The sequence below is a fragment of the Phaethon aethereus genome (assembly GCF_964289735.1).
Source record: "Phaethon aethereus genome assembly, chromosome: 4".
NCBI lineage: Eukaryota > Metazoa > Chordata > Aves > Phaethontiformes > Phaethontidae > Phaethon > Phaethon aethereus.
This window is the reverse complement of record NC_138578.1, coordinates 51,492,624-51,612,789: the sequence shown is the minus strand read 5'-3', so window position 1 is coordinate 51,612,789 and position 120,166 is coordinate 51,492,624. Positions and strand designations below refer to the sequence as shown.

The 120,166-nt window shown below is 40.5% G+C and overlaps 1 protein-coding gene across 4 annotated transcripts; it reads right to left on the bottom strand.

The window, feature by feature from the left end:
* Window positions 1-1,629: 1,629 nt before the first annotated feature.
* Window positions 1,630-94,088, bottom strand: MTUS1 (microtubule associated scaffold protein 1; the record flags this gene model as incomplete). 4 transcript variants are annotated; one of them, XM_081999538.1, is made up of 15 exons in its annotated part: window positions 91,299-94,088; window positions 88,327-88,522; window positions 76,410-76,586; window positions 71,813-71,947; window positions 69,641-69,730; window positions 68,284-68,331; window positions 30,906-31,123; window positions 17,766-17,832; window positions 8,679-8,893; window positions 8,029-8,134; window positions 6,944-7,017; window positions 6,744-6,839; window positions 4,130-4,246; window positions 2,674-2,771; window positions 1,630-1,846 (listed from the first exon to the last, which is right to left on the bottom strand). In XM_081999538.1, the coding sequence occupies exons 1-15, from the start codon at window positions 93,348-93,350 to the stop codon at window positions 1,630-1,632; spliced, it is 3,906 nt and encodes a 1,301-aa protein (XP_081855664.1). In that variant the 5' UTR covers window positions 93,351-94,088. The 4 variants fall into 4 exon arrangements, with proteins under 4 accessions (XP_081855664.1, XP_081855663.1, XP_081855665.1 ...); XM_081999537.1 differs by having other exon boundaries at window positions 69,626-69,730; window positions 76,404-76,580; XM_081999539.1 differs by lacking the exons at window positions 68,284-68,331; window positions 69,641-69,730; window positions 71,813-71,947; ... (1 more) ...; window positions 88,327-88,522; window positions 91,299-94,088 and adding an exon at window positions 55,187-56,733.
* Window positions 94,089-120,166: the final 26,078 nt, after the last annotated feature.

The window sequence follows — 120,166 nt, the reverse complement described above, 5'->3', positions numbered from 1 at the left end:
CACTTTCCAGGCCCTTGATTCCTGTCCCCAAGCTATGGAAAGAGAGGGAAGCTCAGCAGATAGATACAATTTACTGTAACAGTTACCTCTACAGCCAGGCAACAGCATTAGCTGAGCAGTACTGTAACAATGGTGCTGGAAGCGGTACTGCAAAACCCAAGCTACTGTAAGCACAGGTAGTGTTTTGTTATACTAACTTCAGGTTGAACCTGTGTTTAGTAGGTGCAATGCAGACACCTTAAACAGGTCTGACCAAGGGTGGAGCAAGGCCACACGATTACCTGGTTGAAGCTGAAGGTCAGCGTATGCTGCTTCCAGATGCTGACACCCTCAGCCTCCAGGATTATTTTCCCCCCCCTACCCTACAAAATCTCTTGTACAGGATCTTTTGCCAAATGAAGTAACAAAACACTGTTTTCCTGCAATATAAGAGGGGAGGGATGGCAAAATTAGCGAGATAAATACACCGCTACCACCTTCCCCCTCTTTCTCAGGTGAATTTAGCCATCCCTGAAGAATGTTAATATAAATGCTAATGCTTAAAAAGGCAAAGTGTGTCACCAGATAAATATATTGGAATTCACAAATTACTTCCTTAAGTTTCTTCTCAAGAAATGCGCTAAGAATGCACCTAATGACAGTTATGGCATTTTTCTCTTTGGCTTTCAAATCTATGTCTAGTTTATCCTCAGCAAACAGCCTCCACAATGGATGTGCTGTTTTAGGGAAATAAGTAAGTGGTTCCTTTTCAACAGGTTAAAATGACACCTGCAATTTGACCAATAACTTCTGACCTTGAGGGCTACCATGGTTCTGACTATTGACCCCACTGACTTGAAAGCCAAAATGCACTGTATCCTGCAAAAAATATCTCCTCTGAAACAGCGGAGTTGTGCACAGACATTAAACCAAGAATCCATGCAAAACACAGCTGCAATTCAGTTTGGTTTTAAAAGTTGCATACTCGGGTCAGCCAAGATGCTGATGAGTCAGTTGACAAAGCTTTTCATGTCATTTTTTTTACTGAACTGAAGCCAGAAAGATGAAGGAAACTAACCCATAGTAGTAGTGGCAGTTTCTCCTCATTCCCAGGTGAGGGTACTCTTTGCTAAAAGCATGCATACTGACAACACCATTAAGGAAGTACATGTCACTGTAGAGTCTTCAGCTTTTATCCTTTATTACATACACAGCAAAGAAGGCAGCATTAGACACACGCACAGTGTGTTACATCCATTCCATCCACAGCACTCGCACGCACACACACATACACACAGCCTTAAAAAAAAGTGTCTGTGATATGGAACATCTTTGAAAGGTTGTGATCTCTAAGCCCCTGAGCTTTTTCTTCTAGTTAGGTGAAAAGGCAATGAACAAGGCTTTCCTTGCTCTGTAAGTGCTTTGTGCAACAATGTCCATAGAGGTCATAAACAAGTCTTTTGGGGAGGAGCAACATGAATGTCTTACTCCTATATTCTCAGTCTCTTACCACCGTTTTTGCACCCAATAGTTTCCAGTTACATTTAGTCATTGTAGACGGCTAATATAGCTCTTGCTCCTGTAGTTAAAGTTAGGATCGGTTCTGCAGATCACAAATGAAGTGCAATCCCCTCTTTCTCTTGAGAGATGTCATCTTGGTGATCCTGTGGGACTAGAGAAGTTACCAGAATTTCGTGGGGACTGAAGAGGCACAGATGGAGAACTGGGAGACAGTTTTCTTGGGCTGCATAGGTCACCATTGTGCAACTTCCACAGAAGTTCTTCATTTTCCATTGACAGGCGTTTGTTTACCTTTGATTCTTTCTCTAGAGACTCCTGTAAAACAGCTTGCTCCGTAGAAAGTTGCCTGCAAACGTAAGATTTACATCAGAACACATAACCCAAGTTGGAGGCTACAGTATTGAACTTAATTGTTAAAGAAAGGTTTGAAATTACATAAATGCCCTGCTTGGCTTACAGCTAAATTACTTCCTTAAAATGAGGATTTAGCATGTTCTCATCCTTGCTGGATTTCAGCTGACTGGTGGCTTGCAGAAAGCAGGAGAAAGTACTAGTAAGAAACATTCACAAAGACCAGAAAAAAGCATCCAAAAAGTGAGACTTGTCCTACTTATGATGACCAGTGTTTTTAAATGGCCATGCTGGAGCCTCTGGGTCTTGTTGCAGGCTCAGCTCTACATAGTAGTTGCCTTTCTTTAGTTTCCTTCAAACTAGAAGAGTTTGCCCACCGCTTTAAGCAATAGCTGAAGTTAGGGGAAGCTCAGACCCATGTTATTCATGGTCAGGAAACATACTGGTCTTTTCACTGATTTACGCTGGGGACAAATCACTCAAGTGGTTGTAAGTAAAACCAGGTTTAGCTCACAAGCCAGTAATACTTAAAGAGCCAATCTATCATATGATGGTATTTCTTGAGTTTCTTTTTCTTCCCTGAAACACTATTCTGGAGCACTGAAGAACACACTGAGCCTTTTCCCCCTTACAGTCTGTCCTTACTTGTTGTTCTGCTTAGGGATGCACATTTGTAGAGATACAAGTGGGGAAGAAAGGAGTGTTTTTTCACAAAGTACTACAACAACCCAGTCACTAGTATTTACACAGAATTTTCTTTCTTGTCACAGGAACATCCCTGGTTCATAAGAACAACTAAAAGCGCACACAGATATTTTTCACCTTGAAAGCTCCATGTGTTTGTCCATCCGAGCTTTTAATTCTTCATTTTCTTGCTGAACCTTCTTTAATTTATCCATTAGAATCGTATTGTTCTCCAGCTTAGGAAAAAAGGTCACAGTTTAAAACAAAACCCATACATGTGCTCATCAAGCTGCTGACTGAGCTATCACAGACAGTTCATAACCTGGAGTTCGCAGACCTTGTTGCGGTTAAGTGCAAAAACCTGGAGCAACGTGAGACTGACCTGCTGCCATGGCTTAATATTCCCTAATAGTCAAACAGATCCTACTTACCTTATCCTTGTGTAACACCGGCACTTTGCCACTTGTGCTGATTAGATGCCAACAAAGGAAGACTGGATAAGGGATCTACTAGTTAACCAGCACGTTCTAGTAACTTCTGCCAGTGGCAGGCAGCAGTTTAGAAGCTGTTGCAGACAGAAGCCTGTCCAGAAATAACATGCTAATGCGACGGATTCAAGAGCTCCCCCTGGGCAAACAGCTCTCCCTGTTGCTCTCCTGCTTGCACTGCCTTGCTGCAGGACGTTATCGAAAGATGGGGAGAAAGAGCGATTAAACAGTTGGATGGTCCAACGGCTTCTGTGCTGTGGCCAACGCCTCTCAGAAATGTTGAAAGTTTACTAGTAATATACTAGTAATTGTAGACCAGGACAACATATGATGCTGTACAATACTGAGCAACTGATATGAATGTATTCCTTTGTATCCAAACCTCTTTCTATACTTCCTCATTAAAATCTTACTTAAGCCAGTATTACAACAGTGTTCAAAGGCCGCACCCAGGATAAGGACCCTGTCCTGCCACAAATAAGCGCATGCGAAGCGATTACAAGTTCTGCCTCCAAAATTGCCCTTTCACATGGAGTTACGCACAGATCAGGAGCGAATCCACACAGCTGAACAAGCAGCTTAAAGAGAATAGCTGAAATGATTGACCTAAGCTAATCGACTCTAGATGAAAACATTTATTCCGTTTCATACTTGATCCCTTCTTGTTTAATTAGGATCATTGCCACGTCAATGTTTTCCTGACAGTGCAATCTATCTTCCGTAACACTCCAGCAAACGTAACAGGTAAGGACTTTTTCTTTGGGGAATGAAGGAGAAGAGAGTGATGAGGAAAGCAAATGCAGAAGAGGCTCCCAGATAACCCCGTACTAACTCAGCAATAGCTTCTGCAAACCAGTAGTTGTCTTAAGAGGTTTTTTAAAATGTCATTGACAGCACTTGGTGATTCCTTCCCCCTCTTTCCATTATAAGCCCAATGCAGATATAACAGTACCTGCAATGTGACCATGTCCCACCATTATTTCATGTTTCCTTTTAAACAAAAAAAATTAATCTTTGCACATGAGTCTGACCAGCCCGAGTTCATTATCAGAACATAAAACTCAAGAGACATGGTCCAAGCCTGCCAGACCCCAAGGAAAACTCACCAGTTTTTCCATCTTCATTAGCTTGATATCCTGCTGATGGAGTTTCTCATTCTTGATCTCCAGCACCGCTTTCAAACTTTCCAGCTCCTGTTCCAGATACATAATCTGCGGGTTTTTCTGAAAGATTTCCAGAGAGTTTGCTTAGTACTGTGAATTTCCGGAACAATTTCAGTGTTTCTCTGCTATTTAGAAAGAGCAAGAAAATAAATATGGTAACAACAGTTACTTGTTCTAACTGAAATCAAGTCACACAAACAAACAAACAAATCTGCTACCACTTTCTCCTCTGGGTTTGTTTGTCCTTTGATGTAGGTGGACAGTTGCAGTTGCCCTCAGAAGCTGTTCAGAAATCACTTTATGCAGAAATGTGAAAAACCCTTGTGAGCCCAAGGAAGACACTAAAGCTGTCACAGCAAAACTTGTTTTGCAAGAGTGCCCAAAGGTTCCCTTTAAGGCTAGGAGTTCCAAAATTTATTTCATATTACTCATGACCCATCCCAAGAAGTAATTGGAGTAAACATTTGAAGAGTTCTCAGATGCTGGAATAGTTCAACAAGCCCCAGATATTTAAAGCTATGAACTTGACTGTAGCTAATTTTCCCCGTTTTGAGTCTGAAGGTAGCTGGTTCACAAGAAGAAATTGAAAATTTTTGCTTTTACATTCTTCTTAAAGCCTAGCAATGCAACTGCGCATAAAAATCCTGCACTGGTGTACATCCATGACACATCTACAACACAGCAAGTTAGGAATTTCTTTTTTATTTTTCCATTTTTTGTTGTTTTCCAGGAGGTGGGAGAGCAGGAGGTAGACAGGGCAGGGTCAGATCTGGTTTCCTCAAGGACCTCTTTTCCAGAGTAAGGGACCATTCAAACACTGCAGAGCAAGACACATTCTCTGCATTTCAAAGGCAAAGTCACAGGCAAAAATAAGGGGAAATAAAGCAAGTTTCAGTCCATTTCCAGGTAGTCCAAGTAGAACACAAAGAGAAATCAATCAGTGATTAAGTCTGTTGTGTAACTAAGTTTATCTTTGAAAACAAACAAAACTTGTTTTAGTGCATTTGGGCCAGCGTACGGTGTTGAGCAACAGCTTCACTGCCACGTCGCAAGCTTGAGTCGGCGGACAATGCCTCCAGTTTTGCGGGGCGCAGTCCCCCAAGGCGAGAGCCAGTACATTTCACAGGTAACAAGGGCCTCATCACCTACACATTTCATTCTCCTGCCTGATTTTAAGGACTCTGGCATCAGCGATTCTTGTTTAATTTCTGCTTTTGAACAGAAGTCCCTGTGAGAGCGGGGTGTGCTGTGCTACCTCAGAGGGGGAGGCAGACAATTTGAACTTTATTCCTCCCCTTTGTGGCTTTACATGCAATCTAGGAACTAGTGAGAAAAGTGGTCCTGAAAAGTTTAAATGCAGCTTATAGTATATTCAAAGTTTAGTATTTTTTTTCTTTCCCTCCTCTGCCACAATGGTCTTAAAATGTCTTTTTAAAGTTAAATCTGAGCTACCACATTAGCTACTCATAGCAGAACACACAGACGGGTAAAAAATGCCTACATAAGATTTTAGCAGAAAAGCTGGGAATATCAAGTGACACTGTCTAATAGCGGAAAGTTGGAAATACACCTCTGTCTTCAAAGGGTAAATGGGAATTCTGATGGTACAGCATTTGTGTTCAGTGCAGAACAGCATACTGGGTCAAGTCAGTATTTTTCCCTAGAGAAGCCTCAAGCTTATGTGTCTCATGTTGTCAGGATGTATCTGCAGCTATGTAAAGGCACTTGACTATGATTCCTTTAAATTAAACAACATGCGAGCATGCCTGTGTAATACAATTAAAACTCTCAAGCGCTGTGTACAACACTTTGTCTGGTATTGGCTCTCCCAACCACAGCAACATGTTGCAGATTCTTTTTGCGGCAGCTCTGTCCTACCACTAGAATAAGCAGGAAGAGTAAAAATAAATTAAATTCCAGTGAAAACTAGGGCAACTTCTACTAGAAGCATTCCTTTTAAGCATGGAATTTATCTTTGTGGGATAAGCAACACTACTGGTATTTCAGTTATTTCCAGGTAACCAGAAAGAGAAGCCTGTTTGTGTTCAACCCTCTCAGTACACAAAAAACCTCTCTCAGCACACATTTCTAACCCAGGACCATCACAGATAACAGCAGCCTTGGAGGAAAAGCAGGACATAAAAGAAGTTTATCTGAAGGATAAATCAGCAACAAGTATGAATCAAGGTTTGAATAAATGCATTAAAGACTCAAGTATAAGAAGCGAGTTTTGTCATAGTGATGGAAGCCCGCACTATTAGAACATCGACTAGCTAGAAAAAAAGCTATGGTACAACTAAGTCTTCAATTTAACTTAGGCTATAATTTATACCACTGACTTAGATATTCAACAGCATTAATAGATTTATAATGGTAAGGTTAATACACAACATTGTAGTGATTGAGAAAAACTTTTGGCAGGTGAGCGATTTACATGCGTATTAATACGTATGGGAGCGCTGTCAGGCTTGATTGCAAACTTTCATATTATGCATTAAAATAAACCAAGGCTTACAAGATCTGCTCATCTGCGTTACTTTTGAAGATTGAGACTTACAAGATTGGCTTTTTCTTTGGCTATTTGTTTTTGCTCTTCTAATTTCAACTTCTCACTCAGGGAGTCATTTTCACATTTTAATTCATCGATTTTTTTCTGGAATTAAAAGATACAGTATAGTTAGGCCAAGAATTCAGCGTGTATCTCCCAACTGCCTTTTAAGGTTTAGGCTGCTGAAATGACCCCAGCCCTTAACAAACCTCTAGCAATTCCTGCTTCTCTTTAAAAGAATCTTCAAGTGACTTCCGTTCAGATTCATGGGCGTTCTTGAGCTCTGCAACAAATTATTTTTGCAGATTTTTAATACCGCGTGAGACATGAGAAGCTTTTTGAGAAGCAGCAGCACGAAAAGCCAGCCAATAGACATACACACAGATGCAGAATGATAACTCGGAAAGAACGTTTATCATCAACTGACCCAAAGCATGTACAAAGTATCAGATTTATTGCTGCTTCAGATTTGTTGATTGCCCCCTCACATAGCCATTTCAGTAGTTGACAGCGTGTCAGTTTTGAAAGCATTCATCTACGTGCAACAAATGGATGAACTGGGCACAAGAGCCACATCTGACAAAAGCTGAGTTACTGATAGGAAACACAGCAAAAATTCAAATTGTGTCTTCCAGAAACTTCTACGAGAACATTTCCTTTCCTACTTTGGAGATGCCACGCAGAGGAGTTTGCTCTTTCATTGCAGTGGAAGCGTCACCAGTTTTAATGACGCAACAGTATCACTGGAAACCTGGCTATCGAGTGGAGCTGAGGAAGGATGGAAATCATCATCGCTTAAATCAATTAGATGCAATACCATTTAAAACTGAGCACACTCACCACCACCTCCCTGAAAAACCACCTTTGCCCCAGTATGCTGTAAGGTATGCATAACGTTTCTCAACATTCCCGTGTCAGCTGGGAAAGCGCACAACCCTACTTATCCTCAGTTGCAATTTAGAGGTGCTCCTTATAGAACTAGGGGGGTGGGAGCAATTACTCACTAACTGGAGATTTTGAGGGCAGACTGCAATTCAGACATATTTTACTGAAAGAAAAAAGTCATCTACACTCTCAAACTGTTTAAAAAGTTTCATTCAACTACAATGGGACCACAGTTATTTCTGCATGTAAAATGAGACTTGTTCAGTTCCAAAAGAAGGAATTCAGCCAACGTTTTTAAGATAGCTGACTGCCAAGAACAATGAAGTGGTCATATTGATGAAAAAGCTTCAATATTTTTGTTTGCTACTAGCAGTACTATAACATATGTACTTGAATACAAAATACTTGCCTGAAAAAGAGGATTCATACTCCTTTTTCAGCTCCTCTACTTTCTCTGAGTGGCTGTTCTCAAGTTCCAGCTTCAAGTTTTCATGTGTGATATTTAAGTTGTCCACCTGCAACATGACAACATGATTTTTTCCCCCCTTACATGTGTCAACTTAATCCTTGTTTAAAGCATTGTTCCAATGGCTTTATGCAGTATATTGAGTACTTTTTGAACAGTCTAGGTAGCACTTAACAAATGGTCACATGAGAAGCTAAGCCACATGCGACACTTAACAGATGAGAACGATGCCTTACAAGTTTACCACTACCAACAGGATGATGTGTGTATCTGTCGCACACAGGGAGTTGTTGCAAAGCAAGGTCACAGGCCAGGTGTTTCTCTATAAATCTTAAAACTCAAGCTGCTTCAAATATCCAGTGGAGCTCTAGAAGTCATTGAAATTTGCAGAACACAAGGAATCTCCATCACATTTAAACACAAGCTTAAGATCTGGACAGCTTAGTGTGGTAATATTTTTACAGTTGCAACAAAGTGGAGTTTCACATTAGATAAAAATAACTCCATTATTAGCAAACCCCAGGATTCTCTGAAGGCTCATTTGTAGCAGAAAGCAATTGCTGGGGAACGTTTCTACTTTGAATGTCACAAACCTGCTCCTGGAGTTGTGCTTTGTACTTTTCAGCTTCTTCAATGCAGATACTTTGGAGTTTCTCACATTCTGCAGTGTAAAACTGTTTAAGCCTCTCCTCCAGCTCAGCTAAATCATTGTGATGTTGCTGGTTTAACTTCTGCAAAAATCCTTCATAAGCAACTTGGAGTTCATTCCTGTCTCTCTCCAATTTCTCACAAGCTGCAGAAGTGGTTACTGAAGATGCCAGAAGTAAAAAAAAAAGAAAAAAAATAATTGGATCAAGTTCAATGCTAAATTTCACCATTTTCATTGCAAGCATTAGAGAGTGAACACTCTGCACAGCAACATGGTTATACAAAGACAAATACGATTTATCCATTAAATGAGCACCAAGCCCAAGGACACATGAAAAGATCTTTGCAAAAATACCAGATTCAATGTTTCTTATGCTCAGAATTAATTGAATTTAGTTAAGCCAGGAACCCATATAGAACGCACAAGTGTGACAGTTTGTCATGACACAGAAGAATGAATGTCTCACAAGAGACACTGGAGTGCTCCAATAAAAAAATTAATTGGATTTGCTACTTCACATAATTTGATCCCATTTCAGTAGCGTATTTGTTAAGAGTACTTCACTTTTTAATATATAAACCACTTAGCTAAATTTGAAAGTCTTCATATCCTGAAGACCATCCATTCAACATGCTACTCACACTCAGCTATGCAGCAGAAAAGCCTGACGCGGATGGCCCGATACAGAGCGATGCAGAACCGCCAATCTGAAACGCACTGCTAATAGGCACATGGCCAAGATATTTTACATATGCAAGATACAGAATAATTTCAGGCAGGAAGTGCAGAGTATTAAGAAAACAGAAAGAAATGCTGTTGAATTCTCTTTAATATTAACACAGGTCAGCTAAGACGACTGCCTAGGTTTGTCTCCCCATATTTACAGCTGATTAAAAGGCAAACCAGAAGTTAGTACTTCTTGGACTTTTGAGTTTGAATTTAGCATTCCCAACTCCAGCCAGACCGGCTCGAACAGGAGGAGCCATTTTCCTGCTGTTAATATGACTGCAGCAAGCGCCTTCTGCAGTTCCAGCTGCATCCAAAGCCTGGAAGCCAGCTTCCAGGACCTCTAACACAAGCCTGTGGTCACTGACTTGAAGCGAAACTGCTTCTATACAGACTCTCGTGCTTTGGTTTAAAATAAATTAGTCAGATGAGTATCTACTTAAGAAAAAAATCAACTAAAATGTTACCTTGATCTTGAATCAAATGTGGGAGAAGTCATGCATACATACACTTTATAGCAGCCTGGCACACCTCCCACAGTATAAATACAAACTCTATGTAAAATCATGGGAAGAGTCAAGGATTTTTGTAAAGGTAGTGCAGGAAATTCTCCCCACAGCTGTGTTTCAGCCTTAAGATACATAAATTACAGTATCTTCAAGGACTGATTCCCCAAAGCAGTACTGGGCTGGGGTCTAGGGAGAGCAGCCTGCCCCAGCAGAGCACCTCCAGTTACACACATGTCAGATTCCCTCTTCGCTCATCAAGAGTGAGTTACTTGATGAATGATACTTGCACCCTCTTAAGGAAACTGTAAGGCAGTCTTGGCCCTGCTGCCATCACTTAGAACTTGCAGTTGAACTGGAAAGTGTGAGAGAGTGAGCTGTATTGCGTGGAAATCAATCTGCATGTGTATCTACCTGAATTAGTTTTAACAGCAGGCTTAGCTCTGCACTAGGTTTGTGTGAAAGATCTGCTGATCAGGACAGATTTAAGCCAAGCTGTTCATCCCGTGACTGGCAACGATGCAACTAAAGGCTCAACTGAACATACCACAACATTCTCTGCAACCCAAGCAGATTTCGTAGTTTTCTGTATTTTCTATACCACCACCAAGAAAGATTTTTATTTCTCTAGCTTTATTCCTTCCACAAACTTCTATTATAACTGTTCCCTTTGGAAAAAAAAGGAAAAACTAGCATTCACACTTCTATTGCATCACCTTTGTGTACCATTAATTGAACACATATATGCTTGTATTGTCACGTTTTTGGGGAAGAGGAAATATCATAGTTAGGGGATATTATTTCACGCCAAGAACCAGGCAGCGAGCCAAATGGAGACATTACACAGCCAGCCACATGCAGAATGGATCTAACCATCTCTAGCAGAATTAAGAGGGGTATAGCTGAGAAGCAGGCAACTCACCTGCCTCGTTTGAGATAACTATAGCAAAATGCTTCAAATGATCCACTGCCTTTAAAACCAACAGTGGAAGAAGCAAGCATCCAATTATTTGTAAGGCCAGACCCATTCATTTGCCTCCATTTAACTAAAAGAATGTGGTGCCTATCATTGTCTTATCTTTATATGTCAGCACGCAGAACTTCAGATGATGCAAAACACTTCAGAAAAAAAGCAAATAGCAAACCACGCCTTTCTCAAAGAAAATAGACACATCGGTTCTCGTTCGGCCAGTTTGCAATTCAAATCTATGAGAAGACTAATGTTACAAGGGCAAACAAAAACATTTAAAACTTGCAGTGGCAGTTGAATGCTGTGTTATCTTGACAGTAACATCTAGCTTCTGCAAAGCTGGAGGCCTCCTTGCAGATCGCAAACCTGACTTGAATCCTTGCCATCCAAACAAGGAGCAGGACCACCCCACCACCAGTGAGCTCCCAGTATCATGGTGGTGCAAGAAACTGCATGTCTAAAGCTTCCGCAAAAGCACCGATTGAAAAATTGTCAATTTGAAGTTACGAGAATTCCTGTAAACCAAAAGTTGTCCCCATACTCAAGATGCAGGTGTCTGCAGCAAGTATTTTGCACAGGCCTATCCATCTCCAGACTGAATCATATATTTTATGACTGTACACTGCCTTGTTTTAGGAAAGCGACAAGCCATGAAAAAGGCAACTAATTTCTTAGTTTGGCCACTCCTCCACTGCAAGATGTTACTGCAAAACTCCTGACTAAGCAAAGTTGATGGTTACTCAGTTTTCTCATTGAACCAGTGCTTAATTTTGAAGAAAAATTTTTAACTGAAACATATGCTCTTCCAGTAGCACACACAAAAATCTCTATTTTGACTTCTCATCCGCTTCAGAGACACTTGAAAAGACATGCTTCAGAGTTATTGTACATGACTACTGTGCTTCCTTTCCCTTCTTTAAAGAACTTCCCTCCACAATTCCATGTCTTCATTATGCCACACATTATAACAGACCACAGACCTTCAGCAAGTAAACAACAGGAGACAAATGGTCCAACAACATTTGAGAGAAAATCAAGCCATATGGGTGAAAAAATGTTCTATCCATTTGTCCGTTCATTTGTTCAATCTCATCATCAAGCAACAGTTTTAGGCTTTAAGGACAAAGCATATGGAATCGTGTGCTTGGCAGCCAGAAGCAAGATTTTATTCAAATAGCAGTCATTAACTGGGAACTGGGGTTGTTCAGTCTGGAGAAGAGGAGGCTGAGGGGAGACCTTATCGCTGTCTACAACTACCTGAAAGGGGGTTGTGGTGAGGTGGGTGTTGGTCTCTTCTCCCAATTAACCAGCGATAGGATGAGAGGAAATGGCCTCAAGTTACACCAGGGGAGGTTTAGATTAGATATTAGGAAAAATTTCTTTACTGAGAGAGTGGTCAAACATTGGAACAGGCTGCCCACGGAAGTGGTGGAGTCACCATCACCGGAGGTGTTCAAAAAACGTGTAGATGCAGCACTTTGGGACATGGTTTAGTGGGCATGGTGGTGTTGGGTTGATGGTTGGACTTGATGATCTTAAAGGTCTTTTCCAACCTTAATGATTCTGTGATAATATTTTTCCCTGATTTGGTTGTCCCAGCCTCTCCTCCCAATCATACAACATAATCTCTCCCAGTATTATTACAACAAGGAGCAAGATTAATCTGTAATTTTAGGCTTCTTAACACCTGTTTATTGTAAACAAAGAACCGGGTTCTTCTGGGCAGACCACGACCTCCAGCAATCACAGGAAGTTTCTGAGATTTGGTAACAGCGTAACTTCAGATCAGAAATGCTGTTTTTCACGTGTAAAATTAACATCCATTTGTACTAGTTAACAATGGCCACTTGCATCTTGGGTATTTCATTGCAAAGCTTTGTATATGCCAGAACCATAAAACAAATGCCTGCAAGAGAGAAGTGTGGAGAACCAGGCACGTTATAACTCCCAGCAATAGTGCAAATGGCAGCAGATCCAAACCACATCAACAGGAGCACCAGCTGAAGGAGATGACTACAAAAGTTGCCTTAGTATCCCCAAGAAATCTATTGCATATTTTCAGTAAAAGTAGCCAAGAGATAAGACATTTTAATTGTGCAGTATCTCCTTCTTACAAAATTTAGTTTTTTCTTATTCTAATTATAAAACAATTCATCATCCAATTCAGTCCTTATGACTAAACTGCTTACATAAAAACAATTTTCAACTTACATTCCCCTAAAAGTCACCATAACCACAGCCCTAAGAAGATAAAACAAAATGGATTTTTTTTTTTTAATCCAGAATTAAATTGTTTTGAAACAAAAGCTATCTTCATAAAATTGCCCAAGTCACTCACTGGTCTAGTTATGATTTATGAAAGCCATTAGACCGTCTGACATTTTGAAAAAGAGGTCACTAGGACAGTAAACTAGCAGCATTTTAGTAGATGTGGGGGAAAAGGGAATAATTACCAGAAAACATGAAGTATTTAGCATGGTGTTATGTCACAGCACATAGTACTTTATTGCTCTAACTTTACATTTCACACTGCAAGATCTATTGTATATGTTCTGTTGATCAGTAAGTCTACTGTAGACACAAAGGCTCTTTTCCTTCATATAATTTTTAAAAAAATTGTTATCTAATAATTAATTCATGGTTTTGGCAGATTCTCAATATTGAAAATTCTTCTACCCAAACATGCTGTCAAGTTCATCACCAAGTTTCTCTTGGTGTTACTTCTATAACGACACTAACAGTACAGGGCGTTAAAGCCACATTTCATGTTTTTGTTCTTGGGCAAGTTGAAACGAGGCAGATAGACCAAAAAAGCATGCTTTAAGCTACATTTAAGTAGATATGGCCGAACACGTATGTGAAACATTCGGATACCTGGCAGGAAGTAACTTCCTATCCAATGCTGCAAAAACTACAGTGTCGGTAGGCCAGCAAGCGTATAACTCGTTGCAAGTTAGGCCCTGCCCCAAATAACCGATAGAAATGTCTACCTACCATTAAGTATTTTTAAGGATCACCAAAACCAAATCACATTCACTCCACCTGTCCGTAAAACACAATAGCCTTTTTTATGCCAACTTCCAAAACATTTTAAAGGTCATTTATTAATAAAAGCATGAAGGTGTTTTGAAGAAAATACTGTTTATCAATTGCAATGCAGCAAATGGAGGGGAGGGAGAGGGCCTAGGCATTTAGCTGGCTGTACAGGATACACGCAAGCCTCTCCAGCCCACCGAAAAAGGCTCACAAATGGCAATTTTCAAAGGGCCAAGGCAGGCATGGGCTGAGTCAGCTCTGCACCTGCTGTTCTGTAGCAGGACGGAGCTGGATCTCACCCTGCACGGCCGCAAAGCAGCTCTGAAATAATTTGGAGCACAATTAATTTAGAGGAGTAGTCTCGTACCTCCCAAGAAATACGCAGCTCTTGCAATTTCTACTTACGTAATTAAGCAGGTAACTGGAAGTAATTTGCACACTAGCTTGCATCTTAAGAAGGGAAACAGGTGGCAAACAGGACGTCCGTACCCGGTCCAGGCTCCCAGAACCAGGGTGTTTACATTTAAACCACAAAGTTTCATCTCTGTGGCTGGAGATTTCAAGGAAACCCAAGCTCAGAACCCACCTGTTACTGAATTTGAACTCCTTTGGAAAAAGCCCATCCCCAAACACATTATCATCGTTAGTCCTCACGCGTGTTTCCAGCTACCGAAAGCTGTGTCCGGTAACCATCCTCCCCACGCTCTGCGCAGCCACGTCATCGCTGCCAAAGGCGGGTTCTGGGATCATAACGCACGTTTAAATCATCAAACAAAAAGGTATTCTGGTAGAAAGGGTCGTACAGAATAACCCGGCAAAACAGACACTTTGACAGCAAGCCAGTTTGGTTCTGCAAGGTAAATCGAGGAGCTTGGGAGCGCGCACGCTTGGATTTCAAAGCAAGAAGCTGAGGAGTCCGAACTGTGCAGGGTGCAAGCTGCAGGAGGCTTCACGTTCCTCCCGAACTTGGCAACGCGCAGGGCACAGACTACACCGGGCTGGGCACGCCTGGTCCCTCCCCCTCGACTGCCTGTTCCCAAACCGCAAACCATCACGCGGTGTTGGGGCTCCACAAAACGTGTCCCCACGGCCAAAATAAGATTCAAACCATACTTAACTTTCTGAGCCAGCCTGTGCCTAGATCATACTGTGAATCAAAATTCGCTGTACTTATGTCAAAATAGTCCGTGGAAATCTTAAGTTCAGCTATATCCATTTAACAGCGGCAACAGAAAGCTGATTAGCAGGTGTGTATTTAAGCAGATTATTTTCAGATAAAGCTACCGCAAGAATGCTTTTCTTTTACCTCCTCGTCAACAAATGAGGTCTGCCTGACTTTATTTATTTATTGATTTAACTTTTTAAAAATAATTTTAAAAAAATCTTTTAAAAGCTAGATAGAATTGAAGACCTGTGTAGTTTTTAACTTCTGTGATTAAATCCACTCCCTTTACATGCTGAGAAGTACAGACAGGCTAGACGGCTGACGCGGTTAAGACAAAGGAGCTGCATGAAGATAAGTGCTTTCACTGAAACCACGGTCTGGAAACCTTGCAAAGGGACGCAGGCCTGAGGCTGCCATTCAGATGCTCCTGCAGAGCTGACCCAGTGAGATCAGCTCCGTGAGGGGAACGACTGACAACCTGGTCCAGCAGCACGCCAGGCAGCATCCCCGGCTGACAGCTCTGGGCACTTGGGCGCTGCAGATCCATCAAGCTCAGTTGCATTTGAAGTTTTTTCTAGCTAACAACCTACTGAATGGCATATTCTTGCAATAGGAGTCCCACATAGGAGATCAGCAGGCTGTTAATCAAATCAGGAACATTTGGAAGTTTATGGGAAGCTCATTTAAGAGTGAGGCACCCTTAGAAAGAACTAAGCTTTCAAAAAAACACCAAAAAGACCCAATCCAAACCAACTCCAAAAAGCGGTAATGGGCAAAAGTGTTGGCTAGCTTTTGGTCTGCTAATTTAAGCCAAATCTTCCTTTTCCTGATAAGTGACAAGTGTAGTAACTAGGTTGATAAAGCAAAAATAATATTGAAGATGCAAGAACATGGAAGAATAGAGAGTTCCCTGCTCTGACAGCAATCCTTCTGAAGCCATTTTCATGATAAGGTAAACAAATGGGTTTGCCCAGAAAGTCACACGTATGTACATTATAAATATTATAAACTAGATTTATTCTTTTTTTTAACACAACTTTGTAGGAATGCAAGAAGCCCATTTCCACACTAAAACTCTAGTTTTGTTACTTTAGGGTGACAGAAGTGCCGGCTGCAGCTGATGGGGGACACAACCCTCCACCCTGCCGCTCCTTCCCCTTTCTCTGCTCCGGCACTGGTGCTCCTCCACCCACGTGCTGAGCCAGGCAGCCTTGGCAAAACAGTACTTCAAGCCACTCATTTTCAGCTGACTTGGGTCCCTGGGCAGCTCACGGCATGGCTCAGCGCATGGCTGCCCGGGCGGCAGTGCTGGCACAAGGCAGGACAGAGGGACACCGAGGCAGAGGGAAGGCTGGGCTCTTTCAAAGCCAGCCCCCACCAAGACCTGCCCAAACCAACTGCAAAACTGCAATCCAGGTGCAGTAGGAAGGCTAAAGGATGCAGCTTGACAGATGTCAGACTGCACCAAGCTCTATAAAAGCCTCAGCTTTTTAGTTCTAAGCTTCCAAGACAAAACGCTATGCATTTCTGCAGTGTCTTTGGTACTCTCATCTACCTATTTAGGCTTTCTCTGCTTGTGATACTCCCTATTCACACATTTGCAATTTTATACAGTATCAAATAAAGCTCCCAGAATGCTGCATAAGCCTCTAAATGGGACGACAGCAATTGTGATGAGTGGAGAAGCTGTGCTCTGTTGCTTCAGCTGGGGACACAGTTACCAGGGGAAGCCCACCTTATTAATCAGCGCTAGAAGATAAATCCTAACATTAAATGTCTCACCTGCATGTAACAAGACCTACATTCACACTCAAGTTTGGCTAAAACAATACTCAACTCCCAAAGCACGTGAAAACCAACATTTTCAACTTTTCAATAGTAAGTGATGTATCTGAAACGGCTCCACAAACACTGCTTCTGATTTCTAAGCTTTTTTCTTTTTTAAAGGGGCTTCATCATAACAGAAGCATGCTTTTATAAAATACTAGCTTCACTTTCAAGTGCTATCAGTTTCAACCCAGTGACTTTCTGCACTCCACAAGACTGTTCTGCTTTGAGTTCAAATAAATTATATGAAGTTACCATTAAATGCAGTTAAATCGGGCTTCAGAGTTGGCAAAACCAGTCCCTGCACATTATAGCTCAATTTCATATTACAGTTATCCACTAGGATGAGTTCAAAGGTTTAACCTCATTAGCCTGATAGCATTTCCTTCTGTTATTTTTACGTTCATTCACCTACAAACCACTAAGGCAAAATGGAGATTTTGCGCAATACATTTCACAGGTTTATGAATTATTGCCTGCAAATCTCTAGGAAGACAGTGTACAAATAAGTTAGGGATCAAACACAAGAATACACACTGTCAGCCATCCTCCCATTTTTAAGAAAGCGAGTGCTTTGGTCATCAGACACATGTTTTGCGAGGAGGCCCTGCTAGGCACAGTCAGATCAGTGCCAGGAATTTGGTGAACCTGGGGTCACGCTGTCAGGGCTCCAGAGAAATGCAGCGATTAAAGCATCTAAGCAGAATTCAGTCAGGGAATTAAATGACTGCCATTACAATACCAGGGCATCTGTTTTGCTGCGTTTCTGTTCTCATGAAGAATACAAAAATAAATTCTTACCTAGTTCTCCTCGAAGGTTAACTAGTTCTTGAGATAACTCTTTATGCTGTTTCAGTGCTTCCTCCCTCTGCAGAGAAAAAAAGGCAAATAAATCCAAACATTTGGTTACTAGTGATCTGAGCAGGGCACCTTCCAATAATTAACTTACATGTGTTCTGCAGGAAAACAAGAGGCAGGAGCAAGAAGCCAAGATATGAATCATTTAGGATAACAGTTCTGCTGTTAGAAAATACACAGATGTTCTTCCGTTGTTAAGGAAGTTACACTTTAAAACAAAGAATAGCTTTCTCCAGGATAATACTGCAATTAAAATCCTACTTTGCAGCAATTAGTTATGTGTTTTACGATGGGTGTAGCAACATAACCTTCCAGAACAAATCGACTGATAGCTGTCAAGGGCACAAAAGTATGATATATATGTGAAAGAGGCATGCATTAAATGTTTACCTTAAGCTTACTCAAACACAAAACCAAAAACTTTGCTTAATGCTCAGTCTTCCAAGAGGGAAAGGCACAGCCCTGTTCAAAGTTGAATGCAACCCACCCCACTGCTTGCAGTTATTAATTTTAAGATAGAAGATGTTCCTTACACTGAGAGAATCATAACAAATCTGTGCTCAAAACAAGCAGAACCACCCACCTCCCTGCTTTGCGTAGGAGCTGCACCTTGGCCGGGGGAAGGCGGCCGGCCAGGCCCCTCTGCCCCAAACCCGCACCCCAGGGAGACACGCAGGCAGGGCCGCAGCAGAGCCATTCCACGGCTCGGCGACCGGCACCTGACGCCCACGGCGTGGAGGTGACACGGTCCAGGCTTCCCACTGCCAGGGCGCTTTCACCTCGCTCCCGGCCAAGCTCCCGTCCAGCTCCCTGCCATCGGAAAAAGCGCTGCGAAACAAATACGAATTACCCTTGCTGCAGCACACTGAGAATAGAGGCACAGTTTGCTGCTAGAGCAGCCCATCTTCCAGCTCCGGCAGCCCCCCGCTCGGCCCCCTGCTCCTCATAGGCGACGCGCAGGCGGCGGCACCGCCAGCCGGGCTGGTCCGGCCGCGGCCAAGCCAGCGCTGGACCTTGCCTCCGCAGGTTATCCTACTTCCGCGCCGATTGCTCCCGACAGCGGCAGATACTGCAGCTTCTGCAATTGGCACGAGCAGCCGGCGATTACTTAAAGCCACAGCCCTTCTTTTATGAAAGGCGAGCCCTAGACATTAGACCGATCGATCTCAGCTTGCTCAAACGGCAGCCGGGACCGCGAAAGGGAACGCTGCCCTTCCCTGCAGATAATGGAGCTTATTTTTAGCCCTTTCGAGCTTGCTATACACTGCTTTCACGCTTAATTTGTTGATGCAGAAATAAGCCATGGGAGGCCTGAGCTGAATGGGAGAGCCACGGATACAGCAGCTTTGCTGCTGTCAATGCCCAGGCTTGCGTTCATGGCCCCTGCGCATGCAGAGAGCTTGAAATTCACTTTGCGTGCATTCCAAGCTTTGCGTGCTACCAGGGTAGACGAGTTCGCACACTGGCAGGGCCACACCTGCACCCGGTTTTCCACAGGGAAAACCTCACCTTTACAGCAGGTTCCCCGTTTGCCCCCATCACTCTCGCCGCAGCCTGACCCCAGGCTAACGTCGGCACCAGGTCCCCTGGTTAAAAGGTGGGGATACATGCTCCATGCCTGCAGAACAAAGCAAGCAGTAAAATACACCGTTCTTAAGGGGGGGGGGGGGGGGGGAAAGAGGGAATGAGCACCCAGAAACCAGCCATGTATTAAGGTCTGACACAGCACTAATCAAAATGAGTGATTTTTATGCTATGCACTCTCATCTGATGCAAGTTATAGGAAATTATTCTGCAGCTGAAAAGGCTGGTTAGAAGAAAGGGCCAGCCCTTTACTAGAAATATTTGTATTTGTGATCTTGTATGGGAAAGATCCCCTTTTAATCACTACAGTTTAAGCAGTCTTAACAGTTATTTGGACACTGACACACGGGTAGGGGTATTAAGTAGCTGTGTTACAGTTTTACGTTAAGCACTTGGAAGCTTTTTACGATGACAGTGGGCTAACACTGAAAACCACACCTCACCCTCCACGGCGAATTCTCAGGAGAGCAGAGCGCTCCGTTATTGAAAGGACTTGCCCTGCTCTTCCCTGCTCAGGGAGGAGAGGCGGGCCATCTCGTTCCTGTTCAACACCAGCTCCCGCCATGGACACAGCATCTGAGGATGAGAACGCGAATGCTGCAGTGAGTTCCCCCAGCTGCATCCTATCACGCTGGGACACAGCCACGTAGTGGATCTGCAAGCAAGGTAACCACCCAAGCACTCTTATTTTCATGCTGCGGGGCTCCTGATGATGGGATTTTTCCAAAGCTTTTACGGTAACCTTGCCCATGTCTAAAGTAGCGTACAAACACACTTAGGAGATGTATTTTGGTTTTTTAATGCCGCCTTGGTTTGCATATTCATTCTTTATTCTAATTCTCAATAAACCATCTTGAACCTGATTTCTTCCAACCCACTGCATCAGTAAAACATCTCAGATCTCGGGTCCTAGTGGCTGGACCACACAGCAGACCCTTTGGAAACACTAATGTTTTTGCTTGCTTAAGTGTTTCTAAAAGGCCCACTTCATGGTCCACGCATTCTGTATTTGTTTTCAGCTAAAGCAATTTGGTGAGAAAAGGGCATATGAGATCAGAACATACCAAGGACTGACAGAAGCTGAGATTAAAAACCTAAAATAAAAGAGAATAACACTGCCTTACTTTTTTTTTTTTTTAATGTTTCTTGTTTTCTGCTGCTCTTAAGCCCTCTTGCTTTTTACTGGTGGTGTTTAACCTTATGCCTCAACCTCCAGCTTGTCCATTCATAGCTTTGCGAATCAAGAAATCCAGACAGCCCTGTATCATCACTGCCCATTAAAGAATATATTCAGAAAAAGCTAGCCAGCCTAAAATAAGAGGAGTAAGTCCATCAGATAGTTAAGCAGCCACATGAAGTAGTCAGACTGACTAGCAGTTATTTTAGCCCACTTTTACCTAGGTTCTGAGAGAACTGAAGCTCCAGGTACAGGAGTCTCCCCGAGAAAACATGAAAGTTTCCAAGACCAGACATCTAAGTGCAGTGAAACACCAAAGACCACCTGGATAATCCAGTAAGGGCCATCTTCAGTGTTTAAAGACAGCTATGCACGTGCTTCGGGCTAGAATATCGAGCAACCTTTGACTTTATGCTTTACAAGATTCTAGTTGAGAAATCGATACCAGAAATTGAAAGAGCAGAACCAAGTGGAAGCATACAGGATTGAGCAATTTTGACATTGTTCATTTATCCAGATAAATCTGGCAATAGGGATCATCCTCCCTTAGTTGTCGGAGATTCAAGGAGGGTCTTCATACCAGTTTAAAGCTGTTCCTGGCACAATTTATAGTTTATGCCAAGATCATGTAGGATGATTTGGTACCTATTTTTCTTATTTCCAAAGAATCTAGAAGAATGCACATGAAATCCAGTTGAGCTTTAGTCAAAACATTCCCCCTACCATAAACATGGAAGCTGTAGGAAGGGATGAGAACAGAGTTTAGGGATAAAAGCTTTGCCACAGGCAATATTAGGGAGGTGCACCTCTGCTATCAGACACTACAAAAAAATGCTCAGCATAAAGGAGACTTGGACATTTCTTGTTCTGTGAAAGATTAGGCAATTGAAAATCCTTCACAGGGTTTGAAAATTTGACAAGTGAGTTCAGGGGGATGTGTGCCTCATAGCAAGGACTTGGGAAGGTGAGGTATGCCCCACCACAACTGGATGGAAAAAGAAGAGGTCCAAGGAAGGGGGTGGAAAACATGACAGTTTTAAGATGACAAAAATGATCAAGTCAGGAATGGAATAAGTTATGAAATTTCTCATTCGTGTTTGCATTACTGGCATTTATGCAGCACAGTTACAGGCTTAGGAATATTTTTCCTGGCAAACAGCTATTTTTGCTACAGCTTGAGATTCAAACAGGCCAGCTTAGGGTTACAAATGAGCGTCATGTTGCATCAACATCTGAACAGTTTCCATTGCTCTTTAAAAGCGGGAGGCTCTATGGAAGTCCACATCTCAGAATGAACAAAAAAGATTATTTATACCAAGCATGCAAGCAGCCAGCCTTCCTGGCTATGTACCTATACCAAATCTTCACGTGAGAGAGGCACGAGATACCCCCAAGAGCTCAGGTTACGAGCAGTTCTCAAGCTGGAATAAGTGGGTATTCCTCAAGCGTCCCACAGCAGCTTTGCAGACCCCAAATCTGGGAGCATGCAGTTTCATGGCAAACTGGCAACTCTTGTTTCCCTGAGAGGACACGCGACAAGCCGTACTAACCATTTCGGATGTTCCAGCACAGTCTTGCTGCTGGCCAGGTGAGCTGGCCCTGGCGTGGGAGCCCCATGCTCTGTCTGCAAGTCAAGGCTTTGAGAGCTGCAGATAGGCTGTGCCTGGCTGGAAAGCCCTATTCACCTTTTGCAAATTTTTCCTTCATATTAAGAGCTACAAGTCCTTCAACAGCTGCTTGACGTAAGAGAGAAAACCATGGCAGAGTTTGTTTCGAGTATGTGTATCCAAATAAGCTACCACCACCCATCTGGTAGTAGTTACCCACACATCACAGTTCACATTTTAAACCACCACACTCCTGGAAACAAAACATGTACTCTTTCGGAGTTGTAGTAAAGAACCAACACTGAAAAGTTTGCATTTATATACCAAAATATGGGCTGTTTTGTGTGTGGTTTTTTTGGGGGGGTTTTTTTGTTTGTGTTTTTTTTTTTTAATTTCAAGCAGCTATGTCAGCCCAATATCTACGTGCTAAGCTACCTATCATAGTTGCCCTGTCTACCCCATGCAACACATCATCTCACTCAATTTTTCATCCTCAGATAAATGTGGATGAATCCCAGACCTACCCCAAAACTGTACTTGTGTGAAGCCTTCTATCTTCTATCCACAAACAGGTTCAAAAGAAGAATTATGCACTGCCAGAACCAAAAACTGCAACACACTAGTACATTGCAAAGGAACAGACACAATCTACTTCTAGGTCCTCGTGGGACTCTTCCCGTGACACAAAAATACAGCGACCATACTGGAATGTTCCCCTCTCAAGGCTGGGATGAGAAGTGGTCCCTGCCCAGAGAAGGTGGAGGAAGGCCCAGGCGATGCTAGTGCCAAGGACTCCACGGCACACAGGCAGCCACTCTACCTGCCACTGGCAGAACTGGCAGGTGGAAACGGCTCTGAACTGGAAGGCTGTACATCAGCTTTCTAGTTTTATCAGCAAGTCAGAGAAAGCAAGTCATTTCAAGAGTCAAGACTGAAGGGAGGAGAACATAAAGCGTCAAATATAAAAACATTATAAAATGTTTTAAAACTTTTTAAAAAAGCATTTTATTAGACCAGACTAAATAAAATTTGTTCAGAGTGCATAAAACGGAAAGGAAGCACTTAAATGTGTTTTACTGTCATCCATGGGGTCAAGTTAAATTTATTCTGGGAAAGGAAAGTCTGATTTTTGAAAGCCATTAGTTCAAACCACAAGCACTTCTAAAAATCAAGCTTCAGAGAGAAATACTGAGCATCTTAAAAAAAAAAAAATTATGGTTCTGTAATAGAAATGCTTAGACCTCACAGGAGATGGACTTAGTTTGTATGGAAGAACAGATTATCATTTAACTTTTTAATACTGGTGCAGTCTCAGTTGCCAACAGTTCTTAATACAGGATGTGTCTTTTTCATCCGAGCAAATATTCCTCTTGTGGACAAAGCATTGGAAACTGGAGTCCACTCCATCTTTGTGCCACACCAGTCATGAAAAAATGAGCATCATCATTAGCCATAATGTATAAATTGAGTCACATCTTTGCATAAACTCCAGTCACTCGTGTGTCATCAGCTATAGCCTGGAGGTAATTATGAAGAGGTAACAAAAGGGCCATTCATATCCGCTTTGCAGTATGACATTTGCTTCAATTATTTTGGTCCTTATACTACAGTATTTCTACCAGTTCCTGCTCCTTCTTTGCTGGCAAAACCCAATCTTCTAAATAAATCTTCTAATTAGAAGTCAACAATTTTAGAAGTGATTTTTTTTAAAATCACCCCCCCACACTTTAAAAAAAACCCTTAAAATATCATTTCTTTTGCATCACTCATAAGTAAAAGTGAGCTAAAGAAATGAGCCAAGGGAGTGGCATGGCAAACAGGCTTTAATCCCCTGCTCCATGTACATTTTTGAATGGAGGAGTAGGCTATTACTGCAGTAAAGCAAAAATGCCATTAACCATCTCAGATTAAAAAAAAAAAAAAGCTACAGTGAAACTACTATTTCCAAATTACTATTGGCATTTGTTAGTGTATGTGTTGCCTTCTTACCAAATGAAATACGCAATCAATTTTAACCTTGACTTACTACTTCAAATGGAATTCAATTAAGCCTCAGACTACAACACTTAGGAGATTAGCTGATAGAGATTCACATAATTTCTAATGTTTTACTTCTTTCATTTGCTAGGTACGTTCATGGAGAATCAGATGTTTATTCCCTGATGTTTAGTTCGGGAAACACTAAAGCAGAGAGCCAGTCAAACAGGATTCCTATGAGTCAATATTTAACAAGGATCTTACACTTGCTGGCTCTTTATGCCTTTACAAGCTTTACGTGTGATCTCACACTCATATAGGATCTTTGTTTTCCCATTTTGAAGAAGTGATGCCCACTTTCATGCATAAATTTACAAAGTTAGGTCCAGGTGGGCTATTTAACTTTACTTCTCTGTTACAGCCTGTTTTCTATTTTACAGGGTTTCTCATGTCTGTTACTAGTTTTCACTTGTCACATAGAATGACTCCTTTCTTCCCTGCAAAAATTCTGATCTCATAAAAAAAAAAAGTAAGTTTACCTTATCTGAGCAATTACTTATTTCTCAGTATTAAACATTTTTTGTCTCTGTTCATCTCATCTGAGTGTGAGACAAAGTCTCCATCAGATACCATTTGGCTTTAACAAGTTATACTGTCACAACTTAGGTCCTCGCATTTATAAAATTATAATTATCTTTATAAGGTTCTTTGAACTGTTAGGATACGAGATCCTATGCTTGCACAATATTACAGTATTTGTCTTACATCGTTTCCTTGTTAAGGCTGTTTAGAATTTCATCTGAAAAGGCAGTACGAGAGGAAAACAAGCAGCAAAGATGTTATTTTCTGTCTTCCATTAACCCTATCTATATATCTAGGTAATAGATATATCTAGCTTGCTACTGTCATTAATTCTGCATCTTCTTGAAAAAAGTACATTAGGAGAAATAACAAGGTAATCATGAGACTAAGCTTCATCGTTGAAAGCAACACGGGTTGCCTGAAACACCAAACTTGTTTCAGAGTCAAACGTGTCTTTTCTCAACACACCTTCTGCGAGTAGCTGCAGGACAGGACTCCCAGTTGCCTCCAGCTGTAACTCAATCTGAACACCCAGATGTACCCAATAAATTGCTTAACTGAGGTGTCTTCTAAAAAACTATTTCCACCAGAGCCTAGTTTCACAGTAATTAATGGATTAAAATGTTTTTCTGTACATTAAAGCTCACAAACCTTCAACTTGTTGCCAAGCTTAGAAGCCATGTCTCACAGGGACCTTGAGAATAATTTAAAACTTCCTTGCTTTCCAGCTACCCGTCAGATGCAAGCTGCCAGAGCCTAGGTTTGCTTTCCAGGGGAAGCTACTGTGTTATTTCTCAAATATTTTCCTTTACTGAACAGAAGAAACTTGAATTCCTCAAATTCAACATACTGTCTTTTGGTTTATGTTCCAAGTGACTTTTTTTTTTTTTTTTTAATCTGAAGAAACACAAAAATTATCTAAATTAAATATCCTTACTCTCTCTTGCAAAAAGTCACGTACATACTTCGGAAAGCCAGATTTACACTATCTGTGTACAGAAGTACACTTTGGATGAAGATCCTAATGAGACCCAGTCAAATTTGATGTTAGGTTCTAGAAAACCAAAACTACAAATTTAACTCAAAGACAGCTGCTCTAAACAATAGGCCTGCCAATACAGTTTGGATTTATAGGCCAAAAATATGACTGTTCCAAAATCCTTCCTTTCACTATAAATGGGTTTTTGGGTTTAGTGATGCAATGTGTCCTTCTGCTCCTTCAGATGGATATGCATGTCTCATCTGATAAATATAAACATTTTCTGCTGAACTCCCCCAAAAGCCAGGACAATTTTTTCCTGATACATGTCTCTGCATATTCCAAGATGCAAAAAAACCCTCTTTACAGTGCTAAGAAGTTCCTCAGAAAACTAGTATCTTGACTCTTACAGTCATCCATGTGTCAGGAAATGCCACATAGTAGCTCATATACTAATGGTTAATTCCTATTTCCACCTAGAAATACTGGAGCCTGTTTCAGCCACACAATTTCTAGCACGTTACTTACGTTGCTTCCCATGTCACATCCACAATTAGTGGTATCCATGTATTATTGTCAAGGCTCTATAACCTCTCAAATGGCATTTCCCTCTATGAAGGAAACTTCTTCAAGATGTCGCCACAGTCATTCCAAGTAAAGTTTGAACTGTAAATACCAGTCTTCCCATAACCATACCAGGAGAAACACAACAGCGAAATTTAATTTCTGTTCATCTCTGTAGCACAGACACAAATTTGTAGCTAGTTTCTTCAGCAGAATCTGTTGATTGAGCTGTTTCAACAGAATCTGTTGAAAGAGCTACTGAAGCACTTAATTACATTCATTTATTAAACTAGAAGAACAGAAATGGTTGTTTATAATAATTAAACATGTTACCATCTAAAGGTTTTTTTTAACAGCCTGAGTAGTTCTGAATGTGGCAATTACGCATTAAAATGAGACGATGAAAAGGTAGCATTTGTCACTTCACACTTTGAACAGTCACAAAGCCATTCAAGTCACTCTAACAATACATTACCTTCCCACTCAAAGTTAAATCTCCCTTAAACTGCTTTAGAAGTTACCCAAAACAGATCTAAAATCAAGCTAGTACTGTGCTGCTAAAGCAAACGCCCCCCCAACCCCAAACGCGTCAGTTTTTATCTGGCAGTGAGTTAGAGGTTCAAAATGCCCAGCTGCAGCCCTCGGGCCTTGCAAGGGCAGCCCCGAGGCAGGGGAAGGGGCTGCGCACCCCTCAGGAGGTGCCTCAGTCTCATCAGCCGGTCATGTCCTTTTGCAGGACATCACAAAAACAATCCCAATTTGGGATTTTCTTTCCCAAGGCAGCATCTGGCTCCTACCCACAGCTGCAGACCTCTGAGGCACATGTTCCCACCCCAGCACTGGTGGTTCTCCAGTCCCACTCCATCCCGCAGTGAACCACTGTGCGGGGGCATACCCCTAACACTTTGGGTATGGACAGACCTACAAAACCAGACTCACAATAATTTCTTTTTTCTTCTGGACTGGGTGCCTGAACTGGCTCCTCGAGGCCAGGCGAGCACCAGCCCGTGCAGAGACAAGGGCAAGGGAAGAGAGCACAGGGCTGCAGGAGTGGCAGCCACGGCCTGACTTGGCGCAGACATGCTAAACCATGTATTTCAAGCATCTGTGAACACCTCTGTTACTGAAGAGATGAGAAATAAATTCAAAATTAATACGCAAAATTAATACCAGGGGAAGTTAAAAGATCAACTCAAATGCAGTGGTGCAAATTTCAGAGCTCGATGCAGTTAAAGGTTAACAGAAGATGGCTTTCCTTGGCACTTCATGCACTTACTGTAAATGGCCGATTTCACCACTTCCTCTGTACTGCCCCTTTTCCTTTCTTGTTTAACTTAAAAAACAGGAAAATAGTTACGAAGTCATAGCAATTACCAGGGGGCCAGGAGGAACGCAGAAGTCTAGAAAGACTAAGCTTGCTTTTGTGATTAGCCCACAGTTTGATGCGTGTTTCTAACACTGCTGGCGCTCATACAGCTGCCAACAATGGAAAAACTCAGTACAGTAAGGTGTTCTCGCCAGCCAGACCTTTCACTGCCATCAAGTATCCTGGATGCCACCAGGGTTTCCATCCGGTATTAACCCAGTGCGACAGTAGCTCCTGTGCGGTAGGAATTGTGGGTTTAGGATTTTTAAATTCAGAAGAGTCTTGGTAAAGGTAGTTAAGCATAGAAACCCCCTGGGCAAACTCCAACAGCTCGAGTGTGCAGGTATTATCAGAGACAGCTGTCAATATTGACAGCTCCAAGATAATGCTTGCCACAAACAGGTTTGAGCTCAGGCAGAGTTTTGCTAGAGATTCCTGCTCAGCTAGAAACAGCCCAGCAGCATTGCTCAATCTCGTTTAACCCTCTGACAGCAGCCTCTCAACTTCACTCCAGATGGGCTGCCTGCATTTTTGACAGAAGTCATTGCCAGCAAGTCCTGATTTTGTTCGCAGCTATCTCATTTCAAATGAGCTCATGAGAAGCAACATTAAACTTCTGTGCAGAAATATATTGGGACCTCTTGGAAAAAAAAAAGGAAAGGAAACCCAAACAAACCCAACAGCCGAGTCACCTCCCAGTTAACTTCAGCTTTGCAGGGAAAGCGGGAGAGGCTGGGGCAGGTTTTGCCAAGAGGCTCAGGCTGGGCTGCACGGCCTCAAAGCGACTTCGCAGCTCATTCCAGCTCTTTTCTCCAGTCGGCCAGGCAGCCTGTCCTTGACCCTGTCTCACCCTGCGCTGGCTCTGACCGCTGGTAAGGACGGTCCATGTCGCTAAGCCGGCAAAGAAATGCTCTCTCTTTGGCTGGGTTAGCTTTCTGGTGGTTGCAAGCTGAACCAGCCTCCTGCAGGGATAGACCAGCACCAGAGGAGTCCAGAGCAGGACCTTCCTCTGGTTACAGCAGGCTGTTCCCTCAGCTCACACTGCACCATGTCACTTCACACATGCTCTAGTGGGAGGAATGGAAGCACAGCTTTCCTATTCATGTAATCAGCTAAGCATGATTAATTTGGGGTTTTTTGAACCAGAAAAGCTACTTTCATTTGGCTCTGCAGCAGTTAAGCTATGAGCCCCTGCCTTAAGAGCTAAAACCTAACTCCAAGTTTCTCCTCGAGTTTACCAAGAGAGTTTGAAAACTACACTCAAGAGATACTTCAGAAAAATAAATATATGGCCAGTTGAGATTAAGCTAGCTATACCAGACTCCACACCACACCAGAAAGGAAAAAAAACCCCAAAACAACCCCAAATAAAAACCAACAAACAAAACCAAAGCAAACCACAAAACCAAAACAGCTTTTCACAGTGTTCCCTAAAACACAGAAATCCTACAGGATATTTCCCCCAGCTAACTACTAGATTATAAAAATTCCTTACACCAACCATGGCAGAAAAGTTCTTCTCACCCCTGTGTTAAGTACACAGGAATAAGACAATGACTGTTCACCAAGCATTGGCTTATCCTGGGAAAGGAGAGAACAACCTCAATACCAATAACTGGTATGAAAGTACATCAATACGCCATATTTAGCCCCGTTTCATATGCTTTTTACTTAGACCTAAGTCTCCAAGATTACTCATTTTATACAATTTGATAGAAATAAAATTTATTTTTTCTTTCCACCTGCAAAAGAACAATGAAGAGGAAGAAAGAGCAAAATTACTAGTTTCCTCTGTGCAGTTCTCTCTTCCTTCTATCTTCAACATTGCTTTTTTTTTTTTTTCTTTTCTTGCCTATCCTGTTAAATAATCACTCCCATTATTCTTAAAAACATAAAAATCACGTTTAGACTAGATGACCTGTAAAATAGCCTGGAAGATGTAAATATGTATGGCAGGCTTCTTCTCATTAAATATTACATTGATAAAGTATTCCTGAATTTTAAAAAGTTGCAATACAAAATATTTGAGAGAAGAGTCTAGGCCAAGACATTTAATTACATAAGTTACCAAAACTCAAGGTGCTTATTATACAGTAATTAGAAGATTGCACAGAAGTTTAGCAGTGAGAATTTCACACATAAATCTCGTAATTTCATATTAGATGACAGCCATCCAAAAATCCTGTATCAAATTGCTTTGAAGATCTTAAAGTAGTTTGTTAGCAGAGAAAGGTGTTCCAATCAAGAGCTTAAAAAACCCAACCAAACCAAACCCACAAAACTGGCTAAGAGCCACTGCTCTTACTGACTTGAACTAAACTTGGACTTAATTGCAGTATTTTTAGATGAAATGAGAGCGAGCAGATATTATCCAACAAGAAGAGAATGTTATGTTTCTGGCAGCATGATAAGAAAAATCAGTCCTTTTTTGTATACCAGACTATAAAATCACTACATATTGGAACAGCTGAAATAAAATTGATACCAATCTTGGAACATTAATTTTAAGTCCATGAGAAACTGCTATTAAAGCCTATATCAACTGCTGCAGTGTAAATCCATAACTGTTATAATTTCCTTAACTTCAGATTTTTCTTCTCAAAAGTTTTTGAAGCAGACCAGAAGTTTCTAGTGTAGTACCAAACTGATTAGGTCATTATGTATTTCAAACAGACTAGAACAAATAAACATTAAACCACATCAGACTAATTCCACTCTAAATTCCAGATATATTTCTTTTTTTTTTTTTAAAGGAAATGTTCATAACTGTAAAACACCACCAATAATGCAGGATTGCAATAAATACAATCATTATAACTCACACTTTATTCTGAATAGCTCAAAAACATATCTACCCCTTATATACTCTTCTATCCAACTTCAGATAACAAAGCAAGGTCATGCAGATTGTGTGTTGAAACTAGTCTCTCCTACAAAGGCAGAACTTGAAGCACATATTTGGAAAGGTACTCAACCCCAAAGGACTCTCTGACTACAAACATTTTAAAACTTCTCTTCCAAAAACGATGTGAAGCGGCAAAGAGGCTATAAAACTCAAGCGTCGGGGTTTTTATTTTTCCTATCCAACTGATGCCAGGAGCAGGTTTACTGCTACCTCCACAGGAAAACAGAAATCATTGTAATGGAAACACAGATGTTACGCATCGGTATATCAGTATTTTCAGAAGCCCTTGTTGAGAAGAGTTCAACAAACTACAGCCACAACTGATGAGCTGCGAGTTTTTACCTCAGACTGCAGGTGCTGGATCACAACCGTTAATGCTTCAAACTTCTGGTTACTGCTTGTCAGGAATTTCTTCAGCTGCAGGATGATTCCACTTTGGGCCTCACATTTTGTTTTGTACTGTGTCAACTCGGCTGTTTTTGTGCCAGGCAAATGCACATCTGTGGCGCCTTGAGTCTGTATGCACGAGCTTTTGGGACTTCGCTGCTTGCCCTTGTCAACTAAAAACAACAACAACAACTAATTAGTATGTGCTTTATCATCGTAAAGTCCCACCAAAATTTAAAAGGCAGTTGCAAAAGAAAGTAGTCGTAAATTTTTATAAACACTTCCTGAAATACTAACTAGGAGAAAGGGTTATTTCAGGAGCACTGCCGAGCAGACACTATCATCTTCCGGGTTAATTTCCAGCACCGTAACCCTGTGCACAGTGTTTTGCACTTCATCCTTACCTCCACGTACTCTGTGGCTTACATTTCAGCATACTCTTCGCACTGTGCTTTGAGTAACTGTTTTCATAAAATGCAAGATCTCTGTCATTCTACCTAACCAGTAACTTATTTCTAACATACCAGCTGACCACTTCCGTTTGCAACATAGACTTCCTATTTCCTACAGTCCAAAGTATCGCTGAATACAAAATCATTTTCCCTATGTTTACTTGGTCTTTCTCTTCCTTTCAAAATTTTCATTGCAAAAACTCCCCTCTCTGCCACTCAGGTTCGAGCTTTATTAACCAGAATTCTTGGAGCATTTCTTAGTGTCAGCAAGTTCAGCCACAAGGATGAGACTTTAAAAAAATGCCCTAAAACATAATATATTTCAAGTTTGCCCCGCCACCATTCACGGTCCAAGAATTACATCGTTAATTTAATATTCCTAGTTATGTTGCAACCTCAATCCCTTCACAGTACACAATCATCTCATGTCAGAGGAAACCACATTACATAATCCAGCGCCTGACTTGTAAACACATCGGAGGTTACAAGTTTCTCTGCTGCTTTCAGACTGGAAAGGTAGTACAGTGCTGCTGTGCAGATAGGGCCAGTCTTCCCCGTTTGATCGCACGGGGAACGAGCAAACACTTTTGCAATAAAAGGCTGATGCAATACATAAATATCCCTTAGCTGTTTAATGAAGACATCTAAGCAGATTACTTTGTACAGTTTCAACTTAACAAGATTTCTTCAAGATAAAGTGAAAAAACCTGAGAGGTGAGATTTACAGAAAAGAAAAATAGGAACATGCAGAAAAAACAGGGGACAAACTAACCAACTAGATGTAGTTGCTCAGTAATTCCTTCTGAAGCCCAAGCACCTGGTTTGAAGGTTGTCACGTAGCTCTGGAATAGTCCTAGCAGCGTAAGGTTCAATCACACGACTGGAGTCAGTATTAATAACAAAAGCTTTGATTCTCAGTTAATGTTAGCTTGACTGACACATCAACTACTGCATTAATACATCAGTTTTGCACAGCCTTAACTTGCTTTCAAAGCATTTGAAAATGAGTTTCCTGTTCAAAATACTGATGTCCTCTTTGCCTCTCTTACTGAGCCAGGTATAAAGTACCTCCTGAGACTATTAAAATTTCCAAATAAATTCTCTCTAGGCAGGATTTTCTGTCAGCCCTCACAGTTAGAGAATTGTCAGCACATTGGTTTATCATGTTCAGATGCTCTTGTATTTTGGAGATTTCACTATACTTCTGCTCAGAGATGCTGACTGTTAAAGTGTTTCTAATAGAAAATAGAAACCTACCATCTTGCAGTTTAATAGAGCTGTTAAAAGGTATATGAACATGATAACACAAATCAAAATACAAGTCTGTAGGGGAAAGAAAGATCAAGCTTGGCTGCCAGCTCTAGACAGCTTCTTTTTACCACCATTTGAACTACTGTGACCACTTCTTTCCTCACAGTGCAGGCACAATGATGTCCTTTGAGCAGACCTCTCTAAATGAATGACAGTTCATATCTGAGAGCAACCGTGTCAGATTTACAGCAATCTTATTGAGAATACTGTGTTTCGGAAATACTGGTTACCTTCTGAAGCTCCTTTAAAAAAAAAATCACAAGAGACAATAATAAACAGGAGAGGAAAAGAAGAGCAGGGACTAGAGAATAAACATGTACAGTCAGTCATTCCCTGCCCTACTGGCTCACATACTCCTACTTCTCTCATATATTCCACCTCCCTTCCTGAATGCTCCACTTACAATAAATAGAGAACTTAGAGCACTTTTCTTGATGTAAGGGTAGTGGGTAAATTCACTGATACAGATGCTAATGTCATTGTTTAATTAACCATGCAAAATTACTTCTACAATGATTTGTAGGACCCTGACAGGGCTGCGTTAAACTTGAACAAATGTTTGCAGACAATTTTTATTCTGGGAAAAAATTACATCCCATAATGTTACCTAATGAAGTTATTTAATTTAAATACACTGATACAACAGCTAACCACAAGTGACACAAGACTCCAGATATCCACTGTTTTCCAGAGTTCAGCCAGCCTTTATCAGGTTGCCCGTTTCACACCATTGCTTTTATCTTGGTGTCCAGACTACCAAGTCTTTTCCTAGAAGCTCATTCAAACATCCAACCGAGCCAACTCTGGATACTATACTAAAAAAAGCTGAACAAAAAACATGCACTAGAGAAATTCAGTGACATTCCTGTTAGCAATTTTATCACAGACATGTTCTATACACAGCCACTTAAAATGCTGAAAAGCATTTCTCTGCTAGCATGAACCCTCTGTAGCATGAACTGCCTCTACAGATTAACACCAGCGACACTCCAATACTTATTTATGGCCTATGTACCTCTGGGCAATGACAGATTGTTTCCAGATTTGTATAGAAGGCATGCTGTGATGTCAAAACAAAAGTCATGCTTTCATTAAAACAAAAGCATCATGAGTCTAATTACTGATACAACACATCAGTGATGGAGTCTAAATTAAAGACAGTATTGCTTACCAGCCTACATCCTCCTCACTTTGGCCTTTTTACTTACACCTTTATACAGCCAGACTTGTGAAGCATAACCATTTCCAGTCCGTTAGGTTGTGGACTCCTTTCCAACAGGCTCAAAAACTCTGTACCTGATCTAGTTGAAATGCTCAATTTCTGAAGACTATAAGTCAGATTCTCAAGTACTGCATGTAGCACAGTAACCAGACATAATCACCATCTAAGGTGATTATCCTATCCTCCTCCATACCAGTAAAAAAAAAAAAAAAAAATAATTAGCAGTGATTTTGCAAAGACTAAGCCTTTTCATCACTGAATCATTCACAGACGATTCAGTATCTTGCTGGCAAAAAGAATACCCCACGACTCTGGAAAAGGTCCAGAAATCCTCCCACTCCCTCTACAATGGCAGCAGCTGACTCTAGTTGTTTGGGGAGAATATTAGACCCATCCCAAGCTTTTCCATAAAGCAAACTGTTTCCCATACATAGCTTCTCTAGTTAATAGGCATTCAAAAGCACAAAATACACAACTGCCTATACATCAGGACGCGTTCCATAAAGTTACGTTTAAGCGCTGGGGTATTCCACAGTACTTGACATTGTACTTGACTGGCTGGCTATCTCAGAGCTTGCCTGGCTGCTGGATTCCTGAGCCTCTCCATCTTGTGCACTGCTGCTGGATTACCAGACGAAACATCTATCACCCACTTTTCGGTTTGCAGAGCCAAATCAAAGCCTTCCTTTGCTTATCATGTACTAGGAAGGTCAGTATAGTAATGTCTGCACTAGCTGGAAATTATTCTCTTTAAGCAAGATATTAAATTTCTAAAAAAATTACATTTCTTAAAAGCATTCCAAATAGCCTAAGTGAACTACTTGACAAGCACAAGTAGGTACAACCTCACTCCTCTCCCCACGCTTTTGCCATCACCATTGTCTTACCCCTAAGCACCTTCTTTTCACATTCCTCATCCAAACTGTGAGCTTCCATAGGTTTTTCAAAACCCATGTGTGTCTTGTGTAAGCATTTTTCAAAGAAAAATCCTTGCTCAGCATTTTCTCTTGTAGGGAGGTGCAGGCTGGTAAAAACTTTCTGCCTCTCTTCCATTTTCTGGAAAGCCTTGTCTACACATGTTAAATTGGTGCTCACTTCTTTGATCAGTAAGACAAGATCAGCTTGAGTATTTAATCGAGCTTCCATTTCTTCTCTTACTCGCTGGATTTCCTCAAGCACAGTTCTTATATCCAAATGACTGGACTTCACCTCCGCTTTCAGATCTTCTTTCACCTGTTGCTGGCTCCTCTGCAGCGCTAACACTGTTCTGATCTCCTTTTGAGATATTTCCACATCATGCTTTAGTTCCTTCTGTCCAGCCTGCATCGCCTCCTGGCTAGCTTTGACTTCTGCCAACAGAGCAGCAAGGCACTCCATCCCGATCCCACAGGAGTCGCAGGACCTATTCTAGTGTCACAGCTTCCAAGCAGTCAGGGACATTTGTCAGCTAGTAGCAGATTTCCCCAGATAGCAAGAGAGCTAGCACATCGCCTGTGGTACAGTATCCTGCCTCAATTTACAGCATGCTGCAGTTAAGGTACTAAGTAAAAGTCTAGTACGAGGCGAGACAAAGGCACCAAATAAAATACTTCAATAAGCAGGGCTCTAGAGCCAGAGCTCCTTCTTCTCAGGACTCAGCCAGAGCACTAATCAGTTTAATTGGCAGATCGTGCCACACCTGAATTTTTTAAAATCTTTTGCTGACATCATTGTACATGGGACGTCACCCCAAAAGCCACTCCCAACAGTCATTTGATCTGTGCATCAATCAAAGTATGCCTGGGCATCAGTAACCAGGTTTGTTGCAACGCAGCCAAACACTCTGCAAGAACACAGCGGCCCTTCCTTTCCAACACAAAGGCTCGAAAGGAGCCTGAGTTGCCTGCAGGAGCTGAAAGCCAAACAATTCAACAGCACTTAGTTATTTCAACTGTATATTCACCAAGGTGATTATGCACCTGTCCTTCTGCTAATGTTTGCAGCGCGGGTTCAGGAGTACATCTGTGAGCACCTTGGACGTTGCCCCACTCTCACTGGATGTCTTCCTCATTCCCACAGCTAGCAATGCTCTTCTAGCAATCTTCGGAAGAACCGAGATCCTGAGGAAGCCCTCTAGCCCACAAACAACAGCTACCAGAACAATACAGGAAAACTGACTAATGCGATGTTTTTGGCAGGTTAGGGAGGCTGAGCCTTTTAGCTACCAGGTCAGAGTGTTAACTTTTCTCTGTAAAAGCTAGAGCTTCTTAATTTTAAGCACAGAACCCGTTACAGCTCTAGACCTCACCTAGAAACATGTAGATTTATGACACCAGGCTGTTAGCTGTTTTGTTACACAGTGATTTAATTACTCATCGGATTCAGTGTGGAAAAAATGGCCAATACAACGTAGATCCTGGCCTACAGAAGGCCACCGTCTCTGCCTTCGAAGAGGCGAGCTGGTATTCAGTGCAACACCCAGCATTCCGAGAAGGACTCAGAGCAGCACACAAGTTGGAGCTCAGGAGTGCTTTTACACCTTGGCCTTGTCATGACTCCAGGATGCTTTTGGAGACAGCGACAATCCCACAGACACCCCAGAGCAGAGGGCCTATGCTGTCCATCCAAAACTGCAATAACCCCCATCAGCACCATTTTGGGCTGGGAAGCATTATGAAGAACGCCGATAGTCCATACATGCACAGATGTAGGATTTCCAACTCAGCACAGTGCTGCTGGCCAAAGAGCTAATCTGGGGAGAGCCGCGCTTGCAATGAAAGTTTACCGCTCACTTTCCAGTTTGCCTCCTACACTAGTCCAGGCATACTCATGGGACCAGGAAAGTATCAGAGACACACCTTCCACACAGAGCACCTCACAGCTTGCAGATATGCCCCAACTGTCCTGCTGTCGCAGTGGTATCGTAGCCCCTGGTGGGCACACCACCAATGGTGGAGCTTTTTTCTGAGTCTCTCGATCACCTGCATGGGCTTTCTGATGGGATTTCCCCAGCACAGCTACAGGCTGCGGGTGTAGTTTCTTCCTCCCTCAGCCCCTTGCCCCATTTCTAGCTCGATAGTGAACCCGAGAACTCCTGAGTCTTATTAGTCACGTACAGTCACCACTAAGGACCAGTATACAAAACTGACTGCACAAGCACAATCTGAAGTTTGAATCCAGGCAACACCTTTGACAAAAGATTTAGGTAGGTGAAGGGAGCCAGGTATGAGCTTTAGCAGTACTTCTGCATCCCAAGATCATCACCTGCAGTAATTCAGCTCAGTGTCACTCTTCATTCCAGCCTTCACCACACCTCAGCAGATCCTCAGAATCTCACAAACAGAGGTGAAGCACTTGCTAAGACCTTGTCAGACACTTCCTGGCAGCAAATGAGAATCCAGCTGAACTCATTTCCATTGGTTCAGTTATGATACAGGTAAAGAACGGTCTCTCTTGGTGACAGGGAGGCTATTCACCTGGCTCATCCTGGCTCAACCACCCAAGATGTAACTCTTCCTGACAGCTTTGGTAGCCAGCACGGATCCTGTGGTTATACCGAGAGGAACAGCTCAAAGTGCCATCCTGCTAAGTTTCACTCTTCATGGAATTATATCTTAAAATCACCAGAGAGTGCATGCAGCGATTTCAGCTGGGGTAAAAGATAGTTTGGGGGTTAAAAAAAAAGGGAGGGGAGGGAAGGGGAAGGGCCATCCAACTGATATCCCCTGGTCCCTCTATAAGGGAACAGGCTCATCCCAAGGAGGGCTTGGGGGGAGCCCTTCTCTATTAGTTACACCAAAAGCCTAGCTGACAAAGCTCAAGTGACTAAACTGGCTGCTCCAATTGTCATTCCTGTCCAATGCCACCAGCTCCAAAGGCTGCAGGCTCCTTTCTATACATGTGCACACCCACCCCGATTGCCAAGTGCTCTCTGCTATAATATAATACCCTGTGAAGAAAAGCTCTCCTTGGAAATTGGTCTCGCTCTATATAAAAACATTAATTCCATCCAGAACATAACCAGTGTCTTTGGTACATTCCTCACTGAAACTACGAGGTCTGATTACAAAATTCCTTACACAATTAGCTACCAGTAAACACAAAACACCCCTATCTCTACTGCTCTAATATTACAAGAATAAAATCCATGAAGTTAAAACATCTGAGAAAAGCACCATGCATAGTTTTGAACTCAACACATAAACTCGCTAAACCATTCACAGTGTTAAGTAATACAGCACATTTGAAATATTAGACAAAAGTTTACACAAAGCTTACAGTGAATCATACCAAAAGGGGGGGGGGGGGGGGGCGGGCGGGAAATCTATTCCTTTGACCTTCAGGGTAGTTTCATGTTCTGTAAGGCTGACCAGTTTGTAGGACTGGGGTCAGACTTAAAACAGCAACCAGATAGTTTCACTTCCCAATCATGAAAGAGGAAGCATCTAGCTGCATCTATATATTGACTTTTCCTTTTTTCAGAACGTTTGGGTGTGGTTTTTTTTTGTGTTTTTTTGTTTTTGTTTGTTTGGTTTTGTTTTTTTTTTTTTTTTTTTTTTTTTTTTTACACACTTAATTGTAATTAGCTACTAAGCACATATCACCCTCCCCCTCCCCCCCCAGAAAAACCCCCACACACCCTCCCCCTTGGACTTTTTGGCTTGAAAGAGTTTGAGAACTAAGGAGAAATACCAAACTAAAAATGAAAAAAGAGAGTAAGTACTAAGAGAGCACTACAGAACAGAGTCCTTGCTATGTATAATAGGAGGGAACACTTGGACAAGAAGTTTCACTTGATATATCCTTGCAAACTAGATATACACTAATATTTATAACATCAGCCAAGATGCAACTAAAATACTGAAATAAAGGTAAAGAAATGCTGCCAAACACATCCCACAACACACACAAAAAACAAGTTATGGAAGGCATTACAAAACATGTATCCTGTACAATATAAAGTCACAAAACACTTACAGCTAACTGTCTTCACTGACATTTTGAGCAAATTTCTTCAAATATACCAATAAAAACTAAAGTAAACTTGAAGTTCTACCCGTTTTTGTTAGAGCCTGAAGAACACAGACCTACACTGCTGACCCCTACTCTAGATGCTTCATCTTTTTCTCCTGTAAGCGAGCTAGTCGCAGCAGATGCAGTACTGCGTGACCCATGGGTCCTATTCTGCTGTTTTTTCCTTTCAGGAGTTATCAGATCTCACTCTCACATCTGAACCAGCCCATAAGCGAGTACATAGCTTCACCTTCCACGTTAATCTTTACACAGCTAGTTCTGAAGTCCCAAAAACTCCCTACAATTCTCCCACCATCCTCTCCCGCCACCTTCCCCCCTGCCGCAATGCGTGCAAGCTATTTGAGCAATACAACAGAAAGACCGATCAACCACTTGATCTCACAGCTTTGACTTCAAAGTTTGCCTCGTGACAAGCTACGGCACTTCAGAGAGGGAGACTTAAGAACATCCATAAAAATAAGGAAGCTGTTGGGTTTAATCTACAGCGGTACATACATTACCTTTGAGAGGGCCTGGAAATTTGGCTAGCTGTAAATTAATACCCTAAATTCTTTCAAAACTCCTGCTCTGGGCTATAAACCCAGGAAGCAGTTTCAGACAAATCTACAGGTAAAGAAGTCACAAAACTAAATTAACGGTGTCTGTGGAGGGCTTGACAGGCTAGACTTGGATGGAAGTCTTCCAACCCCCGACCACAGCCGCACCACAGCTTGGGCAACTGTAATTTTTGCCTGCATCCAGCTTGGCCAGCGGTGTACGCTCACCTTCCTGTTGCGCCTCTCAGAGTCCAGGCTGGTGACTGTACAAACACAGATGCCTGAAGATGTGATGGTCTGTTCCCAAGCTCTGCCTGAGGCTTGTCTGTATAAGCCGGTGCAGACAGCCCCGACTTGCTCTGTTTGTGTGTCAAGCACGTCAGTCATGAGCCAGTTCCAGTCCACAGGAAGACAAGTTCTTTTTTCAGAGTTGTGCCTGAATAATTTGCCCAGCTGAAATTCTGAAGAAAACACTGTACCTCAGAAACTCTTCTAGCTACTTATTCAGCTGGTCTTCTCTCAAGAATCTGGGGGAAGAGAAACAGCACTTCTTATCTTGCATCCCCCCCACGCCAGCGCGGCCTGAAGCCCAAGACAACAACTAAATGCCTTCTAGAGCAGAACCGCACCTCTCCCTTTCCTTCGCTCTTACTGTAACCTTTTGAGTTTCCCTTCTTTAGGGTCAGCCACTAGCCTATGGTCAGGAACATCAGCCTATTTTAGCTGCCATCAAATCCTTTTCACATTGTTCTGAACAAAATCTGAACAGCAGCCATCACAGAGGCATTAAAAAAGGTTGAAAGAACTGAATACAATTTAACTGCAGACAGGTAAAACCTGACCTAGATGCTTAAACTGACTCAGCAGGATTAAAACATACACAGCAGAAATCCGTCTGCCCTTCTTTGCAGGGGTACAAAAGTTTTTCAGCATATTTTTCCTTAAATGCTGGTACAGCCTGGAGGGGTAGTGCAAAATCATCACATATTATTCCAGGCATGCAGTTTGAAGTACTGTTTCTGAAGTCTGTGTCTGTCCTCTCATGCCAACTCATCCATTGCATTACAGTATTATAGCACTGACTTCTAGCCTCGGTACAGCATTTTAAATCCATCCCTTTTTGCTCGTCAATTCTAGCCACAGAACTGGATATCCTCTTTGTACACGTGATAGCGAAAAGGAAAGGGAAATCTCAGACGTATTTACATACTTCAAAGAGCTCTGTGACTATTTACTGTTTTAATCGCATGCTTAACTCACACATATCTTGCAGCACTGACCACACAGGGTTTCATGCTGGTAGGAGCATGAAAACTTCAGAAGAGAAGTTCAGCGCTTCTGAAGCGGAACCTATTAACATGTCAAACGCTTCCCTGTCCGTTACAATGCTGACTATTGGGTAAGAAACCAAATGCTTACAGACCATGCCAGAGTCCTGCAGCCTAAAGCTGTTACCTAGAAACTATAATATACCACATGCAGCTCTTTATTAGCTTCCTGCTTGTTGACACAACAAACAGAGCATGAACCAAGGGCGTCGTTTCCTTACGGCATACTTTACACAGAAACAAGGGTGGAAGAGGAAATCTGCAAATACAAGCAACTGGGAAGAAACCAAGATAGCAAGCAAGGCCAGTTTTCCAATTGCTCACCTGTCTTAAGCGAGCTTTTGTGTGACCTCCACAAAAGGCTTAGCAGCCCTAAGCAGTCCTTAACTATTTCTGCACAAGGGTTCTTCTGAAGACAGATCACAGAATCATAGAATCTTCGGGCTGGAAGATACCTTTAAAAGGTCATCTAGTCCAAACTCCCTGCAGTAAGCAGGGCCATCTTCAACTAGATCAGGTTGCTCAGAGCCTCATCCAACCTTACCTTGAGCCTACTCCTTGCCAGGTAATCTGACACATACTTCATACTCTTTCAGGCTCTGAAATAACAACCCATTGTGTGTAGCCAGCCCTCTGCCCTGCAGTGTGATGGTCTGGAATTTTTCTGTTGTGTTATGAGCATGCCCCTGCCACCTTTTCATGAGAGAGAGCACACTCTCCCTGCAATCAGGAGACGCTGGAGGCAGCCATGAATCCAAGGCAAGAAAAATACCAACAATCCAAGTGTGACATTGCACTAAGGCTCCTAAGATAAGCCTCAGTACATCATCTTTCCAGTTCCTAACCCAATAGACTCTTAAGCATGACAGTCTTCGAAATGGGTTGCCTGCATATACAGGCCTATTAAAATTACCATCCTTTAAAACCTTGGTACTTCTCAACTAACAACATACGTTCAATCGAGCAATTAACACTGATGTGTCGTTGTTTCCCTAAGATGTCAGGTGTCCTAATATGTCTCTCGAGCTTGTATGACTGTTTTAGGACATTGTCAAATGCACTAGTGATCGCCTAGAACACAGTGCTTTTCCCCCTTTTAGGAAGCGTATTAACGACACACGTTTTCATTTGCCACTAATTTGGTATGACCTGTTACTGTAGTGATTAAGCATACAGAATCTCCATGTTACATTAAACTTGCATTTCTGAAGATTATAATTTATGTTTTAAAACCTACACTAACCTTAGACCGAAGCTTTGCAAGGAGCCAGATTATGATGTTTGTAAAGATACCTAAACTACATCTGAGAAAATGCATTACCTTCCAAATTGCTGGTAGCTTCCGAAATAAAAGCATAAAGACAAGTATTAGCTCAACTCATGTCATCACTGCAACTGCTTGATCAATCAGCCTGTGTGCACTTTTATGAGCGAGTTTTGAAGGAAAGTCCAGTGATCAAGACTCTTGAACTGTGCCCTATGCTTGTCTTAGTGTTGCATGTTTCTTTGTCACTTCACCAGTAGCTGTTTCTTTTCCAGTCTTGATGATGGCAAAGTTAGTATCAGGTGAGATGATGTCAAATGGCCACACATTTTGTCAATCCTAGTAGTGATGACAGCAGGAAAGAATTTTAAAAAAACACTTCAAAATAGCAACATCCAAATTTTCTAGCAGATGAGAAGATTGGAGGGGATAATTTCTACAAGCTGTGTTTTACAAAGGACTTAAAGGAGTCCCAGACTCAAACATTAAACGTGTAATTAGACACATGTCCGCCTGTTAAATGCGTAGTACATGTGCAAGCCTGACTAATACTCTGAAATCTCAGCATTCTGCCCATAACATTTTTTTACATTCTGTACCACAGGTCTATCTTACAGAAGCACTAGTCGAGTTTTGAACACCTAATATACGAAGTGATTTTGTCTAAATATTGCATCCACAATATGTTTAGTCAAGTTTACTGGAACTGTAACATCTAGAATTGAATTAGATTTTCACCTAGCCAGTACATATCAAGCATGAATGAGCCACATAGCAACTACAAAGATAAAAATATTAGTAAGCCCACCATATATTCAGAGATGACTGCAAACTAAATAAACAAATTTGAGATACTGTGCAATTTACAGAAGACAACTCTAACATGCACCAGCTAGACTACCAGTGGGCCAGCTTTGTTCTGGTTATTTTCTAAATAACCAAGTGCAACAGTGATGCTTGATTTCTTAGCTTGTTCTGGATAGGACAAAGCCTGACGCATGCTAGTTAGCCACAGTGCTACATACCACTGTCTGAGAAAAAAGAAAAGGAGGGGAAAGATGGTAGAACTGGTCTACTGTACTAATAATGCAAAGTCTAGAACATGGATGTTTTGATATGAGAGGGAATGGTACACTAATAAAACAACTCTTCATCCACCTTCAAAAGAAAAAAAAAAATCAAACACTGCAGAGAGTCATCCATTTTTAAGGACAAAGATGACAACAGGATGGAAAGTAATTGCATGAGAATGTGTTACGGTGTGCTGATGCATTGGCCAATAAGGACCGAGTTAAAGTTTGTGAACTGTACCTATTATCCTTGAGTTAGGCATTTGAATTTTGTTATGTCAGTTCATCATATATGCTGTAGGCAACTTTAAACCTTTAAATTCCCTAGCTTTTCAAGGCAAAAACCTGCTATATTAGAAGCTACCAATTATATTTACATAAAGGGCTTATGTTTAAGTAAGTTTTTAGTTCAGGTATTGCTCTGGGTAGGCAGAGGGACATCTGAAGCAGTCCTCTTTCTTCTGCATACTTTCTTACAGTTGCAGCTGTGCCTTGTCATCCCTGAAACGCACACCTGCCCGAAGAACCAAGCACAGAGCCATGTTGAAGACATGTTCCTCACTCCTCTCTGCTCCTACTTCCCCTCCACTGTCCTTTTTCTCCATTTCCACCTCCTGTACCAGAAGTTGCTCCTTGATGTCTGCTGCCCTCTGCTGCTTTGTCACAAGTACAGGACATGGCATATTTTTGCCCTTCGTTCTGCAGCTTGTCTACAGAGTCAGGATCCAGAGTCAACTGGGACAGGGAATCCCACCATCATTAGTCCATACAGTCTGCAAGCCCTTCCCAGACCCCATTAATTGCCTCCCAAGTGCAAATCCTGATCCTTTTTTCTTAGCTCCACACCCTTTTTGGATACATTCAGTGTTGCCAGTTTCCCTGTTTGCAGATATTTAGACATGGAGTACCTTCACATCTGGGAAAAGACTTCCAGTGGGAGAGGGTGTGTCTGTGGTGTTACGGGAAGGAGCCCGCTATATACCCACACATGTGTAGGAAGTCCTCACACAACACCAGAGAGCAGAATGATGTCGAGACAACCCTCCTCCTTTTCCAGCCTTTTTGAAGATCCCAGCTTTCACATGCTATTTGGTCTGCAACGGCTGAAGCACAGCCAGAAAGGAAGCAGCCATCTGAGTTGCAATCTTGAACTCATTCCTTCCTTAATACTGTATAGTCCACCCTACCATGCTCAGTATCAGAAGCACAGGGCTGGAAGAAACCTCCAGAAACCAGTTACATCACTCCTCGTTGAGGTAAGCGCTCCCTAGACATAAAAGGCATTTCACCAGACTGCTCAACTGTTTCAAGTCTTACCACCACCCCCTCCGCATTTTTTTCATGATACCTTTTCTTCTAGATCAAACCTGATCTGACCATGTAGATTAAATCACTGACTATAATCTCTCGATATGCCACATATTTCATGCACATAGTAACAGGCTATCTGAGAAGTTTTCTCTTCTGTTTGCACACATGCTTGGCAGTCTCCTGTGTTCTGGGAAGTCAGACACGTAGACAGCTTAACTATTTTTCAACTGCTTTTTAACATGCTTCCTTCCCAAAGGGCTGGCAAGTATTGTAAGTGTGCTAGGGATAAACATCAAGTAACAAGGAGAGACACTTACTTACAAATCCAAGACAGAGAAGTTAACAGACTTAATGTTTTGCACGATAAATTTATTCTAGTTCTATGTATCAAACCTGGCTCCAAAGACCCTAGGTTTTAACAGCTAATTATAGGAAGAACTACAAACAAATCCAAACAGGATTCTTGTAGCATACAGAATCAAGCCTTTCAGTTTGAAAGTCACTTTCTGCTTATCTACTACAGAGGTCCACTTTGTTGCAATAAAGGCAAAAAAATCCCAACCAACCAGAACTAATTTGGAACTTTAATCACTGATCTTCATTTCCTCAGTTGTGCTTGCCCTTAATTTAATGTAGCAATTCTTCCTTCACAACCAACACATGATTAGTTAACTGCCAGAAGATTTATGAGCTCAGTTTAATGTTAGATTCAAGATATTTATACTCCTCTCTAGTTTCTCTGAACTACTCAAAGTCTTTCAGAGTAAGAGTCTACGTAAGGCTCAGTAATTTGCAAGGAACCATAGTCTTTCCTTGAAAACTGCCGTCAAGAGAGACCTGTAAAATACATTTTTGACCACAAGACTAGCACATTAATATGCAACAATTTCTTGCACAGTCTCTGCAGCTATCTTGGATGGAGAGGACAGAGTGGCTTTTCGTTTGAACTCAGAAGCTATTTATTTAATAACACTAGTATGAGCTGATGAGATATGACTGTAACAAATGTCACTGGACTTAAGCGTGGCACTGAAACGCTGCCTAAAGGATATTATGGAAGAAAAAGTAGGACAAGCAGTGGGAATTTAAAGAGCCTCCAGGGCCTTGGTTATGTTTTGTATTATTGTATTTGTGCCAAAACTGTTTCTGAATGTCTCCAGCAGCAGCTTCATGTGTTTATCAAACTCTACATCCATTTACAGACAAATAAATAGAGATTAGACTCAAATTCACTGATAATGTTTTAAAAAGCTAGGTGATAGCACTTCCAAGCATGTAGGAAGCACTACAATCAGTGCTAAGTTATCCATAATAATCATACTTTGTTTACCAAAAGGTCCCCAAAAGGTTCAATTCTAACATTTTCCTCATGAAATAAATTACTGTAGTTTGCAATTCCAAGTTACAAAATAAATAGCTAACATCCAAGTTCTCCTTTTGGTACATGCAAATTCCCTTTTTAGAGAAGTCACAAATTTCTGAATATAAAAGAGAGTATAAAACAATTCAGAGAGCAAGCTAGGACATGAATTTTGCTCATGGATTAAAAAAATAAATTAAATTATGATGTAAGAATGATTAAGCTTATAGGTTGGAAACAAACTGAGAAAAGTAAAGTTTACAATAACTATTCGACTTCCTAAATCCCTTCAAGAATCAGTCCTACAGCTCTTAAGAGCTATGTAGAAAACAGTAATACAGCTTTTTCAACATTGTTCACTATGGTATCACCCGATGACCTTGTTTCAATCACTATCTCAATTGGTTTTAATCACAGCACAAAATGGCAACTACTCATTCCCAGCTACATTGACTTCATTTGATGAGTTCGGGTTCAGTCCCAAATTAGGGGTTTTCCCGTAACTAAAAAAAAAATCAAGGAGTTACTTTGTGAAAAATGTTAATCTGTACCATCATTTCCACACAATAGAGCAGAGGCATACATTTACCTTATTTACAGAGGACTACTCTGGTATGTCTAGAACATTGTGTAAGGGAAGTTCCTTCAAACTTTTTCTACATGTAACTAGAGGATTATCTATGTGTACAACTGTTTCATAACTGAGTTAAGAATCTGGGTTACTCTAGATCAGTATTGCTTTTCCAAGGCACTAAAAATGGTATTCACACCTATCCACCTCCACTGGGTTGGTTCACATAGTGAAAGTTCTATTTACTTTTATATATATTACTATTCCAGCTTACAGTTTAAGAACCTGTGCTATTCATCCTTTTGGTTACACATATGAACACAGTTAACATGAAGGAAAGTCTCTGCAGGATGAAGGAAAATTTAAGCAGCCACCAAAATTAGAGATAAGCTCACAACTTTAGGAAAATGTATTTTAGGAGGCAGTGGCATAGCATGTTTTAAGGAATACCACTATTTAGAACATGTGTCTAAAATTAACCTTGAAATGGTACTTTAAAGCTACCCTAGCAGTGAAACATAATTTGCTGGTCAGCAGAGTAAAATAGTATCTTAATAGAACCACTTCAGTTGCTGCTGGTTAAAATCATCTATATGAACTCAATCTTCCATACTTCAGTGCAAGTGCAAGATAAAAAATATGGCATCTCAAGTGCCCCATACCAGCTCTAAGTGCTGCTGGAACATCCCCTTTTCAAAAGACACACCAAATGCACTTACACAATTCCTGGCAGTCACCACGTCATAGTTAAGGACCTATTTGTGTGTTTCCTGCTATGTTAAACAGTTTTCCTGTTATTAAGCAGCAAAGATGTCTCCCCAGGGACATGCCTAGAACATTGCACACCATTGTTTCGGGAGCAGCCCAAGCGCAACCCAACGGAGCCCATGTGAAAACATCTTGCCAAGCTGAAAACAAAGCAAAGAACAGGGCAGCGCCCAGCGCTTTTATTAGCCACAAGATATAATACATCTCCACCCTTTGAGAGATGCACAGCCCTTCCGCTGCCTGCTGACTACACCTGGAAGTTAAGGGACTTCTCTTCCCAATGATTCCTAACCAAACCACTCAACTGAAGATCCCTTTGGCAAAGGCCGCCCAACAGGTACCAGTGCTCCCCTCAAGGAGTCATTGCTTGCCGTGTCTTGCTGTAGAGGCCAAGCAGCTCCTGTGGAGGAGGTTTAAAACAGTCATCATATCATTCTTTTCATTTAATGTTCCCCCAAGTCTCTTCTGTTTAAGCTAACAAACAACTACAAAGACAGCAGACTTAATCGGGCAAAGGGCAGGGAGGGAAAGAAGACTATGTAAATTTTCTTGAGGAGCGGATACCTCATGTGACTGTGGTGTTCACTGGGGTATATCTGTAACTTACTGCAAAGACCAAAACCCATATGTGAGGTTAATCCCCATGAAAGATCTCTAACTATAAACACCTCTACGTGCGCCACTAACAAATGCAGCAAGAAGAACATTAGCTGCACGTTACACACGCATCTTGTCTTCCTTGACCCTAACTCCTAGCTGAGAGGTCTCTCCCGAGACACAGGAATACAGGTTTAATAGGATTATACTGTTCATTTCATATTAGGACTTTTTTTTAAACAGCAAAATATCTTAATTTGGTGAGTTAAGCAGGTGGTAGATTGTGCAAGAACATTTGCCGCAGTAAGTGAGCCTTGATTTTATATTGGTTATACAAGTGGCCCATGCTTATGGCTAAGAAAAGCCAAGTCTTCTAGCCTTCTGTTTTATTTGAAGTAGAATAATTTGCAACTGGCTTTATAAGTAAGATCACTCATTCCTCTGCTGGAAGCATTTCTAATATTCCTGTTTTATGACTTCAAATATTTGAAAAGGTTTAGCACAAAGTCTATTCTTGTAATAAGTATAAACATAACACTTCTAATAATTTAAGTGCTTCTGATATTAGCAATACTCACACACAGATAAAAATGACGGCCACTGAAATGTTTCAGAGTTTAAAAATATTATTAAAGAAGTGAAGTCATTAATGAGTATTATTTGTAACACTTTCCCAACTTTTCTACTGAAGGACTGCTAGTTCTCTTTAAGGAAAGGATGAGCTTTCATTAAAAGAATTTCACCACAGATGTTCCCAGCTGTCCTGTTTCCTGCCTAACTAGAAGTATTTCCATAACACCACACACAAACTGTTTACATGAGCATCTTGAGGAAGAATCTTTACTTGCTATAAATGTATAAGAAGCATACTACCATGACAAGACGAAGCAAAAATAAATTTAACCAGGGGACCCAGGGTTAGTCGTGCCCTTGCTACAACCACTAGACATCAGTAAAGATGATACCAATGGAAGGTTCATAAATAGCAACTGTAAAGAAACATCTTCAGCCAGATACAAGCCAGGTTATTTAAGGTGAGTTATTTCTACATTTGAGTATGTGGACAGTTAAATTGAACAGGATTTTTTTTTTTTTTTTTAAGAGTTGATTTAAAGATGTAAGTTACACTGCTGATGCATTCATTTCTCAGAAGATCAAATGCTATTTTCTTCTCCCTGTAGGATGGAGAACAGAAACAATACTCCATGACCAGGAAAAGGTAATGGGGAAGAAGCACTGTTGGTGGCCATGGTTAGAAAGGTGCTGGTGATCCCACTAACTGTTATCTAAATAATTAGTTAATAATCCTGCAGCACTAGTTTACCATAGTATCGTGGTAAAAACAATTCACAGAATCATTAAGGTTGGAAAAGACCTTTAATATCATCAAGTCTAACCATCAACCCAACACCACCACACCCACTAAACCATGTCCTGAAGTGCCACGTCCACATGTTTTTTGAACACTTCCAGTGATGGTGACTCCACCACCTCCCTGGGCAGCCTGTTCCAATGCTTGACCACTCCCTCAAGTAAAGAAATTTTCCCTAACATCTAGTCTAAATCTCCCCTGGCGCAACTGGAGGCCATTTCCTCTCATTCTGTCACTTAGTTACTTGGAAGAAGAGACCAACACCCAACTGCTTAACCTCCTCTTAAAAGTAAGATTTAATTGAATCAAATCTTTCTGACACCACCACCACTCCATGGGACCACAGACAGCAGATACGCCTAGAGAAGAACAAATAGAGGTACAAATAAGTGAACTCAGCAAGCTAGCCAGCTTGACCAGTGCAGCCTTCACTGAATTTTTTTCTGGGGGAAGACAAGCCAAGAGACATGGAGTCTGCTTGCAAATAATTTTCCAAGTAAGTTAGTTTTTGGTATGATATTATGTGAAACAGTCAAGATGTGTTTGGAACACCAGCACTCTTCCTAAAGGCATCAAATCTATCACCTTTGGACCTAGGGTCTTCCTCTGCATCATGCCACTCGGGGATTAAAACTTAACAACAAAAAAAAAAAGAAAAAAGAAAAACAGTGGAGACACTGCTTCATTACCTGACAATAAATTAACATCCAATCTGTAAACAGAAATTGTCATCTCCTGCCACTGATTGCAATGAGAGTGGTAAGTGTGGTCTCAACCTATCCAGTACTGCCTCCACAGTGCTTAACATAACAGAATTTGATTAATTGAAGATGCAAGAAACGTTTTCTGCCTTCCACCCCCGCCCGCATCAGGGTTTTCTGTGCCAACAGAGAAAGAGTAACACAAACCAGTGAGCCAACTGGCTGCAAATACTCAAAACACTGCATTCTAGCACTGAAATGTTATGGTATCATTTTCCTCAAAAACAGCTATTGCTTTATGCCTTAGAAAGTTCAAGTTAAAAGCGCTGAATATATAGTAATGATTTATTTGTCTGAATGCTGTAAGCCATTTCTACTATGGTAACAGATTCATCTGCACAAGCTGCAAAACTGGTAGAGGCAGCTTTTAAACATTTAAGTCCAGTTTTACCACACTGGAAATCCCCCAAAGTAATTTAAAAACTATCCAGGTTTTTAAGTGTAATTGTAGCTGCCTGTGGCTGTCAAACCCCAATCTACTTCACAGCGATAGAAGTTGCAGCCAGACCCTTTTCACTTATTTAGACATACCATGTGGGTACAAATGCACACGTAAGACTTTGCAATGATATTAACAGAGATCATTTACTAGGTCTTTTATATTTACTCTCCAATTAACTATTCTTCTATGAAGTTGAGCTTGAAGCAGCAATTCTACTTATTTCATGTTGACAAATACTTGAGGCATCCTTCACATGTAATTAATCCGTTTAAGTGAAGGAATAACAAAATACAGCATCACTCACCACAGTGGAGCCAGAATGCAAAAGTTGCCATGCATCTGCTTTTCACAGCACTCCAGTTCTTCTTTCCCCAAAGATTTTTTTGAGCAAACCTCCTCATTTTAGTAAAGCATGAAAATGAACACAATATATGCACAGTTTAAGCATTAACATAATATAAAGTTATTGTTCTGACCAGCATAGTTTTTGTTTGTGGGGTTTTTGGTGGGGTTTTTTTGGTGGGTTGGGTTTGTTTTATTTTTTGGAGTTTTTGTTTCTTTGTTTTTAGCAGCTCCTTTCTGCTATCCAGGCTTCCTTTGAAAAGAACTAGTGTTAGCTTCATTTTATAACTATTGTAAATGCATCAATTGGATGCAACTTGTATACAGTACAAACTATACTTACAAACCCCAAAACACAGAGCCCTGTCACCTGAAAAAAAGAACCTCCATTTAGCTATCACCTACATGCCTACCGAAGCTATTACATATTAGGATTGAAATCAAACAGATCAGGCAGGTCATTTAGTACACAGTCTTGAACAGATTAAGTCAGGAGCAAATAGTCTCACGGACTTCAACAGGGACACGATTAAATCCTAAAACCCCCAAGAAAAATGGTTTCCAGCATTCAACTTCTTTTGCTCACAATAAATAAGCTGGCTTTACTGCTGAACTATATTTTTCCTTGGTAGGTGACACAAATATTTAACATACTCCTCCTGTATCAAATCTCTCCAGTAGACTTTTAGGTTTAGAATACTTAGTAGGGTTGAGTGTTTTCGGTATCTTTCTACAGTTCTATATGAAACTGTAGTGTCAGACATTAAGTAGTACTTCAGTTATTCTTGAGGGGAAAAGAAAAAGGCATATGAACAGTTAAGCAAGGCATGACACTTGAGGCTTTCAGAATCCTCCTTTAAGAGCACTGCTTTGTGAGGCACAGAACTAACTTCTTAGTTCACAATGTAATCTGAAGCAGGATTTGGGGAAAAAAAATCATAGTAGAAAAGGATGTCATCTGCTCAGATAAACAGGTTTGTCATGTTTGCTTGTTGCTAGCAAGGCAAAAAAGAAATTTTTTAAATTGGTATTGCTGTAATGACATCAGCTACTGTTTGTCCTCTGAGACACTTCTTTCCCAAGGTAGTAAGAGAGTAGCTAGGTTTAGTAAGCAATGGAAGTCACCAGAGAGATAAGAGCACTAAGTACAGTTTGCATAGAGGAAAAAGAAGAAAGAGGAAGAGCAGCAAGAATGGCTGGATGAAAACATTTTGGGACAAAACAGTTTACCAAAAACAACAGTACAGTTCAGTGTACAATCCTTGAAAACCTCTGAACAAAAGGCACAAGAGCTTTGTCCTCCATTTGCAAAAGTAGTTCCTTGTCTAGAATTTTATCTTTATGCAAGAGAAAACAGAAGTAACTCAAAATGACTATTTTGAATCATTCATAAAAGAATGTCTTTCTCTGGCAGATTATACAGAATGAGAGATGGTGATTTACTCTGTCACACCACTGATGCATGAGGAGCATAAGAGCACTTTAGTTACTCTTTGGTAAAAATCTTTAATGGTTTGATGAAGAAAGCAAATGTTATATTTCATCACTGAAAGACACTGGTTCACACTTAACTCATAACTATCAGATTTATGCAGTTCTGAAGTGTCGAGATTTTTGTTGCAGTCACTTGCTACAAATAAGTTTTGCAAGTCACAGGATGGGTAAATAAAGTATTTCCTGAAGCATTTCAGTGTTTTTGTTTTGGTGAAGAGGACACTCATTATATACAGCTGACAATGCAGGTGTACTATACTTCCAGCAGCAGAACTCCTCCAGCTACTTTGACACCTCCACATGGACAAGATGTAAGCGGTGCAAACGCACTCAGATGAAGGGTCCATTTCACTATAAATGCAATGACTAATCTAGACTGACTTAACACTAGTGTAAATAACTGTATGTCCAGCCATATTACATACTGTGAAGAAACTGTGGCAGGCTGCTGCAAAATATCAGAGTGAAAACCCAAGAGCAAGTTCCATCCTCTTCCTCACAATAGTGCTTACATCCTAACTGCATCAAGTTACTGCACTGCAAATCGTCAGCCAGGACATGGTATCAGAAGAATCCAACTTGACCTGTGCTTTAGACTACTTTAAAACTGTACATTTCAACAATTGCCATAAGTATCTCAAGGATGCTCTACAGTCATGTAAGGCAGTCAGTCTGTGCTATGAAAGGGAGCAAAGGATATCCATAATACTGCTTATGAAAAGTGCAAGCTACATCAAAACTGGAATTGAATGCTTACATAACACTCATACATATTCACATTCCTGCATGGACCCCATTTCCTTTTTTTTTTTAACTACTCCCTCCCTTATTTGTTGATACAGTCTCTAGTATATTTTATTTCTCATTGCTTATGTGACCTTGGAAAGAAGCCACATGTCATTTTAATCCAATTAAACCACTACAAGAAAAAGATACTCATACTGGTGCTGCAAAAACAAATATGGCTCCTCCTGGAATTTAACAAAAAAACCCCAAACTTTTTACGCTTGTGATATACATTGTCATTGCCTGATCTACTGTTGCTGAGTTTTATGAACCCGAAATAATCACTAACAAGCTTCAATGCATCCCACTGTTTCTAAAACCACAGTATTAGCTATACACACATGCACTCTCCACTACAGAATATGACCTGGTTTTCAGATGCCCTACTTTTTTGGTATATTCAGCTCTAGCTAACCACTGGTCAGCTTTCTGTCAACACACTGACTTCCTACAACACACAGGGACAGCAAAGCAGAAGCGGGAGACCAGGAAAAAACCCCTTAAAGCTTTCAGTACTATACTATTAGCCTGTACATACTGCACACAGAGAAAACACACAGAAGGTCTATTCAGCACTTCTTATTTAGTGCACTGCTGCGTAACTGGAACACGGGGCTAGCAATCTATTTTACATGTTGTATTTAACAGAGGCATCCTGCAGGTAGGTTTTGCTTTCACATCCACTCAAACAAAATAACACCAAAATAGGATTCTTATCATTGTAAAATTTCCTTGATACATGCACTGGCATCTATTTTTATTTTTCAAAATTAAACAAATTTCAGTAGTAGTTAATGAACATTGGGAAGACTGAATATTATCTCCCCCCCTTCTCTTTTAGTATTTTTGTCCCTGAAATATGTGCTAAGTGGAAATCTCAAACTGTTAGCAACATCAAGGCTGCAGGTATATGCACAAAGACTCCCTTACATCAGAGTTTTTAGCATCGAGGTATTTTAGTCCTAGCTTAAAGCTGTGCAAGGAAGCTGCAAACAGAAGCCTGTATTACATTTGGATAGTCAGCCTGTATTATGTGTTCATAACTGAATTTATCATCCAGGAGGAACTCAGAAGCCAGAGATTTACTTTGCAAGGGATAAGTAATGACAAGGCGAATGGTTTAAGCTGCTATGTGAAATGCCAGGACAGGAAGGAAAGCTGACTGGTAGAAGTGAACTCCCAAAAATAAAGGCAAAGAGGGTGGTGTTCAAGAGAGCAAGGAAATGCCTGAGAGGAAGAGCTTCTGCAGAACTAGTTTATGTAGCTGCTTGCTCCTCCCTAAGTAAAATGCAAGAAAATTACAAATAGTGCAGTGGAGAAAAAGGCTTATGTAATATGCAGGCTGCCGTAATTTTCTCTAGATTTCATGTATCTTCGCTAAAAAATATAAACAAACAACAAACAACTGCCACCTTCTGCCAAAATGGCACAGGTATGTCCTGGAACAAATCTCAACTTCCATAATCTTCTCATTCCCGATACTTGCTTTATTTGCTTTACCTGCCACTGAAAATGAAAATCAGGTCAGATGCAGCAAAGTACTTTGTGGGGTTTTTTTTTCCCCCGTCGTTTCTTGGTTGGGTTTTCTTTGCTGTTTCGGGTTTTATCGTTTTGGAGGGGTTTTGGGGGGGGGACTTTAAACACACACAAGACTTGTCTTGAATGCCTCTAAAACTTCATACTTTTTAGGTTTGTATCAATACATGCGAGCATAAAAGTTTGCTTGTCCTACTTGCAAATAAGATGCATATAACATGACATGTATGATAACAAATATCTACATGGAGGTATTCAAATATTTTTCACAGACACAAAGCCACATTGTGACAACCTGTATTCATTCCATTTCCCTTCCTGTTTCCCCCCTACTCGGCACCTAATCAAGGTATAGAAAAGACAGTGCTCCCAGCAGATAATCATTTTAATGATCAGATAAATATTTAATAGCACAAACTTCCTGATACTATTTCCGAACTTGTGGGAGGAAAGAGCAAATTCCAATTTGCATTTCATAAACAGCATAACCATCTTCCAAACCAACAGCTCAGCACGGGTATACGCACACACAGAGACTTAAAACATGAAACTACTTTGCTCAAAAATCAGATTTCTGTATGGAATTCAAAAACTTTCATGCACAGTAAGGTTTTTATTTGCTAAAAATAAGCTGTGGTTGAAGTAAGCAAGATATTCCCTCAATCCATGCTGTAATGGTCATATTAAAAAAACCACAAACCTGTATGAAATATAACAGTGCTCTTCTTGTAGCCAGAAGGTAGGCGAATGTTTCGGAGCAACCCCTTCGCTGTCAGCCGCACACGCATGTTGGATAAGGAAAATTTCGGGGACCATAACATGTCTTCAGTGCAATTGGAAGATAAACAAGCAAGAAATAGCCTCCATGTACTGTCACATACTATGTTTTTAAATCACTACTGGCAGAAGTGAAGCAATTCTTGCTAAAGAAAACAGGCTTGAAGAAATAATCAAGTCTCCATTCCTTTGCTCTTATTCCTTATGCACAGAAAAGCAAAAAAAAAAAAAAAAAAATCAGTAAAAGCAGATATCCACAGCGTAAATGCTGCTGGCAGCTTCTCCTCACCAGATGTTGTGGAAACAAAGCTTGTCCTCAGAATAAAACTGACTTAGTGATTCGGAAAAGCAACAGCATCTGAATTGCATCACAGTGTTGATGGTTAATCTGCTATGGGACTCTGTGGGGCTGGGAGCGAGAAAAGGGAGGAGGAGGAGGAGAGAGAAGGAGGAGGAAGTGGGTGGTCTCCCCAGCTGAATATATCATCCAGCAATGTCACAGACCATGTAATTGTTCTTTGGAGACTGTTAGGGAGATTATTTGAATATTCCTGGAGGCATATTTCAGCTCTCCTCTCCAAGAATCCTTTCAGGGTGCCTTTTTTTTTTTTACACTTTCTTTCAATTGACATGAATTTATTGAAACAGATTTATCAGCTAACATTTTCTACCAAAGTTTCTTTTGGCATTAAATGTTATATCAACACTTAAAGTCTTAACAAATCCACAAACACGTCTATTCTCTAACAACAATTCAGTATTTGAGATCTGCTTAAGGGAAATACACAGCAGATGCTTCCATTTATCAGTAAAGGAGGAAGAAAGCAGGCATCGATTTCATATTAAAACAGATCTCTGCCAGCTGGGTTTTGAAGGCACCCAAACATTGTAGCAAACAAGCAGTGTCACAGGAGTTCCTTCAAAATAGATGCTGTCTCCATATTTAATTAGCGCTCTCAAAAAAAAAAAAAAAAATTCTTACTATTTAATGACCTCAAAAGTTTGGCATATACCTTGCTCCCTTTGAGCTGCCACTAGCAAAAATAAGAAAAATACAGTTAACAAAACTAGAAAATAGAGGGGTAACTTCTTTTACAGAGATTAGAAAACGTCACGTTTCTCACCTACAGCCACGACTATAAACATGTGCTGCTAAGGCACTACAGGCTTGCACTGGCCACCTTCCTGCATAGAGAGAAGCATTTCACTGCTTTGCCTACAGACGGTAGCTGCCTTGCTAGGCAGCCATAGAAGCAGGGACCACCCAAGTATCTCACAGCCAACGCAGGAGACAAGACAGTAACAGCTCAGACCTTCTTCTGGGTTGCTTGAAGAACTGCTCTCCACAGCCTTTGTATCTTTTGAGGGACAACAAAATTAGGTACATTTCCACTACTATTTCACCAAGCCACAACTAATGCTCTCTAGCACCTACCCCTCTGACAGATTTTCTAGTTCCAGAAACCATTAACCCAACTTGCTCCAAAGCAGGCGTCACCCAAAGCAACCACAATCACACTGACATGTCTCAGTGCCTTACCTGTCCTCTCCTTACCACAAATCGATTACATTTTTAAAAAGCATGTCTTACTTGCTCAAGATGCTTAACATTTTAAAAGCTCTAGTGCTTATTTACCACATTAAATAGCATTTTGTTGCTTTATTGTGGTCTCCGAGTATCTCTAACATTAGACAGGCCAGTGCAGTGACAATAAAGCAGCTCATTCTAAGTAAAGCAAGAGAGCCACAGTCCAGCATGGAGACAGTCAGACCTCTCAAGCCAACCTCCACAGCATGCTGTGGGAGAATACTGCTGAATGTTTTATGATCATTTACCAAAATATTTATTTCCCAGCACTGTGATGTACCACCAACCCTGAAGTACTATAATACAACTTCAGTCCACACAAAACCATTCAAAAAAAGTGCAAATCCAGTAAATTAGGTTTTTTTGTTTGGTTCCCAGGGCAGCCTCTGCACAGAGTAGGGCATGCATGTCATTACCACTATAAAACCCCCATTGATTCCTTCTACCCTGAAGAGCTTTGGCACTAGCAATGGGTGTTCATCTACCTTTCCAACATCTTGCAGATCCAGACCCTTTTCCTAATCCAACACCACTATCAAAGACATCGCACCTCCTTTCTGTGCTAGAAGATTCTTAGGCTTGGAAACGACACTCAGCGGCAAGCCAGAAGTCTTGTTACAGCACATCACAGTAGCCTTGCATATTCAGGGTAGTTCATTAGCCCTTCTCTTCAAATATTAGATCGGTATTGTCAAATCCTCTCCTAATGAAGGCATCTTGAGATTTTGACCGGGCCTACAGCCAGCCTTCAAACGCCATTCAACACCCAGCCATACCAGGTACCCTTCTGCCAGGGCACCCACAGGAACTCCCTTTTCTTTTCCTCCTGCCACCTCAGCTCCCCAAGGGAAGGACTGCTCCATGAAGTATACGTTCTCTCACCATCCCAATTTGATGATCACAAAGATGGAAACAGTCCAGTCCAATCAGGTTAAAAAAAAAACCCAAACAAAAAACACAAACCCAAAAAACAACCCACTGCCTCTTCCCATCCTTGCAATGGTGCCTGGCAGAAAGGTAAAGAACTTCCCATCAGCCTGTAAAACCAGAGAAGTTGAAATACCCCACCAAAACCCTAACTTCCTTCCTAGGAACAGGAGCTAAAACAAAGAATCTCCACAGGGCAAGTGTGATGTAATGAACCAGTCTGGAGACTGAGGAAGGAATGAATCACCAGGCAAAATATGAGCATATAAAAGCTCTATATGGACATAAAAGCCCTTGTAGCAGAGGCCAAAACTCCTCTTAAGAGAAACACAAATAATAACTCCACTGCCTCCTCTTTCCCACCCTTAGTCTGAGTGGAAATAGGCCATGAAGAAACAGATACATCATAGCATCAATTTTTCAAGAAAACTTCTGATTTGACAAAAATGCCTTTTTAGCCTCTGGGGTTGGAGTCCTGCTAAGCCCAGAAACCTAGAACATGTCTGCTTTATGCAGAAGCAGGACCTGACAACACCACTAATAAAAAGCAATAGAGGCATGTCATTCCCATCCAGCACCCCGCACTCGGCTCTCACAGCTGCCAGCGAGAGGATTGCCCATCTACATGTGAATAGCTCCCAGGAGTGATTTAACTCACAGAGAGGTTCCTCCAACACGGTGTTGCCAGAGCACTGCGTTACACCATGGTACACTCCACCACAGTCGTGGCTATGCGCCCGCCAGCGTTGTCTCCTCAGCTCAGGAAAACAGCACCTCCATGCCTGTGTCTGTACTCCTACGATCATCTACGACCTGGTGCCGGCAGGGTACAAAGCCAGGACATAATCCATGGGATCCTAACACAGCATGCCAGGAACTTGCACTGTCTACGTTTCATGCATAACATGAGGATCACAGAGAGGTCTATTTTCTAACCTGACATTGGATAAGGGCAACGGAAAATAGCGCCAGAAAACAGCAGAATAAAATAGGAAGTGATACACAGCCTAGAGAACACAAAAGGACGGGCAGATTTTATTTACTAGCACCTTACTGCTGGCATCCCTCCAACTCCAAGGACAAAACAGGTGATCAACATGGAGAAAGGGGCTCTACCCCATTACAGCCATGTAATTTAGTCTGGGTTGCTAAACGCATCAATACCTGATGACACGATCAGATTGATGGTGGGGCTAGACCTGTTTTAACCCTAGAAGATTTAGCATATCTGCCGCTCCCTGGGAACCTTAGCAGTGTGACAAGAAAGGAGCAAAGGGCACTGGCATCAGTAGCCTCTTCAATTCAGCCTCGTGAAGCCAAGTCTGCAGTATCTGTACACGTTTGTTGTCTTGGTTCCTCTTTCCACATCCAGCAATCACTTAGAAAGCCGTAAGAATATAGTAAGTGCTTCATAGCAAAGGAGTCTAAATCAGAGGCTAGATCTTTAGATCTGAGACACCCACGTAGCAGACAACTGGCTCCATGTCATAAGACTGCATGGGCAGTGTGGAGCAGATGGATTTTACTGGCATGCTTTAATTCAGGAAGAACAGACGTGATTGCTTATGCAGAGACATGAGAAACAGGAACCTACTATGAGCCAAAGGGTCATCTGTGTCCTCGCTTTGTTTCTGCAAGATGACTGCCCCCTCTCCACTCTTCTGCGACCACCTCGCTCCAGCCAGGGCTCCTGTTTGAAAAGCTAACCTTCCTGCAGGCAACAATACCCGCTGCCACACTGAACGCAGCTTGCAGCTTCAGGACTTATTTTAAGCTGCAATCCTCACCTGAAGAAAAAAAAGCAAACCTCTTCCTACCTCAGAGCAGGCACTAAGAATCCTAAATAATTTAAGTTTCTTCTAGTACACAGAAGCTTTTAACCATTATAAATTCAGCAGCCTGTCAAACAGAAGGTGATGCTGCAGTAGATATCCAGGCAAATAGCTACAGGAATCAGGCTGATCTGTCTCTCGCACAACAGTGGTGGCATTCACGCTGTCTGCACTTTTCCAGAATTGAGAACAGCAACAAAACATCACAAAAGTAATTTCATTTTAACTTAAGGAAGGACCAAGTTATTTTCCATGTGTAGGAGGATGTCCCTTCCAAAAGGTCATTTTTGTTAGACTGCCCAAGTCAAAAATGCTACAGTGCATCAAAGAAAAACTGTTATTTGACAACAGTGTAATAATGTCGCTAATATTAGGACAACATGCCTTAAAATATGAAGCTTCAATGATCTAGCCAGATGTGTAAAAAAAAAAAAAAAATCAACTGCTGTGTTAGGGACTTCCGCTCTTCAGTAACAGATGTATACATGAGTCCTTGTGAGCTCAGGCCCCAAGGAACAGAGGAAAAAAAATAGAAGTTTTACTTAAAGCCACAGCTTACAGATGTATTAATTATTTATTCACACCATACTGATTTATATGTATTTTGCAACTGTTCTTCATCTGTAGCCTCAGAGCAACAATAACCAGTACTCAGACAGCCTCTACTGAAAAGCAAGATTGCAAATAAGGACAGTTTAGGCAAGCACATCTCCGAAGACATGCCGGTGGTTTATCAACTGATTTACAGCTCCCAAGGTTCACAGAACAAATTAAAGACAGCTCACAATAGGCATGTTTCACTTATCTCTGTGGGCTTTTCATGTTCTTCATAGCCCCAGGTATGCAGACAAAAATGCAGATGTACATTCAGTTTACAAGTTGTTTAACCATCTTTGACACGAGACCCATGAGTTTCATGTCTCTGGGACAGTTCCACGGTCTTTCAAGTATTATGTCAACTAATTTCCCTAACACAGGTCAATGACAGCAACATGGGCAGCTACTGTATCTGCTGAAAAATATCTTAAGAAATATGGCGAAAGAAAAGACTTAAAGAAAGCTAGATGGAACAAGTTCAAAATAACTTCAAAAAACTATTATAAGAGGACATCAAGAATCACCTTTGGGATATACCTCACCTCAAAGTTAAGGAAGAAGTCCAGTATGATGACACCAAATTATTCACTGTTTACTGCAAACACATAAAACAATGTACACAATCTAAGGAACTCCAGAGAGTCAAAGAAAAAAAAAAAAAGCCCGAGAACATCAGAAGAGATCCATACCTAGGTTTGACTAGAGAGGGAAAGGACAAGAAGATAGTAAAGAAAAAACCAAGTACTAGGATGGCAGCATTTTCAAGAAAGCAACATAATTCAGCACTGCACACAGCAGCTCAGTTGGGAATGACAAAATGAAACCAGTTTGCTACTGGTACGTGACCCTGATGGTCAGTCAAAGCTCTAAAGTCTAACAAAAGAAAAATTTATTGTCCTCTTAATTACTGAAAAAAATTAGTGAGAATTTAGATGTTTTGAAATTAGTTCAGATAAAAGCACCATCTCTGGCTAATGCTAACAATGAGGTCTATAACTTAAAGCCATTAGGACAGAATTCCATGCTAGAAAAGCCTTGAACTCCAGCTCCTAAAAATGGGAAATCTTCTTTAAGCATCCCTTTGAGCTGATACAATCTTTGGATATCCATTTCAGCTACCCCCTCTACTCATGCAGAGGCTGACCTATTAATTTAGACAAGCATGAGAAAACTGCAGCTCTGTATTCTTCTCTTGTGTGGCTTGTTATTGTGAAATATGAAAATAAATACCATGGAAGAGAACTACAGACATTCCTCTCAACATCAGAATAAACACCACGGAAGTAAACTACAAATATTCCCTCCATAAAGTCTGCATACTTCTGTGTCACCAAGAGTTTCGAGTATCACTGTGTGGAGCTGGACAGCAAGTTTCTCACAGAAGTTCAGAATTAAATAATCAACTCTGAAATATCTAACTTACAACCCAGAACACAGGTCTTTCCTTAAAAGCATTAACAGAGAAACAGACCTTGTAGTGTGAAAACCATTTGGGTTATGCTACAAAAGGCATAATGAATGATGCTCTGTCGCTACAGGAAAACTGATAAGACCCACATCAAATCCTCATTGCTGGGGCTGCAATAATCCCCCCAACGTTTTCAGTCCACTGATTTGAGAAATTCCCAGCAGAATACCACCCTTGGAACAGAGCTGGTCCACATATTACTCCACAGCAAGCCTTGAGGTTTCAAAATTCTTTTTTTTTTTTTTTTTTTGTTTGTTTGTTTGGTTGGTTTTTGGTTTTTTGGTTTTTGGGGGTTTTGTTCCCCCCCCCCCCCCCAAAAGATATCTAGTGAAGGCACAGGGAGCAGTGCTGATTTTCAGCATGGAATAAGAAACAACCTCCTCAAAAAGTGTTACTTTTCAGAAAATCAAGTTTGGGAAGAAGACTAGGAACATGCATGCAAATACACCGATATACTTACCTGACAGCTGAATGGACCAATCTCGAAGTTCATAAGACTGTGTTGTCATGTGTCTCAGCTTTTTGCATCCTATTCTCTACTGTGACAAATTATTACCTCAGGAAAACACCACATATTTTAAAAAAAACAAAACAAACATTCAAAACAGATGACTTCGGCATTTAGGGTGGCATTCTCTCAACATCAGTACTAGCCATTTCACTTTGAAGATTTCTGGAGCACGGTAGTTCTCCCCCAAGGAACTAAATCCTTAGATCCAGCTGTTATACTATACTTTATTTGGTAACGCTGGAAAAAAAACGGCCAAGAAAGTAACAGCTATTGGGTTTCAAAGGTTATTTCAGGTTTACAGATATTCCCTTCACTCTTCAAAACAAAAATCATTATATCTCCCTAATGAACACATTTAATAAGAAACTTGGATTCACATACATTTAGATTAATTCTGCTTTACTTATGTAGAGGTGGCATAACGAAGACCTGCTTTTATAGTTGGTTCACAGCAATAGCTACACCACTTAAGCAGCTTTGCTGTCTGTTTATAAGAACATTTCTTATTAGCCTGAAGGCATTCTAAGGCTAGATCACATGAGACAATTAAGTCATTCAGATAGTCCTCATAGTTCACATGGATGAAAAAACATCTAAAAAAAGACTGTAGCTGGCTTTATATCACAGCTAAAAAGGGAACAAAACAGTGCAACGCACAGTACCAATATCTGCAAAACAAGTCTAAGTTTGACCTTTTTGTTCCTTTTCAAGAGATAAAGGAAAAAGACTAACTTAGACTATTCAAATCCTAGAACTTCCAATCTGTAGAATGTTAACCATCTTTATTAATAGATAGAATATTAACTATCATTAAACTAATAATGAATATAATCTTGTTTTTCTTCACCCAGAGTTTACAAACTGTTCAAGTTCTTCTGCAAATTTTCCAGGCTTTTCTTTTGGAGAGACAGGTAAAGACAGAAAAACTGACTAACCCAACTTATTTACAAAAGCTGAAGCTCTTAACACGAGAGACCAAGAATTCAGTCTCAACACATCTGTATTGAAATTCCTGATTAGAACTAGTCAGAGATGCTGCTTCTGCAATGTGGAAGACCTGGACCAAAATCCTCCCTGCTTTAACAAGCACTTACACACTGCTTTTTCTATGTATGGCATGCTTTAAGCACCGTACAAACTACCAGCTGTTAAAAAGCAGAATCTTCCTCCTGGTTTTAACTTCATTGCAGAAGACAATTTATTTCAGTGCAGAACAGGAAAGAGCCTTAAAATGTTTAAGATATTGTCCTGGTTTCAGCTGGGATAGAGTTAATTTTTTTCCCTGATAGCTGATGTAGTGCTGGGTTTTGGATTTGGGATGAAAATAATGTTGATAACACACTGATGTTTTCAGTTGTTGCTGAGCAGTCAAGTCCTGCCCAGCTTCCCATGCCCTGGCCTGCCAGCGAGCAGGCGGGGGGTGTACGGGAGGCTGGGAGGGGGCACAGCCAGGACAGCTGATATGTTATAGTATCATGACAGCTGACAGTTTAGACAACACTGAAATATAGTTTGTTCAAAAACTGCCATGTAGAGCTCTGCAACATGCACTCTCTATCAGAATTGTTGTGGGCATTTTTTTTTTGGTTCGTTGTTTTTTTAAACAGTTTAAGACCTCTGGGATTTTTTTATATGAATGGACATTCTTCTGAACTGAAGAAAATTAGTTTTACACTTACCTTGCATCTGCAAAGTTGGGTACTCAAGAAAAACAGGTATCTGTCTATATTCCCTAGTAACAATCCTAAGAATGTTTATGTTATACAGCAGGAAAAGTGTATTACAAGTGAATACTAAGATAAAGTCATCAAAAAAGAATGCTCAAAGTGCTGAGACAGAAGCAGTTTGCTGTTTTCTACATGTTGCAAGCAACATGATCTATGCTATAACTGCCACCAAAAGGACTATCTTTCCTGTCTTGTTTTTAACTCAGGCAAGTTCCCTAATCCTACCTGCTCTACGACCAACCACATGAGCACTTACGGTCACATATGCATGAGGATCTTTTAAGTATCCATGCAACAAGAACGATGCTTGCACAGTTTCTACTACAACTTGCAAAAACACTTTTGCAAACAAAAAACACACTCCCCCAACCCCAACACCTTTTTGAGCAGGTATGAAAGGAGAAGCAGAGCTAGTAAGCCACTTGACCAAATATGCATCATCAGTAGGGTAACTTGCCATACAATGCTGAAGACTACCGATGGTCAACTAGATGAAAGAATTCACTGAAGATCTAAAGTATTTGACACTTGTAACAATGTTTATCAGCTCTCAGAATTACAATCTTCCTGATTTTTAAAAAAAAGTTTACACATTTTTATATAGTATCATGACAGATTTTAAAGCATTAATGATTTGTTGTTGTTGTTAAAACAAAGCAGAGATGTACATTAATCCTTTGTTTTCCAGACATTGAAAATGCAGGTATTTTGAGGGTAACCTATTCTATCAGGGAATCTACAACATAAGAACAGATGTTTATCCTCTGTTTCCCCTGATTTTCAACAGTGATGACTGAGGGCATGAAAGAAAGGGGTGTTAACTGAACCTTCAAGTATGCCTCCCTAAAATTTTGTATGACTCAGTATTGTATTAGTAAAAGCATCCTATCTCAATATAAGACTTTTGAGTGAGAAGCCAGCATCTACCTTTAACAACCTGTTCCAAGAGACAGCTTCATCAACTGTTACATTTATACCTTATTTTTCCATTTGAGCTTGATCAGCACTACTACTCACTTTTGCAATAAGCCACCTGACTGAAGTTACTCCCTCCCACAGTGTTGTATTTTTCTTACAGATGACCAAAACAGGCAGCCTTTTAACGTCTTTAAAAGGCTAAGACAACAGAATACCACCTTTCATGACTGAGCGTGTGCCATTTTTACATGAAGCTTCTTTGTTTTTTCATGGCTTCTACAGCCTTTAGTAACTGACTCCACTAGGTATGCTCCAGCATAGTACAAAGAGAGATGATACAAATGATACTGTTCCTACTTGATAACACTTTAGGGGTATATCCAGCAGTTGCCCTAGCTTTCCTGACAACAGTATTGTGTCACAAGCGTGAGTGTAATTTGTTATCCATAATAAACCATACATCCCTTGCAGGGTCACTGAATAAAGCTTTCTAATTAATATTTGCATGCTTTATTCCTGAGATGATACCTTTACCTTTGGAACTGCCAGAAACAATATTTGCTTTTGCTTGGCTTATGTAGTACCAAGGATTATTGTATTGTAACTTAACTTTCATTCAACAATGGAGACATGAGACTCGCACTGTGATGTACTGCACAGGTATTAGAATTAGGTTACTGTTTCTGCAGGGAGGGATGGAGAAACAAAGGAAAGAACGCTAACTTTATGCATTTTTAAGAGGCAATTTTGCAGCTAACTCAAAATTCCATGTCACAAGAGGCAACATTTTTAGTCATATTTACATTTTTAGTCATACTTACATTAAGGCATTACAGTAAATGCACAAGTACATTCTCACTTTAAGTTAGCAAGTTAAGAAGTGTAATAAAACACAGTATGCCTAAGGAGGTGATTTTGCCTAAGCAGTAAAGCCAGTGCTGAAACAATATGCCACAGAACTTGTAGAAATTACTTGATCCATTGGAATATCACCCACAAAAAATACAGAATTCACAAAAAGGAGCCTTGTGAATGTTTTAACATGAACAATACACAAGTCTTTCCAATTCTACAGACATATTAGCAGTATGTTGTACCCAGCTTTGCATCGTTGCTGTAAATGAATGGAAAATAGATAAAGAGCACAAACAGTCAGAGAACAGAGATCATATCCTAGAAATGCCTGCTATTTTTTCCATCCTTGAAGTAATGCTAAAAGTAACATTAACAACTCAGCTAGACACTTAATTAATACGTTAGTATGGTAATAAATTTATTACCAGAGGCCTGCCTCAAGAAACTAGTCCTGACTCTTTAGACAAAGCACATGGGTAATAAACAGAAGTGGGGTTGACCAAATGAGGCTAAAAAAAATGTAGAGTTAACTATGGCACTGAAATAGAAGAACGAAAGCTTTAGCTAGCTAAAAATCACTAGAACAAAGCTTCACTATAATATCAAGGCCACTAAAAAAAAGACAAAAGTGGGCCCCATTCTACATGGTACCAGCTGGCATTTTTTCAGTTCATTTAAAAAAAGATCATTTGTCTTTTCTTAAAATGTAAGACATTGTACTGCAGAACATCCAAGCAGCCACACAGTATTTTTATTCTGTTGTAGGACCTATCTGCAACTGTGAAGATGGGTGCAGGGAGAAATTTTTCTTAAAAAAAGCAAAATACTCCATCAGAAAGCTTTGCATGCATGAATGGGAAATTATACTAATGCTCTGCATAAGTTAGAAATTTATTAACTTTAAAATCTAACGTATCATCCAATTTTGGAAGCTGACTCAGTATAGGAAACAGTTCAGGTTTATTAAGACAAGCACCGAAATACAGCTATTCAACTGGCAGAAGTATGATGCTAAAAAGCATTTGCTAAAGAGTCACTAAATATTACAGCCAACTGGAGTTTCTTGCCGTGTTTTTATGGCATCAAATATAATACTTCAAGGCGACATTCTTTATTAGGTTGGAAAAGATGAATCACGAGAAAAATTATATTAAGCTAGTAAAAAGGGGAGGGAGCACTAATTACTTTTCTGCATGGAAAATACAGAGAAATGCCATGCTAAATTTAGGGAATAATAAAGTTGTATTTTAAGATTGTCATAAGCAAGTGGAAGAGGAATTTAATTTTCTGTTTCTAGTCCAGAAATGGAGTTTGTTGTTTATCATGAGTTTCTTCGAGCTAATCAAGACATCATGTTGCTAGCTGTATCATCCTCTACACTCCTATATACAAGCACCACATATGAGCTGATGAAACTCAGTGTCAGGCCATACCTAAACTAACCATTACTTCAGCAAATTATCAATAGAAGTAAACAAACAAAATTAGCACTTTGGGCAAGCCCCGACTCTTAACAGAAGATATCAAGCGAAGTACTTGGCCATGATTAAAATGCAGACATTTGACACCCAAAAGAGTGAAAGACAAAAGCATTAGACTCACGTTATGACTACAGGAAATTAAAAACATACTGTCACAGCTCCAGAGTTCCAGGTCAGAACTGATTTACCCAGTAATTCCAGGCAATAATTTAAAACATCTGCTTGGCTACAGCAGCGCTTTCAGAAAGACATCTGGCTATTCACTCAGGGGACACAGGGCTTTCCAGTGATCATCATCTTTCAAAAAGGGTTTTTCAATGAGTAATTAATTACAAGCAGCTTTTAATTCAGCAAATACACACTGATGCTCTGGAAACTAATTTAGACTGCCGACTCTTGAAAAAACCTGGAAATTGCTGCAAGTAGAAACATCATCAGAAGACTGTTCTCTCTCCTGGCAGATAGAAAGTAGCACCAGGTGTCCTGACTGGCATAAAAACTAAAACAAACCCAATATGAAGTCCTTAAAACTCTGCCAGATTTTGGAACACCATCTGCCACTTAATCAGCTGTCATTCCTCCCCTTGCCATACAGGCAGACATACACATCAAGATGCTCAGATGATTTCAACTTTTTATTCAAAGTGTAGTCTGCAGTGATACCCATTTGGTGTCAGCTATCTTTGTGTATCTACTGTCAACCTTCCAGAAAAACCTGTTATTCTGCATGATTCTTCTATTTATTTTTTAAGCCACAACACATGAGCTTTAATCATTATTTACCTCACTGTGGCTAAACAGCAAGACTACATCCAAGTTTCATTGCCATGCTTTTTTTTTGGGGGGGGGGGGTTACAGTTAAAACCTCCTTATGCTTCACTGGAAACAGTGTCAGCACAGACTGGATATTCTAAGAGGGGGGCAGCCAGAAGACAGTAAGGAGAAAAATCTCCAAGACTTCTCTCCATATCCCTTGAAACTGAAATCAGTGATGGTTTATGGAATGATCCGTTGCAAAACTGTTCTTACAAGAAAAGAACCAATATACTAATGTAACATAAAAACCTAATTTATGTTGTACCACAGAAAGTGTAAAAATGCATTCATAAAACTCATCAGAACCCAAACAAGGCAGGTTTTGGTGTCCGTTTCTTCCAGGAGTACCTACAACATTCGGGGGGAGGGAAAAAGAAAAGCGAATTATACACTTCAAGCCCGTAAGGGGTAGTGGGGTAGTTACATTTCCACTCCCCTCCCCCAGAAGCTCCTCAAAACTTCATAACTTCAGTTTCTTTCTTGCGATAGCTGATGGCATGTTCAACAGCAAGATTTAGCACTATAAGGTTAAACTATGTGGAAAATGCATAATGAATTCCCAATAAGCCAAACATTTTTTTCCATTACAATTATCATACTTCATTTAAGCCAGGTCACACCATTTCATTTTACTCATACATAGAAGACCACAGATAATTAAAACCAACCATCTATACTGGCATCACAGTAATTTTTTTCCACCTATATGCTCCAGTTATTTTATTTGTATAAAGGAGGAATGAATTAAAAGAACTCTCAATGTGCTACTAACGTAGCACACTAATGTGCTACTAATCAAGTTAGACATAAATGAAAGCACTGAGAAGGTTAATCTACCCTTACTATATTTTTTTCGACTCCTGTGAAAACTGATGTAAGAACCTCATTATTTTAAAGGATATTCATTTAATGAAAGCACTCTTTTGGACTGCTAGGTGTAAGTCAAAAGTTGTGTGCAGAAGTTTATACAAGGTCTGTTGACAACACCCTTCAGCTTTCTTCAGGCTTTACAAATAGTGCGTGAACCACCAGCAGGTATTTCAATAGGAAACAATCTGCTTTGTACAGTTGCTGTACTTGTTCCTCTCACCTCAGCCACGCAAATGGAACTTTGCTCCCAAAGCGAAAATTTTGTCTAAAAAGAACTTGCCTGAGGACCCATATCTATTCCTTTGGTTCACTTTGGTAAAAGTGACTATGTTCAATTGAAAGTTAAAGATAAAACAAGCATCTGATACAGAAATGTAAAGTGGAGCCAAAGCTGATCAGCACACTCTCACAAGAATCTTGCCTAAATTAAACATGAACTTGGGAAATCTAACTGGGTTCTAACTTGGGTTCTGTCTTGCAAGTATATGCTCTTACAAGTGGGTGACATAATATCATTTAACAGACATTATCAAGTATTCCGAGTCCTCGTGGGATGCAAGTTTCAAGCAGATAGTGGACAATGAATGCCCTGATTTTTTACCCCCAAATAAAACAAATACATACAGAACACTTTGCAGAGCCAGTCTCCACTACTATGAACTACAAGGAAAAAGAGCAGACTGACCATCTCACTTACTCTGAAGTCATAGAGCATGGCTGCTCTTTCTCAAGACAAAGGAATTCAAGAATATGAGTGAAAAAATTACTTTACCCAACAGCTGATTACCTCTAGCCTCACTGACTTTCCTTGCTGAGTGCAGTGGCCCAGATGATTTTGGTATGCACTGGTTCAGTGAAGCAGACCTGGCCTTGGCTCCTAGAAACAGAAGTTTAGATCAGGTTTAAAAGTACAACTATGTCAGCAATTAAAGATGCGTCTAACATTACATATTTACAGTGAAGTGTAAGATGGACAAATGTACTCAAAGAAACACAAAAAGAGACACCTGCTAGAAAATTTAAGCTATATTTAAACTTTGTTTTACCAGAACTCACATTGGAAGAAATAAAAAGATATGTTTTAATAAAGCTTCAAAGCAGGAGAAAATGTTAGTAAAGATTTCACTTTAGCACCAAGATCTAACTACTTAAGTTTCAAAACTGCAGCAAATACAACACAGCTACAGAAACATTAGCTAAAAGGGACCTGTGGAGGCCAGCTATCCAGTCTCCCACTTAGAGGAGGGAGCCAAGGGCCACCACCAAGACGAGATCAGTTGACCATGCTTTTGTCTAGCTGAGCCTTTGCAAACCTCCAGGCAGGGAGGCTCTATGGCCCCACTGGGCAATGTTGCATCTCCCACTCCGCAATTTGCAATCACTTCCCATTCCCACATCATCTGGTACTACTGAGAAGAGTTTGGCACTATCACCTTCATAGCTGTCCTTTTCAAGTTATTGCAAGACTGTTACAATATCTCCCCTTACTCTCCTTTTTGCCCGACTACACAAGCTCAACTCCCTCAATCTCTCTTCGCCAGGTCATGTGTTCAGAGACCCTAACCATCTTCCTAAGTCTCCAGTTGACCCTTCCGGTTTCAAAACAACCCTCAAACTGGAAAGGCCCCAAAACACAACATAGTCTTCAAAGCAACACCAAGCCAAGGGGGGGAATACCAGTTTCTCCTGGCCGTGCTGCTCCTGCAGGTGCTGAAAGGACGCTTCTAGCACCCAGGTCACTGAAGATGTTGAGCAATGCATAGTTGTGTCGCATATGTTGGACCCTAACAAAAAGCATTTGTGTTTATTTCAAAGCTATTTATGGTTTGTGGCAAATTCTGTTTCTTTTCACTGTTCAACATTTTAAAGCATGTCATTATAGCATGACATTTGGCAGGCACCTCTTCTATTTATTCTCAGTTATGTCAGAAACCAGCTTAAAACGTAAGCCTAAAGGAGGAGCATAGTCTTTAATTAGGTTTATCCAATTACAATAACCAGTTCACCACAAAGATGGTCAGAAGCAAGCCGATTATAAATAGGATTTAGGAGAAAGAGGCAGCAAGCTTATTTATCTGCTCCCATTATGTCTTTAATTTTGTCCAGAGGGTGGGCTGTCAACTGCCGTTGTGGCTTGAGTAGAGAAGCACTGTTGGCCAATCAAGGGGTCCTGACTCGAATAGGAACCAGAATAGTGTTTAATACAATGCCAGAAAGTACATTTAAATTAATCTTTAGCACCAGATGATGAAGCACAATTGCCTTATCTCCCTTAAAAATTACAGCAAGCCTCTGCTTTTTCACCACACACCTCAGCCAGCAAGAAGACTATAAAGAAAAAGCAGCATGAAGAGCTAAGCTGTTTCTGGGACTCTTCTCTTGGAAAGATGGGACAATATCATTCATCTATAAAAGAAGATACTTACTCTAATAACATCTTATTGAAAAAAAAAATCCCCATTCCGCAGGGTCCTTTCTGTACTGAAAGGGGTGAAGATAATGCAAAGTCTGCATGAGGACGAGAACAACCATATACTCAGGATAAATCCAGGGTAGGTCTACCCTGCAGATCGCCAGCAGCCACAGAGTTTGTACCTGAGCTTTGTGACAGTAAAGAACTCTTAACTAAAACAACGTAAACCCCACACAATGACACCTGCCACACAGCAAAGTGCATTTAGACCCTGTGCCATGCAAATATTAGCCATATCTCAGTGCAGACCTCCTCCTCATTTGCCTGAAATACCCAAGGCAACTATGATGATACAACAGACATTTTAGCCTTCCTATGAAATCTTACAAAACTTGAAGCACCACTGATGTGATTTTAATTTCTTGCACTATTTTGCAAGACCATTGTTTAATATATGCCGCTTCATGAGGCAGTCACCTGCAAAAGGTACGGTACCATAACAGTCAAAACTATAGTTTCACTCTGTCTACAAACAGACCCATATACCTTTTGGAGTTGACTTCAAGGAGTGTAATCTAGGTCTTGGTACTGCTTTCAAAGGGACAGATCCCAAAGCACCATTCTGGCAGGCTGGTTTTGAAGGCCATTCTCCATTCTTGATGATGACTGTGGCACTTGCAGCTGCAACACAGAACGACAAAGAATTTGCTCTAGGCAGTATCTAGTTTGGGGAAAATGAAATCTTAGAACAATTGTATTTTACCTGAGGCTAAAGTCAGGAGAAACACAAGTTAGAATGAAAATATGACCACCTCTGATATCTTCAGTACGGATAGACTGATGAACTGTAACAGATCAGTGTATGACTGTTACAAACACTTCCCTCAAACTACAAACTAGACATACAGCTTTAAACTATGCACAATAAGAGGGGGACATATATAAAAGTATATTGATCATCATACATAACTGGAAGTCTGATCTTGCTGTACAAAGCAAACACTGAACACCTTTCAGTTTAACCCACAAAAAAGCATCATCAGTACACAAAGACATTCTGGCCATGGAACTGAGTGTTAAAAAAACAAAACCCAAATAAATCTCAGACAATTTCTTCATTCAACACCCTCCCCTGTTCCCTCTCGCTTTTGCTGAGCGCACTGTTTCAGTGACATAGCGCATGCACCACCAGCGGACTCTGCACCCCTTCTGTCCTTGTGGGGCACTGAAAAAAAACATGTGAGCCCAACTGCATTCACCAGCTACCAAACAAGTGTTAAGAAAAGTTCCTGTAGTCTCTGTTCATAACAGTGACCTCCTCAGTGACAGTGGTCCTCAGAGACCTGAAGTCATACAGCAAAATATACTCCGTGCAAAAAGAGGCAGAGACACCCAAACTGGGAACGGCAGGACAATAAGCATTTGCTACCGCATGTCAAAGTCCGGTTTCCAACTAACAGGGCAGTTGCTGCAGAAGACACTTTGCTTCATTTCAAAGGAACTTGAGAGAGGTTTGGGGTTAGTGTCACAATGAAAATTTGGCGGGGGGGGAGGGAACTGAAATTTTGGCAAAACATTGTTTTATTTTTCCAGAAGAAAACATGAAAATACTTCTAAAGTTAGTATAGATTGAGTACACTTTGGTTCAGGTACTAAAAAAATTATGTATACTGACACATTAAAGAGTACGAAATTGACATTGCACTTATGAGAGACAAGCAAAAACTAAGTCACATTGGAATAGTTTGTCACACTGTTGCTTCTTTCCTCTAGTCATTTAAAGACAAAAAAAAAAGGGGGGGGGTGTCAGGTTTGCCTCAGATTAGTGTTTTAAAAAGGATGATTTTTTTTTAAAAGCAAGGTGAACTACGTATCTAATATTGTTCATCAAAAGACAGAACAAAGTCTTGAGGTTATTTTAGTGTCTTCAAATGCACTAGCATAAACCGTGTAAGTTAACTACTTCAAAAAGATGCTTTTTGGCCACTAATCAATACATTTTCAACGACAGAAAGAGGGACAGAACTGTTTTCTCTTTTAGAAACATATGCAACTGAAGTCACCCTCTTTTTTTTTTTTAAACAAAGAAAGCTGGAGCCCCTCTAAAGGCACAAAAGCTAAATATGTGCAAAAAATCTATACATGAGGAACAATTTGCATAACATCAACAACAGTTATTCTGTGGGAATCTGACCCTGATCAACATCAGACAATTCAAACCAAATTTGTTTTATTAAAGTATGAGGCCTGAAGCAGTCCTTAAATTGTTCTGTAAATCTCTAAATTAAGGATTTTTCTCAGATTTCACTGCAAGCAGCGAACAACCGCCTACAAGCTGTTGTGCTTTCTTTTAAATCAGAAGCATGCCATGGAAGTAACACTTTGGGTAAGTGAGCACACTTCTGGTGCAGGACTAGTTAGGGCACTGTTTTGTCCTATTAGAAGCTCTGGAGTCAGCTAACCAGGCTGTGTGCAGCAAAAAAGGCAAATTTGCAAAGTTTGGTCACTACGATTCAAAGATGGTTATTCATAGAATTAAGAATAGCTACTGCAATCTTGACGAAAGATGTACAGGTATGAAGTGATCTCACCTGAGCTAAGATCTAAAGGGTTTAAAAAGTCAACTAATTTAAAGAATTTTAGTGAAGTATTTGTACAGAAATGCAGCTCCAGGTCAATTGCCAGGATCAGCTTTTTAACTTTGGAAACACTATTTCCTTTATATGCAGCTATACTAATGCAATTCAAATTGGGATTCTTGTTCTTAAGCTGAAGAGTTTAAACATTTCAGTATATAAAAATTATAGTATTTTCAGCACTGAAATTGAGAAGAAAAATCTACTGTTAAAAATTCGATTTTTCAATGCTTAAACTGACAGCTTGCATAGAAAAGAGGCTTTTATTAAGAACAGCATTTCAAATTTCATGATTTCCAAACTTCAAGTAGTCAGTCTTCTTAGAGAAAAAAATCGTAAAACTCAAGTGCTCATTAGACAAGAAAAAGCCCTAATGTTGCCACAGGAAATTACCAATCCAAGGACATCCCCTAACAAAGGGCTGAGCTGACACAGCAAGAGAAATGTTCTCTTTTGTAATTTTTTCTCTGCTAACACAAGGCAAACTCCTTAAGTAAAACAAGCCAAGCAGTTTTGTCAATTTAATACTGTTGACAGAACCACAATAGTTTGTCATAAATTTCATGACATTCACAGCATAAGCCTCCTATCTTGATCTTTGTGTGTCTCAATCTAATAAGAGCATTTTAGTTTTACAAATACAGATTTTTTTTCCTGACATCGTCTAATAGACTAAATGAAAGAATAAAAAACAACAGCACTGTTCTTAATATTATAGTACAAATTCATTAGTTCTTTCCAATTTGATTCAAATTCATAAAAACTTCACTTTACTAACATAGGGATTATATGTAACCTAAACTCATTATACTCACAAAACCTGACCATCAGACATCAAGTGTAAGAAATTAACTAAAGAAAGATAATCTCACAGAAAATCAGCAAGTCAAAACATTGTATACATTTACCAACCTCCACAAAACAAAATACATGCTTTACAATAGAAATAAGAAGGAATACAACCTACTTCTTTTCCCAGTAAACGTGGCTAACAAAGGAATAATACAAAAGCTGTAAGATCCCACTACGAGCAATGTCAGTAACGTAATATCATAGTGGCTTCTCGAGTCAGTCGGTGGCGTTAGTGTAGAATTGATGAAAATAACAGGAGAAAAATTAGTTTCTGTGCAACTGCGGAGTCCTCCTGGTATAGTCATTTAAAAAGGATCAAAGCAAGCTTAAAGCCAAAGAGACTGCAGCCATGTTCAACCTCTCATATTGCTCCTGCTTGCTCTTCGTGAATCGGAGTGGAAAAAAATTGTAAGCTTCAAGGCAGTGGACAAAACAGATTAAACCAGCTAGCAAATCAGGCTAAATAAGGAGTCATCTGTTTGGATACTTAATCTGAATAAACTTCTTTGTTATACAGCGATGACTCTTTCCTTTGTTACATGAGAGAGTAAAATAGAGGACAAAGCTGCTTAGGAATTCCAGATACACTCCTAAACCTGAACAGCAAAAGTCAACATGGCTGTCACAGCAACTGAACCAACCTGATTACACAGGAACATGCACTGCATATTTTATTACACATACTCTTATTTCTTTGAGGAGTATGTTAGGTTTTAGGTTTTTAATGAAGGATAAAAAGAACAAGAGAAAATTTAGTTATATATGTATGCGTATGCGCATACATAAACTATAGACATATGTTAAATCACAGCTCTCTTTCAGTCCATTGGAGACAGATTTAAATGCCATCTGACACAAAGGAAAGGCCTTTGCCCAGGCTCCAAGCTATAACAGATGATGCAATAGTAACAGAATATTTGAATGGACTCATTTGAGTACGTATAGCTGGGAATAGTAGTACATCTGACAGTCAGTTGTGTGTTATTTCCTTCATATTTTTTCCCCTATAACTCCTACAATTGCTAGTACAGGCCCTTTGTAGAGCTTCAATCAAAGCCAGTTTTGTTATTTTGCTCTCTAGTTTTAATCAAGATGGATTTGCTTCAGGTCATGCACCAATGCTTACAGTTATCTTAGAAATTATAGAAGTCTACCCTACCCATGCAAAGTTTTACCTTCTAAAAGCATTGTCACCTACCTGCTTTTGATCCCATCTACACATTTTGTCTTAAAACTCTGAAAGCAGACATAATCTAATTCAAAAAGAGCATTTAGTATCAAAAATCTGTAATGTGTTGTTCCAAATATTAGGACAGGTAATTCATTCACATCATTCAGACTTTTTTCTTATTACATTACATGTAAACACAAGGAAACTTTTGCTCAAGACCTGCTGGTTTTGTAATGTTTCAGGATGGAAGAGGAGCTGTACTGAAACCTCTACTCAAACCAAAATTGAAGGCTTAAAGCTGTGTCAGGTAACGTGCCTCAAGAAGGAAAGTTGTAATTTGAGGTAAAAACCGTAAGAACTAGAACTAATAATAAGCAGTACAATGAGAATTAACACAGGACCTTCTTCAAGGGGATATTTTCAACAAGCAGCTGATGCTGGCCACCAGTTATAAACTGTAACCCTGACGGATACTTACAATTACTGCTGAAAAGACTTCGCTCGCTCTGAGTGCTGCTGACTGATGAGATGCTAGGTGTTCTCTCAAGCACTGATCTTTTGACAGGCACTTTGGATTTGGTGGGCGGTTTACTGGAGCTAGCCCAGCAGGCTGGAGAATTTATCACAGAGGCATGCTTCTCTCTTGGCGAAGATCCTATACCTGTCAATTGAGGGGGAAGGAGGAGGGAGAGAAAAGAACAAAAGGAGTTGGAAAGAAGCTTAAAACAATTGCTTCTTCTACATGTATGTCTACAAGTAAAAAGATTTACACATTAAAAATACATATAAAAAGGCTTAATCTATCTCATATTGACACTGTAAATAATGTTGTAATGCAGAAAAAAAGTTCCAAGGATTTAAAGGATCCACTTTTACCTGCATATTGACCTCAGGAACAAGTCAAGAGCTTTACAGGCTGGCTTTCAAGGCAGACATTTGCATGCAGAAAAAGTCTTTCTAGTATTCTCCTACCTTTGTGTATTATGGTTAGCTGTACTGGCAATCCCATAAAAATATAACCTCCAGCTCGAAGACAATACAAAAAAAGAGTCTTTTGTTTGTTCCCAAAACAGTGATTCCTACCTCCCCCACCCCATTTGACAGAGCACTCCAAAAGATAATACCCTTTCACGGACAAACACAGCCCGAGAGCAACAAATTGCGTTGTACTCACAATAACATACTGAAAACCGACTAGTTCTGCAGAACTAGTTAAACAGGACTCCCCGAAAACAAGTTCTTAATGGCCAACTGGTGCAGACACTTTTTTGCATAAATTGCTATTTTCATTGGAGTTTGTTGAATACAAATGCCCAATAGCTAAGTTAATCAAATAGGAAGAGTATCTATACAGGGGACAGGTGTGCCATCTTCAGATGGGAGCTTAGCTTGTACTACTAACAAAGCAACTACACCTTCTGCGAGAAAACTTGAGTTTAGTTAAATTAAGCTTTTCGTTTATTTCCGAAAAGCGTGCACCCAGATTAAAACTACAATGCCCCGAGGGAAGTTATGTACACACAGACTTGTCTTCCCAGGACTGACTTGACTCTTGTCAGCTTTGACATCAAGATCTTTATACAGTCCTCTGACTAACTTTGGAAAGAGAGGTTTTCATTTTTATACAAAAATAGATATGGAAGATAGACTCACATTTAAAAAAAAATATTTTGTTATTTATTGTAGAAAAAGATATTTTGCAAAATATCTTAACTTCTGATGTCATGGCCATTTTCAAGTCTGACAAGACACAATTTATCTTATGTTTATACCCAATGCCTATTTTTCAACAGTAGGTGGTGTGACAGGATTAGATAACTTGTCTCAAAATATCCTGTATCAAGTACACAAAACCAGGAACAGAACTAGTAAAAAGGAAGGTATGTCCAAGCTATTTCCGTCAGTTTAGATCAACTCAGTAACAAAAGAGAAACCCTACATACAACATACACTAAACATGCATTAAGATACCATATAATACTGATCACTGAATATAACACAGAAGCTCCAATGCGTCATTAAACACGCTTTACATCAGACCTCTCTTTTCAGAGGTGCAATTTTACTATTTGTTTGGCATTACTACGCAGAAGTGTGACTCTGTATATGGCTTTACTGTAGCCTGGTATTAAATCTCCGGGACAAAATTATTGGCCATATTTTAGAACTTTTTTTAACAGACACTTGAATATATCCAACTCACTAAAGAACATCCAACCTTTGTTGTGCTATGAGAACACCACAAACCACAAGCTCACGCTTACTGAAAACATCTCTGAAACACAGCACTCCAGGCAACATATCTGAAATAATGTGCGTTTGGGAAAAAAAAAGTAAATAAAAAATTCTGTGGCATCTGAACTTCACACAACAAATCTAACAGCTTTCTAAGACTTTCCACGTTGTTTTCTAAAAGCTCATTTCATTAATGGATCAACATACCAGAAAAGTAATTAATCTAGACCAGTCAAATTCCTTTTCTAAATAGCCTCTCAGCAAGACAAGGTGCAAAAACCCAAACAAACCCTGCCCCCAATACACAAAACAAAAAAAAAAAAATCAACAAAAAAAAGGATCACTGTACAAGCACTGCATGTTCAGTTTGTATGACTTAGTAAGTTAAAGCTTTACATTTCAAAAGGCAGCTAGAGGAACAAGTGCAGATTATCAGCTGCATTTTATTGTCTAAAGACGCGAGTAGCACGCTTGATTGCTATTATGCTGGACTTGTTCAAAAGGTACAGGAACGAAATCCTGTTTTGTTCGCAGTGATTTTCACTCGGGAGGGGTCAAGGCAAACACATGAAAACGCTCAGCCTCTTCTCGTACAGCATGTTCTCTATATACGTGATTTGCAGCCAGCCCGGCTCCTCTGCAGGCGCGGGCACGCAGAAGTGCTCTAAACCAGCTGTGAACTCAAACCCATTCAGCGAGCACAGCAAGCCCTAGGATGTCCAGTTTCAGAAGAGTGTCAAACAGATGCCCTTTGCTCTTTCCTTAGTTCTTCTATTGCTCGGTGCTTTCCTGGAAGGCTTCTATTAAAGTAATTACTCAAGCACTCAAATACATTTTTCAAAAGCCCAGCTCGAGGGAGAATTTCTTTTAAGCCATGACAGAAGATCATTAAGCAACTATTCTAGGGGTTACTTCAACTAACAACAATGGTTTCACAAAATGTTTCTGTAAGTACCATTCCCTAAGACAGAAGTCACACAGAATTAAATGCAAAGGTTTTGAAGACAGAAGCAGGAAGATATAGTATATAAACAAAAGTAATGGAAACAAGCACAAAAGCAGGATATTTAGTGAACCATTATTACAATGACAACAAGCAATAGCAAAGTAATAGGCTTTCATCAGTTATTTAATCTAGTCACTGAAGTGGAATACTAGAAATATCACATTCCTCTACAGTGAAGTAATGAGTTGGCAATTCTTTTCAAAAAAGTCTCTGTGCAAAAAAACATTTTACTTAAAGTATGTTAAAGTATCTCTTGTTACTGGAATGGAAATAAGCAAAGAAGAAAGCTGATTTTTCCAGAGGCTCTGAAGTCAGATTTTGTATCCTTACTCAAATAATCATCCTCCAATACAGATCTCCCATAGGTGGTTATGGTCAAGAAGAAATTAAGGCTTCCTTTAAATATCACTGGAGCCTAAAAAATTCAAATTAAGAGAATAAATATATGCTACTAGTGGTGAACTTGGGACTTTGTTGACACCAGGTAGATTGTAAAGTTGAAAACATATTCACCAATTCTGAGATTCAATTTTCACCATTCCAAACCATATCAACACATCTCACATCTAGAATTGAGCACAAGAGCAACTGGCATTCACGGAGCTATACAACACCTGGAAATGAATGGTTGCAAGCCTGTCCCAAACAGAAACTTAGGGCAGACTAAGTGCAAAAGGAGCCTTTGGAAGAATGATTTTTTGGTGTTGCTGTTTATATTTAACCCTAAAGCTAACAGTAATAGTTGATTTGGTCTTTCATTGCCTTATCTCTTTAATAAGTTGAATTTTGGATTTTTGTCTTCTGCTTTTCTGATTTTTCTTGCAAGTTTAAAAATCCAGAGGGTTCTATTTTAGAAGTGCTAAACCTCTCGGCTTTTAAAAAAAATAGTTTTAAGCATGATGAAAAAGCCCAGTCTAAGCCTACAGTACAAGGCCTTCATAAAGCAAGAGGGATAAACCTTCAAGAAAATACACTAATTTTTGCCATCTATTGAAAGGAGCAAGTAAATCATAGAAAGACAGACTGGACTTTGGTATTGTTTCCAGCAGACTACTCTTAACATAGTTGTAAAAGCATTTATGCTCTTCTGCTACTGCTTCACAGTGAGTAATGCTACCAGATTTCTGATGGCTTGCAAGCTCCCCAGGTTTCCTGATTAGCCATTCAGCAATATTAATCATACCATAATATACTATACATACACCTGTGTTCCTTTGAGGAATAAAGAGTGGTTACAGCACATTACATAATTCTACCAAAGACCTACAAGTAATCTCTTCCTAGTTATCTCTCCCTTTTGAACTCTAAAATTACTACCAAAATTACCAAAGAAAAGGCAGGACATAGTTATGTTGCTAGCAATGCCTCAACTGCTAAACATAGACATGGACAACGACAGTGAATATTAAGTTACTGCTAGGTCTTCTAATATTTACATGAGAAAGATTTATTTGTTCAGGAGATAAGAGCTGATCAAAAAATAGTTTACATATTAAGGCAAGACCCAATACCCCACCTGATGCAGACTTCCACAATACTGTTCCCATTCACCTACGATGCCTAGGAAAGTGCTCCTATTTGGCACAGGTATCAAGGAACCAGCAGCAAGTTAGTGCCAAAAACATAACCAGGCTGCCAGCAGCCATGCGGGTACGTATTCATGTGTTCCTCCTCTTGCAGCTCAATATTCTCAGACTAAAACTGGAAAACTGTTCATCAGTGCTGTAGCTGTATTAGCAGCTAACAACCACCAAACCAACTCATTTCATTTTTTAAACCACTCCCACTGTCAGAAGAGGAATTGGGGTGTTTTACAATTGTGGGGGCGGGGGTGGCAGGAGTGGACAGAGAATAACATTCATATGTCTACCATGAAATTTCACTTTTTTCCCCTGTCTTTTTTGGACCAGTTATGAAATTTGGCAGATGTCCTCCCAGTTAAACCCTTCCACGATCAGGCTCCTCGCTTCTCCATCTTCCCTCAAGCTCAACTCCTTGCATCTGATCTCTCCAGCACCTAGAAATAGGCCTTCTCCTCCGCAACCTCAAGTCTGAACACACGCCTGCTCTCCCACCTCCAGTACTGTCTGCCATCATGCTGCCTGCTGGATTTACCCAATTTTAGGTTTTTCCTTTTGTAGGCTGAACTGGAGCAGCCCCATGAGAGACCATGTCCACACAGTCACAGTGTCATCTGCTATGTGACCCCAGGCAGAGCCAGTCTCCAGATGGAGAGTTCTGTCTGATAAGGAGCAGTGGGCATGTCAAATCCACATACTACGAGGAAAGCTGAGGCAAAAGAAAACCACGAACCACATCCAATTATGATTTTCTTTGTCGTCCAGCTCTTCATACCATACACCCCTTCATGTTATGCACTAAGACTTTTGGAATAGTTTGCAGCTTTTATACCCATGTTGTCAATAAATATTTCAAGTTTTCTGTTGCAGGAGTTCATGCGTTCCTTGCATGACGAAGGAACCTCACTGTAGCAAAACATGAATACAATTTTCTTCAGGAAGACAAGAATTCCTGTTTCTCTCCTGCTTTACTTCCACCACCTGAAAGAATTCAGCACTAACCAGTACAGGTGAAGAGTTATTTGAAGACACACCAGCATGTCCTTGCAAGTAAATGACTAGGTACCAAGAAATTCCCCTGCAGGGAAGTGGTGCACACCTCACTCCTAAAGGAGAATATTCTTACAGATGCGTACACATTTCAGACAGCACTGAAATGTGGACTGTTAGTATCATCCTCTGCAAGTATAAACACGTCTCTTACTACAGGTATAACACATTGAAACCCCAATGAGCCTAGTCACAAGTCAGCTGTAAAAAGTCTGGGAACATACGTGAAAACTTAATTCCCTAAGTATGGTCACTGATGGCACCAGAAACAAAGCTGACAGGATGAAATGCTCCCTTTTTGAAGCTGGAACAAGAGAATACTGGAAATACCACAGACTTGGGAGTAAAGATCCTTTAAGTTCGTCTTCAAACACTGCCTTTCCTCCACTTCTTCCCCTACCCCCAAAAAACTTAGAGGACCACACCTAGGGCTATCAAACCAGAGATAAATCAACTAACTTGCTTTGAAATCATTTATTGTAACAGATCCCATATTACCTCACAAACAAAACCACTTCTGCTTTTACTCATTTCTCATGGTCAATTTGACTTATAAAACTCAAAAGAAAATAATTTATTCCAAATGGGTGGTTTTATGCTGAACCCTATGCAAGGCCTGCAAAACATGAGCAGTATCTATCCCAAGGCGAGAGCTCCTTGTTAATGAAAAGTTACAAAAGAAAACAGGTGTCAAAGTTACAGGAAGTTTTTCTACTAGTGTATGTAGCCAAAGCTAAACACAAATTGACTAAGCTGAATTTAGATTACATCCTTTTATGTCTCTTTCCTAGCTTCAAAGTGCGAATTGACTACTCTGTACCTGAATGACCAACACCTGGGCCAGAGGCTCAGTGGTCAATAGTTGGCACAAGGATATACATTGCTCCAGGCAGTTTCCAGCAAACCATTCCCATTCAGGATGGCCAGGAAGTGAGGGCAAACTCATTTCCACTCCATTCCAAGTTGAATGGAAACATTACCAGGGAAGTCTACCTCAAGCAGTCTGAGAAGGGAGGACCTGTAAGGCTCCTAAACCCTCACAACTAATGCTGCTTTATGAACTCTCACAAATTGATCAGCTGGAGAAAAGTACTGTCAGATACATTAGGTAAGTTTTTCCCCACTTTATACTGCAAATTAAAAGACAACTGGTTAGGAAATACACAGTCATTATGCAGTAGAGCTCTCTGGGTGAAAATGACCAAAGAGGGATGATAGACAAGCTTTATGTCATACTACAGACATACCTTATGCTCATGGAGACCCACAGATGGGTTTCCTCCTTCCCATACCTCTGAAAGTGAATACAGGAGTTTTAGGTTCATTTTTAACACAGGCTTTAATTACTGTAATGAAGCATTACACATGTATTAAAGAAAAGGAAAGGGGACCAAGTAATCTGGACTCGGGGACAAATATTATAAGGACAAACAATGATCTTGGATAAGTTGGTATATAAGGAACCTGCTTTTAGGATCCATAAAAGCAGCTGGCTGTTCTGCAAAAGAAAAAGACAAAAAGCATAAAAAGAGTGGTTGAAATTAAATTAAGTCTTATTTATAGACTCTGGTGTATTTCAGATTTGTTCCTGAGAAAGTATATGGATACCCTTACAAATAACTCTCCAGTCCAGCCGTTTTGACAAAGTCCTGACTGTTTCAGGCCAGAAAACCTGGAAGCTATGGTTGCCTTTTAAAATATTTTGTTTCCTCTTGGTACCATGTCCATCCAACTTTAAAGAGTCATATGGCAGATAGCAGGAATGATACAAGCTGAAAAGAGATTTGCAGTAACCATGTTTGGTTTAGCTCCTGGTTCAGTGTCAGAACGCAGGCTCAAGACTGTAGGAACACTTACTGAAACTAAATTGTTTTGGTTCTGCTTCACTAGTATTGTGAAAGGCTATAACAATAAGTCCTGAGTCACCAAGTTTATATACATTTCCAGCTGTATGAAAACCCACTGAAACCATTTGGTTTCAATTTTCCACCTGAAAAGCCTTTCTTTGTGCAAGAAATAGCAACACCACTCAATAATGAACACAGCCTTAATCTGTCACAGCCTGTTCTGATTTGAACTTTGGAAGCTTCTCTGAATTACACATTTAAGTGTAAGATAAACCAAAATGCAACAGGAGGAATTTAGTACTGACGAACTAACAAGCAAATCAGTATTTCAAAATATCACTAAACCTTTTGTAGTCTAATGCAACTTAAACGTATTTCTTGTAACATACGGGGAATTATTTTTCGCATGCTTCAGTTAGTTGAACACCACCAGAAAGTCCTTCAGTATGATCAACTTTTCATAAGGAAGCGGTCTCACTTGTCCAAAATCTTCTTCAAGGAAACACAGAATTCACACTGTTGAGTTTCTCTACCCAAGCTTTCGCTGCTGTAGTTAAATGCTATGAAAATACTAGCAAGTAAAAGAGGGATTACCACTGGACTAGGCTCATGGAAAAGATAAGTAAAGCACACAGCTTTACTTGGTTATCAGTGACTTAAATCAGATGCAAAATGGTACCTAAAATGTCAGAAATAACTGTCAGATGGTGAAAGACGTTTTGGTTACAAAGATGATTTACATGACTTTCATTAATTTCTAGAAGTCTTTAACAGTAAGTGGAGGAATAATATTTTTTATGCTTTCATATCCCAAAATAGTTTCAATTACACATCAGGCTTAACAGAACTCTCATAGATAAGATATCAACAACAACATGAAGTTTCATACAGTGGGAAATAATTGAAAGCAATGGTATTATTTTAAAGCAGAAGTTTAGGTGACGTATTAGCATATCAGAAATCTTAACTTGCAGGTAAAGCTCCATCCCTTTACATACTCACAGGTAGGTTGTAGTCAAGACTCGGAGAAAAAAAAAAAACACCACAGTGCTGGGCTTTTACATTTTTAGATCTAAAGTAAACCATTTATATCCCTATTTCATGCTGTTCAAACACAAACCAATTTCCTGTGGCGCAAACTGTCGCAGTGTTTCCATCCAACTGCATGGGCGGTAGCATGCGGTTGCTGGGGAAGGCTGACAGCAGAACTTGGAAGTTACATTCTGTGGGACCACCAAATCTCCTTGGCTTCTCCAGTCCCCTTCCATCCACCCCTTCAAGTGAGACAGACACATGACTCTTCTCAAACCATAATACCTCAGCTATCTGCAGGCTATTACTCCTCCACAGTGGTTATGTACATCCAATTAGAAGGCTGTGTGCATTTGCTGGGAACAAAAACAACAGTTGCTTTCATTTCTGGACTAGTTCAAAGTCCTGATCCAGGGCTCCAAAATTACACACGCCTTCCAGTAAGAACCAGGTTAACTCAACTTCTGTGTCTTGAATTCTAATAAATGTTTTCACTAATAGAAAACTAGCATAGCAAAAGGCATACCGCCTGCCATCCGGTACTACAAAAATCTACACATACCACCATGGAAAAGTTAGCTGTAGAGAATTAAGATTTTTGTTCGAGAATGAGTATGTGATTACAGGTCATCTCTCTCCTGGAGGAATGGTGACAAATAGTTACAGAAACAATTTTGAGCCATCTAGCTTACAACTATAACCTGATTTCTAGATTTGCTGCAGAAATGAGGCTTCATCATTTCACAAATCGCTTCGGTATGTTGAATCAAGTAGGGCTCACCTTTTAGAGAACCAATTTCTAATCCAGCAAAAACTCCAAATTCCAGCCAAGGTACACCAATACGGGTGAAGAGCAGCCAGCAACCATTTTGGAATAAATAAAAGAAGTTATTTCTAGCTTAACGTGCTCTGTAAATAACCTCACAAAAATATAATGCTTGAGATACGAGTTTTCCTCTCCTCCTGCTGTCTTCTGCTCAAGAGAGTATCAGGGAACTCTGTTAGAAGACATGCCTCCTATTGGGTTAGTGCATTACCACTGAAAACTTACGGTTTACATTTACAAGTAGGGGGGGGGGGAAGGGGGAAGAATCTCAACTCCTGCCAAGTTGCAAGGATCTTATAAATGGTCTTTTGTACAGGGCGTTTTTTCTTTCATTTCTTGGTTGTAGGAGAGTTTCCTGCTTCCCTCTCAAAATGACAGTGCATGATACAATTCACTGCTCACAAGCTCTTGATTTCTCTGGGAATAATACATATACTAATACATTTTGGACCGACAGCCTGCTTCTCTCCATCAACATATACATGTGATGGATGACACAGAGCTATACCATCACTTCTCTTCTTCAGAGTATTTAACGGACTTACTACACTGATTTGACTTCCTGCCCAACAATCCACATACAGCCAGCAACTGGTTAAGAATTTGCTGCATTCATATTAGTACCTCAGGAAGCAACGAGGCCGATAGGATTTGGACATTTTTAAGACTGCTCGACAAATGTCTGAACAACCTAGTCTGAATTCAGTGCTGACCCAGTTACAGGCAAGGGGGGGCTGGACTAGGTGACCTCCAGAAGTCCTTTCCATCCTGGATTTAGCTAGTCTGTCTGTAGTCTGGAGAAATCCCGAGAGCAAACAACTGTACAGCTACTGAGTTATTTATCTGCACTGCTGGAATGATATAAAGGCACAAGTTTAATACCAAAGTGTTCAAATGACTTAACTGGAAGAAACAGTTATTCCCTACAGGAAGGCTTTAGCTAAAACAGATAACTGGGTTTGGTCTACAAGCTGCCACTTGGCCACAGTAAGTGTATGTACAGTTTTACTTCAAAAACTTGAAAAACAGATGGGGTAAGGAGCAGGAGATAGGGTTTTACCTGAAAAGTGTGGTCACATAATACAGCAGGGCTTTGGTAGCAATACAAAGTAACTCCTACCTTGCCCCATCCTTGCTTCTCCCACCCCATACTCCCATCCTCCGATTTGCATCAGTACTATGTTTACCAAGGAGCAAAAGAACCATGTTTAAGCATTGCCTTGTCAAGGGATGGGGAAGTTAACGCGATACAGTTTAATGCAGCAAATCCTACTTTGTAGCACCAAAACATTGCATAAGGAAACTAAAGGGTAAAATGTGCTGGGAACAGTGGGCATTGCCGGGGGGCTGGGGAGAGGGCACTAAAAAAAGTTCTTCTCATGGGCAGCATTAAAGTTCCTATCTCATCAGATTGTAGCACGAGTTTGAAGCGTTGAGGTGCTGCTTCATGCTTTTACCTTAAGCAGCCTTTTTGCAATAGGAAAAATTTGGAAGGTATTCTACTGACTACTGTAATTTCAACACGCAATGAGTTAAGAAGTGACAGCTTTAGCTAAAGAAACTTGGGGAGTAAAAGTTTTTATTTTCAACAGCAGATGGCTTCCGCTTCTGAAAGTGCATCTGACCTTTTTATGCAGGAAAGAAGTTAGTCCTATAACCAGCCATGCTTACATTTATTTCTAGTGATGATGTTATAAATCTACTCTGGATTAATAATCTAAAGGACAAATATACATCTATACATGTATCCATCTCAGTTCTTCTAAGACCATAATTACAGATAGGAAAGTCCTAAATTGGTATTTAGAGAGGTGATGAGTCTTCCAAGAAATTGGTGGCTTACAGGTAGTCCACTGAGCAAGTCCCCTGGTCCCTCAGGATCAAGTCAAGAGAATAGCCTATATCCACTTTCTTTGAGGGACTCATCCCATAAAGGACTACAGATGCAGATTTTATCACACTTCATCACCTGTATGTAATTAAGAGGAGTATTTTGGACTGTTTTATAATCTTAGATTGAGCAGGTTAAAAAACAACAAACAGGTTTAACTGGGTATAGCTGGGTGTGCACACTTTCCAAATTACGGTGTATTGTAGTGTAGTCATTTATGGCCAGGCTACCTTTGCCATTAGCTATACTGCCACACTTGGTTAAAAAAAATGCACATATAACCTACAAGTGCATTTCTGCATTTCTACAGTACAATTACAGAATGCAGTTTCCAGTCACCAGATTTGACCAGCAGCCTACAGACTAGTTTTGAGATCCCCTCCCCACTCGCCCCCTTGGTATTAATCTGTCTGAGCTTAATTAGCAGCTCAAGCAGTAGTCTCTCCTTCCATTATGTTCTCTCCTTTCTAGAAACTATAGAGCTGTAGCAAAATTAGGTTGAACAAAATATGCTATGTCCTGAAATAAGAGCTCATTCCCGTTGGGATAGCATACAGTTGCTTATCATAAATGCTTTGTACCTGAGCTCTGTATTTTCTCCTCGTCACTTCTACATTTTTTGAGTAATTTTAGTTGTAATTCCACAAAGTACTGTTTATAATCAAACTATAAATAATAATATTTAAATATTGTTTCTTCTAATAGCACCACACCCTCCTAAACACATTCCTTACAATATAAGATTTTACAATAATGGGGTGTAACCTGCCCTTCTTTTTCCCCCGTATATGTGTGATTTACATAGAATTGTATTTAGCACCAAAAATACAGCTCTGTACCATTCTAAAAGTTCTGTCAGAAAGTACATTAAATATGGTATCTTAATTTTAAGAAACTAGCAAAGTGGTAGAATTCCAATGAAAAATTCTCTTACCAGAGCTTGATGACAGAACAGCTCCTTTGTGAGAAGGTGCTTTAGCTGTGCAGACAGTTTTATTTTCACATCCTCTCTTCAGCGGCACCACAGATGGCACCATTTTAACCTTGGGGGCTGTTACACTTCGTAGTGTGATTGGGCCTTTCTTCGGTATGTTTTTCCCTTGTGTTGTCCCATCTTTCAGAGAAGGCACCTGTTTAAAAAAACAAAACAAAACAAACCCACACAGCATCTGTAATGAAATACTGACCACACAGGTAAGGGATATGCTTAGCTGTTTGCTGTCATGTTGTCCACACCTGCAGTTCAGAACCTCAAGAATCATCTCCTGAATGGCCCTCAACAACACAATACTATTAACTCATCATTACCAGTAATTAGCTTCAAGCACATTAAAGAGGATACAGGGATCACTTTGCATCAGAGTTTCTTCCTCTTCCTCCCCAAACTCAAATCAAGCCATTCAACTACATGACTGCACCTAATTTCTAGACGAGTTCTTCACCAAACAACTACACAAGTTAATGCACTGAGAAGTTAGTTGGCCTGTACTACCTGAAACATCACAGCCACTCTAACAGGTTTTCCAGTCTAGGTCATATGTTACAACACAGAAACAGGTTAAAAGTCTTTCACATTCACGTGTGATAGATAAAACAAATCCATGTGTGGACCTAGGACATGTTTAAAAATAACTGGTTTATATGTAGCACTCATCTACCTTTCATACAGAATTCTTGCTCCAATTCATATGGGCACTAATTCACAGAATCATTAAGGTTGGAAAAGACCTTCAAGATTATCAAGTCCAACCATCAACCCAACACCACCATGCCCACTAAACCATATCCCAAAGTGACACATCTACAGATTTTTTGAACACTTCCAGTGATGGTGACTCCACCACCTCCCTGGGCAGCCTGTTCCAATGCTTGACCACTCTCTCAGTGAAGAAATTTTTCCCAATATCCAATCTAAACCTCCCCTGGCGCAACTTGAGGCCGTTTCCTCTCATCCTATCACTAGTTACTTGGGAGAAGAGACCAACATCCACCTCACCACAACCCCCTTTCAGGTAGTTGTAGGGAGCGAGAAGGTCTCCCCCTCAGCCTCCTCTTCTCCAGACTGAACAACCTCAGCTCCCTCAGCCGCTCCTCGTGAGACTTGTTCTCCAGACCCCTCACCAGCTTCGTTGCCCTTCTCTGGACACGCTCGACCACCTCAACATCCTTCTTGTAGTGAGGGGCCCAAAACTGAACCCAGTATTCGAGGTGCAGACTCACCAGTGCCGAGTACAGGGGCACAATCTCTTCCCTACTCATGACCTATTCATGACCACTCATGCTGTAAAGTTAAGGCTATGAAAGTAAACTCAAAAGAATGTACAGCTCCTTATATGCTTTTCTGTGACTCAGGCTGATACACAGTGATTTGGTCATATTAATGCACTTTCCACTTTTGACTCCAAACCTCGTCTTCATTTTCAGAAGTTAATCTGTACTTTTCAGAAGACCACTCATTAAGTTTAGTCCAGCTGACTGGTCTACTAAACATTTTAAGAAATTGCTCTATGGATTTTCCAGATACCAGCAAAACAAGTAATACCACAAAGGTTTCCATCTTGGCAACAGGATGAATTAAAAGCATTCTCTCCAATCCTCGGCACCAAAAGGAAGGGGTGAAGCAGAATCCAAGCTCTGAGAGACTTTAAAATTAAAACAGACCATCCTTGTTTTCATGTTAATGTGTTTTCAAGTTAATTAATTAATTATAATAAAGAAATAATTTATTAGTTTCTTCTGTAATGTTTAAAAAATGGATAGCTGCTTCTGTTGTACCTGAAGTAGCTTCCTCCATATACTGAGCTTTTACTAGAGTTTTTCTGGCAAATCAGTTAAACCTGACAAAGATTCAGACGCCAGTTTTACCGATAACAGCTGCTGCCTCCATTTCACCATTTTAACATAAGCTGTTGAACCCACAAGCAAACAGAAGGGACTCCATATCCGATCACAGCTCCGACTGCATCCCTACCGTGCCTCCTGAGGTCTTGGTCAACCCAACACCGATGTTCTTCCCTTCTTTTCCACCATTCCTTTTCTTTTAACCTTCTTTCAGAGTATTTGAAAGCAGCAGTTTCTCCTGACAGGCAGCTGACTCGTCTGAAAATATTTCCCAACCAACCAGCACATGCATACCTCCCAGCCAGGAAGTTTGCACCTTCCAGCTGGCTGACTGCCCAAAACCAGGTATATGCCCTCTGCATAAGAAATATTTCCTGGCTACTCTTAGCTATTCTAAGGAGTCCTGGTTCTAATTCAAATAAACGAGCTCCCAAATTATATTCAAAGCAGACAGTTAAATTAAGATGTTAAAAATAAAACGCTTGACCGAATTGTTGGTCTTGGGGTTTTGTGTGACTTAATATTATTGTTAATATATGCACAATATTTCTCTAAATAACTTTAAGGAGTGTAATTTACTTCTAAAACATGTTTTGAAAGGAAAAAAATACTGAAAACAGCAATATAACTCTAATGTCTATTTAAATTTACAGCAGCACTAGAATTATATTGATAAAAGCAGATATTAAAAGCTATATTTAGAAAAACCTTATCAGCTTATGCTATGCAGATTTACCAGTTTGACTAAATTAAGACTTGTTTGTTTTTATTAGAAATCCTACCAACTGCATTGTCTTAAAAAGACTTTACAAAAAAAAAATTTATACCATGGAATAAGATGAAGACTGAAGACACTAAATAGCACTTGAGGCCAAGTGCAACCTGTTTGTAAAACTGTACTTCTTTATTCCCTTTATTAGAAGGAGACTTTACCTCAGACATCAATACTACAGTTACATTTACTACAAAACCCATTCCACAATTTCCATTCAGCATTGTGCAATGCAGAATTCCATTTTTCCAAATGTACAAAACATATTTGAATACGTAAAGAAAAAAGCTTACCAAAGGAACAGAATGCAGGTCAAATGTTTCATTTACCACATCTTTTAACAAGGCTGCTTCTAGAAGAATTCCCATGTTGCTGTTTTGCTCTCTTTCACCTCCTGACAGATACATGTTTTGAGCACAGGGCTGCATTAAAGAGTTTGAACTGTCCATTTTATCATTCAGCATTTCTTTTGAGTTCTCTATACATGCTGGAAGTGCAGCAGAAACCAAGGAGCATGCCGAATGGGTAGAGCTTGCTTTGCCAATGTCTTCTGGATTCTGCTTTAATGCAGGTGTCTTTGAAGCCTTGTGGGAAGCGTTTCTGGGATGTGTTGTAGCACGTACGACTTGGCTAGTGAAGAGGTGTTTGTTAAGATGTAGCTTATGGGGCTTATTCACAGGCAATTCCACTTTAGTATCTTTAGCTAGATCTATTTTCTTTTTCAGCACTTTTATAGACGGGGACAATTGCCTCGGGGAAGTAACCAGCGAAGATGAGGAGACAGCTGATAGTTGGGGGGACTGGGGAGACTGTTTTGATGCTGTACTGTCTCTTGACTGTAGCACAGGCCTAGACATAACCTTTGGCTTAACGTTTTTGAAATTAGGTTTGGGAAAACTAACAATCTCAGATTTCTTCGCTTTGGTTATTGTTGACACAATAGGAGACCTGCCCACTGGTTTTCCTGTGATTTGACCTGAACTAGATTTAAGCAAAGGCCTTCTATTATGCCCTCCTACAAATGCATCATTTGGTCTTAGTTTAGGAGACTTGTCTCCAAGTTCTGCCAAAGCTGAAACAGAGAAAGTTGTATCTTTTGATTGTTCTTTAGGGGTTGAAGTACACAGAGCAGAATCGCTTTCATCAGCCATAGGACTGAAAACCACAAAAGTTGCTTCACATTTCAGCTCAGGCATAACAGTCCTCTTTAATTTTGGTACACTGCGAGATATGAAAGAAGTGTTGTGCATATCCTGAAAAGCAGCATTTCCAGAGATATTTTGTTCTTTGGTTAAGGGTTCACTGGTTTTCTTTGATACTTGTTCTCCATCCATTTTATCTACTGGGAGAAGGTGCACATTATGTACAGGACTATCCATGCATGTTTCAGCATTGGAATTCCCAGTTTCATCACGGTCAGGCGTATCCTGCAAGGATTTCACTTGGTCATCTTCATTAATATTAATGCATGGTAGTAATGCTTCTTGCCTAGAAGGATCTATACATTCAGCAGCTAGTTTTACAGACCATGCTTCTGCCTCCTGGGATTCTTTCTCAGTCTTGTTAGTGTTTTTTAGATAGTGTTTGACACCTGCAGAGGCAGGACAATATACTTCAAGTTCTGAATAGGCATCTGGGCTTTCTGAAGCCACCATGGTATAAAAGAAATTAGGTGTTCTTTCTGAGCTGGTTCTATCAGATTTCTCTCTCGTACATACTTCAGAAGAGATTAGCGTTTCCCTCAGATGGATGTCATCATTTTGATCAGTTCCCAGAGATTCACCTGTAACATTAGTAACATCCAACGTGCTCAGGTGGCAGCGTGCCCCATCCTTTTTCAGGGATGGCGTGTTCTGCTCTGGAGCAGGAAGAGGTAATATACACTTGGAGTCAGTCTGACTGTAAGGCACCGATTGTTTCGTACTCTGATTTTGCATTTTTGCCATAGCAACATTACCTGTCAGTAAGTCTGTCGTTTCTTTCAAGTCACAGTTCAAATACACACAAGTCTGTTCAGTCACAGAAGACTTGCATGCAGCATCTGCATCTCCCAACAGAGCTCCTGTGCAGTTGTATTTACCAGGTGTCTTCTGCAAATGAAGTGCTTCAATACACTGCTGTTTTAAAAGAATACTTCTGAAGTCACTCTTATTTTCAAGAATAGTATCATCTTCATGCTCAGTCACTGTATTTTGGTCAGTCAAATCATCACATATCTTGGTGGCACAATTCTTTGAGGAAGGTGTAGCTCTGTCACATGCGTAGCTATTTCCATTTTCATCCCTTATAATTAAGGAAGACTTCAAGCCATTCTTTGCTTTGTCATCTGATTTTTCAACATTCATTTTGAAGGCTAGATTTCAAACTATTTTCATTTTATGCTAATTTAAAATCCCAGAGAATGCAGATTCTTCTGAACTTTGCAGGAAAAAAAAAAAAAACCCTGCTTTTCCCTGGAATGTGTCAACTGTCCTGAAAGATATTAAAAAGTAGTTCTCTGTTTTCATGTTTCCCAAGAGGATTCAAAAGCTCTGGAATAAAAAAAGAAATGAAAAACAATTAGCCAAACCAGGATTTTAAAATAGTAAGCATTCTTAAACTATTGAATCAAGTGCAGCCATTTTGACCAACTTCCTTAAGGAAATCAAGCTTCTGCAATGATGCCGTTCCAGCATGTTTACTTTCAGAAATAATTTCTGCTTCTCTGATTGCCAAGCATCTTCTGAACCCTTTGGTCAGCTGCAATCAAGTGTGACTTTACGGTTGTGTTCTCAGAGACTTGCCTTTCTTGGCTTCCATGCAAACAAAGGAACAGCCCAGAAGATTTGGCTCTTCAACAGGAAAAAAAGTACATGAGGGACGACATTATGAATGAACCATCATTCTTCTCTCTTCCAATAGCAGGTACTCAACAAAAGGGCATGGTTCCTCACACAGTGTGTAGTCAAGCTACGAAGCTTCTTACTGCACAGTGCTTGGAAGCCAAAAGCTTACACAGGCTCAAACACAAATGGATAAAAGTCATGTAAGAAAAATTATGTCCAAAATGGTCTTCAGTCCTCATCCCTTGATGCACATAGCAAAGAGCGGTAACAACCCTAGACAGAAGTTTTGCTCTGCACTGAAGGCCTTCTTCCTGCCTTTCAAGAAAGCAATGCACAGCAGAGGCAGCTCAAGATCTTCAAAGGGTTGTTTTAAGACATCTGAGCTGAAATATAGAGAAGACTGGAGGTTCATAATCAGCTCTGAGGTTACACCAATACACTACCCCAGTGCTGCTGGGGTAGCCAACAGGTTAGCTCATGGGCACCCCTTCAGAGTCACTGGAGAGCAATTGCCTACACAGCAACAGCCTCCATCTTCTATAAAGACGACACAAGATTAGCCAAGGGGGGAAACAATTCCAGTGCCCTCTCTGGTAGAGGAAAGCCACATATCCTCATCCAAAACCCTACAGAAGCAGAGAGCAAGGTGGTAGGTGGCAGAGGGGGACCAACAAAAAACTAAAGAAAAGCCCTTCCAAAATATATGGACAAGTTTCTAGTAAAGCACTACGGCTGCATCCAGGTACCAAAACCACAAGGACATGAATGAGAGAGATCCAAACTATCCAAAGCAGCTGATTACCTCCATAGCACGACTCCATATTGAAAGGAAAAGATTCCACTCTCCAGTCAAAGAATGGGAAGGAGGAGGACACTTGCCATCAAAAAGGATGAGCAAACAGGTCAGTGATGTTTAGCTAAAATGCAGAGACCAGAGTGTGGTGTCCTCATTTGAGGACACCGATATAGTGACATATTTGAAATTTGTGGAAAGAGAGCAGCAGGATATGAACATCAGGATTAAGCATGGTGATGGACAGAATAATGCACACTAATGAGAATTATATTAAAGTCTGAAATTATTTGACTGTAAGTTAACCACAATGAGTAGCAGAGTCCCTACAAACTGAAACTGCAGGGCTAACAGAAAAACAGAACATTTGATCTGTGCTATCAACCGTCTCAACTAGGGTGAGAATACTGGTTGCGATACACTGAGACAGGTCAAGGAGGCTACAAGATCCGAAAAGAAAAAAAAAAAAAAAATGGGAGGCTTCCACCATCTCGATGTTAATTAGGCACATTGAAGAATAATTCCCTGATCATATTTTTTGTACAGCAATCAACGACTGCTTTGGGAAACAAATTGCCATGACAATAGAAGAAACTCTTGATTTGTTCTCCAACAAAGAAATTTAAATCCTCACAGAAACCACACAAACCATTTTGGAAATCACAGCAGGAAAGAAAACAAAATTCATACCAACAAATACTTGGGAAAGTGTAAAATAAAGCCAGCACACTAAGTGGTGGAAGTTAAGTTACTAAAAGCAAGAATGCATCATTCAAGAAGCTGGTATTTTTCCTTAAACCTTATTTTCTTCACGTGGAAACATAGTTTGAGTAACTACATTCAAAATAAATCCTTTTTTTTTATACCGATGAAAACTATAAAGCTTTCCAGACAGGCTATAGAGCCCGTAAACAGTTTTGAGTACAAAAGCAGAACTCAAATTAAGACCGTTCTAGAATTGCAGGAATTTGCATGCTCGCTATGGACCAAACACAGACTGGCTTCTGGCCCACAACCTTGTCTTTACATGGGACTTTAAAACATCTGTCTCAGACTGAGCGTAAAAAGGAAATGACAAGCTACCAAAATCAGACAGCATCCTCCTCTGCCCCCACTCCCTCCCCCAAGATGAAATGGCTTGACTAGCTTAAAATCTCCTGGTTCCTTAAGTCTGGTCTAGATCCTTTGCCTACCCACCATTATTGAATCCCTACCGAAGCATGAACAATTTTAGTACCCTCATTTTCATATTCCATTAGGAAACATAAGGCAGATTCAAGAGTTCTTCCAAAAAAAGTCTTCCCTGGAGGCAGGGCAAGAACCTGTCCTGAATAATTTTTCATTGAATGAAGTCAATCACAGAATCAACTGCTGAAAAATATTTGCAAACCTCGCTTTCACTGTTGTTTTGACACATTAAAACTAGTTTCTACTTGTCTGGAGACTAGCCCATAATGCAGCTTTCTCACCTAGTCATGCAACAAAAAGTTAAGATTCCATTTTGATTCAGCATTAGCTCAGATCCAACCCGCAGTCTTATCTCTTTCAAGAGCCTTCTCACTACAGAAAACAGGAAACTCCAATATGTCAAGACTTAACAAGGCTGAGATCCCAAGAATTTAAAAAGAATATGTTAGCTTACAGTATGCATAGCTAATGATGCCAAAATTCGAAACAACACAAGCAGCTAAATAAACCTTGATCCAATCAATGCTGAAGAAGCTTCAAGAAAAATAAAAGTAGTTTGAGACGCAGTAGACAAATGAGGAAGTATGTTAAAGTTACATATACAAATGTGTACATGTATGTAGAAGTCTGCTCACTCAGTGCTCTGGACTTTCACATAACCAGTGAATACACAGAAATAAATTATTTTAAAGCAAATTTTCACTTTAGTAATCAATGCTTTCATGAGCAACTAGACCAGCTTCATATCCACATTTAAAGTCCTAAAAGTGCCCTGCATAAAAAATGAGGTATTTCTAAGCATTAGCTATAATGTATAAAAATCTGTTAATATACATTAACACTAGTTCTCAAAAAATTGACATTCTATAACTCTGTAGGTACTAATAGGTTCGCCAGCCTTATGAGAAGCCTTCCTGATGATGAGAAATTCTTTAGATTTAAGACATAGGAGGCTGAATAGAAAATGAACCTCAGCCAGCATCTCCTCTGTAAGAGTGGTCAGTAACAGATGCACAGACACAACAGTTACCCTTCCTGAGAACATTCCTTACCAAGAATACACTGTTCCTGGCAACTAGCCACTTAAGGAAGTCTCTAAACTAAATACTACTAATAAACTTGCTTTGAGTTTGTCTTACATCATTAAGCATTATGCACGCCTGGCCTCCACAACACCCTCCAGTGCAGTACAAAAGAGTTCAGCTGTTTTGTGCTTTCAGTAAAGCTCAACTTGTCAAATTTCAGTGGTGTGTTTCAAGTGCTTACATACTGGGAGGTGGGGAAAAAAAAAAAAGGAAAGGAAGTCTTAGTTATCAGAGCTCTAAGCTTTCCCCTTCCTCAACAGATATAAGAGTCTCGGGCAATAGTAGCATCATTTTGGAAAAAGGGGAAGAGCTTGGCAAGCAGATTCTCCTAAAAGGAGAGATCAGCTGCCTGCAGCCCCGTACCCAGGAGAAACACACTACAACGTGCAGAACAGGGCTCACAGCAAGACTGTGTCTGTTCTACTAATCTACAAGGGGTGTCAGGGGATGTGCTGTAAAAGGGCAGAAGGACAGCGACTCCTTCAGTGCTGGGTAAACAGCGATCAAAACCGTATCAAATACTATAGATAATTCAAGCTACAATTTACAAATTACTACAGCAATGCAAGTCACATTATGTTACTGTCACAACACAGATAGTAATAATTTACACTTTTCCTGGTACTCCATTTGGAACTTGGTTCTTTCACCTACACAATTGCATGGCGTTTACTCAAACCCATCAGTTGTGTTTGTACAGTCAGTATGAACGGAAAAAAGCCATTCGAAAGGAGAGCGTGTGCCCAGACATGCGCAAAGGCAGTCTAGAAGTGCTCTTACTCAACTGAACATGCTTTGATACTAGACAAAACTCACGTTTCAGCATCCGTATTTCAGCAGAATACTGTATTACACAGTCACGATCACCAGCATCACTGAAGTCAGAAACCATTTGAGGCATTTCACATGTCAATGTGTTACTCTACAACCAGTTTACTTGACCATGTTCTGGACTGCAACACAATCACCCAAGTCTGACTTTTCAGCACGTACACCGGAAGGCAGAGATAGCAGCATCCAGGATGGAGCCTACTGAAACACCTGCAGCAACCAGGCATCCCTCCCAACATGCTCTGTCCAGTGCTGCTCACACATGTTCCTTCAGGAAGCACTGGGAAGAAATGAAACTTCAGGTAACGCTGTGTTTGCACAGAACGGCAATTTCAGTGCTCCCTGGGCAACCTGAGTAATGTCACATCCTGATGTGAACTAGCCTGTTGCCAAGCTAATCCAAACTATTAGAAGAGAGGATGAGTTAAGCTCCTAAAAGAACTTCACCCAAACATTTATAAAATTACAATATGCTCCTAGAGTGAAGTGCTCATATGCTAACAGTATTGCTTGCTTAGGAACACACAGTGTCGTCAGTGCTGGCACTATGAAGGTGCTGCGTTTGTAACAAAACACAAAAAAACCAAAACCCAGCAAACCACAGGGTAGCTAAGTGGCATCTGTATGCCATCTGGGCCTGTGCCTTTTCTTAGGAGTAGATTAAGTCCATCTTTTACTTAGATAACTAAGATACTTGAAAACAGTGTCTACAAATGGCATCTACTATTTTGGGGATTTGGAGGTGCAAACCCCTGGGACCAAGAAGTTCTGCAAATGCACATGCCTTTCTCCCACTCTGTTTCACAGCAACTGACAAGATGAAACTCAGGGAAATAATAGAGATAAGCCTACACAAGCCACTGCCAGCTATTAAGGCAGCGCAAGTAAGCAAGTGTACTTTTATTATTTGAGAGTAATTGCAAGATCAAACAAAACCAAAGCTACCTATTTGAATGCACAGGTGAGAATACCAACAAGCCTCTCACTTGGAATATTCCAGTGCTCTCCGACTCAATCAGGCTCTCATTCATAGCTTCATTAAGACAGCATTCATCGCTAAAAGTGGCACAGATTACACACGGGGTTTTCAAAGTACAGTGCAGTACACAACTGCACACGTGGTCAATTATATACTTAGTTATCATTCATTTATCCATTGCCATCATAAACAAAGGCTGTGGGTGGTTTTCCATGAGATCAATATTCAGTCTGTTACACTTCAGGAACGAATTAAATTATCACTTCCTGGTTACATTACTCATCAACTTTCAGGAAGATGCTTTGGGGGTTTTTTGTGATAAAATAGCAAAAACACCCCAAAAAACCCACAACTATATTGTTTAGCAGGAGCATATGTTCTTGTACAAGAAAGGATAAACTTCCAGGTCAAAGTGAAAGTAAGGAGCTGGAACTTGGGAAAAAACCAAACAATAGCACATTTACTATGGCACTTACTTGGAAGGCCAAGGTTCAAGTCCTTCTTTTTGAGAAGCTTGATTGAATAGCTAAGCACAAACAAGACTGAGACTATCAGAGCCCTATGTTCAACAATCCTAATCCATGTTCAAGTTCTTTGACTATATAGAGGTTACAAATATCACCTTCTCTGTTTCCTGGAATTCAGCTAAACTGATTTTCTCCATTGCTACCGTTTAAAGGGTACATTTATACGTTTTGCTATCTTCAAGTTATGAAACAGTGAACCAGGATTATTCACGGGAATTTTCCCTCTAAGACTGAAATATTATCAGTGTAGGAAGAAAGGTGGTAATAGATTACAAAGAACAAAAATGCTTGGTGAATTCATCCTAGGTCTGCCCAGATGCTTGCATACAGCAAATAAGTGAAACCTTAAAGTTGAGCAAATAAGGTTTGGGCTTTTCAAGAATGTTCCTCAAGTTTCAAGATAGCCTTCAGATAGCTAGCAGTTTTCCTGAAGTCTCTCATAATACATTCTTTATCATCATTTCTCATTCTTTAAGGTAATTTCAGACGTAAGCACCCTTGCTGCCCATCTTCCTTTGAACAAGCTTCAAACATTCAAAGTAGAAGTTGGGCTGACCGTTTCTGAACTAACCAGTCAGTCCTCTCAGCAATCTTCCTACTCTCCCTTACATGTTTTCCTCTTTTACAGAGCTGTCAATCCTCTTAACTTGCCCCATATTCCTCACTTGCTTCTCATCCTAGCTGAAGTAAAATCTAGTACAGAAGCAAGTAGACAGGGAAGCAATGCAGAATAGCCATTACACCTTGGATTCTCAAGACAAATGGAGGGGAGGGGTGTTGCTGTTGTTGTTTTTGGGGTTTTCTGGGGTTTTTTTGTTTGTTTTAAAATGTCTCCTCCGAATATTAGGTTTACAGACATTTGATTAAGGGACGACTTTTTGTCTGCTGCTAATCTCCTTCTGACTGACAAGTACAAGGCTTTCACAAAACAGCATGTACAAAAATGGCAGAAATACTTTGCAGAAGCAGCACCATTCTGCAAAGGTGGTGGCTAAAATACCAGTCATAAGAACTATTTTTTTTTTCCAGGGTTGTTTCCTAACAATGAGTCACAACTCAGTCATTCGTTTGGCAAGTCAGAGCAGAGATGGCTTTAACCATTACCACTGAAATAACTCCTGCATTAAATATTTGCCTTTACAAACAGGTTTTAATGCCAAGCAAATATACCACATGTGCTAGGCAGCATACGCTTAGACTACTTAAGGTTATGTGCTGAACTATTTTATGAAGCATCTGTGCCCCCAACTCTAGCATGAGTGCTACACAAGTGTAGTTGACATTATCAGTATTCTGGCTTGTACAGTGACATGTGTCAATGGAATCAGTTAAGGCCACAGAAAGACTCATCTGCTCCCATGCATTGCATGTCCTTCCAGATCTTCACCTAAAATTGAGAAGTTGTTCAGCAACTGGCTATATTTAACACTGACATATAATATGAACTAGTTTACAGAGCATTTGCAGTACTCTCAACATAACCTGCAGTGAAACAAGATACAGAGTAAGTACAGCAGTATTATTTAGCTCTAGCGGATTATTCTGTAACAAAACCTATAACCTGATTAATTTAACTGAAAAAAGAAGATAACTGTCTAATGAAAAAGCGGCATCTTTGACACTATATCCTTCTGCAGTACAAATTGAAGAACTAATCAAGATACTTAGGATTTCTCACATTAACCAGGTCAGAAGTTTAATCAGCTCACAGTTTTTGCAGACTCAAAGATGCTTGCTATGCAGAAGTGGTCATTCATTCAGAAAAGACTACAGCCAGCCAAAACCAGTTTCCACTTACTCTACAAGAAATTCTACCACTGAGTTAGGACTGCACTTCCACACAGCAACAGCATCACAGCAGAATTTACCAGCTGTTAGTAAATTAAAAAAAAAAAAAAATTCAAGTCTACTGATTTTATATATAGTGAATAAAATCTAATAAAACTGCAATAAAGTGTTTACAGGAAATAATATTTTGGTAGCCAAATAGGAAACAGCTCAAATCCAATGATTAGAAGGCCTAAAGGTGCCGTGGTTGTTGAAGATTTTCAGGAAGTATTGCTGAATAGGATTGATAGAATTTAATCTACTAACAGTTTCACCAATATTTCACCTGCAGTGTTGCACTGGAGGTGCTGGGCAATTCACAGACATTGTACCAAACGCTGTAGTCTTAGGTGGAAAAAAAAGACCAACCACACTGGTTTTATATTCAAAAATGTTATGCTCCCTACAGAGGAAACTGTTTCTCACAGTGAGATCAGTCCTGCTACAGGAGTTTATTTTTATATTTTATTCTTTTTACATTTTTTGTTTGTTTGCCCTTCAGTCCCAGGAGACACAAGCCTCCAAATCCAAGAGGGACTAGCTCTGCAAAGGTAAACACAGCACTGCACCTCTGCAACAGACAAGTGACAAGAAAGATGCTGCGACAAGTTCTGCAGAGCTGTTCAGAGAAAACAGCTCGATTTATGCAACACTATTAGGTGGCAGTCGGTGCTCTCTGGAAAGCACCAGCTCCCCGTGCCGCTTGACAGGCTGCCAACGGGCTGCTTGCAGCCCCACAAGGGCTGAAATTCCACCAGGACCTGGTGGGCAAAGGGCTGGAGAAAAAGGGGGAGCGGAGCACATGTTGCTTGAAAGGCTGCCAAGGGAAGGTTATTGGTATCACCCAGGTGATCTGGAAGGGAGCCAGATACGCAGGCTGCTGCATATATATTATATATGAACATTGGCTTTGATTTCAACTCAAGACTGACCAAGGAAGAAACACTGTCGAAAAAGTGTTTCTACCTGTTGCTTAGATAGCTAGAAGAAGTGAATTGAACTTCCACAACTGAAGCCTGTCCTGTGAAAGATGACCAACCTGTTTTCAAAGCAACCTCAGTAAGTTTAAATGCTGACAAATCAAATAATTCTGTCATACACATTAAGTTCACCAAAGCATGTTAACAATGCTGCAGTTTCTAGATTTCCATCTAGAAATCCAGCAATTCACAGTGCACAAACAAGGATCCTCATGTCCTGCTGAACCAGGAATCTGAATGCACAGTTTGTTGATTCAAATTCTCTGGTAAATGAAGTCCCAGAATGCTGGAGCAGCCTGAACTGAGAAGAGTTGCTGTCCTGGTTTCAGCTGGGATGGAGTTAATGTGTCCAGCTCTGGAGTCCTCAGCACAGGAAAGACATGGACCTGTTGGAGAGGGTCCAAGGAGGACCACAGAAATGATCAGAGGGCTGGAACCCCTCTCCTATGGGGACAGGCTGAGAGAAGAGAAGGGTTGTTCAGCCTTGTTGAAGAAAAGGCTCCTTCCAGTATTTAAAGACTTAAAGGGAGCCTATAAGAAAGATGGGGACAGACTTTTTAGCAGGGCCTGTTGCCATAGGACAAGGGGTAGTGGTTTTAAACTAAAAGAGGGCAGTTTTCAACTAGATCTAAGCAAGAAATTTTTCCCAATGAGGGTGCTAAAACACTGGCAGAGGTTGCCCAGAGAGGTGGTAGATGCCCCATCCCTGGAAACATTCCAGGTCAGGTTGGACAGGGCTCTGAGCAACCTGATCTAGTTGAAGATGTCCCTGCTCATTGCAGGGGGGTTGGACTAGATGCCCGTAAGAGGTTCCTTCCAACCCAAAGAGTCTATGATTCTTCCCGTCAGCTGGTATAGTTCTGTGTTTTGGATTTGGGATGAAAATAATATTGATAACACACTGATGTTTTTAGTTGTTGCTGAGCAGTCAAGGACTTTTCAGCTTCCCATGCTCTGGCCTGCCAGCGAGCAGGCGGGGGGTGCACGGCAGGCTGGGAGGGGGCACAGCCAGGACAGCTGACCCAGGCTGGCCAAAGGGGTATTCCACACCATACAACATCACGCTCAGTATATAAACTGGGGGAGTCAACCAGAGAAACACCATGGCTCGGGAAGTAACAGGGCATCGGTCAGTGGGTGATGTGCAATTGTGCTGTGCATCACTTGTTTTGTGTATTCTTTTACCATTATTATTTTTTTTTTCCTTTTCTGCTCTATTAAACTGTCTTTATCTCAGTGCACAAGTTCTACCTTGTTTTTATTTGTCTCCCTCATCCCACCGGGGTGGGGTGGGGTGGGGTCGGGGGGGTGAGGTAGGTGAGCGAACGGCTGTGTGGTTGTTTTAGCTACCTGCCCAAATAAACCACAACAGTTGCCTAGGCAGGGGGGAAAAAAACCACCAAAACAACAAAATAGAAAAGCCCCAAACCACAGACACACACCCAGTGCTGAGTAATCCGGGAAAATAAATAGGGGGAAAAGTCATGAAGCTTTTCCTGCTAGGAAAATACATAGCCCTAACTGCTGAAGGCTGAGGAAAAAAAGTTGAGCTGAGCAGACCATCCAGGAAGAATCCACATGAGATCTGCATCCCCTGGATCTCTCCTTTGCATTTCTCTGACTTTAGAGAGTATTTATTAGTTAGAACGCTCTCCTTACTTCACCAGGTTTTGGGGGATGTTCCTGGAAGAGAATGCTGTTTCTACCTTGATGTTTTTCCTTAAAAGTCCACCACTGGGGTTCTGTTTTCTCTGAGCCAAGCTAAACATACCAGAGGTATTTTCACAAGTCACTTGGGTAGTATACTGCTCGCAAACATCAACTATAAGCAATTAATGCTGCATTAGGAATTTCTCCAGAGGAAATTGCCTCACAAGAAGCAGGGGTGGAAGGGATCGGCACCTGGAGTTCACACACTTCGGTCCTCTGGAAAGTCCATCTTTGCTTAAGCCTTCAGGGTTGCAAAGCAATATTTGGTGGTTAGACTTAAAATTCTTCAAAAGTTTTCTGAAAAAAAACACAGAGGAACAGCAGTCTGTCAAAACAGACCTAGGCATACTCTGGGTGTAGTAAGCTTCCTTGGGCTGGTTTCCTTGCATCTATGAAGAAGATCCTAGACAAAACTAGATATGCCAAAAGTCAGAAGGGGGGATAGTTCCCAGCATCTGGGACAACTCTCATGCAGAAGGCCAAGGTTTAATTTGCCTACAGGTACCAAGTGTTCAAATTAGTTATGCTTTTCTGATCTTTCACATCAAAGACTGACCAGTGGCTACGGCACTTCATTTCTGACCACAGATAAGAGTCTTTAAAAAAAAGTAAAAATTAAAGGACCTGGAGGTGGTGTCTGATTTTTCTCAGAACAGAAAGGAGAAAAATCTGTATTCTCAGCTGATCACACGACAGGTGAACAGCTTCTACTGAGGCATACACATCAGTCTAAAATTCAAGTTGTCAGTATGTCAGCCAGTCAAGCCTTCCACACCAACAGAAGTTGTTAGACTGAGTCCTTTGAGCATTTTCTTCACAAATCACTGTATTACAGAGAATGGCAGAAGTGAAATGTAGCAGAAGTAATCATTTTCATAATATTAAGCTGTACTAAAGTCTCCTGAATTGCACACAATCTTACTCTCCCCACCTAAGGCAGAAGCAAGAACAGCTTAAGCTCCCATTTTCTAAAAGTTTTAAGTCTTACCAGTTTACCACCCACCTGTCTCTTAGTTTAGTAGCTGCACAGAATCTAGTTTCTGTTTCTCCCTATTGTGTCCCTGAATTCCAAGTTTGCATATGAGGACTGAGAATTTGAGGTTGATTAATTTGAAATGTGGATGGGAACAAAAGTTGGCAACTAACAAATCAAAGTGCTACAGACAAACTACACTCATTCCTAATTTTTTTTTTATTTTCAAAAATATTTTAAAATACTTTAATTTTTTTTTTTTATTTTTTTAGGATAAAACCAGTAATTCCATGTAGTACAGGGAGACTGTGATTTCACATACCAGCTGGTAATACAAACCAAACCCAAACCAAGCACATGCTATAGCAGAGAAGAAAATACCCTGAATGCTACTAAGAATGCTTTTTATTATCAGTACATTTGAGAGATTCCCAGAGACTCGGCTCAAAGAGCCTTACACCTTGAGAAAAAAAAGAGCCATCACATACCAACAAGCTGTTTTGGTTTAAGCCAAGTAACCTTTAAGCCTAACACAGTAACCACTGCAGTCATCGGTGCCTCCTCCTGTTCAACTCTAACCTTGGTGCACCAGCAGCCAATTTTTACATCTCTGTCCTGTCACATTAAAGCGTGGTTAGTTATTTTGCACAGAATGGACTGGACACAAGATACAGCACTATTCTACTGTGCTTACTTCAACAAGCCCATTCAGCATCAGCTTCTACACGCAGGCATAAAATAGAATAAGCTTCAGTATTCAAGTTTATTTGTATGCCAGGTACCTGTATGTTTGCTCATAAGACCATACAATGGAAAAAATACATTTTTTAAAGCTATTTGACAAAGCAATCACAAGTCTTATCATAGCCACAGATTTAGTGCAATAGCACATCAGAGCTTACTGTTAGGATAACTTGATGAATCAGATGCCTATCTCTACCTTATTCTTTGATAGAAATGGTAACTCATTTACATTCTACAAGGAGAAAATACCAGTTCTAGTCTGAAAGTATGAAATACTAGTTCTTTAAATAACACCAAATATATTTACTAAGATCCCTGTCAGGCTAAGCATTCAACATCAAATAATATGCAAATCAACAGTTAGATCAGTGAATAATCCCAAACCAACCACAGAACTGCTTCTATTCTGAATTTAAACAATGTAATAACAAAGTCAAAGTCAGGCTTTGCTAACTGAAATCAGAGCACCAGCAACCACGAGCGTCAACACTTCACTGCGCAAGAGTCCACATTTGTATAGTCTAACCCCATGGCCTGGACAGATTCATCTTGCACGTACCCAGAAGGTCAATACATTCAAAATATTCAGTACAGGGAGGGGAAACCATATACCAACTTAGAGTACATTCCTGTAGTCTCACCACCAGACCTCTCTCAAATTGAGGCTGCCAAGTTTCATATATCTCATGTTACATGAGCCACAAGAGTTTGACAGCCCTGTCATGCCATCCCACCTCTCTGCCAAGATGCACAGAGCCAGCTGAGGTCCAGGAAAGCTGACAGTTCCTCCAGCACAAGCAGAACCACCTCAGCAGCTTCAAACAGTTAAAGAGATGCAACTGCAGCAATCAGACCTCCTCACTCACTAAACCAGCAACAACAACTACAAGGACTGTATCATCACCAGGATGGGAGTGGACACCCCAAAACAAACTCTCCTGACTTCAGGCTGCCACACATTTTCCCCACAACAAGAATAAACCCCAACAAGTTCACAGACTCCTTTAGAAAGCTATGGATGCCTGGGGAGAAAAAAAAAAGGTTTAATCAACAATTAAGATCCCTTCTGAAAAAGGGTGCCTGAATAAGAGTCCCCACTCAGAGCAGAATGGCAAAGATGACTTTTAGGTTACTGACTATGGAAAAAAAAAAGGGGGGGGTGGGGAAGAGTGAGTGAAAGTCACAAGACCACTTTCTGCTTAATACCTAACATATCTCAAAAAGAAACAAAAAGGTCAGTGCTGTCATGCTTATTTAGAAATATATACAGAGAAATACCAGTCACTTGCTCCTTCTCCCAACAGAACACTTGCAAACTCTCAGGTATTGGTGAAGTGCTTGAGTGGCAACAGCAATTTCCTACACAGAACAGAACTCAGCAAATACAAATCACCTGCTTTCACCAACTAAAGCCTCACTGGTAAAGCAGAGCGCTAGCTCACAGATCAAAGCCAGGAAGCCTCAGTTGTAAGACACAGGAGGGCACGTTTGCTTTTCAAGCACCTGAATACGTTGTCACAGGCAGCCTGGTCTAAGGTAGGGTGACCTGGAACGGGACAAGACATGCAAGGATTATATAATGGCGTTTTTTCCCATGGATGAAAGCCCGTTCCTGGGAAGCAATCATTACTATGCGATCACTTAGATCTCAGGCTCCCTCAGGTCATAGTGGCCATGCTCCTTCACTCCACCCGTTGGGGAAAGGACCAGTCTGGAGAGTAATGAAAAGCAGCACATTAGTCAGCTGTGACAGTTTCTGCTTTCCAGTTTGAAAAGAGTGTCTGTGCTCACACACAGACAGGGGTGTATGTCAGAGCCCACAGAAGTTTCACTGTTCCTGTTTTGTTAAACATTTAAGCAGACTCAGCTTAAACCACTTTTCCAGCCCTTCTGGTTGGCGATGTCAGCCCGCTGTGCTGGGGGTTAGCCTTGTCTGGCTGTGCGGGACACCCGACACCGGCCACAGTTTCCACTCTGACTGTGTAAGTGCATTCAACACTATTCCTCACGTGCACACGCTTCCTCACGTGCACTTTTCACCTCTCAGTGGCAGTAAGACATTCTATTAAGAAAAAATCTTAGGCTTTTTGGAAAAGTATTGTTATCAATCCTACTCTATGGTAACAGACACAGGTGAAGTTGTAACAGATAGAAATGTAGGCATGAAACTAAAACTAATTCTTCCCTTCCTCCTCTGCCATTTCAGAGTTAGAATGGGAGACATCGAAAATAGATATTATTCTTAAAAGGTTGTTAGATAACCTAAGAAATAGTATCATAAATTTAAGATATTACCATTGCACTACAATCATTCAAAAGCTACTTCTGGGATTTCTTCAGAAATAACTGCCACTCTTATCTAACAGAGGCCCATATGCAGGCCTGACTGCCACATCCAGCCTTCCCTCCTGCGTATCTATTTCATGAAGAAAGGTAAAAAGCACTGCAGAGCTAAAAGCTAAGGTGAAGCCGCAGCTACCTGTTTGCTTAACACAACCTCCCTGAATCACCAAGGGAGAACGGTAACAAGAGGAAGGCAGCCCACTATCACCTGAACTGCGGTTTTTTAAACACTGATTTGCGTGTCCCTGATGCCAGACTCTATCCTTGAGCACTGGATGCTCGTTCGTAGGTTATTTAGTCCTGCCTGTAAGTGCAGCTCTCTTCAGACAGAGCATTACAATTTAATAATACACTCAAGTCAGTAACTGTGTTGGTTTAAATACATTTTGCAATATTACATTAATTTCCTATTTCTACCCATTGTAGGTATAGGTTGTCCCCCCGTCCGCCCCCCAAGGAGAAACGCATTAGACTACAACCTTTAAAAGTTTGACTGATCTTTCCTTCTACTTAGAAATCAAATAGTTGTTCCTGTTTTAGTATCTTAGCTTAGCTAAAAATAGCAACAGACTAAAAAGCAATGCCTTAGAATGCAAAGATCAATGATCAAAGATCACCTCAAATACTGAGAATGCCAAAAAAGCCACCAAGTGGAGGGCTTTTATCATCCCTGACTCTCCATTTTGAGAGCTGCAACTTGACTGTTCTTCCCAAACTTTAATAGAAAATGGCATATTATACTAGTTTTGCCAACACACCAGTCAGCCTTCCAGGAAATAATGTGTCAGCAACATATGGAAACTACTTGCAGGGGTTTTTTTGGCATTTCTCTCCCAGCCTGGCATGTTTTTAGCATTAATTGTGGAAGCCACTAATACTTCTGTTTTAGCTGTTAAATTTAAAACACCAGGGAACATTAAATCAATGACAGTATGTGGTTATGGTCTGATAGAAGTCACCAAACCTCCTTCACAAAGATTACCAGCTTCTATGTAATTTTTGCAACTAAAAGGTTTGCTTTGGACTACGTTTAGGCACACAGCGTAAGAAAGTACAAGTAATCTTATTATCCTCTGAGTAGCAAAGAATAAACTGTAAGAGCCACATATAAGAGTATGCTTCTGTATTTATGGAATAAACAACTCCAAGTAACACATTTGGAAAGTTATTTGGAATACAGTGCCATCTCACACTACGGTATGGGGGAAAGACAGACACACTACAAACTACTTACCACAGTCAAAGCGCAAGTCTTTTAGAAGAGACAAGTTAAAGCTGAGTTAGATTAGATATCAAAAGCTCTCCTCAGTGGCATACATCAGAGCACAAGCAATCAGTCAGATTAAGGGGAAAAAGAAAAAAAAAAAACAAAACCACGGAAGCCAGACTATATAGAGTCCTCTCACAAGAGTTCAACTTTCAAAGATCAGTACAGCCACGCAGCAGTAAAAGGCTCAGGCTGAAGAGTTTTCCTTAGACTCTCTTCCAGCACTGCATCAAGAGCTCCCTGCGTGCTAGCAGCACATCCTAAGAGCAGGTTCGACAAGGACTTCACAGATTTGACAGAAGATACTTGCAAAGAGCTGTTTTCTGTAATGCTTCAGACCTTATTTACAGTGAGGGACAAGAGCTCTATTCAACAAAGTAAGCAACTGGTTTAGCACAGCCAGATCTGGAGCAAGAGGAGGATGGGCTTGTCCAACTTCCCTTTCTGTTACTGAAGGACTCTTAAGACTTAAAAAACCCCCACAAACTGCTGTTTTCATAAAGCTGTGGGCTACCACAACTCAAATATAGAGCTAGGCTACAAACCTACTCCACAGCAGCTACAGTGCCCAGGAGTTTTTTTGCACGTTACCACCCGTGCTGTCTGCCCGGGGCTGCAGAAGGAGTTGGGTGTTCAGAGCTCGCCATGCCAGGCACCGAGGTGGGGAAGTATTGCCCCCGCACCCCAAGTCGCAACCAGAAATGCACACGGACATCCGGGTGTTTCCCTGCCCCGCTGCCGCCGTCCTTCCCCTGTGTATCACGAATTACAACAAACAGCTACCCTAGAAGACAATGTTATATTAAAAAGTCTGCAGAGCAGCTTGGACAAATGTAATCTTAGCTTACCTCCAGATTGCCAAACAACTGTTCTTCCCTCAGGCTAAGTCATATTGCAACACATCAAACAATTATTCATTTTTTGCCCTACAGAACAAACAGTTCTCCCTCACCTTTAAGTGACTGAACTGCAGTCTCTTACTCCTCTCTGCTATAGGCAAGGAAAGACAAATACGATGCTTCCAAAAAGCTGAACTGGAGACTTTCCTTTACTCAATTAATTTAACCACATCATAGATCTACGCCAGAAGTGTATAATTTGCTGTAATGTTCTCAATTAATTCAGCATTGCAGGAAAAGGAAAAAAAAAAAAAAAAAAAGGACTAGCTATGTAAAACAGTGTTAAGGTTACTTTCGCCCTCTGAAAGTATTTCTTTCCCCAGGGTATAAAAGAATTGCAATACATATAAACAAATACGTTTTAACAAAGTCAATTTAAATGTGAAATTATGACATCCATATTAAACTCCACTGTAACATATTCATCATTCAAATTAAGACATTCGAGTGGCATGTGCTCACTGTCAGTGTTTTAAACAGTCAAATCACTGACTTTGGGTACAGAGACTTAGAGCTGAAGAGTTAAATATTTCAGAATAATTTCTGAACGAGAAACAGAATTTTCTCTCCATTCGTTTAATTTTTTCAGTTCAATGACTGGGTTTTCAAGCTACAATAAATGAAACCAACTTGAATTCTCTAAGGTCACAAAATTGAAGAAATTAAAAAAGAGAACATCTAATACTTCCAAAAAAGAAGTTAGGAATCTAAGGCATAACATGCATAACGTGCATCCTGTTTGTGATACACAAGTATTACAAGAAGTGATGCAGTTATCTTAGATTATAAATAAGAATTCATAACGCACCGTCCTTAAAAAAAGGCATAGAATATCAACTAACTCTTTTTTTTCTACAGAGAAATACGTGAACGCTCTTACACTACCAAGATTGTAATGGAGATTAACATGCTTTCACTCTGTTTAAATACAGCTCAAACACGTCCGTGCAAAAAAGTGATCACCAACCACCCTCCCTTCTCCTCTCCCCTTCAGAAGATAAATTTGGATCTATGTTGTTCTGTTTGACCCATCCATTGGGTCTCAAATTGCCTGCCTACCTCTTGGGCTGCTAGAGTCTTCTCCCTTTGGTAAAGAGTGCTGCCGCACCAAGCTGACTACACGCGGCAGCACCAGGCAGAGATCACCGTAAGCTTTTGAGAGTTGAGCTGACAGTCCAAATACACCGTTCTCTTTCATCCAACTTAAACGCGAGGGTTAGAAAAGAGCCTTTTTCTTCAGAAGTAAGATTTAAAGATTTCATCTTACAAGGAAGGTATAGTAAAGCTCCTACCAAAAGTTTTCTAGCCAAGGTATTTACTGTGTTATTTCTTGGATGAAACACAGATTATAATTTTATTATCCATCTGTAAAGCACTCAAAAGTAAACTTTGATTTCTTTAGCTTGATCTTCCCATTTCCTCTGAACCACCAGCAGATGACATGAAGGAAGAGGCTGTCTTTCCTTCCAGGGATGGCAAGTGAAACAGCTACTTAAGTAGAAAATTGATTTAATTTTTAACAAAATCCTCAAGTACATTAAATCATCGTAAAATTTTGCCTCCAGCTGTTGACACAGATGATAGAAACAAGCAAGTAGTTCACGCTAGTTTTAGAGGAGGATGCTTTTTGGCACCATGCATATTTCATAACCATTTACTTAGGCACCACCCCTTTAGGCCACATAAATCACGAGATGTATAATTCTGTGCTGGCCATTTGCAGTATCGTTCCTTTCTTTAGGATGTGCAAACATGAGCTCAAGCAATTAACTGTAACACCGGCCCAGAGTATTTCGCTTCTGTGACAAAATACAAATACCACACAACTTAATCAGAGTTAAGCAAAATACTAGTTTATCTGGGAACTTGTTACAACCTCAAATACTTATTTCATAGGCTTGAAGTTATGGGATTTATAATTATTTTCATTAAGAGTTCTTAAGTGTGAGGTTTCACATCTAGACATGTTGAAAAATTCACATACTTGAACATGAGATTTGTATAACAAAGCAATGTTGCCCAGCCAGGCTTATCTCAGAACACCTCATACACTACTTCATTCTCTCAGCTACTGAGCACATCCAGTCACCAATGCAGCATGGCTGTGATCTGGCCACTAACAGAAAATACTTGGGATACTTGGCAGAAAACCTGGGTTTGCATCATCTGGCACAAGAGGTGGGAAGCACTCCCCCGAGAGGGATGCTTTTAGCAGAGTTCTTGGTAATCTTAGGTTAGCATAAGACCCGATTAGAGATGCAGTCCCAGGGTTGAAGTTCACACCTCTCTTCCAGACACAAGCAACACAGTCCTCTGGATTAAGGTAAAGAGCACTAGACATCTGAAGAACACCAGTACAATTGCTCTCAACTTGCTTCTTTTAATTTTTTTTCCATTTCAAGTCATCAGTACCGAGACTCACAAATTAAGTTTGAGTTTTATGCTCACCAAACCTTTGTTCAACCCTCGTGTTCCAACCAAGAGAGAGAGAACTAAAAATAAAGTTATCTGAATTTAACAAGTTACCTGGTTTTCAACAAGTTTCAAATTCCTTCATGCAGCTCAGTATCTTTTAGGGTTATTTTTACCAGAGTCTACAGTAGCTTGTTTATATTGGACTTTGACCCACAAATGAGTGCTCCTATTTAACCTAAAAAGTTCTGTAAAATGTCCCTTCCCCTCAGCTAAATAGGAAAATCAGATCAATACTCCTCCTTTAGGACACCCTTATTCAGGATTAGCCCTGAATTATAATCTTTTAAATTACTAGATCAGTGCAGTATTGAGGTTGGGGTTTTTGGTGGTGTTTTGGGGTTTTTTTTTGGCTATCCAGGGAACTGTTCGAATCTCAGCGTTAAGCACATACTGTTCTACTTAAATGGCAATATGCCAAATCCATTTAAATATTTAAACATTAACCTCAAAGTCACTGGTTTATAGAAGGGCAGCCGTTAAGTCCAGACAGATTAAATTTCTTCTCCAGGCAGTATCATTGAGTACAAAGGCCATTTTGCCACTTCCTGAAAGTGATTGCTGGAAGAACTGAAGAGCATGGAAAAGTTACTGGAGTATTCGCAATTGCTCCAGTGACAGACCTCTTTTCTTCGTAAGTATGGACAGATGCACATTATGTGACATTTCTCCCTTCTGGCACTACAGATGCATCTTCTGTGTTTAAAAATGATACTGTTTTGCATTAGGAAAGTCACAAAGTTTTGAAGATTTCATTGGCAAGTTTTCCTTCAGTTTTTCTACATCAAAACCCAGCTACCAAACAGTAGTAACCAGTATCCTACATTGACAGCTAGAAGTCAAAATAAAGCAAACTTTAAAAATTTCTCTGTGAAAACGAAAAAATAGTGCAAAGGCTTAAAAGAAAAACACACCCAAACACCAAAAAGCACAACACTGAGCCCGTATCTACATGTACAAAACAAATACTAGATAACTAAAAGCTGAACGAACAAGCACAGGGTTGCCACACTTACTCTTCTTAATAGGTTGTATGATTACCCAGTTATTCAACGTTATTTTGAAGCAGAAAAGAAGTTGAATTTGCCTTTTAAGATTTCTCTGAAACTGTGCTTCTTTCAAACAAAACCAGAAAACAAACCACATACACTGAAAGGCCATTAACATTTAAGAGATTCAAGGATATGCACCTTTATGCACCATTACAATTGTTCACTCACAACTACGTAAGAAATGGAATGAACATGAATATTGCATTTTAAAATTAATTCGGGGGGGGGGGGGGGCGGGGGCGGTGAAGATCAGCCAAAGAGGTGCAGGGAAGGAGCCAGCACACTACTTTCGCAACTGTTTCATAAACCACCTTCTGCTACCTGGAGATCAAGATTAATCCTGGACATTGAGAAACCTATTTCTCTACAGCATCTGGCTATATTTACATTTGGCAAGCATAAAACCAGTTTTATATGAAGCCATTCGTTGGCAAAACAGAACAGCCATCAAGAACACATTGCAACTGAAACTTCCCCCCCCCCGAAACCTTTTTCCCCACTTTTTTTTTTTTTTTTTTAAGAACAAAGTTCTAGGCTGCCCCTCTACAGGAAGCTGGCACTTACTGTGTGTTTACAAATAAGCAGTTTATAACAGTAGTTTTACTCTGACACCAATCAGATATAAACAAGCTCTAAATATAACTTATGTGGATACTATGGAATGAACTCTACAGAACCAGACTTCTTTTATCAATTATATGCATGCCATTACAGATTAGAGAACAGAAAGACTGATCCCAAAGTCCCCCACCCAGCTTCCACATGGTCTTCAACAAGAAAGCTAAACAACTGAAAGTATCTGAAAGCCTGTGATGGAGTGACCTTGCAGAAGACAAAGCTTTTCCACTTACTTTGCACTGAAAATAGTTCGTTAAGGGGGAAAAACCCCCACCACACAGGCTTTCTATATTTAGATGACAACCTACCTAGAGGGTACCCCACACAAGAGTAAAGGCTGGAGGCGTGCCCACATGCCAGGCTATACCGCCAAAATGTCAAGCGTTCTGCTAGAAGGGCTGCTCTAACTGCTGCTGTTCATTACCTTCACTCTTCTGAAATAGTTCTGGGTACATTACGGTCACTCCTTTCAAGGCTCCACAGCACTTGTTTGTCTAAAGTGGATTTTTATAAACTTTATGACTACACACCACTGTAGAGTAAGGCTTACACACTGTCACAACAGCACAGTGACCTGTGGGACACCAACAGTTCAGCTTACAGGAGACACTCCTATAAAGAGAGCTGGGCACAAAGGGGAAGAATTACAATACTGATTGCCACTAGGACAGGTGGAAAAAGCTGGGGGGGGGGGGGGGGGGGAAATCGAGACCCCCCCTCCCCCCCAACTAATATGGCAGGCATCACTGCCTAGTGCTTAAAGCACCCAGCCAACAGGCTACAAGCAAGCAGGGAAGCTAGTAGTCCAATGCAACCACAAAAAAAAGCAGGCTCAATACTTTTCTTGCTAAAATAATGGCTAAAGCTGCAACACCTCTTTCAGTAGAGGCAGCTTTTAGCAAGACTTCAGAAGGTCTAATGATACAGCCTCCTCATCTAGGAAACTGAAGACAGCTGCTATTCAATAATCACCTTGCAATTAAGCTATTAAATGTGCCACCAGCTCAAACTGGCTGAAATTTGGAACCAGATTTGCTAACGTCTTAGGTGTTGAGATGTAGCACTATTAGAGCAGAGAAGCAGGAATAAATACTAGCTATGCCCAATACAACCATTATGAAACCTAAGAGAAATCTGTAACACAGACTTGCTTTATGGTACTTGCTGACTCTGCTGCGCACCAGGATACTTTATGACATGAGGTCCATGGCACACAAACCCAAATAAGTTCAGGGCAAGGAAAGAAAGGTAATGAGTCCTAACCACATACAGAAACTATTCAGGTATCTTGATCTGCGTGTTTGTGTGATAAGGCAGAAGCAAACTTTTACCACGAGCAGTATATATAATGAAGTAGATGACCAAGACCCTTTATATAATCTCCTGAGAAAACTGTGAGGCTCACGAGGTTTGTACTACTTGGTTATTAGTCAAGGATCTACAAAGGACAAAGAAACCTTAGGTGAAGCAGTGCTCTGTGCACCTCCAAGTGAGTATCAGAAGAAGCTATTCATTAGATGAGTAGGTAGAGAGCAAAAACATTTATTTTGCAACTACAGATTCAAGCACGCTAAAATAAGTGAGCTTCCTAACTGCTTGGCAAGCCTCTGCCACCCTTCTAGGCAGATACTGAGAGAGCAAATGCCTAAAGGCATCCAGCTGCCCAAGGCCACCAACCCATGCTGACTGCAGAACCAGCCATTATCATCTCCTGGCATCAAGGCTCTGGCTGATTATATTACTATAGTAAGAGACAACACCCAGGCAGTTCAGTTTCATAATACTCAGCTATAAAAATTCCTGAACAGGTCCTATGAGCTGTTTACAAGCACGAAATAAAGCAGAGGAAACACTGATGCACTACAGAGGACATCTGTAGCTTTGAGACACTTTTATAATGAGACACAAGTAAGGACACAACCCGACCAAAGTATCCGTGAGGAATTCCTTTAATATAGGGAAAGCTAGCAAAGGAAGAACTCCAGCAATCCACCTGTAGATACAAACTTGACAAAAATCTGATCACCTGCAACTGAGCATCAAATAAGATGACCCTCACTGCATCCAAAAAAGTGCATGATAAGTATTCTATTACATGAGGGAAGAGTACTTCTGAGAGAGACAAATTCATTAAGTTGAGCCACATGTTATAACAAATGATGCTCTATGAATTATGGATTATATCAGCAGCCTTTCTTCCAGTACTTTCACCCTGTTGATGCTGGTAACAGAGACCTGAAAAGGGTGAATTTCACAGACAATAAAAACAGTCCATGTTCCACACTGTTTTAAAGAATAAAGTGCCATACGTCTGGCTTGTATCACTAAACAAGGAGTAAATCAAATATACAAAATAGCATTCTGTTTAGTGGAAATCTGCAGTAGAGTTTAGCTCCTGCAAACTTCCACCTGAAGTACAACTGATACATGACACTGTATAGGCTGCCCAGTTACAAATATTTGTTAGACAATATAACCTGAAACAGGGAGTTGTCCAGGTAATACTACCATCAAGAAACACCAAATTTCTACAGACATCTCCTAGATATCTACTATGCAATAAAACTATTGAGTCAGCGCTAAAGGTGTCTTGCAGAGGCGAAACTGGCAGACAAGCCATGCAATTAGGTAGCATTGCAACAGTGGATACTGCAGTCAATAGGCTTCCCAAGAGTAGATAATAGTCAAGCACAGAGTAATGGTTTTAAGATCCTTGATTACTGATGGGAGGAAAGCAATAATCAGTGTACAAAATCAGATGAGCGAGTACTGCAACAGATGGAGCCTGCTTACGGTGCCAGGAACCGCTAGGCCAGTACCTCCAGAAGTGGCCTCCATCCAACAGCCACAAACAAGCAGTATCAAAGGTGAGGTTTCCACTGTCATGCAACATTGTTCAGATGGACTCAGAGACAGCATCAGTGGGAAACTCTTCACATGCTTAGACAGTCAGCGTCAACAAAGAATCCACAGGACCATGAAGAGCTTCAGCTATGAGTCAGAAATAATCATGTACACACAGGACTGAATGACTGATGTCCAAAAGATGGAACGGAGCAGTTGAATGTAAGCATTCCTTTTCCTCTTTTCCTTCTCCACAAAGTAGTGAATAGGAAGGGGCAGAGGGGGAAGAGGAGGGAAAAAAAGCCAGGGGGAGAAAATAAAAAGCCCAGAAGAGCCATACAGTAATGGTTTGAACACCAGCACATTTGCAAAACTGAAAGCCAAGCCTCAGAGAATCACAAAGTCCGCATTCGAAGAAGGATAAAGCACCACCTGGTTTCAACCAATGTATATACAAAAAAACCCACCACCAACCCAAAAACAAGAAACCACCCCACTCCACCCCCCCCAAAAAAAAACCAGGACAGGAACACCTGTAGCAAACTGTAAGGCTCAGTGCATTGAGAACTGTACATGGCATTAAAGACAACACGGGAAGCTTTGTCAAGCACGCCAAACACGGTTGTCCAATCTCTGCAAGAAATTTTCTAACAAGCCAGGTTAGATCTGTGCTGAATAACAGTATGAGAGGATAATTTCAGTGCTAATTTCTTAGACTATCTGACCAAGCTCTCTATTTCAGTCCAATGCTGTGTATAATGCATACTCCCAGGAACAAAGATAGAAGATCATTAACGAAAGTTTGTTTTTACATTCCATAAGGTGGAAACCCTAATACTGCATGCACCTTACTGCAAGAATTAGTTGTTCAAACAACCTGTCCTTTCACCCGAGTGGTTTTTGTGGTTGTTTTGGTTTTTTGAGCTTTAGTGTGTTTAATTGCCAGCTTCTCCACCAACACGTCAGTTTTCAAACAGATCTGGGCCAACAAATCAAGAAAGAACAGCTAATTTTTGATCACATTTAATTACTCCAGTTTCTAGGAAAATTCTAAACTGATTTAATTGATAGAAGAGGACTCACTAGAAGCTGTGTTTTCGTTATGCTCATGAAAAGCGTGACTTCTGGGCTCGCTAACCCCAAAGAGTATGAACAGAACCAGGGCAAATCAACAGAAGGTTTTACAAGGTTTTATTTAAATGCTTGCTATGTCAGGAAAGCTCATGCTTTGTGACAGGTGAAACTCCATCAAAAGAAGAGTTTAATCTCCAAGTGACATGACTGCAGATGACATGACACTCCAAACAGCACTGCCTATGGCAGAGAGGAGTGTTAAAAGTCTGTAAAGTTTCAGTTGTTAAAGTTCTACTGACTGCCTAAGCATGTGAAGAGTTTCCCACTGATGCTGTCACCACTGAGCCCATCTGAACAATGTTGCATGACAGTGTAAACGAAAGTCTGTTAAAGTTTTATGTTTATTCATATTTTAAATTGTGAATTAATGTTTTAATGTTGATATAAATAACCCTTACATTGGGATGCATACTGCAGATTGGCTTTGTTTATGGATCAACATCTCCCAACACCTACCCCAGTTACTTCCAAATGCTCATGGTGAATGAGTTTGCCATGAGCTGTCTTTTTAATCGAGCAACTTAAATGCCAAGACAGACATGAGAAAACTACAAGTATGGAATACTGCAGCTACAGAGAAGCAACACTAAACAACACAGAATTCAAGACACCAAAATTAATAAAATAAGCAGGAGAAGGAAAAAAAAAAAAAAACAAACCAAAACAAAAAACCCGACAAAAAGCAAACACCCAAACAGAAAAGCATGTCCAATTTTGGCAACTTCTACTCAAACAACCCTTACACTTCTCTCAGATTGGACACCCAGTTTACAAGTAACAACCAGCTGTGAGGTAGCTTTTGCTCCACAGACTGGAAGCTGTACTGACCAACACCTAGTACAGGTTAGCAGAACTCCAGAAACTTTAGATAAAGCTTGCAGGGACAGACTTCCAAGTTTACACATTGTATATATACCACTCTTCTCCAGGATAATTATTTATGAAGCTATTTGTACTTATAGCCACAAAGCAGCCTTCTAATTTCTCACCATTGAGCCATCTCCCACTAAACAAAGTCAGGTTTCCTGCTAATTTCTCCAAGTAAACTTGGAAATTTTTTTCCCCAGGCTAAAAGCCATTCTAAGGACATCTGACATATCACAGCTTCAACTGGATGAAAGGACAGGCAGGTCAAAGGGGAGGCAACTAAACTCAAAGGGAGCATATGGGAATTTCTTGCGGCAGGAGCCAGCACTCACAGAACTGCACAGCACCTACAGGCAGAACTACAATCTTCTTGTAACTTGGAGCTGCAATAGAGAGCTAGGGCCCTGCACAGTGGCAGGATGAATCATCTGATCAGTATAATTTAGAGGGAAGGGGCACCAACACCTTACTTTAGACCGATTTTCTTGAAAGTCTCTTTGTGTTTCATCTGGAAGAGTGCAGTAGCAAAACCCAAAACTGGGTACAATTGCTAACTAGCTTCTGTCACATCCTCTGGCTTTAATCTTGCAAATGGCTCATCCGCCATCCCAGTTCAAGTTACTTCTCTCCTTGAACAAAGTTGTTTGCAGGAATATTCAAAACAGGTTACAGAACCTCCATCCACAGAGACTTTCAAGACTCAGCCAGACCCTGCCACGGCTGACCTGATCTAGCACGGGCAATAGTCCTACTTCAATCTGGAGGTTGAAAAAAGTGACCTCCAAAGGTACCTCCCAGCCAATTTGTAATTCTGTAGATGAAAGCCCTTTTTAAAGAAAAATGCAAACTCACAGAAAGTATTCCGCAATCATTTCTTGGCTTCCCTTTTAAGGTCACATCACTGGTATTTCAAGTATCTCTAATAATCACAGTAAATTAAATATTTCACTACCACCATGACATTTGAATCAGATATTAAGAGCAAGCACCTCAGACTTTGTCCAAGAACTGCTGACTATTGTAGACTAGGCATTAACAGGATGCATGCTATGCATAAGCCAGTGTCAGTAGCATCTTCCATTTATACCTCCAGTTTAAATGTGGTCTCACATCATGGTCTTGAAAGACTACAACTATCTTACCCTTGGCTTTCTCAAATAAAAATAGTCACATTTGACTCACGAGGAGCATACAGGTAAAACA